Source organism: Exophiala oligosperma (assembly GCF_000835515.1).
Source record: "Exophiala oligosperma strain CBS 72588 unplaced genomic scaffold supercont1.18, whole genome shotgun sequence".
NCBI classification, from domain to species: domain Eukaryota; kingdom Fungi; phylum Ascomycota; class Eurotiomycetes; order Chaetothyriales; family Herpotrichiellaceae; genus Exophiala; species Exophiala oligosperma.
Window position 1 is genome coordinate 192,173 of NW_015622835.1, and position 126,406 is coordinate 318,578.

At 50.4% G+C, this 126,406-nt stretch overlaps 29 protein-coding genes across 39 annotated transcripts; 11 read left to right on the plus strand and 18 right to left on the minus strand.

Moving 5' to 3' along the window:
* Positions 1-6,931: 6,931 nt before the first annotated feature.
* PV06_11045 (uncharacterized protein) lies at positions 6,932-9,163 on the minus strand (the record flags this gene model as incomplete). Its single annotated transcript, XM_016412652.1, has 8 exons — positions 6,932-6,975; positions 7,056-7,530; positions 7,581-7,650; positions 7,720-7,968; positions 8,021-8,408; positions 8,479-8,788; positions 8,843-9,037; positions 9,113-9,163. The coding sequence occupies 8 exons, from the start codon at positions 9,161-9,163 to the stop codon at positions 6,932-6,934; spliced, it is 1,782 nt and encodes a 593-aa protein (XP_016256965.1).
* A 5,589-nt stretch (positions 9,164-14,752) lies between these two features.
* PV06_11046 (uncharacterized protein) lies at positions 14,753-16,492 on the minus strand (the record flags this gene model as incomplete). Its single annotated transcript, XM_016412653.1, has 4 exons — positions 14,753-15,165; positions 15,234-15,845; positions 15,900-16,185; positions 16,241-16,492. 4 exons carry the CDS (start codon positions 16,490-16,492, stop codon positions 14,753-14,755), a joined length of 1,563 nt encoding a protein of 520 aa, XP_016256966.1.
* Positions 16,493-31,407: 14,915 nt separating this feature from the next.
* Positions 31,408-33,362, minus strand: PV06_11047 (uncharacterized protein). The gene is made up of 2 exons (XM_016412654.1): positions 32,747-33,362; positions 31,408-32,688 (listed from the first exon to the last, which is right to left on the minus strand). Exons 1-2 carry the CDS (start codon positions 33,275-33,277, stop codon positions 31,741-31,743), a joined length of 1,479 nt encoding a protein of 492 aa, XP_016256967.1. The 5' UTR covers positions 33,278-33,362; the 3' UTR covers positions 31,408-31,740.
* A 3,197-nt stretch (positions 33,363-36,559) lies between these two features.
* Positions 36,560-38,348, minus strand: PV06_11048 (uncharacterized protein; the record flags this gene model as incomplete). Its single annotated transcript, XM_016412655.1, has 2 exons — positions 36,560-37,108; positions 38,256-38,348. The coding sequence occupies 2 exons, from the start codon at positions 38,346-38,348 to the stop codon at positions 36,560-36,562; spliced, it is 642 nt and encodes a 213-aa protein (XP_016256968.1).
* A 263-nt stretch (positions 38,349-38,611) lies between these two features.
* Positions 38,612-41,047, plus strand: PV06_11049 (uncharacterized protein; the record flags this gene model as incomplete). Its single annotated transcript, XM_016412656.1, has 2 exons — positions 38,612-38,918; positions 38,973-41,047. 2 exons carry the CDS (start codon positions 38,612-38,614, stop codon positions 41,045-41,047), a joined length of 2,382 nt encoding a protein of 793 aa, XP_016256969.1.
* A 3,028-nt stretch (positions 41,048-44,075) lies between these two features.
* Positions 44,076-45,104, plus strand: PV06_11050 (uncharacterized protein; the record flags this gene model as incomplete). The annotated part of the gene is made up of 1 exon (XM_016412657.1): positions 44,076-45,104. One exon carries the CDS (start codon positions 44,076-44,078, stop codon positions 45,063-45,065), a length of 990 nt encoding a protein of 329 aa, XP_016256970.1. The 3' UTR covers positions 45,066-45,104.
* A 40-nt stretch (positions 45,105-45,144) lies between these two features.
* PV06_11051 lies at positions 45,145-48,580 on the minus strand (the record flags this gene model as incomplete). Of its 2 annotated transcripts, XM_016412658.1 has the most annotated exons (6): positions 45,145-46,233; positions 46,286-46,312; positions 46,387-46,441; positions 46,495-46,863; positions 46,910-47,488; positions 47,542-48,580. In XM_016412658.1, the coding sequence occupies 6 exons, from the start codon at positions 48,578-48,580 to the stop codon at positions 45,345-45,347; spliced, it is 2,958 nt and encodes a 985-aa protein (XP_016256971.1). In that variant the 3' UTR covers positions 45,145-45,344. The 2 variants fall into 2 exon arrangements, with proteins under 2 accessions (XP_016256971.1, XP_016256972.1); XM_016412659.1 differs by having other exon boundaries at positions 46,387-46,863.
* Positions 48,581-51,964: 3,384 nt separating this feature from the next.
* PV06_11052 (uncharacterized protein) lies at positions 51,965-52,237 on the minus strand (the record flags this gene model as incomplete). The annotated part of the gene is made up of 1 exon (XM_016412660.1): positions 51,965-52,237. The coding sequence occupies one exon, from the start codon at positions 52,235-52,237 to the stop codon at positions 51,965-51,967; it is 273 nt and encodes a 90-aa protein (XP_016256973.1).
* A 2,479-nt stretch (positions 52,238-54,716) lies between these two features.
* PV06_11053 (uncharacterized protein) lies at positions 54,717-55,592 on the plus strand (the record flags this gene model as incomplete). The annotated part of the gene is made up of 1 exon (XM_016412661.1): positions 54,717-55,592. The coding sequence occupies one exon, from the start codon at positions 54,717-54,719 to the stop codon at positions 55,590-55,592; it is 876 nt and encodes a 291-aa protein (XP_016256974.1).
* A 1,159-nt stretch (positions 55,593-56,751) lies between these two features.
* Positions 56,752-58,797, minus strand: PV06_11054. Of its 2 annotated transcripts, XM_016412662.1 has the most exons (3): positions 58,562-58,797; positions 58,410-58,493; positions 56,752-58,357 (listed from the first exon to the last, which is right to left on the minus strand). In XM_016412662.1, exons 1-3 carry the CDS (start codon positions 58,681-58,683, stop codon positions 56,863-56,865), a joined length of 1,701 nt encoding a protein of 566 aa, XP_016256975.1. In that variant the 5' UTR covers positions 58,684-58,797; the 3' UTR covers positions 56,752-56,862. The 2 variants fall into 2 exon arrangements, with proteins under 2 accessions (XP_016256975.1, XP_016256976.1); XM_016412663.1 differs by having other exon boundaries at positions 58,410-58,797.
* Positions 58,798-58,930: 133 nt separating this feature from the next.
* Positions 58,931-62,940, plus strand: PV06_11055. 6 transcript variants are annotated; one of them, XM_016412666.1, is made up of 5 exons: positions 58,931-59,792; positions 59,842-61,282; positions 61,352-62,216; positions 62,268-62,385; positions 62,432-62,940. In XM_016412666.1, the coding sequence occupies exons 1-5, from the start codon at positions 58,947-58,949 to the stop codon at positions 62,480-62,482; spliced, it is 3,321 nt and encodes a 1,106-aa protein (XP_016256979.1). In that variant the 5' UTR covers positions 58,931-58,946; the 3' UTR covers positions 62,483-62,940. The 6 variants fall into 6 exon arrangements, with proteins under 6 accessions (XP_016256979.1, XP_016256977.1, XP_016256982.1 ...); XM_016412664.1 differs by having other exon boundaries at positions 59,842-62,216; XM_016412669.1 differs by having other exon boundaries at positions 58,931-62,216.
* Positions 62,941-64,585: 1,645 nt separating this feature from the next.
* Positions 64,586-65,262, minus strand: PV06_11056 (uncharacterized protein; the record flags this gene model as incomplete). Its single annotated transcript, XM_016412670.1, has 2 exons — positions 64,586-65,136; positions 65,184-65,262. The coding sequence occupies 2 exons, from the start codon at positions 65,260-65,262 to the stop codon at positions 64,586-64,588; spliced, it is 630 nt and encodes a 209-aa protein (XP_016256983.1).
* A 2,322-nt stretch (positions 65,263-67,584) lies between these two features.
* On the minus strand, positions 67,585-69,300 carry PV06_11057 (uncharacterized protein; the record flags this gene model as incomplete). Its single annotated transcript, XM_016412671.1, has 2 exons — positions 67,585-68,953; positions 69,086-69,300. 2 exons carry the CDS (start codon positions 69,298-69,300, stop codon positions 67,585-67,587), a joined length of 1,584 nt encoding a protein of 527 aa, XP_016256984.1.
* Positions 69,301-70,524: 1,224 nt separating this feature from the next.
* On the plus strand, positions 70,525-73,215 carry PV06_11058 (uncharacterized protein). The gene is made up of 2 exons (XM_016412672.1): positions 70,525-71,033; positions 71,080-73,215. Exons 1-2 carry the CDS (start codon positions 70,770-70,772, stop codon positions 72,451-72,453), a joined length of 1,638 nt encoding a protein of 545 aa, XP_016256985.1. The 5' UTR covers positions 70,525-70,769; the 3' UTR covers positions 72,454-73,215.
* Positions 73,216-73,809: 594 nt separating this feature from the next.
* PV06_11059 (uncharacterized protein) lies at positions 73,810-74,859 on the plus strand. Its single transcript, XM_016412673.1, has one exon. The coding sequence runs from the start codon at positions 73,819-73,821 to the stop codon at positions 74,644-74,646; it is 828 nt and encodes a 275-aa protein (XP_016256986.1). The 5' UTR covers positions 73,810-73,818; the 3' UTR covers positions 74,647-74,859.
* Positions 74,860-75,085: 226 nt separating this feature from the next.
* On the minus strand, positions 75,086-77,464 carry PV06_11060. Of its 4 annotated transcripts, XM_016412677.1 has the most exons (3): positions 76,108-77,464; positions 75,974-76,028; positions 75,086-75,910 (listed from the first exon to the last, which is right to left on the minus strand). In XM_016412677.1, exon 1 carries the CDS (start codon positions 76,542-76,544, stop codon positions 76,197-76,199), a length of 348 nt encoding a protein of 115 aa, XP_016256990.1. In that variant the 5' UTR covers positions 76,545-77,464; the 3' UTR covers positions 75,086-75,910; positions 75,974-76,028; positions 76,108-76,196. The 4 variants fall into 4 exon arrangements, with proteins under 4 accessions (XP_016256990.1, XP_016256988.1, XP_016256987.1 ...); XM_016412675.1 differs by having other exon boundaries at positions 75,086-76,028; XM_016412674.1 differs by having other exon boundaries at positions 75,974-77,464.
* Positions 75,506-75,857, plus strand: PV06_11061 (uncharacterized protein; the record flags this gene model as incomplete). Its single annotated transcript, XM_016412678.1, has 1 exon — positions 75,506-75,857. The coding sequence occupies one exon, from the start codon at positions 75,506-75,508 to the stop codon at positions 75,848-75,850; it is 345 nt and encodes a 114-aa protein (XP_016256991.1). The 3' UTR covers positions 75,851-75,857.
* Positions 77,465-77,548: 84 nt separating the features above from the next.
* Positions 77,549-79,213, minus strand: PV06_11062 (uncharacterized protein). The gene has a single exon (XM_016412679.1). It carries the CDS (start codon positions 78,054-78,056, stop codon positions 77,652-77,654), a length of 405 nt encoding a protein of 134 aa, XP_016256992.1. The 5' UTR covers positions 78,057-79,213; the 3' UTR covers positions 77,549-77,651.
* A 467-nt stretch (positions 79,214-79,680) lies between these two features.
* Positions 79,681-81,003, minus strand: PV06_11063 (uncharacterized protein; the record flags this gene model as incomplete). Its single annotated transcript, XM_016412680.1, has 2 exons — positions 79,681-80,151; positions 80,200-81,003. 2 exons carry the CDS (start codon positions 81,001-81,003, stop codon positions 79,681-79,683), a joined length of 1,275 nt encoding a protein of 424 aa, XP_016256993.1.
* A 1,319-nt stretch (positions 81,004-82,322) lies between these two features.
* Positions 82,323-82,699, plus strand: PV06_11064 (uncharacterized protein; the record flags this gene model as incomplete). Its single annotated transcript, XM_016412681.1, has 2 exons — positions 82,323-82,422; positions 82,470-82,699. The coding sequence occupies 2 exons, from the start codon at positions 82,323-82,325 to the stop codon at positions 82,697-82,699; spliced, it is 330 nt and encodes a 109-aa protein (XP_016256994.1).
* A 56-nt stretch (positions 82,700-82,755) lies between these two features.
* Positions 82,756-83,816, plus strand: PV06_11065 (uncharacterized protein; the record flags this gene model as incomplete). Its single annotated transcript, XM_016412682.1, has 2 exons — positions 82,756-83,280; positions 83,337-83,816. 2 exons carry the CDS (start codon positions 82,756-82,758, stop codon positions 83,814-83,816), a joined length of 1,005 nt encoding a protein of 334 aa, XP_016256995.1.
* A 416-nt stretch (positions 83,817-84,232) lies between these two features.
* Positions 84,233-84,490, minus strand: PV06_11066 (uncharacterized protein; the record flags this gene model as incomplete). The annotated part of the gene is made up of 1 exon (XM_016412683.1): positions 84,233-84,490. One exon carries the CDS (start codon positions 84,488-84,490, stop codon positions 84,233-84,235), a length of 258 nt encoding a protein of 85 aa, XP_016256996.1.
* A 24-nt stretch (positions 84,491-84,514) lies between these two features.
* Positions 84,515-85,150, minus strand: PV06_11067 (uncharacterized protein; the record flags this gene model as incomplete). Its single annotated transcript, XM_016412684.1, has 2 exons — positions 84,515-85,014; positions 85,093-85,150. 2 exons carry the CDS (start codon positions 85,148-85,150, stop codon positions 84,515-84,517), a joined length of 558 nt encoding a protein of 185 aa, XP_016256997.1.
* A 1,541-nt stretch (positions 85,151-86,691) lies between these two features.
* On the minus strand, positions 86,692-87,066 carry PV06_11068 (uncharacterized protein; the record flags this gene model as incomplete). The annotated part of the gene is made up of 1 exon (XM_016412685.1): positions 86,692-87,066. The coding sequence occupies one exon, from the start codon at positions 87,064-87,066 to the stop codon at positions 86,692-86,694; it is 375 nt and encodes a 124-aa protein (XP_016256998.1).
* A 9,949-nt stretch (positions 87,067-97,015) lies between these two features.
* PV06_11069 (uncharacterized protein) lies at positions 97,016-97,683 on the minus strand (the record flags this gene model as incomplete). The annotated part of the gene is made up of 2 exons (XM_016412686.1): positions 97,016-97,271; positions 97,337-97,683. 2 exons carry the CDS (start codon positions 97,681-97,683, stop codon positions 97,016-97,018), a joined length of 603 nt encoding a protein of 200 aa, XP_016256999.1.
* Positions 97,684-103,331: 5,648 nt separating this feature from the next.
* PV06_11070 (uncharacterized protein) lies at positions 103,332-107,875 on the plus strand (the record flags this gene model as incomplete). Its single annotated transcript, XM_016412687.1, has 14 exons — positions 103,332-104,100; positions 104,159-104,179; positions 104,255-104,358; positions 104,420-104,454; positions 104,497-104,590; positions 104,649-104,745; positions 104,793-104,861; positions 104,930-104,968; positions 105,033-105,283; positions 105,345-105,573; positions 107,067-107,303; positions 107,357-107,625; positions 107,728-107,765; positions 107,824-107,875. The coding sequence occupies 14 exons, from the start codon at positions 103,332-103,334 to the stop codon at positions 107,873-107,875; spliced, it is 2,304 nt and encodes a 767-aa protein (XP_016257000.1).
* Positions 107,876-111,801: 3,926 nt separating this feature from the next.
* PV06_11071 (uncharacterized protein) lies at positions 111,802-112,140 on the minus strand (the record flags this gene model as incomplete). The annotated part of the gene is made up of 1 exon (XM_016412688.1): positions 111,802-112,140. The coding sequence occupies one exon, from the start codon at positions 112,138-112,140 to the stop codon at positions 111,802-111,804; it is 339 nt and encodes a 112-aa protein (XP_016257001.1).
* A 2,470-nt stretch (positions 112,141-114,610) lies between these two features.
* PV06_11072 (uncharacterized protein) lies at positions 114,611-116,292 on the minus strand (the record flags this gene model as incomplete). Its single annotated transcript, XM_016412689.1, has 6 exons — positions 114,611-114,769; positions 114,826-115,061; positions 115,191-115,480; positions 115,538-115,638; positions 115,924-116,005; positions 116,066-116,292. The coding sequence occupies 6 exons, from the start codon at positions 116,290-116,292 to the stop codon at positions 114,611-114,613; spliced, it is 1,095 nt and encodes a 364-aa protein (XP_016257002.1).
* A 9,789-nt stretch (positions 116,293-126,081) lies between these two features.
* Positions 126,082-126,357, plus strand: PV06_11073 (uncharacterized protein; the record flags this gene model as incomplete). The annotated part of the gene is made up of 1 exon (XM_016412690.1): positions 126,082-126,357. A coding segment is annotated over one exon (276 nt), but the record flags the coding sequence as incomplete, so codon positions are not given.
* Between the last annotated feature and the right edge of the window lie 49 nt (positions 126,358-126,406).

A 126,406-nucleotide genomic window follows, 5' to 3' on the forward strand; every position in this document is an offset into this window, starting at 1 on the left:
TGTCGTCAATGTCGACCTCGATTCACTTCGATCTTTTGCTGGCAAAACTATTATAGTCACCGGCGCATCTTCTGGTATTGGTCTTGAGATCGCCGAGTTCTTCTATGACCTCGGCTGCAACGTTGTTTTCGTCGGTGGCCGCAAGCGTCCAGACACTTACGTGGACTTGGACTCATCACGCACTTTGGTCTGCCAGTGCGATATAAGCTCATGGGACTCCCAGGTTGAGATATTTGAAGCGGCCAAACAGAAATTTGGGCATATCGACATTGTCTGCCTTAATGCTGGGATTGCCGAGCCACGCGGCCAATTCTTCGATGTTAAAGTCGATCAAACTGGCAAACCTTTGCCACCTGACCTGAGAGTTCTGGATGTGGACCTAAAGGGAACAGTGTATGGAGTTGCTCTAGGCTTCCATTATTTAAGAGAAGGTGGTGGGACTATCATCATGGTCACCAGTCGCGCAGGTTATGGTGGAAATGAGATAATGCCGGGATACTCTGCGGCAAAGAACGGTGAACAACGCCTTTTCATGGCATCATCCGTTCATCATGAGAAATCCGCACTAACATTCACCAGGCGCCACGGGCCTACTCCGCTCCTTGGCTGGATCTGCCAAAGAAAAGGGAATCGCGCTCACTATAGTGGCTCCGCACATCACGTTCACACCTGGGGTGTTTCCACAGCAGTACAAGCGAGGCAAGGAGGCCTTCGATCAGATGCGCACAGAACTACAGGTCATGGGAATAAACCTCAGTTCTTCCCGCACGTGCGCAATCGCTTGTGCTTACCTTGTCAAAGGAGGGCTGGAGATGTCAGGTACGGGACTGCTCGTTGAGAATGATGAGATCTACAACATCGAGCAGTCAATCAATGACAACCTGCCCGCCTGGTTCAAATTGAAAGGTGATACAAAGGCGGCACGAGAAGAGTATATAAAGCAAATGGAAAGGGACCAAGCCGTGAAAACACAGGCAGCCGGCCAAGTCCGCTAATCCTATAGTGACCTGGATATATGAAAGGACTCCTGACATACTTTAGAAGCACGAGGAGGCATTCATATGGTTAAATGTAAGTAAATGGCGATTCTATTGCCTAGATTTCTAAGCGAATATCCTTGTATAAACCCAGATCTCCTCGGAACACTAGTTCATCCTAGGTCGCCGTGACTCTATAGGCTCCGAGAGCTGCGAGAATAATGAAAAGTACAACTATAACGCCGACACTAGATCCCAAGCCGCGTGGCTGAGAAACCGGAGCCACGGTAGAGGTAGCTGGCTTCGCATTGTTGTACCGCTTCCAGGAATCAGATATCAGAGCTCAACTAAAATTGTAGGGTTCTGGATACTTGAAAACTTACTGTTTTGTCCAGGATGCCGATGACCAGTTTGTCTAAAATCCGGCGGGCGTCTTCGCTATGGCCGACGTCTTCAAACGCTCCTGTGGCGTCCTTCCCACCCTGGTCCACTAGAACCTCCTCCCCGCCACTATGAGCAGTCAGTACCACAGAATCTCGAAGAATTAAGGGAGCATTGCCAGGGCAACCTGAACCTGGGGAGCGCGAATGCCTGGCTTCTCGTTCGAAGCGTGACTAAAGCAAAGGAGGATCGACTTACGGGTGCTCGTCCACAAAGTTACTTAGATCCAAGACCTTGTCGTGAATGATAACATAGAGGTCATGTCTGCCAGTGTGGGCTGCCACGTCTGCGTGTGTCAGTTTGTGTGACATGGTGACTCCCAAGGATTCTGGCTTTGCGATGGAACACACGCTGCGAATGTTGAAGCCCGCAAAGTAATTGACAAGGGCCAACAAAGGGTTCAATGGTATGGCTGCTAGACACCACGCTTTGAACTTACGAACTACTAATCGGGAATTATTCAACTTGCGCTCAACTGGCTACACAGGTACCCGGACCGAACTCCATCACGGCGGTCGTCATCAAGACCAACCGCCTTGCCAAGAAGATTGTAAAGAGCTTTAGACTTGAACCTCATCCGCCGGCAAGTGTGTCTCATCAACCAAGACTTTCCTGCTTCGCCTAATCGGAAAGGCTCCAGCACATCCGGAGGATGGGTAGAGCGCCATACTGGGATTTGCTTCCACTAACGCTAGCCCCTTGCTTCTGTAGTATTACGAAGGATTGATTTATGGTCGATTCGTTCTATGGAAACAGGTGCTCAACCTCTTGAAATCGAGGCCATGAACTTGGGTCCTTGCTCTGCTGTTTTCCAACCATCTCGATAACGCGCTGGATTTCAACCGCATCCTTTGCGCTAACACCAATGCGGCGGGTTCCCCGTAGATGGAAACGAGTAGTATTCTGGGCGCCTTGACCCATGACACTAGCCAATATGACCAATTCGTTCTCTATTGGTCCCAAGACGGACAGATCTGCCAGATACAAACCATACACGGCGAATTCGACCGTCCAAGCTAGCAAATTTCAGCGATTCGAACTGCTTATGGAGCTCGAGACACAGGGATAACACACCGAAATCCGGGTTTGTCTCATACGACTTGTTGATGCCGGCCACTTCTTCTCCAAACACTTGCTGCCACCACGCCTGAGTACGCTGAATAGCCTTCTCAGGTTGCTGGGCAAATTCGGCACGGTCCCAGTCTTGAGCTGCATCTTTGGGGTCTTCAACTCTAAGCAGAGCGAACAGACCGTCACTGGCGCGAGGCATGCCGACCAGTGTCCACGCCTTGGCGATTACCGCCCGCAGTCTTCGCGAGACATTTTGCCGACTCTCCAACGTCGAGTCACTTCCCAAATCGTTCAAGACGAATTGGTACAGCTCGCCCAGGTGTTTGCCACCGTCTGCGGTGATGAGCGTGGCTGCCTATGAAAGAGTTGAGATCATCAGGAAAGTGCTTGCTAATTGCGCGGGTGCGGTGTTGGCTGGACTCACCACAATGACATACCAGGCCCCAACAGGAAGACCTCTGGGGGTTGCATCTCGCGCCTCTTGGAACAGAGTTTGGTAGGAGATAACTGGAGACGCCATATTTTGTTATCTAATCAGAGACCCGGGAGGAGTGGCTGAGCGACGTCGCCCACCACCATTATAGGTACCTACCCATACGCACGTCTGCCGAGGAAGGACTGGCAAAGCTAAGAGTTCTCGTCACATGCTGGCAATCCTGTCGGATGCCCCCGGGTCGGGCCAGCACGAGGCATCCTAGCCGACGACTGGCATCATCTCGGGTGAGGTCTCGGGTCGGACGTTAATTGATTCCAGACATGGTGTTCTGGCCATGGCCTAACCGAACTAGTGTTTAGCAAAGTACTGTAGTCCTGTGGGCACGGACCAATCAACCGTGGACTCCTGGGAAGACCCCCGGGTTTTCTCTGCATTTGTGGCATTCTCTATATTTCCCCACGCTACCCCGCTCCTCTCAGGCCGGTTTCTGGGGGGCCTGCCCCAAAGCAGCCTGAAGATCCTTTGATGTTTCACGGGTTGCGACCCCAAGCTAGCCGTCGTGGGCACGGCGGCAATGACTTGTGCCGCGCCACCGCAATCCTCACCTACTGGATAGCTGCACAATTCCACAATTGAAAGCACAAAAAGCATACTGAACCATTTCAGCGTAGGGTTGCAACCGATTCGTGACCACCTTCTGCAACTTGATAATTCCCATTTCGTGACTTCGACTTTTGTGCCTTCGAAGCCTCTCATCTTTCCTTCCCCTTATCCAGCGTCTTTCCTCCCATTCTCTTTCTCCTAGACCCCACTTGCTCCTCTATCTTATAGCAGCAGCCGTTCTATGCCCTGCATGCACTGCGAGGGAAGGCGCAAAGATGACGGACAATGATCGCCCCATAGGAAAGCGGAAGCGGATCGCCACGGTAAGATAAGACGAGATGGGACCACAGGTCGCCTGGAAAGGAGTAGAGGTTGACTTTTCCATCGGGCGAAAAGGCCTGCCACACGTGTCAGAAGAAAAAGATCAAATGCGACGGGAACAAGCCGTGCATTTATTGTATGACGCACGACGTCGAGTGCATGTTCCCACAGCTACGCCAACGAGGGGGCTCTCGAAGAGGGTACGTCTCCCGGCATCTCTCAGTTTCAGGCTTATTCTCAACTTGTGCACAGCACAAAATACATGGACACTCTGGAGAATAGGCTCGCAACCATGGAGTCTCTTCTCAACAGTTCAGGCTGCTTAGCGAACAAAGACGGCCGGCAGCCAGAAGAGAGATCATTAGAGACCTCGATGCCACCGGTTCCGAGTGTGACGAGCGGCTCGACTGTGGTGCCAGCAACAACGAATTCTCCGAACTCCACCAATCACGACCTGCCGACACTCGATGGCTCGACGCCGCAGCATCGCATCCACCCATCAACAGGGACCAGTGAGTCCAGAGGGGTGATGGATCGTGACATGAGCAGCGATGAAATACTGGTCCCACGATCGGGCCCAAGAGAGATGAGCAGTTCGATAGATTCTGGTGTCCCTTATCCGCCAGGCAGACCTGCTCGTATTGGCTCGGCAGCCGGTTTCTCAATTTTCTCTCCCAAGGGCATACAATGGGTCATTGAAAAGACGGGGAACAAGACATTCAAAGACGCCATCGTTGCAGCTGCCCAGGATGAGAATACGATGAATCACTGGACGTCAGATACCTTCAACTGTGTCTTTACTCGACGTGTGTATCGCCAACTGCCCCCGAAGGATGAGGCAATCTCCCTTGTGGAGCGGTATTTCAAGGACTTCAACAGTGTATGTCCTTTGTTCTCTCAGCATACGTTCATGTCGTTGCTTGAACGGCAATATTCTGCGACTCCCTGTGACAGTGCGGGGTGGTGGGCCAGCTTAAACACCGTCCTGGCTATCATCGTTATGCTACAGGCCCTCGACAATGCTCCTCCAGCAACTATGGAGAGATCCCGCGATTATTTCAGAAATGCTCTTGCCGTCTTCGCGGAGTTGACGATTCGAGGCACTGATATCATCGGTGTGCAAGCCTTGCTTGCCATGGCTTTGCTCATGCAGGGGACGCCAGACCCCCGTCCTGTGGCCTTCTTTGTTGCCTCTGCGATGAGGCTCTCTCACACCCTCGGCTTGCATAAGAAGGAATCACTATACGGCCTAGACCCCCTCGAAGCAGAGCAACGTAAACGAGTCTTCTGGATTGCCTATCGGATTGACAAAGACATGTGTATCCGCTCTGGATTGCCGTTGATCCAAGATGAAGATGACATGAACATAGAGCTCCCAAGTGAAAACCCGCAGGATGATCTTGGCATCGTGACTCTCCCTGGGGGCCAAGGAAGGCTCAATATGTTCAGAGCGATGGCCGAGGTCGCGACCATCCAAGCCAAGATTCACAAGCGATTGTACTCGGCAAGCGCGTCGAACCAGTCGGATGAACAACTCATGACCACAATCACCGAACTCGACCGTCAGCTCGAGCAGTGGAAAGAAGGTATTCCGGTCGATCTCGATCAACCGGACTCCGAGATCCGGACGGCCTATACTCCACATGGTCTCCACCTTATAGTTCTGCACTTCTCGTATTACAATTGCCTGCACACTATCCATCGGACATCAATCCAGCACAGCTATTGGGCAGGCCGGCAAAACATGTTCGAATCTGTGCCGCTGAATCCTCAAGTGTTTCAATCCGCGGCACAATGCAGCCACTCCGCCAGAGCTTCGATTCGCATGTTGAAATATATCCCTGTGCAGGATATGGGCTTCGTTTGGTATAGCACCAGACTCATCCATCCCTACTACCTGATCAAAATGCTAACAGGTTCCAGGCGAGTCTTGTACTTCCCTGTGAGCGCATTCATTACGCTCTTTGAGAGCATTCTCCGGACTCCGACAGACTCGCGATCACGTTCAGACCTCCGATTAATGCGCTCGCTCGTCGTCTTTCTGTCCAAGTTGGGACTTGAGGACAGTATGGAGCTGAATCGAATCTTCAGAGTGTGTTCGGAGTTCGAAAAAACTGCGAGAGACGTGGTGGAAAGAACGGAAAAGACCGGACAGTACGAGAGCACCAGAGGACAGTCCATGAAAGATGTCACGGTGGATAAGCAACATTTCACAACCAGCCACGCCGTTCCCTTGACGTCTCAGTCTGCAACCGTGACCGGTGATCTTGGGTACTTATCGCCATCATTGTACAGTGGTGCGGCAAATCAGGTGAGAATCTGACCCTCTTTCGGTATTCTGCCTTTGCAGGCCCAATTCAAGTTAACACATTTGTGAGCCACAGAGCTTTCCGTTGGGGCTGGACGATTCTCTCGGCCAAAGCCAGTTTCCACAGAGACTTCCCGGCCTCCTGGCAGAAATTCAACCCATGTTTCCAGACGGCCTCAATATGCCCTGGAACGGTGGCATGTTCCATGACCCTTTCGGGCTAGGAACGTTCAATGCAAATTCATACGGCCTTGAAACAGCCCTGGAAGAATGAGCCAGGGCAATCTCAGCATTGGGGCGCCGCAAACGATAGTTGTATACGTATCCGATAGACACATGGTACGCGGCTCTTCGCCCCGAATCAGAGACTTAAGCGGTGACGAGATACTACAGCATGACTTCCTTGTCCTTTCTGGATACTGGGCGGTCAAATGTGACAGAGGCAGGTATAGCAGAGCAGTTGCGGGCGCAACAGAGTCACGTGCAATCGGCAGGGTTTGGCAAACAGCTCTAATATTACATGACTTCCCTCCAACAAAATGCCACTCCTAAAATCTATATGTCCGCGCTGTGCGTCACAGTCACAGCAAGTAGGCACCATAGTGGAGAGTGATATCAACCTCCCTCACTAATCACTAAAAATGATCAATTTCCAGCGCAGCTTATGTGCCGGAGACTTGCGAGCATCAGAAGAGGGCACCAGCGAATGGAAGTCGACAGTACCTGTATTTCTCAAGTTCAGCTCGGCACTATCTGCCCTTGGCTTGTGTCACCTCAATAGAACTTCTTGATCTTTGGCTTCTCGTCAGCCGTCGACTCTGTGCTCCGAGAATACTTAGTTAGCTGATATCCCCGAAGAGTTTACCGTGTCACCTTCAGGTCAAACAGGATTTCTTACCAGGATCAACTTTCGGTCCCAGCGGCGCGATCTCCTGACTGGCAGCGAGTTTTGTCACTGCTGGTGCCTCCGTATTCAAGGCTGCGTTCGGAATGGCGTTGCCGTCCACCTCCTCTAAAGCTGCGTTCTGCTTAAGCGCAACGTGTTGATCGGACTCTGCGCCATTCATCTGACCGAGCCATTGATGCTCTATTGGGGGCCAGACAGGCGGAGTATAGTCCTTGGTTGGTACAGGGAGGACCTTGGACACATCTCTATAGTCCATGTAGTTGGTCGTATCTCCCACGCCAGTCAACTCCGCCACCGTATTTCCATTCCCCAGCCAGGCCAGAGTGTCGTCCTCGGGAAGCCATGAGGTAAAATCGAAGTCCTCGAAACGTGGATTCTCCCACGCGATATGGCCGTGCATGGCAGAACCAGGCCACATGGTGATTGTACGGCCATCAGGCTTGTTTCGTTTGAACCAAGTCACGCACTGCAATGTTTCAGTCTGGAATCTTTTCGAGAGCGAGTGTATAGACTCACACTGTCAGACATGACAGTCTTACTCATGTGGCGATCGACATGTTTGATCCAGTTATGGAGGGCTTGCGGCCTAGTCCAGAGTCAGCTCATACACTGCAGCATGCCATGGTAGGGAGCGGGGGTACCCTAAGACACTTACTTGCACACAATGGACTTGAGGTATTCTCGTTGCAGTTTCTGGACGCATTTGATTATATAATGAGCCGTGGACTCGAAAGTGTGAACTATCGAGCCAGCAAACGGTGCTGTATTGGGACCGAACATCAGGAAAAGGTTCGGCATCTGTTCGGGGTTGACCCCAAAGTAGGCCACTGGATCTGGGTCCCATACTGCGGAAAGAGGAGTTCCGTTTGTTCCGATGAAAGGTGTGCCGCTGCTGTCCAAGCGGCTGTGGCAATATCAGTACATAAAGAGAAGGGAGGACGAGTGAGAGTACTAACGTGTCGAATCCTGTAGCACAAATAATGGCATCATAGTTCCTTTCGACGCCATCTTCGTCTATAATCCCATTTTCTGTGAACTCCTTCACGTCTTTAGGGATGAGATTGGCATTATCCTCCTGCATGCATTCCAGCCAAGCCTGGCCCATGATGAGTCTCCGACAGCCAGGCGCGTAGTTGGGCCTGAGAACGTCATACAGCCAAGGTTTCGGCTTGGTGGTTTCTTTCAAATTTGCATCGAGAAAAAGGGTGAATTGCTTCTGTGCCTCGGAGTCCTTGAAGAAAATCCGTTGGACATTGTTGCAGTACGCCTCCTGTTTCTTGCGGAAATCAAGATACAACTGCGGATTCTCCGTGAACAGCTTGCGTTCTCTGAGGTCATGATCAACTAACGGGAAGTTAGATATAGGTCCACATAAGGTTTTATTGCAAAGAGGCTTCTCGAGCCAATGCCTCACAGTTGTTATGGGCCCCCCTTTCGATCAATTCCTCCGTATTAGTTCCGCCCCCGGGCGGAACCCAGACCTTGCCACGCACATAGTGATCGAGTTGCTTCACGAGTGGTTGAATAGCCGGGGTAATCTGGACGCCAGTTGAGCCGTAGCCAAGCACAGCAACCCTTTTCCCTGTTGGGTCGAAAGCGTCGTCCCAATTTGCTGTGTGAAGCATCGTCCCCTTGAACTTCTCGCGGCCGGGAACGTTGGGCCATCGCCAATCGTTGACGAACCCGGTGGCCTTGATGAGGACTTCAGCTCGGTCCGTCACAGTCTTAAAAGGTGTAAGTTGGAGAAAATCGCACGGACTTTGACGAAAACAACTTACTACTCCGTCTTCTAGCCGCTCAAGAGTAACCTCCCACTGCCCTTCTTCCTCAAACCACCGAGCGCTTATGAACCTATGACGGAATTTCGTGTGCTTGTACACGTCGTATTTCTTCGCCACGCTCTTCAGATACTCCTCGAACTCTGCCCCGGGAGGGTAGAATCGAGACCAGTTGGGGTTGCTTGCGAAGGTATACTGATACACATGTGGGGTAAGATCCGGTGGGTTGTTAGTTCTCGGTTTCGTGAGGGTTGTCCCTTGTGTGCTTACCAGGACGTAGGCCGGGATAGTGGTTCTCGAACCACGTCCCGCCAACTTCATTGTTTTTCTCGTATATCGTCAACTCTAGATTGGTAATATGTTGAGGGAAGAGACTGCCAACGGCGATTCCACACATCCCAGCACCGATGCAGATGACTTTGATCGGGCGGTAGGCGTCAATGCATCTCTGATCCGGTGTGAGTGGTATACGGGACTCCATCACCGATGCCATGGTTTTCACTTGTGTTTGGAGCTGGTCAATGACAGCTCCTGTACTTAGTATCAGGAAGGTACGCCGGGGGGGGGGCGTGGGTTTGGGGAGGTCGTGAGTTTCGACAGCTATGAGTCTACTTTTGGCTTGCCATGGGCGGCCTTCCCTGCTGCTAATGTACATTCCCGCCTTCTTGTCTCTTTCAATGCGCAGAGTATCAGCATTGCATGCTTGCTTGTACGTAGTACTGTCGCCGAGTAGCGTCACTGGATAGCCCAACCCGAAGGACTCCCGGATGATGAATCATCCAGACTGTTTCGTAGAGCCTCAGCGTCAAATCACGCGCCTCGGAAGCAGAAGCAGTGTAGATTCCGGATGCTCGGGCTCGGATTTCCCGCTACCGGGCAACGCGTCGTCCGACCGGCACTCGTCTTCGCACAATGAGAGTCTTGTCGGAGGATGACGGTCATATGCTACCATGTGACTCGGTTGGGCTGGTGCTTGTCGCCAAAATTGCGTGCCGCTTATTTTGCCCGCAGAACGGCCGATTGTAAACTCGGTTCAATCAAGGGCCCCAAGATCTCTCTCCCCCATTTTCCCCTCAGACATCAACAGCTAGTTCGCAAACAATTTCCCTCCACTCAAAAGAAATGTCAGACTCGCAAATACTGAAGAAAGTGCTTTTCATCGGCGTAGGTTATCCAGCAAAATGCGGGGTCTCTTTACCAGAGTTGTTGTCTAACCAAGGGCTGATGTAGGCTGGGGGCAACATCGGAGGACCCATTTTCCGTTCGATCGAGAACGCGGGATTCGATTTAACGGTGTTGAGTCGTCCAAACTCCACCAACAAATTCGGGCCCAACGTAAAGGTCGTGAAGAAAGAGTACGACGACCCGTCTCTGCACGAAGCTTTCGAAGGGCAAGATGCCGTGGTGTCGTTTGTGTCGGTGACTGCGTTGCTGGACCAACTGAAGCTCATAGACATTGCGGTGAAAGCCGGAGTCAAGAGATTTCTCCCCAGTGAACTTGGCTCCAACACGTTGAATCCAAAAGCACAGGAGCTGGTCCTCTTCTATAAGCAGAAACGGACAGTGCTGAACCACCTAGAAGCTGCGGCGAAAGAGAATCCAAGCTTCTCATGGACTGGACTTGCAACCGGTCCAGTCCTTGACTGGGTATGATGCACTGCCCCTGCCATTTCTCACTCCTTGGCCCTGCTGTCATTCGTTATAGCAGATCTCTACATTCGGCAGCACAAGCTCACAAGGGCATCAGGGTCTCAAAAATTCCTTTTTAGGCTTCGACCTGAAAGCCCATACGGCGCTGATATATGATGACGGCGACATCCGATCGTCATATAGTAACCTTGCCACCATCGGAAAAGCGGTCGTGGCGGTCTTGCGCGAACCAGTCCAAACCGCGAACATGTATCTCTACATATCATCCTTCACGGTCTCGCAGAATGAGATCCTCGCTTCCCTTGAAAAGGCGACAGCGACGAAGTGGACGGTCAACAAAGGGAGCACAGTAGACAGAGAAAAGGAAGGTAAAGCAAAACTGGCAAATGGCGACTTCTCTGGTGTGCTCCTACTGCTGGCCCGGCTCATGTATGGGGGCGACGCGGGAACAAACTTCGAGGAGGAACGGACATTGGCTAATAAACTACTTGGACTACCCCAGGAAAGTCTTGATGCGACCGTCCAAGCTGTTGTGGACGGTCAGAACAGAGAAACAGGATAGTGTTGCGGACGTCTGTAGTTCCAGATGTCTGCCAGATGTCTGCCAGATATCGAACAATTCAGAGTCGGCAATAATCGAGAATCTCGTGGTCAGTCGAACATAGATATCACCAAGTATACGATATCATATAGTGATATACTGACACAACCAAAACCTATATATAACAGGGGATACATTTGACTCTCTTTTTATATCCCACACGATGTGCACACCTACGCTACGCAGACTGGGGTGCATTTGAGGATGGTAACCTGATCGAGATCGCGGCTCTAAAATTGTTCGCGATCATACAATATTTTACGCACTTTGGAAACTCTTGTGGCGGCGACAGCAGCAAAGGCAGTCCGACAAGTAGGCCATCGAGTCTCGAGGATACAACAGAGAACAACCAGTCTAATCTGTCGTTGCCTCTCATGATACTAAGAGAACGACCTTCCCACACGCCGCGCAGTCCTCCATGCGTTGATGTGCTGCGCCCACGTCCTTGAGTTCAAATACACTGTCCAAAAAGACCTCCTTCTTGTATTTGCCGTCACGTACCTTCCTCACAGCCTCAGCCAGTACCCGCGCTGCCGCGTCATAGTTCTCATCTAGGGTGGTGAATGTGGTGAGTTTGCGCATGGCAGAGACGATGCCAGCCCCAACTGGCATCTGCCACACCTTTCCAAGTATACCACATTTGACGACCGTCCCGCCTCGCTTCGTGACAGGCATCGAGATTGGACCTAGAGCCTCCAGCCCGATGAGCTCTAATACGGTGTTGACACCTTTCGCGGCAATTGCTTTGATGACTTGCGGGTCCTTCAGTTCCGATTCCAGCACGACCCAATCGGCGCCGGCATCCTTCAATTTCTGAACTTTTGACTCTTGCCTAGTGCTCGCAATGACATAGCAGCCCTTGTCTTTGGCCACCAAGACGCCCCAGAGCCCAACACTACTAGTAGCTCCGTGGACAAAAACCACATCCCCCGGTTTAGTCTCTGCTGCGAGGAAGATGGCGCCGTATGCTGTCCAGAGGCCCATGGGCATAGCTCCAAGGGCATCCCAATCGACATCTTTAGCTGCGTCCCCCAGTTTCCACAGTCGTCGGTGGTGGCAGATTGTATACTGCGCATATGAGCCGTCATAAGCCTTGCCTCCACCATAAGCCCATCCTGCAACTCGATCTCCAACCTTGAATGGGGATTCCGTGGCCACCTCAGCGACCTCGCCAACGAATTCTTCGCCGATGATGAGTGGACATTGGTCGTGAAACTCGTCCTTAAAAAGTCCGAACTCGACCGGTGAGACTGGCTCAGCGTTGCGGGCACGTAATTCAGCGCGGTTAAGTCCGACAGCATAGATTCGCACGAGGCAGAAATCCGAATTGGGAAGTGAAGGTTTCGGGTAGTCTAGTCTGTATGTGAAACATGCAGCTGGAGGCGACGAACGTGGTGAAGTGAGGGTGACGGCACGCATCGTGCCCTTTGGCACGTTGTCCCAGCTCGGCATGCTTGGCCGAATTCACTGTGTTCCAAGGACTTTGCTCGTGTATACTCTCGCAGGTATCCAGCGAGAATGCAGATGAACTGGGAAACAAAACTTTGGCGAGAGTGGCATCGATAGATCATCAATCATGGGCGGGACAGGTTTCGAAGTTATAGTTATTCCACATCTGCCCCACAAGTAATAGCTACCGAGAGCGACATTCGGGGCTTTCAACCTGATACAGCAGCTCGGAAATGGTGCGTGCCGGACAAGGTACCGCAATAATTGAACTCACGTAGTCTATGGTCCTCTGCCGGAGTGTTAACCTTTGTTTGACTCAATCTTTGGACATTAGGAGAGTTTCTAACCTCGCAGTTGAAACGTCCTCGGCGACGTGCAAAGCTACGATGATCGGGGTATATGGGCAGGACTAATTTGCAACGGTTAATAGTTCTCAAGTGAGCGGTCAATTAGGGCAAGGGATCAATTACATTGACCAGTATCTCTGCCCAGTACTGTTAACGTTCTTAAGCTTCGATGCTTTAGCCGTCCCAAGAATATTCTCCGTCAGGGTCCAATCCATTTTGCGAGAACTCAACTAGTACCTTCTCAAAGTTCGGGAAAGTAGTCACGAAGAACTTATTTGCCTTAACGCCTTCTATGAGATCCTTAGCGGCCTGCGCTGGCTTCACAGCTTGAGCCAGAAAGAACTTTTGGAGTGCGGCTTCAAATTCTTTGCTCGCGCTTCCATGCGGCTTCTCGGACGCTCCGGTCCACACTGCCCCTGGATAGAGTACGCTGACGCCAATGTTGTACTTTCTCAATGTCGCAGCCATGCTTTGGCTGAGCGAAATGTCCGCAGCTTTGGTCAGGTTGTAAGGGACCCCGTTCTCAGCGAATGCTGCCGGTGGTGCAATACCATTGGGAGAAGCCGTGTTGACGATCCAACCGCTTCGACGTGTAATCATCTCGGTCACAAACGCTTTGACAATTCGCATGTAACCAAGGACGTTGATTTCAAAAGCCTTGCGAGTTCCTTCGATGTCTATATTCTCGACTGTCCCATGAGGAGAGAACATTGCATTGTTGTGCAGAATATCGGGAATACCGATTTCCTGTTTGATCTGTTCCCCAAGAGCAGCAACTGCGCTGTCACTGCCGAGATCACAGATGAAGGGCCAGACCTGGTAGCTCTCTTTCTTCAATTCTTGGGCTGTTTCTGTCACAAGGTCACCGAGGACGTCGATAATGATAAGGTGGGCTCCTTGTTTGGCGTATTCAAACGCCATTGCTCGCCCTAGACCACGCGCAGCACCAGTGACTAACACCAGCTTGTCCTTAAAATCGGGCATGATGATTGCAATCTCTTCACCAAAGCTGAATATAAGTTAAGGAGAAGGTCAAAAACTTTCTTAGCAAGCCAACGATTCCAAATGAGTTTTCTTAATGTTTGGCTTGACCGGTTGGTCACAGGTGTTCAATCAAACAAGACTAGAAAAAGTCACCTCACAACGTTCCATCATGGGATGGTTCAAATTTACACTGTCCTCTACCTAAAATATTGGCGAAACTATCATCCGGTTAGGGGAGGAAGCAGTTTCCGAAGACGTGAGTCGACCGCTGCCGAGAAAAAAATTCTCGGTGAGGCGATAAAACTGTTGAAGATTTGGTCCAGATACCTTCCGATGTGGGAAGTGACAAGGAGAAGGATTAGTCATTTCTTGGTCATCATTGTAAATACACTCCAGCCTGCGGAATCTCTCTCTGAGAGTGTGTATATATATGTGCAGCATGGGAGCCATGTTTGTGATGATGGAAATAACGAAGTAATGAGGAAACATTCCGAGTCCGAGCATAATCTCATATCCTTAACAAAAACTCACCTCCATCGAATGGGGATAGGTGGTCGCAATCGTACAATACCGGCCTTTGATGTATCCGTCCCGATATCTGGTTGCTGACGTGCTTCAGACAGCTAACCAAGTTATCTCCTTTTCCGTGCTGGGAATAAAATGCACAAGAGTACATTACAGGCAAGACCCGAATCGTTCGATGGCAAATTCTATTTCCCGTACAGAGTTATGACCGTTACGGAGACCAATTCTGATCCGCGAATATTTCTCTAATTGCTTCGCCACAGTCTTGTTTCCTGGCCCAAAGATTGTCCCTTGACCTTTCTGACCGAAATATTTCCTATATCAGCCGAACATTTACATTTTGCCCGAGTCTCATTATTCCCTAATGCGTCGGTATTGAATTTGGCCTCTCGGATCCGGGACCATGCTCACTCCGTTCTCGAGAGGTATCGGCCTGCCCTTGCCCGGGGGGAATCTGAAATCGTAGGTTGTAAGCATCTGCACTAGGGCAATCTTAATCTCGTTGGAGGCGAAGAACCGGCCAGGACAAGCATGCTTGCCATGGCCAAATGCGATATGGTCGTTGCTGGTGGTGACAAATTGGTATTTTGTCTCATTACCAGGCTGCTGGCGTAGGTTGTAGAAGCGATGGCCGTCAAAGGTGAGAGGGTCCTTGTGATACTTCTCATCCGTCATTGCGGTGATTGGAATACCAAGTCCAGCCCCCTTGGGGATCACGGTCCCGTCAGATAGAGTAACGTTCTCTTGCGCAACTCGGTTCATAGGCACTGTAGAGCCGGCTGTTAGTTGGGTCGTCTACTGGATGCAATCACCTTCGGGTATTGAAGGTACTCACTGAGTGTTACCGGACTGAGCCTCTGACTTTCCTTCATGAAACTGTCCATCAGTTTGAGGTTGTACAGCACGTTCTTGGTCAAAACATCGCCCGGTTTCCACACAGCCGCAATTTCCTCTCTTAATAAAGGAATGTACTCGGAATGCTCGATCAAATCGTAGACGACATACACAAATGTCATCGATGTCGTGTGAATGGCACCGAGAGAATAGTTCAGTTGGCCCCATACGTAGTTGTACTGATCTGCTTGATCTCCGGCGGCAGCCTCCATCCATGCCAGGGCGTCCACATATTTTGGGGCTTCCTTTCCGGCCGCAAGCGCCTCCGCTTTTACTTTCGAGCGGCGAGAAAGCTCAGGTTCGATGAGACGGGTTGCTGTTGCGACCTCTTTACGGATTTTGCGAGTTTGGGGTAAGACCCAGTGGACAAATGGCCGCAAGCCCTTAGGCCACATCCTCAAGGTAAAGGCTGCTGTGAAAAAATCAACCGTGTAATTAACCGCGATGTCTAACCACTGCGGATCATGGCATAGGGGCTCAGGCAAGAAGATACGTGACGATAATCGTGCGATTATTGTCAGTGCATCTTGATTGAATTTCGTGCTCGTCCATTCTAATATGAGATCAGTGTTCAAAGCTAGACAATTAGTTGCGGAATCGAAAATACCGTCTTTGACTGGCCACATCCCGCGAAGCATTCCTGCCATTTCTAGTGAGAGAAGTTCTGTGACTTGGCCAATGGCTTGCGTAAGGCCAATCCTGACAGATTTTGTGAAGACATGATTGTCGACTGCCGGACGAAACCCCTCGAATCCTGGGTAATTCGAGAAAAAGTCTTTCTTCAGGGCAGCAGCGAAGGTCATTCGGTCGTCGTTGCGAACTTCGTCCATGAAATGGGCGGGCAGGATTATCAGCGGCCCAGTACTGGCCATAAGCTGGAACGGCTTGTTCGTCTGGCACACGTTAGCATTAGCTTCTCGTTCCTCATGCATTTGATCTCAGCCTCACCTTGCCAAGCGTATCGTAAATGAGCCTCTTCGCCTGTTTGACCCAGAGCATCTTCAACTGCCAGGTGGTCTTTGTTTTTTCATCTTTCCCAATAAATGAAAAGCCAGGGTATGCAGTAGTAGATGTGTACATCCAAATACCATACAGAAAACATAAGGATATGGTGGTTGCAAGCACGAACGCTCCCACCGTGGGCAAAGCCTCATTGCGGTGGCCCAGCATGCCGCTATACTCTGGTAGCAAGGTCTTCATTGGCACATCTGTTGGGATCTGACAAGTTGGAGAAACTCGATATAGCCACCCATCAAGTCCGGCTGTAGATATATTCTAGACATCATGTGAAGATAGGCTAGTTGACTCTGATGTAGCCGGATAACTTGGTTCCTACAGGTTCGGATGTAACAATGTATGCTGTCCGATAGTAATGTTAGGAGGGAGCGAAGGGAGCGTAAGCCCGGACTTGGTCCTCCTGGTCTTGGGCCGGAAGGGATGTGCCTACTCGGAGAATGGCGGAACTATCAAGGTTACTTAGCAGCAGACAATTGGCTGTTCCGATGAATTCAAATCCCCGAACATGAACAATCATTTGCGTTAGATATATCCTGTTCTTTCCATTGGATTTCGACTTGGCTAAGGATTCGATCAAAGGAGAGATGATGAGTGCTATCGACGGGCCAACCTGGGACGAAGAGTATGACGCCGTCAGCGTTGGTTCTGGTATTGCAGGCCTATCGACTGCCGTCACTGCCGCGGAGTGTGGGGTGAAAGCTCTTGTGATTGAGAAATTTGACTTGTTAGGCGGAGTATCAGCTCTGTCCTCAGGACAATTATGGCCGGGTCCGAATCACTTAGCCGAAGCAGCAGGCATCCCCGACTCCGCCCAAAAAGCGAAAGACTATATTGATCACCTTGGGCAAGGACATGCTTATCCTGAGATTCGCGACCAATATCTCGCCCGGTCGAGAGAATGCTTGAAGTACTTTGACGCCAAAATCGGCGTTCCCATGACGGTCATCAGAGGCCTACCTGATTACTACTATCCAGAAGTCGCCGGCTCAGCCCCAGAAGGTCGCTACGTGGAAGTTATACCCTTTCCGGCCGCTAAACTCGGCGAGTACAAGAACAAGGTCCTAACCTCTCCATATGGACCGTACTACAGTTACTCAACTTCCACCGAGTGGGTTGAGATGCAGGGGGGCGGAGAGAGCATCGGTTCTTGTATTCAACGCCACCTCGCTAATGATGAACGCTGTGCGGGAGCAGGGATGGCGGCTGCGCTAGTGTATGCTGCTTTACAGCGCAAGGTGGAGTTTCGTACTTCTACAGAGGTTATCGAGCTCGTGGCTGAGGATTCACGAGTCACAGGTGTCATAGTGCGTGACTCCTCCGGGACACGTCGCATTCGAGCTCGCCTGGGTGTTGTTCTCGCCACTGGTGGCTACGACTGGAATCGACGTTTCGTCAGCAGCTTTGATGCTCTCCCAGTGGCCGGCAGTATGGCGTTGCCCACTGTCACTGGCGACCACATTCTGCTTTGTTCGAAATTGGGAGTCATCCCAATGCCATCACGGGCTCCAGGTCAGTCCCCAATCTTTGTGGGCTACAAGGTTCCAACCGAGAAAATTTACGGAAGAGGCCCAGCATATCGACTCCTGGTTCCTGGACGGCCCCATTCGATCATAGTCAACTCCAAAGGAAAGCGCTTCTCTAATGACTCTTTCTATCCTGATGTTGTCGCCAAGGTCTCACGATTCGATGGGCAAGAGGACGGTCTGGTGAATTGGCCGGCCTGGATTGTTTTCGACCAAAGTATGCTCAATCAGCGAGGCATGCTGCCTGTCCTGCCTGGGCAGCCACTTCTTGAGGGCATGGCTGTCAAGGCCGACACGCTGACTGAGCTGGCGGTGAAGGCACAAATTGACCCTGAAGGCCTAGAGACCACCGTCGAGCGCTTCAACAAAATGTGCAGCAACGGTGTGGACGAGGATTTCAAACGTGGAAGCAACCCGTGGGGCCGCCTCATGGCTGGGGACCCCAAGTTGAAGAATCCAAACATGGCTCCGATCTCTCAAACCCCATTCTACGCGGTGAGACTCGAGCGTGTTACGATGGGAGTGCCGACAGCTGGTCTACCGATCGATGGTGATGGACGTGTGGAGAACAGTGCTGGCGACATCGTTTCCGGACTCTACGCCGCTGGCAACTCAGCCGCATGGGGAGACTGGGGAGGAGGTTTTAACAGCGGCATCGCCGGCATGCGTGGCTTGCTATACGGCTACCTCGCAGCGCTCCATATGACTGCCACGTAAAACGCTTGTGCATGGAAAGCACCATAAACTATTCGGCTATAGGGTCCCTCTCACATCCCAACTAAGTTAGCAAGGAGAGACGAAATCATCCTCGGGACCTGAGAAAGTGCGTTTGTTCTGTGTTGAAGGTTCAGCTGATTGAACATGACGCTTGACCACAGGGCATATACCTGATTCAGCAGGAATAACTATCCAATAGAAGCATTCGGAGTAACAATGGCGAGCCGTGACGGCAGTTGTGAGACCTCAGACATACTCTCTCGGATTTTTCAGATTCCGTCGACGCCCAGCACAGGGTTCGCAGTTCTTCATTTGCACTCCGCTTCACATTTCTCAGCTGCTGCACCATGCTCCCCGTACCGTTGACCGCCATCTCCTGTCAAGCCAGGCTCCCTCCAGCGATAAACAAGGCTTGCAGTCCTGTTCCCCCAGTGGCCGCTTCCAAAATCCGCCAGAAGCACAAGCGGTGCGGCCGACCACTGCCCGAGTATCGAATATTTGAATTAGTGGGGTTTGGGCCCTGACCTCCAGGATTTGGGAGTAGATGGGCCGTGTCCGTCTGAAGATCATTGTCCATTGTCGTTGAAAAGATTCACAGAAATAATCAGTCGCAATTTCGAGCGGTAAGTTCTTCGCTATTTGAGGGCTACTTCCGTGTGAGCGGGCTTGGCTCAATTGCTAGGAGTAGGGTCTCGGCTCGGGTAACATAGACTTCCGTTAGGCGAGGTGGACAAGGGATACGGAAGCAGCGTCGTCTATATCCGCTCTCTACATCAAAGTACGTCCAGAAGGACTTAGGAAGTCGCTGCGGAGAATGGTACACCAAAGCCACGCCGAAAGGTTCCGCTCAGGGTGATTTTATTTCGTCGAGTTCCGAGATAACGTCCAGAAGCTACAGGTATACGAGTGTGGTTCTGTAAAGTGCCTGCATATAAACAGCTAGCGATACCTAGGTTTACCTCTATCGCACTCTTAATCTTGTCGCTTTTCCTGTTAACCACTTATTGCCAAAACTATATCGTCGAAGTCTTGACTATCGATCATTATGAGCGAATCACCGGCATGGACGCACTTGGTTCGTTTCTCACACAAGGGTGTCCCCACATTTGCCCAACTCGTCAATCCCAGCGAAGATGGTGATCTAGACGAGCAATTCGAGGTCGAGATTGCTCAGGGTGATCCCGTCTTCAATAACATCAAGTTGACGAACGAAAAAGTAACCGTAACACGAAGCACATTGTTGGCGCCTTTCGCGACTGTACCTATAGTCATCAACACCGGTCTCAACTACAAGGATCACGTGACAGAATCCCTGTTCTACAGCGCCCCTGTAGGTTAACATTCATCTCTCATTCCGCTCAGCCGCGGAAGCTTTCACCGGCAACGGAGTAAGCGCTTACGGATAGTAGGATCTCATGCCCAATATTCCATACATCTTCTTCCGACCTGCAACCTCACTTGCTCCACCATATCCGGCTCTGTTGCGCACATACAAGGTGCAACAAGAGTGTCTCGACTATGAAGGCGAGCTTGTTTTTCAAACGGGTTCCCGACCCCTGAAGGATATCTCGGTTGAAGAAGCGAAGAAGCATATCTTGGGCTTCACCGCAGGCTGCGACTTTTCTCCACGTCCGGGAAAGGTTCTAGGACGAATGAACTACATCTTCTCGAAGGCATTTGACGACTGGACCCCCGTTGGTCCGGTTCTGGTTCACCCCAGCGTGGTTGGAGTACTCCCAGAGTTGGACCTTACCACTAAATGGAATGGAAAGATGGTCCAGAGCGATAATACTCGTAACATGATCTTCAACTGTGCTCAGATCCTATCCTCAATGTCAACTGGTATGCTTACACTGCCTGTCATGAACTTTTCAAAGCTAACTTGACCGCCCAGGAACGACGGTGCAGCCTGGCACGGTTGTTTTCTCGGGTACTTGCGGCGGAGGCGCTTGGTTCATCAGTGAGGGCAAGCCTGGTACTGGTATCAATGACGACGACGAGATTGAGGTGGAGATCAAGAAGATCGGCAAAGTTCGCGCCTACCCATGTTTCGACAAATAGGTTATTCTACTCTACAGCGGCCATAGGATGAGTCCGCTCCCCTTCCCTGTATGAAGCATGAGCAAAAGTGGCATCAAAGTCATAGAGCCTGCTTTCTGTTCCAGTGCTGAAGAGTGGATATAATCGAACGAACACATTCCTTTGAACTACCACAGAAGAGTCCGCACTCGATCGCAATATCTCCTTGACCGACTTGAAATTTTCTGGCTCTAAAGACATGGATCTAGCTTACGTACAAAGGCGTTACAACGTGGGGAGATATCCAATGATCGTGTACTAGCATTGAGTACTAGTGTTTCTCATTTCAAACCGAGCGACGTTCGGACCCAGTAGTGTTCGAAGTGTCTGCGAGCCGATGGTAGACAATAGAAGCCGGCGAGATGCGTTGATACGTTTCACTGCCAAAGTCTCATGTCCGGAAAACTATTTTCGGGTTGGATCAATACCACAACCCCGGGTCGGTTGTCAATTCATTCCGATTTTGCCTGAAAGCTTCACGTGCTCTGATTTCCCGCTTTGTTAGGGACACTCTTAATGGCTGTCAGAGAACTTTTTAAGCACGCTTCCAACGTTGATGGGCCACTCCCAATACAACTAACCATGGGTTCACTTACTCCAACCACAAAACGCGCGCCAGCGTTCTTCGTTTCTCACGGCGCTGGGCCCTTCGCCATTCTCGGTGCTCCTCACCAGCAGCCACTTGTCGAACTCTGTAAGGAGACAAGATGGGTATTGGACGGAGCTAAAGGCATCATTATTGTGACTGCTCACTGGGAGACGGATCAGCCTCATATCTCATCCGGTGCCGAGCCAGACATCTATTACGACTACTTCGATAACCTGGCAAAAGACCTGCCAAAGGAAGCCTGGGAGATCAAATACCCTGGTGCGAAAGGTGATCCAGAGCTTGCCCGTAGGATCAAGGAAAAGCTCGACAAGGACGGGTTCGAGGCCGTTCTGGACGACAAGCGAGGCTGGGACCATGGCGTTTGGGTGCCCATGATTCTCCTCCGCCCAGAGGCAGACCTGCCGATTGTCCAAGTCTCGATTCCGAGTGGAGCAGACGCAGCAACTGAGAAGTCGTTGAAACTTGGACGCTCTCTTGAAGCCTTTAGAGATGAGGGCTATGTCATCCTGGGTAGCGGATCCAGCTATCACAATTTCGCGGCTGTCATCGACTCCATTATGGGCGTCCCTGGAGCTCCTCCGGTTCCCAGCAACAGACCGTTTGAGGATGCCATGGAGGAGGTAGCCAAGATCAGTGATGCCGACCAGAAGTGCAAAAAGATGGCCAGGTGGAGAGAGGACTTCCCGAACAGCGAGGCTGTCCAGCCCGTCGGAAGTTCAGAACACTTCATGCCGTTCCTCGTCAATATTGGGAGCGCCGGCAATGATGTCGGGCAAAAGTTAGGTGAATGGGAACTTTTCGGGACCATCATGACTTCCTACGTCTGGTAGACTATCACATTAGCCACCTTGTCAAACGCGTCGCACAGTGGCAAGTGCCATATCGTGCTTCAGAGGGATGAAATGAATGTTTACTTGTTTTCAACCTTCTTTTTCCCAGCCTCGTGATCAAGAGGGAGCTTGTCAATGATGGATAGATCCGTAAAACCCTCTGCCATATGTTCTCTGTTTACCTCCACAGTAGGCAGAAGGATGTCTTGCTAGGAGTAAATGTAAATTCGGCTTAGTATTTTTGTATGATGACTTGTCAGGGTAAGTTAGAAAGGTGCGCTGATATAAATCCAACCTGATTTGTGGCTATTCGGGGATTTCTATCACCAGATGAACTACAGGCAATCCGTGCCACGCGTCCAATCGACTTCCAGCAGCATTGAATACTCAAAGTCGAAGGGCATATTCCCAGTGGATGCACACCGTTCATGCCCGCCCGCTATTGTACTTGCAAAGCTTTGATCATTGGGCCGGTGTCCTGTATAATTTATTAGCCGTAAAGCCAGGTGGTCCGAGCATGGAAATGAACGTACACCCCAAGCCTGGAAAAAGGATATCTTCGGATTCGAGGTATCAATCTTCTCAAGGACAGCCCGCGCAATGAATTCCCCCTCAATTTTCTTGCCATTCTTGAGTACCAAGACCGCGTTTCCGATCATCAACAAATCCGAGCCGTCACTAGTGGCGGAGAATACTTTTGTGATCGAATGGTACCGGAATTCGATCAAATCCCAGGCTTTCTTTCGAGAGCCCCTGATTTCTGTGCAGGAAAAGCAGGTATAAGTCAGTCCAGCTGCTTTCAAGCCCGAATGAGACGGGCAATGGGCTTCTACGGGCTACCAACCTGCTGATCCCTTGAAGACCCCGCTTGAAGAAATGAATGTCGCGTCTGGTGTGAATATATCCTCTGTCAGCTTCATCCCAGCCTCATCGCTGTTAGTATCCATCAGCGAGAAGAAGTAGTCGAGGAGTTCCCGGGCTGCCTCAGGGACCGTGGCAGAGGGCCATGAGGTTGAAGCAGTTCTGGGAGACATGGTTGAATCGCCGGGCCCCGGACTTGGGGGCTTATACAGCGTTAATCAAATGATGCGGCTCGAGACAGCTGCTGGGAGCATGTTTCTCAATGGTTTAAAAGCAAAGCAAAGTATTTTTGGATCCACGGGACAATGTCTGGCTATACTTTCAGACAAATAGCCGGGTGCGGACCTACCTGGCGGTAGCATTGCGATGGTTCGGCTCACTCGTCTTTTGCTCCCGATGCTTAACCAGTAGGAGCGGAGATCCGGTTCCTAGTCTTCATATATGATTTCATACATCTCCGAACCGAACTAGCACTCATAGGCTGGAACGCACGTAATTTTAGAAAGTACACACAAATAATTGTGCTGGCAAACGTCCGAACGAATATGTGCAAAAGTTGGACACTTGGCACCTTGGTACGTACAGCTCTCGGGTATTAACATACCCAGTGATTTATCCTGCCGTACGGAGTGCAGCAGCCTCGCATGTTGATTAAGCTCCGCGAGAACGACTATTCTTTTCTAGGAACCCCAGCTTACGACCTTTCCAGCACTAAGGGTTGGAATTACTCCTATTCCCGACAGCATTAAGGAGGCGCGGATCTTGCTCCCGGACTTTCGACGTCAGCTCACGTGCTTCTGCTGCCGATAGATATGCGAGTATTTCCCGCCCTTGAGTACAGGAGACATTAGCTTTCCTGAGTAGAAATAGTGAAACAATCTCTTATCGGAAAAATGACTGTCTTCAATCCCGATTCCCATTCGCTACCAAAGCTTAGCGAGCTGGAACCCATCCCAGGGGCTCCCAAAGGTGCAGCTTGGTTTTGGGGGAAGGATGATCAGGTATGCTAGTGATGGAAAGATTACCTCTAGCCAGCTGATTCTCTCTGCAAGGCTGACCATCCCATGATCAGCTAGGCCGTCTAAACCTTCTCACCCCGAAACGAGTTGCTAAAGCGGCAACGCTGATTGAGTCAGGGGAAACAATAGGCTTGAAGTCAGGGGCCATCTCGAGATCCACTCGGCCACCAGGGCTAATTGACATTCATCAGTTTCCCAGCAGAATTGCCATACCCATCTTTCTACGGGCGAGAACCTTTTCAGCACAAGCTGAAGCACACCCTCACGAACGTCTTCGACGATCTGTACACTCTCAACACGCAGAGTGGTTCGCAATGGGATGGCTTCCGTCATGTAAGTGAGAGAAATGTGCTACCAATCGTTGATCTGACAGCAATATAGGTGGGAATAATGCACAACGACGCTCCTCTTTGGTACAATAATGTAAGGCCTCTGAGTGCACTATGTCAGCTGAGATCTGGAGCGTAACCGGTGATGGCTAGACGTCGCTGGAGCAAATCGAAACCTCGTCCAAAATCGGTGTCCACAACTGGGCAAAGCGGGGAATTGGTAAGTCAGGATATTGAATTTCTCGGTATACACCCAGTAGAGACCTAAACATGGATCTTCTTCCTAGTCGGACGTGGAGTTTTGCTGGATTTCTACTCCTTCGCCCAAAAGTCATACGATCCATTCAGCGCCAAGAAGATCTCAGTCGACGAGCTCATGGCGTGCGTCAAAGCGCAGAACGTCGAGTTTGAGTATGGAGATATTCTGATCGTTCGAACGGGTTGGTCAGAGGCGTACACGAACCTGGACGAGAAAGGTCGAGAGGAACTCGGGGAAAAGAAATCCGCGGACCTGGCTTTTGCTGGACTCGCTCGTGGACATGCTATGGAGGAATTCCTTCACGACAATTACTTCAGTGCCGTCGCGAGCGATTCTCCGGCCTTCGAGACGTGGCCGTTTGACGAACCTGAGCACCTACACCACTGTCTCCTGCCTCTGTGGGGAGTACCAATTGGAGAGATGTGGAACCTCGACGACCTCGCAGCATGCTGCAAACGGACAGGACGATACACCTTTTTCATCACCAGCTCTCCGGCCAATGTTAAAGGTATGGCGCCTACAAGCAGGCCCCAAATTTCCCATGGCTAACTTTTGGCCTATAGGTGGAGTTGCAAGCCACCCCAACGCTATTGCCATATTTTGATCACGCCTCTGTTGTTAGCTGGAGCACACTGAACTGCACTCGTTTCCACACAATGGCTCTCGATCTCGACACATTAACAAGCGGTTGCGCTCGAAGCGCGGTATAGGACATCCATCTTGTTACAGGATCTGTGTATGTCGATAGTCCTTGAGCGGTCAGCACCGTCTGTTCCTTTGCGATGCGGATTGCTTTATCCTAATACATCAGGTCAAATGGTCACTTTGTTATTGCCTCTCTCCTCGGAACAACAGACCTGGCCAATACCTGCAGGTTCGATCCTTTGCCTGATAAGCTGTGGTCCGGGGCCGTCCCCGGCACGTTTAAGTACCTGGGTAAACAAGCTGACGCTTGTCCAATCTCTAGCTGACAAAGAGAGTGACGTACATACGTTTTATGCCTTGGGAAAGATGTCCATTCTCGCCCGTTTTGTGCCATTTATATATTGATGTTGTTGTTGTTGTTGCTTTTTGCCGTGGTCGTTGTCGTCGGTATTGAGTCTTTTTAGTGACGATGCTACCCGAGTTTACTATATAAAGCGTGTTCTGTACCGAGTAAAATACCGCCAGTGCACCCGTTGTGGCCAAAAGCCCTGAAAGCTTCAAGGCCCAGGCTCTAGATTACCAGATTGCCCAGCCCATGCTTCGGCGGTCTTGCTTCAGTAATGGGTGGGAGTACTAGTAATCTCTGGTCGAGACCGATCATGTGGTTCGCGTAAATTGCACAATTCGACATCCGAAGATTTCGGTTACCGTTCTTAACGGTCGCTCGGCAGCGAACCAAGATCTGCTAACAAGAGCCGCAAAATGCCTTACTGCACGTATTCAAGATATGTCGTCCTGTTCACGACCAGCGCAAGCGCCGCTGTTTTACTACGGATTTTCAACAGATCCTTCCACCGTCTATCTGATATACCGAGCCCGTAATAAAACGGCTCTCGTTCCCAAGGAGGAAGGCAACCAATGCTGCAACCTCTTCTGGCTGCCCTGAGCGTGCAATGGCCCTGGCCGAGGTGAAACCGGGCTTGGTGACCATAGTGCGAGATTTCTGCATCATAGGTGTCTCTATTTCACCACTGCCACCAGGTCAGCGCTGGAGAAGATATGCAAAAGCTCTTGACTTACGGCACAATGGCATTGACCCTGATTTCTCGATTGCCGGCTTCTCGTGCTGCGCATTTCGAAAGGCCGATAACTCCGTGCTTGCTCGTCGAGTAAGCGGGGAACTGCGCTGATCCGAGCAACCCTGCAACACTAGATGCGTTCACAATGCTTCCGCCGGGCGACATCACCTTGAGCTGAGCTCGCAAGCAGTACATGAGGCCCGTCAAGTTGATTCCGAGGATAGAATCCCACAACCCGTCATCCATACTAGCAATGCCACAACTGTCGCCAAACTCACGAAAGACACCAGCGAGATTGGCGGCGCCATCGAGTCTGCCAAACTTTGACACTGTTGATGATATCCATTCGTCAACCTGCTCGGGCTTGCTCACATCGGTGACGCACACCAGCACCTCGATTCTTGTTGCACGTCGTATTGACTCTGCCGCGTTGTTCAACTCAGTCTCCGAGATATCTGCCAGCGACAGAGAGGCACCTCGACGTCCCAAGTAATGAGCTGTGGCCAGACCTATACCAGATGCTGCGCCCGTCACACCGAAGACCTTGTCTGTCAGTGGTTGCATCGTGGACATGTTGTTCTGTAGCTCTATGACCAGGACTTAACGACATTTCCAACTCCCTTTTAAGACACAGTCTTGATGGTGTCCGGCTCATGGGCTGCCGGCGACCAGGAATCGGAGCCGGTAATGACGATTGGTTTTCTCTCGGTATTGTTCGGAAATAGCGACAATTTTCCATCCTTCTCCAACGTTGACATTTGCAAATAGCTTCTGGAGAGACGGAAATACGCTGTTAATCAAGCCTCCCCCGGCATGCAAATGCGTTTTAGCCGTCCGAAGCTCCGGCTCGTAAGACAAAAGGAGAAATAACCGATAACGACTCAAAGTCGTGCAAAGGTGGCTGCTTCTTCAAGCTGACTTCTACCCTTGCGTACTGTACGTTGCTTTGAACTCTGCCCATCAAGGTTGCAGTACAGATTCCTTTAAGCCTACGGTCGGCGCAACCCCGTCCATCATGACATCACAAACAGAACCCCCATCTGGGCCCACAATCGTCCGTTGGAAAGACCTGGAGCCGTCATGGCATCTACCAAAGCAGGAACCAGGCTTTATGCGCTGGATGGTCCAGTGGGTGGGAGGGCCGGAAGGATACTACAACTCCAACCCGGGGCACGCCGTCCTCAGCCATGACATTGCGGTCGGATTTCAGGGCATGCCACCCAAGAATCGCCAGCGTGGACTCCATTACCACACCATTACCGAAAGCTACGTGGTACTCCGTGGACAACTCTTAGGTTGGGATGGTTACGGCATAGAACAGCTCGCCGGCCCTCTAGATTGTATTTATATCCCAGCTGGGGTTCCTCACGGTGTGCGGTCTTACGGCGACGAGCCTGCGGAACTCCTTTGGCTTCATGATGCACTCGAGAAAAGAGGGAGTTCAATATACTGGTTCCCAGGAGACTATAATCCACAGGATGATTCCAAGGAAGAGATTAAGGTGGTCCGGTACAATGATATACACCCGAACTGGGAGGCGGCGCAGGCTCTGCCCCCAGGGCATATGCACGCCAACCTGAACTACATCGGTGGTGTCAAAGGCTCTCAGAATTTCAGTCCGCAGCATGCTGTACCGAACGACAAAGCTGCGCTGGGCCTAACAATCATCCCGGAAGGCCACAAGCAACTCATTACTGGTCGACCCAATGCTGAGTTGTGTGTAATTGTGAGAGGAAAGGCCGTGGTAAACGTCGGCAACCAGAACGAAGAGTTGAATCACAAGGATGCTGTCTATGTGCCTGCAGGATGCTCAAGGACATTGAGAAATCATGGGCAGGAACCAACTTACATTGTATGGGTTCACGCGAGACCGTCTTCGCATGAACTAACGCCATCAACCGCGAACGGCACTTTGTCAAATAATGCCGTGACGGAAGGTAATGTGCCGCACGGTGGATAGTTTCTTGGATGATCCCAACTCGTCGGCGCTCGCGTTCTCGCCATCCAAGTATGACGAGGGCAATTAATGTCGAGCGCCTATTGCTCAGACCAAATACGTGTTGAAAGAGCTTGCATCTCATTAGCATCGTGCTTCCATAGGCCTCAGTTGGACTCCAGAAGGTCAATTCTTGCGTCACGATGGCGTGATAGACGTGGCTTCCAATCCAATGGACCACTCAAGGAAGTTGGGCGAGAGCCTTCTAATCCTCCGCTGCGCCTATGCACATAATGTTGACGGCGAGGAGAGTCCTTAATTTCCACTGCTTAACCTTCTACCCAGGTTCGTCTGAGCCGGTCTGATAATGCAGGATACTCCTGAAAGTCGAGCAATGACCCGAAGAGCAAGTCGAGGGGCAATCAGTAACAAGATTTGGCAAACGGCGGATTCCGAGTTCCATGGATGTTTGTTGAATACCATATAGGATAGAGGTGTCCAGGGCAGCCGAGCAATTCCTTGAGAATCGGCCGTCTTGCGGCGGTAAACTCTCGCTCAATCCAGATGACCTTAGGAAATGGCGCGAAGCCTCGACTGATTTGGATGAGAAGGTGATTGGCGTCATAGATTGACTTCTATACAGGACATGACTACCGCGTTCTGGGCCTGTTAGCATGGTATTTGTCGCGGTGTAAGCCTCTCGAGCTTGCAGTGGGAAGTCGCGCACAGGAAGGAGCATGTCTACAAGAACAATATGAAAGAAGAAAATGATTCAATGGCGGATCCACTCAGTATTAGTATTCAGCCTTTGTTAAACGGTATACTATGTTGTCAGGACTATGATTGTACCAGAAAGCCAAGGCAAGGCAACGGTATGCGGCATAAATATGTTCACGTGTCGATAGACGTATCCATAATATTTATAAAGTCTCTGAAAACCACCGGATCTACGGCTGAGGTGCGCTCAACTTTGCTATACAGTAATACAAGCAATCCCCGTCCTTGATTAAGGCGAGCCCTTTGCAATATGAAGTTCTTCATTTTTGGACTCCGGACAGAGCAAACACTTCTTTCGCGTCTGCAGTGTAATCCGGCTCCACGTCTTGACCGTCAAGCATCCCCAAGTACAAGGTGGCATCCCTGCCGTCAAGTTCCCGGGTTGCGAACCCATTACCTAGATAGTTAAATCGATTGTCGCAATCATATTCCAGCTCGAAATCCTCGAAGCGTGGCTGCATGGTCTCGACAAAATGGGTGCGCGAACCAGGAAAAGTTCGCGGCAGCCCGTCAATCGTGCCATTTTTGAACCAGCTGCGGCATTTCTGGTTCCAAACTGTTCTCTTCAACAGTAAATCTGCATGTTCACGGAATTGGTGTGTCACCTCCGCTTTGGGAGCAACCGTCTTAATTCGTTCAACCTGACATTTCTCAATGATTTTGAGGAGATATCGACATCCGTGTTCGATGGGGGGTAGAAGAGAGCCGTTGGAGGCGCCGTAAGGACCCAGGGAAGCAAAATAGTTGGGAAAATCCGGGATCATGATAGAGAAATATGCAACAGGATCTTTCTCCCAAACTTTCCGGAGATCTTTGCCATTTGCCGTAACTGGGAATCGGGGAATAAATGACACATCGAATCCAGTTGCACAGATAATTATATCGACCGCTTGCTCCTCTCCCTTATTATCAATGAAACCATTGGGGGTGATTTCACGGATCTCCTCAGTGTAAGCGGTGACATTATCTTGGACAAGTGCCTCAAGGTAGCCATTTCCAGGTGTTGGGCGCCGGCAGCCGACTCCAAAGGTTGTTGGTATCATCTTCTCGATTAACTCCGGCTTCTTTGCTAACTTCGCCTCCATCGATTGACGGGAAAAGATAACTGCTTGTCGTGCTTCGGCACTGCCAGTGAGATTAAAGTTGAACCGCTTTCCAAGCTCATCATCCAGCATTTTGACGTATCGAAGATGTGCGATAGGGTCATTCGCCCATTTCTTCTTTATTTCCTCACTGTATGTGAAATTTGCACCGTTCGGGCCAGCATAATTCGAGGCAAAACCAGCGCTGATCCATATGGGTGACCGGATCCAAGTGTAGAGATGCTTGACCTTGGACTGAATGGCGGCCACAATTTGAACGCCGGACGACCCTGCACCGATCACTGCCACCCTTTTCCCCTCAAGCTGGATACTCGGATCGTAGGCCGCAGAGTGGGCCAGCACCCCTTTAAAGGTGTGTAGACCCTTGACACTTGGCCACTTCCAGTTGTTCAGGAGACCGGTCCCGTTCACTAGGAAATCGCATGTATCTTTGAATATCGACCCGTCGGCCCTCTGAACCTCAACGACCCATTTGGCAGCGTCCGAATCCCAGTTCGCGCCGATGACGGAATGTTGCAGTTTGATAAACTTTGCCAGGTCGTGCTTCTCGACAATGTCATTGAAGTATTTTAGGATTTCTTCGGCGTCTGCGTAGTATTTGGACCAGTTAGGGTTCAAAGCCCACATGAATTGGTAGATATGGGCAGGAATGTCGCAGGCACAGCCGGGATATCGGTTCTCCCACCAAGTTCCAGCAGGACCGTCGTTTTTCTCATAGATCTGCAGGCTAAGGTTTTCCATTTTCTTCGAAAACTGAGCAAGACATATCCCTGTCGCACCGGCCCCGATGCAAATCACACGCTTGGCTGCATGCGAACCATACGGGCGTTCGAGGATCTGGTAGCCTCGACTGTTAACCCTCTCCCATCCCACCGATTCGGCAAAACGCAGGGAATCGGCTCTGGTATCTGAAGGGTCTAATTCGGAGATCATTGTTATTATCAGCTGTTTCCCTGTGCTGGAGATCTGTTTTCAGTTTCAATGCGGATTCGGTCGCATGGTTTGTAGGAGGACTAAGTACCATGCTCAATAAAGCCATTTGATTCACTAATCCGAAGTCACCGGGATTGCGAGAAATAGTGTTCCGGGAAAGGGCAATGTCGGGCAATCATGCGTTCCGTTACAACGGCCGACTCCGTCTTTCCGGCAGTCCTGGGCTTTCGCCGACTAGTACCTCTCGGTAAGTATAAGCACGATGCCCGAGGCGATAGTATCTTAGAGACTCCCGGCCCAATACTTGCGAAGATCTCTACGGAGGCATTATAGTATGGCGATGTCGGACAGCGCACGCCACTTCTCTTTGACTGTATCCGTGCTATTTCGGAATCTATAGATGTTTAGTGTCCACTGAGCATGTTCACATACCAGACGACGACTTGAATGTTCATTCTACGAAGCTGTTCCTGCCGATACACATCAATACCAGTGCGCGCTCATTCAGAGCTGCAATTTGGTATGTTCCCGTATACGCTTGCCATATCTCTCCAAAACCAATGGTATAGGTACACAAGCTAAGCCAATAAAGCCTAGAAGGGAGTTACCCCAGCCCAAGCCCAAGGCTTTGTACATGGGAGGACCAGCAAGCGGGAGTAAAGCACCGACCAGAGATCTAGTCGCGGTCAAAACCGCCACAGCGGATGCGGCATAGACGGGGTAGCAGTCAATCAAGTAAGTCTGAATGGGTAAAAAGACACCATCATACCGAAGCTAAACGGGATCATTCCCACAATTGGAACGATCCAGTGAACCTTCTTTTCTGCTGTCCAGCCGTACCAGAAGAAGCTGACCGGGATGAAACAGGCGAAAAAGATCATGAGCGGCATTCTCATTTCCGGTTCGAATTTGCCCCCGTTGCGTTCCGTCAATTTGATCACCATTCGATCAGAGGTGAGGGCGATGGCTGCTAACCCAACGAAAAATCCAATGCCGATTCCAAGATAGGCGAGACCGGTGATTTGTGGCGACCAATTATACTGACCCTCGAAAACAGATGTGATAGTCGTGAACAGGAGATATAATAAGCCATAGACGATAGCCATGTAAGTTGATAGAACAAAGACAATGGAGGACTTGAAGAGCATCTGCATAGGTCGGTGCAATCCGTGAGCAAGGGCACGACCGGCGCTGATAGGCTCCGTATCTCTGTCGTACCAACTAATAAGGTCAGGACGGTCGAGCTCTTTAGATAGTCGTTTTGTCTTCCAGCGAATGAGGACTCGAGCATAAGTTTCCTTGTTAAGCAGCTCAATGCCAAGGGTCGTTACGCCCGAAGTGATCAGAAGAACCCAAAACACCCACCGCCATCCAGCCTGCTGGGCTATGAAGCCTCCACATATCGGTCCTACCACGGGCCCGAAAAGAGGACCTAAACTCCAGATGGATGTGGCAAGGCCACGCTCTTCGACAACAAATAGATCAGCAATGACGCCTGCTCCCAGTGTGAGACATCCTGAACCACCGATCCCGGCGAGGAATCGGAAGAAAATCAATAGACCTATATTGGGGGCCAGGGCACATCCGAGCTGCCACACCACGAAAAAGCAATTTGCGCTGCATAGGACGATGCGCCGGCCATAAATCTCACTGAGTGGAGCCAGGAACAAAGGGCCGAACTAGTACAGTTAGTATAAGGTTTTCCGATCTGGTCTTCGAGCAAGGCGGGAGACTTACCACGTAGCCGAGGAGGTATACGCTGACTGTAAAAGAAAGTAGAAGCTCTTCTCGAACGCCGAAATCTTCAGCCATAAACCCCACAGCAGGGGCGAACATGCTTGATGCCAAAGGCGAGACGAAGGTGATGGCGGACACCAAACTCAACAAAGCCCATTTTCGGCCACGAGGGAAATTGAGGGGGTTTTGGGGGTCGTCTTGTCGATCCCAACCCACGATGCCTTGATCGAGGTCGGTCTGTGGGAATAACTGGTGGTGATCGTGGTTACTTTGAGTCTGAGTGGCCGCGCTTCGCCTGCTAAAAGCCCTCTCTAGGACGACAGGTTGTTCTTCGTGATCGTCGCTGGCGTGCCTCCCTTCCAGCTCTTTTGGTAGCGGTCGGACGTATAGCTGCTCGTTGCTGTCTTCAGCTTGCAAATTGCTCTTCTTTTCGGTGATGTTTTCGGGATTGGTGGCTGCAGTCATGTATTGGTCTTGGGAGTCGGAGCCTTGACGTTTCAAGCTTTCTTTGGGCCACGCGTTGGTGGCCATGGCAAATGGAACCTTTTTCAGACCGCTCCTTAGAAATAGCGAGATATGTAAGAGTACGCCAACTTGAACAGCATCTGAAACCGAAAAACAAATGCAGATTTGAAAAGAAGAAAAGGAAAGGCAGGAAGATACGGAGGCGTGCACAAAATGGAGTTTCAGGCGCTAATTGTTAGCGCAGACGCTAAATGCGACTATAGGGCCAAACCTCTAGGCGGTGTAAGGTTCTCCTAGTATTTTGTATGGGAGTTTTTGAAGCCTCATCAGCTTGATGCATTGGTTGCATCATTTGGCTGCATTATCACACAATATATCACGTCTTTTGGCCTCATGATTGGAGCCCTTTAATTGTTGAGTCGGCGGCCTATTTTAAAGCGCAGGGTCGTTCTCAATGTTGAGCGTCGTGATATGGATATCAATGAGGCCTCTCGCCGCCTAGATACCTTGGAAGGTCAGCGATTTCCACCATGCCCTCTTCTCTTTCTAATTTGGCTGTAGAAACCGCTAAAGAGAGAGAATCTCAGCGGCCGAGACGAAAAAACTCACCCGCGATTCGACCTTTACCTCAAGAGAAGGCATCAAATGATAATGGAACTCGATATTCTCTTGGTCAACGCGCGCAGGCGCTGACTCTCCACTCCCTTGGATATAAACCTGGCTATATTGCCTCCTGGCTAAAAATGACGGAGCGAACTGTTTACAATATCATTCGGAAGGCGAAGGAGAGAGGTTTTGATCCGGCGGTGGATCCTCGCATTTTGGATCATTTCATTGAGGATGGATATAGGACAGGAAGGCCTAAGGAAATCAAATTGACTGTTGAGAATGAGGTTCTCGATAACGTTCGTCGCGATAGAGCCAGCCGTGAAAAATCAATTGAGGTTCTCGCCTATGAGCATGGTGTTAGCACATCATCAATTAGTCTCATTCTCCATAAACATGGTCTTTCAAACGTGAAACCCACTCGGAAACCTGGTCTTAACAAGGTCCAACGAAGACGACGACTTGAGTTCTGCCTCATTCATCAGGATTGGACAATTGATGACTGGAAAAAGGTGATTTGGAGCGATGAAACAAGCGTCGTTCTTTGCCGTCGAGGTTCTCAACGCATCTGGCGAACGGCGGATGAGGCTTTTGAGAAATCGTCTGTCCGAAACAGATGGAAAGGCTTCTCTGAGTTTATGTTTTGAGGCTGTTTCTCATATTATGAGAAAGGCCCTTGTCATATCTGGAAACAGGAGACAGCGAAAGAAAAGGAGGCCGCAATAAAGGAGATTGATGAGTTAAACAAGGTGAGAGAACCTGAGATGAGGGCAGCCTGGGAGTTGGAAACAGGTCTTTCGCGACTAGGCCTGCGAAATCGGCCAGGGAGGAGACCTCAATGGCGCTTTACAACAAAACAAGGTAAACTTGTGAGGGAGGCAACTAAAGGAGGCATTGACTGGTACCGATATTATAAGGTAAGCGAGTTACAAATGAGATTACTATTGCTCACCTCTATCTAGGAGATCGTTCAGGGTAAGATGATCCCATTTGCAAGGCAATTAGGCCCTGAGGCAATAGTTCAGGAGGACAATGCGACACCTCATGCGCAAAAATTCCTTGCCACCGTCTATTCTCTAGCCAATGTCAAACGCCTCCTTTGGCCAGGCAATTCCCCCGATCTCAATGCCATCGAGAAGGCCTGGCCATGGCTAAAGAAGAGAACAACCTTCCACGGACCTGCGCAAAGCAAAAAAGAACTCAGTCAAAGGTGGCAACAGGCTTGGAAAGAGATGCCGCAATCACAGATTCAAAAATGGATCGAGGGCATTCCTTACAATATCAAGAAGGTAATAGAACTCGAAGGAGGTAATGAATATGAGGAAGGACGACAGAGTAAGAGGTCATATAAAGGGCGCCGCAGGATTGGAGAGATTTACAAGCATTGCTGGATTAATGACGACTCACAAGTAGTCAATGCGGAAGACTATGATGATGTGATTGACGAGGAGGAAGCTGCGAATGATGCGGACAATGATGTCGAGGGCGAACAGGTTTCCATGATTACTATGGGAGAGCCCATATAAATAATGGACAAAAGCGCATAGGGCTAATCAATAGAACATCATGAGAAGCTAAAGGAGCATGATGAGGAGCCAAAAAAGCATGATTTCAAGCCCGCGGATATGGAGGTAAAACCATCAACACCATGATTGTCTATACAAAACCTCAGCCTTGTTAACCTGTTACAAGGCTCTTGGCGGTACAGGAGTGCTACGCCGTTGATGCATTGCCGACTTTACTATGAGAATACTTCATATAATTTTGGTGAGGTAGTTCAAAAATCTCGAGATCTCCGCATCATCTCAGTATGCCAAGAGACGCTAGTAATTAGCGTCTGAAGTTACATTTTGTGCACGCCTCCGTACAACGCGTCCAATCTCGGAAGAAGACAAAGCCGTAAGTATGGATAAAGGATTGCACTAAGAGATATGCACGTCATAGTGCCAATAGTTTTAATCTTGTATTAAAGTACGTTCCGGCCATGTAAGTCTCCACTTTATGTTACTAGTACTTTGATATCTTTTTTATCTACTTTATAGAGGTGAGATGAATTGTTATTTGCCCTTGACCTCTTCTATGGGATATATAGGGCTACCACTACTAGAGCTGTCTTTCCCACCTTGTTTACTGTGACCTTCTCAATCCTTGAGCCTCGCTGATGCCTGTGATGTTCCCTCGGCCTCGCAGCCGGAGCCCCTGACTTACATTTCTGGGTTGCTTTCGCAAACTCTAGCACCGCGTTCAGAGCTTCTCGGTTGATTCCATGATTGCCCGCCTTACGGAGTACCCTTGCCCGCTTTGAGGCCATCTTCGGAGTATAGTTACGATGCTGTTAAACGTATCACCCACCTTAGTCTTTAACTATAGTCTTGCTTCCCGTCGGCTCGGGCAATCCACCACTACGTATACCACAGTTTCGATTACTCTACGCGTATAGCGGTCATTGTCCGTGATATTCTGTATTCAGGTATGTGTTCACAACCGCGAGTGACTCGTTCGCAGGTGTACTAGGAGGTATATTTGATCGTACGAGGGTGCCGTAGGCGCGCAATCTTTGCTGAGTGAGAAGTCTATGGTCAATTTGTTTCAAGTGTTTGCCTTTGTGAGTGCCAATCTAGACTCAGCCCATCAGAATAGGTAGTATGGCTACAGGTTACTCTCGCTATCCAGAGAACTATCTCCTCCCTGGCTGAAGAGAGACGCAAGAAATACAGTGATGACCGGCAGCTGGGGAGCTACTCAAGGCGGGACCCCGAGGGTCATACCGCCATCTACCGCATAGATCTGGCCAGTGAGCCACGAAGACTGTTTGCTGCATAGGAACATCGCGATAGCCGTGATATCCTCTACCGTTCCGAGGCGCGGCCACGGTGTGGCTTTCTTCATATGTTTGATAATGTCTGGGTCCTCGAAGTTCTGGCGAGACATGCCGGTCGCCACGACGCCCGGTGCTATACAGTTGATATTGATCCAGTCCTCAGCGTGGTCTAATGCTCCCGCACGCGTCATGTGGTTGATGGCCGCTTTGGTCGCCGAATAAGCCACTTCATATGGAAAGGCAATGTTAGCTGCACAAGACGAGACGTTGATAATCCTGCCACGGCTGCCCCAAGAATCATCGACCTCTTGCTTCAGAAATTGCTTGATCGCTAGTCGGTTACATTTTGCAGTCCCTAGCAAGTTGATATTGGCCATCTTCTGCCAAAGTTCGTCGTCTTCGACGGCGAATTTTCGAAATGGTGCCCAGTACCCGGCACAGTTAACGGCAATATCTAGACGTCCGAACTTCTGCACTTCGATTAGTACTGAATCAGGGACGACTGCCGCCCAGCCGGGGTCAAAGCCAACACCCTGCTCTACTTGCGTTAGGCGACCGTGTGATCGACAACAACGTCCCTGTCAGGCGCGGGCGGGTCCGGATAGGTCTTTTGACCCCTGTTAGTATCTGTATTTTGCTCGACTACGTCTCCGCATCTTGACAAGCGAAGGCAGAATTTGTGTTCACATTATTGGCACCCACGAAGAGGAGGAAAGAACTATTAATTAGGCAGTGAATTCTATGCCGGTTCAGGTTTGGGAAGCAAAAACTGCAGCGAGCCAATGTCCAGCTGTTACTCCGAAATGAGCGACTTAGGGATCGGAAAGGCACTGAGAGTGAGCAAGGGCCATAGGGCTGCAACAACCCCCATGAGAACGAAAGCGGTCACCCAGAGTCCCCTGTTGCCCTTGGACCGTTGCTCCAGCCGCAGCTTTTCCCTTGTGGCGATTCTCGGACCTGGGATCGGACTCTAGGCTGACTGCGGAGTATCTCAAGCCATATCACGGAATGCCTAAAGCTCTGACCGACCCACCTTCGCTCTCTCCTCCGCTCATCTCCTCACCATTATTTCAGCGGCCGAGCGTTGAACGTCAAAGCATCCCAAATAGCTGTTTTTACACACGCTGTCCGAGGAAGACCCAGAGTTGATTTAATTTGTTGCTGACATGAGGCGTCAGGTCTAACACATCCAATGGGCCACTCCCAACAACGAAGCAGATCTGGTACCAATGTCTCGTCGGCATCTTCGACACGAATTCGCTTTCGGTCTTTGCATATTCTACGAGCGGATCCAAGGTCGGGACTCTCTCGATCATGCATCTGCACCATGGCCGTCTGGAGCCGAGCCGTTTTGCATCGAAGAGGAGACGGCGGTTGAGCTGTTGAGTGAGTCACCTGCAGGTGTTGACTTTCAAACCGATCTGCAGTTGTGAACCTGCTGAACCGCTGACCTGGGGGCTTCTGGCCGTCTTCTGTCCATGTTTCTCGCTCTCCTTCGAATTTCTGTCAGTCTCCCATTGTTCACATGTCTCGGTCGGGAAAATACCTGTGCGCAATATTGCTTTCGTCAGCAATCTACTTTCATCACACTGTGGAGATGAGCTCTGCTTGACAAACTGCCTGTGCCAGAGCGCCCTTGGGATCGATATCGACATTCCAGGTTGGGCGACTGCCAATGGGAGCACTAGCCAACCAGTGAGCTAGCGACATGATCGTCGTGTTTGCCCAAAAAACACGGATCAGGGAGTGATTTACCGATGGTCGAAACCGAAGTCCATTATCTTCACCATTAACAAGCATGAAGGGATGGTGGTCCGGTGATCGCTGGTACTTGAGTGGTGTCCTGCCCGGTTCGTCTACACACGACTTACCCTCCAATCTATCCGCGGAGTACATCGTGTCTGAAGTTCGACATCTCGATTCACTTTCATTACCTAGACTGACGACAATTCAAATTAATCAGACGCGCCGAAATGAACGAAATCTCGACAGACCAGCTGTCTGGCGACGCGATCATGTACATGATCCATCACATTTTTCTTCCGTCTCAACTACCTCAGGAGGACGACACTAGCTCGCAATATGAGACCTTCATGGTCGACATCACTATCAAAGCCCTCCGGAAATTCAAGTCATGTCACGCGGAGCACGATACTGGCGCGATTGACTCGGTCATTAACATGGTCAACAGCCTGAAAGCCATCAGTGACACTTTCGATACGGTAGGGACGGTCAATGAAAAGAAGCTCTTCTCTGCGTTGGGGGATTTGGCTCGCAAAGGTAGTCTCGTCTCCTGCCGCTGCAAGCCAGTGTCTCGCCGTTAACAGATCCCAGGTGGCATCGTCCTGCTCCACATCCGAGCCCAGAATGCCGGCGTCATGATCAGCGAGGAGAAGGGCTCCATCCATATAGAGGTGTTTGAGCTGTCTCCTCTCAACCGAGCGGTTCTCACTACAAAGGGTCGACTTCGGCGCTCTTTCCCAGGTTGTGCTCGCGCCCTGAGCATCGACGTGTTTGGACGACACGATTTTCAGGCCACAGTGGCCCAGACGCTTTCCAAAATGAGCCATCAGCCCGCTGTGGGAACCAAACCGCAAGTGAAAAAAGCCGGCTCCAAGCACGACGAGAATCGAGACTCGACTCATCCCAAGATGGTCACGGAACTGTTTGTGGGATTCCTGAGCGCGATAGGCGAAGCTGTGAAAGTGACACCACTGTTCAAAAATACCCGAGAGGAGGTCATGTGGAGTGACGCCCTCCTTCCATGGCGACGATCCCCTCTCTGGATGCTTCTTCGTGTCTCCATGCAGCTGGTGTTCTCTCGATGGCAAGACATGCATGAACTCCCGGCAGAGTATTACAAGACCTTCATGGTGTTTCTCATGGGCGAAGTACTGCAACTCTCGCTCGGGCACAACATTCCCTCCGATCTGCTCTACGCCATGAACGCTAAACTTGGTCGACGCCTCCTCAAGCTGGATCCATCCGTCCCCAGGGCTGGACTCCCCGTGGTTCACGGTGTGATGCACCGGGCCGCCGGACTGATTCGTACGAGGTGGAAGGAGATACAAAATCAAGCTTCTCCGTTCCATGATCTGTCGACTCTCGAGAGCCTAGACTTCGACCACGACGCCGTTGCCGGACTTGACAGTCTAGCAGAACTAGTCGACTCCCCGTCCAGTGGAGCTCCCGGTACCGCCGCGGCCTGCTTTCGTCCTACGTCTCTCTTGATCAAATTCCCACCGGAGGTGCTCCCAGCTTGTCCCCGCCCCTCAGGAGAGTATGCATGGTATGAGCTCAAAGCTTTTGAGGCGTGGGTGGCGTCTGGATTATCTCGATGGGGGAAGAGCCATGAGGGTGACGACAGCACTTGCGCCAAAATCAGTGCATTGATCGTGACTTACTATCAAACAGCTTCTCCCCTTTATGCTGGTGATCCCGAGAGCCTTTCCGTGCTGCTTTTGACCGTTATCGAACTTTGGATTGTCTGCGATAGGTCTGCGTTGCATCTCTGTGGACTTCTCAAGGACTATGATCCTGGAATCCCCCACGACATGCTTCAGTCTCTGGTACTACCCTCAAAATCCCAGATGGAACGACTGCTCCGCGCCGAGGATTACCTACGAGACCGTCGAACGCGCGCAGTTCACGCTTGTCCCTCTGTCTTTCGCCATTATGGTCGTGCAACCTGTTTCGGGGTGAGGTATTTCGATGTATCCGCCGAGCATCAACGTTTACGTCAAGACATTGAACGGCATGCCGCTCAGACCAAGCTTGAAAAGGTCAACGAGCTACGTCGAAAGAAGGATGAATACAACGCCCTGATGAAACTTCACGATCAAGCCAGCTGTCAATTTATTGACGTCATCGTGGATCATGAATATGATGTTCGGGAGCGACAACACAGTCGTGCCTGTAGGAAGTGCGACTACAGGTCTCGAGCCGCCAGCATTGCTATCCACGTCCACGAATGGCCGTTACCGAACAACTCACTGGAAGCCAAATCCACCGTCTTTGAGCTCAAGCTCCCCCCTTTCTTTGCTCAATGGCGCGACACAGCATTCTTTCTGCTCACGGAAGTCTTCAACGCCGAATCCCAGGTCACCCACAGGCCCCGCGCGAATCACCCTCTGCAGAGCTACCAAGGACTCTCGTCCTATTTTACTGCGGCCTTCTCTGGACAGCGTCTTGTTCTCCTTTCTGAAGTCAAACCGCATGGAGTCACTCATCGTCGAGCCAGGCCAATCGGCGTCACCGATGAGATTGATATCTGTGTCAACAATGGCTTGTCTTATCGATACTATGACGATGCCCGGGGACATTTTGTCGACGATTTACAAGTGGGCCGTATTTGTCAGTCAATACTCCTGCGTACGGCGACAAGAAGGTTGGCAAGACTACCGGAATGAAAATCAGTCCGGCCCCTTGAGCATCCCAAGAAAATGTCTCTTGAACAAATATGGGCAACACTGCATCTAAGCAGGCGATCAGCGTGGTGGCCACAAAGGTCGCCCCTAGGGCAACTTGAAGACGTCGACTTCGTAATAGTTGTAGTGTTGAACTAGGGCCCAATGAAGTCGACCTTCTCTTTTCTTGAACGAGACTTTTGACTTTGGAGTAGACCATATGTGCATCATTTTCGGACGAGAGCATCTCAATATCAGAGTCAATTCGAAGAGGGGACGGAATGATCTGGGGAGCGCCATTGTCCCCGAAACTGGTGGTCCAGTATTTGTGATTTTGAAGTTGAAACCAGAGCACTGCCGTCCCAGGTTCGATCACGGCAACCCGCCAAATCACGTCGAGCGCAAGGAGGCCGAACGCAAGGCCAAACACCGATAAATATCCGCCTTGATCGAACAACAGACCCCCAATGATAGGAGCGAGAAAAAGTGCGAGCGTCATCCCCAAACTGCAGATCCCAGTGGTCTTTCCCACCTCATCTTCTTTGACGCTCTCGATGGCTAAGGTAATTCCTGCAGTCCACGTAAAAGCACTTGATATCCCCTGCAAAATTCGACCAATTACCAGTACCTCAATAGACGAACCGACAGAAAGAAGGATGGTTGCGGATCCTAGTGCGAGGAGTCCCAAGATGAATGTCGTACGGCGTGAACTAAAATAGTTCGTCACCCATCCTGCTAATGGTGATACAAGAAGCCAGGCACCGGAATAACAAGCTAAGAGGATTGAAGTCCAGATTCCTACTATTCATATAAGTTAGATTAGCTTTCCCTTGAAGCTTCTTCTTCTGGGATCTTACCATCATGAGGGGCAATACCAGCACGTTGTGTCAGGATGAAGGGAAAAATCGGCACAACCTAAAACAGTGTAATGTAAGTAAGGTTTAGTCCAATTCGCCTGCGCATGAGATCTTACTATCCCATAAAGAAAGCAGTCTGTAAAGATTGCCAGTGTGCAGGCGCTGATTAAAAATGCCTTGGAAGCCCTGATGTTGAGACAGACTGGTCTGCGTGAACGTCTACATACTTCACGAGGCGTGTTTCGAACAGACTTCACAAAGCTCAATACTGACATCTTAAATTTCGATGGGGGGAGAGGTACTGTCATGAATAAGACTTTGAAAGTAATTGTTGGCGGACTGATCACGATGGAATTCAAAACGCAGAGTTATGCTTCCATAGTGATGTATTAAATACTTACCATGAGGCGGATCCGGACGCACGAATGTGGATATATCTCTGCGCGATCTTAGCTTCCCCTTCATGTCAGTAACCTGAAATGCACCTCCTAGCTGTACTATCTAGAACTGTTCTTTGATTACTTAGAGTTTCACATCTTCCTTGTAAATACCCAATTCGCTACGGTATGTGGTTCGAAGCTATCCAATAAACAAGTTTCTCTTTTGTATTCACCTCACTCAGAGAATTCGTCGAGCAATAGAGAGGGCGCAGAAGCAAACTATATCTATTGCTTCTTCTCAGCAAACTCCATTAGCATCCCACGATTGCCTTGGTCTGTGGAATTTTTGTAGTATCCTAGAAGCTTACTATTCCATTGTTTCACTGTTTCATCGCGTTATGAACCAGTCCCCGTAGGTGCCTAATCATTCGAGCGGCGGCTATTTTTAGCCTGCGCTAATTGTTATATATGGCTAGCGGTTCTTGAGGGTTCCTGCATACTTATACAGGTGTCTTCGAACCCGTCTCGCATTCGTTGCTAGAATCTGAGAAAGATTTATGATGACATCAAAGAAAGGGTCAGAAAATGGAATACTACCAAGCTGATGATCTTAGCTACAACCACGAGCCGCTGTCGCCTCGGCCATCGGTCAAGCCAAAGATTGCCTCTCTGTTGACCGTTTTAACAGCGGGTATGATTGCGTTAATAGCTAGCGGTCCACTTTTACGTCACTCTGTGCGTCATCTCGTTAACTGCTTGCGAGTTATCATTGAAGAATTGCAGCGGTCGCACGTGGCTGAGGCTGTCGACTGTCTCCTTAAGTACGTCGATAGCTTCAATTAGGTAGTGGACGAACTGATCTGTAATGATCTTGTAGTCAAATTTTGGCAAAGCAGCAATCTCCCTCCAAAAGAGCAATCATCTCGCGAATTTCTTGGAGTGCTTTTCGAGGTCCGCCATTTCGAACCATCAACTTCAATCGGGCTTCCGCCAACCGCATTGATCTCAGATGTTGGGCTTGCTCGTCCAAAACATTCTGCCCCAGTATGGTCGTGTTGACCTTTTTCTCGGCCACAAAGTTCACTATACTCTAATCAGTGTGAATAACCTCACTAGTGATAAGGATTGATACTTTGTAGAGAATGCAGATTGTCCATCCTATCTCTGACTCGTGAACCAGGCATTTGTAGACACGGGTTCAAGATAACGATGGTGGAAAATGATCTCAACAACTCTAGACTTGGACAGAATTTATAGTGTACAGTATTGTGAAAACGACTTCTCTAGTACGAGTACAACAGACAGAACACAGTCCTAGTCGCACCCTCCGTAGCGACAAGACCAATGTCAGAAAGGGATAGCATAGCCTGCCTATATTTTTCGACATTTTGCGAGAGTAAGTCGCAATGTGTTTCAGGTGGAGAAGGCAGATTCGGGAGAAGCTGTTCAGTACTGTACTGCATCTTGAAGCTCGTGTGAAGACTGGAGTAATCTGATTCTAACCGGGTGGTTCTGTTGGTCCCTAGAGTTGACACCCTCCGTACCCTAAACGCATCTTCCAATTCTTCCTTCTTTTTAAACAACTAGTGTGGCACATTGTCGCTTAGTTCGGTAGCGGATTTCTTTCGTATCTCATGGAGGAGCCATTTCCACCATAGCGTCAGTGTGCAAATAGGCCACGAGACCTCGCTTTTAGTAACACGCCGCTTTTACATTGTGTAGATATATATCTAGCGTACACGTCATTCAAATGCTACCATAGGTACTGCAGGATACATTCTGTACAGCGCGAAAATGGAAGCTACTAGCAACTACAAGCCGAATCAATTCTCATGTTATGCTTCCTTGGTTACTGTGCCTATATTCACGACACAAGATAATCCTTATCCCAAAGTCTTTATCGCGGCACACGATGAGTTTCTTCGCGCTTTTCCAGAAGAAGAGAGAATTCGCATATCCAAAACGCCTCATATCGTCCAGAAGCTCTTCCCTAGCGTCTCAAGCTGGAACTCGATAGTTGCGATGGCATGCTGGCTCTCGTACAGTTTAGCATTTACCTCTAGATTGAGAACAGCAACCAAAAATAGCACCCTCTACGGGCTCCTCGAGATTTTGAAGATATTCCATGAGAACGGCCCAATTCTGGAGGATGGCCAAATGTCCTCCCACGCCGGAGGTGTATGGAGCCAAAGCGCCATGCTGAGAGATTTTATGATCTCGCTGCTCCCACTGGAGATTGTCAGAGTTGTATTTCGACGCATCCGTGAGGTAATCATGGCATACATAGAGGAACATCTTTTCAGTTCCCCCGGCTCTTACATTTTAAAGGATTACCTGGTTATACGTTGCAAAACCATCGGCCTCGAACCATGCTTTGCGATTTTGGGATTGGACACAGCACACATTCCATTGAAGACCTCTGACTTCTTGTTGGACCATTTGAAAACTTTGGTCAATATCGCCATCGTCTTGCAATCTGATCTCGCAGGTTTGCAGAGGGATATAGACCATGTTGATTCAAAGAACATTATTTTAGCCCCCAGCCGGTCAGAGCGTAAAGCGACTGGCAGTCGAAAACGGGAAATACATGATTACTTCGGCGAAATAATGGGGACCATTTGGCATCACAATCGGGCTCATAGTCTAGCTATACGATTTCTTGAAAAGATAGAAAAGATCGGCTCTCTCAAGGAGAAGCAGCAAGCTCGGGTTCTGTATAAGCTGTTCGGGACACACTGGCATTGGAGATATCAGCAGGAAGACTCTATTCATGTCCCGAAGTAGCAGTCTTGTCGAGAACGCGACAATAGTATCATACTTTCCCCATCATTACGCGAACAACATAATAGTCCGAGAAGGTGCAGTTACTTCTCACTTTCCAGATTTCTGACCCTAATTGATACTCAGGTTGACTAAGGACAGCAGTCTCCATTCCTTATACGTGTTACGCAGCAGGCGCCGCAAGCTTGCACGAGTCTGTATATTTGACTCGAGGACTGCGCCAGCTCACGAAAAGCTCCAGTCTGTCCCAAACGAGGATGCTCTAGGAGCCTTCATGGCATATTACCGTACTCGACGACGTTTCCTGGCCTGTCCCTCGCCTTCGTTCTCCTCACGCTCTTTTCGCTTCCTATGATCAGGAGTGCCAAAATCACAGTTGAGACCTTGCATGTCCATAAGATCACGGACTGCGTATGGAGATCCACTGATATGCTGAGGATGCGATGACCCTTCTTGAAGGAGAACGGACAATGTGTCCTTTGTTTCAAATTCGACTCTTCTGCGAAAGTGTCCCGCGCGGTCGAAGAATGAACGATCGTCGATCGATTCAGAGGTCCAATGACCATCCACTATAAATTTCGCCGCCCGTTTGGACAACTGTCCTAGCAGCTCACCAAACCCGGGACTGTTCCGAGACAACCGACAGAAAATATATCCCGATCCAGAATACTTGCCCTTCATTCTCCTCGGCTTCGACTCGAGTTCAAAGTAGAAACGCGTCGCAACGAGACAACGCGCGACAACGTCGACATCCACCGACCGACAGAACTGCTCCCTGGCATTTTTTGCCAGCTCGCGCATTTTGACTGTATCATCTAAGTCGACCTCCTTGTCCAGTTTAACGTTGAATCGAAAGTATCGCCCATCTAATTCAGTACGACGTCCATTCTTGAACGCTTGGGCGATTTTTTGGCCGTTGAGTAACTCCAAAAAGGCTCTATAGGATCGCGACAGGAAGCCCTCCCTCCAGATTGCACGCAGTCTGCTAGAGTGCGACGTTGGTAGGTGTGGTCCTGAGGACCCGGTGCCAAGGGAGATGACAACATTTGGTTTTCGAATCGGTGGCCACACCACGGGTATTTCCCATAGAGGGAGGTCGACGGGGTTATTCCTCCACAGAGCTCCGTCTTGAAAGCTTCCCACTTCCTGAATGCGCTTCGCTGGAAAATACCTTGTGACACTGTGAGTTGTTCAGAATTTGGAGAGGGTTGGACACAACATACCACGGTGCTGCAGATCCGCACATTGCTCTTGCACGCAATCAAAGTCATCTTTCCGTGTTCTAAAGACCTGCGACAGAAGAAAATAGAAGATGGTCACTTACATCTCCCACAGACGAATCCTTTTCTTCCCATCCTGCGACCGAATAATTCGGTAACCTGTTCATCCATCAAAAATCGCTCACATACTGGCAGCTCGGGAAATAAAGTACCAGAGTCCTGCGGCCGCGGTCCCATTCCGTTATAATTAGTGAAGAGGCAGGGTTCTGTTTCCTGTACCGTGGTCACCGGTATTCCCACTTTCGCGCCGATAGCGGTTGCATGTGAATAGTCCAAGATGCCCACATCACTGCCGAAAACGTCTTTCAGTGCACCTTCTAGATTATGAGCTGGGTACAAACCGTCGGCCAAATACGACACAAGAAAATGGAAGATATGCGACAGGACCGGAATGCGAGATAAAATGGGTACGTGAGTAATCCATCGGGGTCTGAATGCCCTTGTCGCAAAAGACTCGAAAAGATTCGCACAATCATCCACCGTCCATCCACTGATGAACAGTGCGAGGACGATGAGACCGCCTCATCAGCGTCAGCTATTGTCGTGTGATGACTAGTGTCCACCTACCGGAGCTGGTGCCGAATGCCATGTCGAAATTATCTTGAATTGGAATTGGTAGACCCAATCTATCCTGCAGGACTTGCAAAAATAGCAGTGGCACAACCCCTTTGATACCACCCCCATCGATGGTCAATACATTGACCCCGGCAGTATCAGGCTTTAATTTTACCGTTACATCTCGAAAAACCATGTCGCAGAGGAAACATCGTTGAATGCCGAACACCCACCGCTCATTCTCATCCTCTCGTCCGAACACTCGCACGCAATTTTCGCAGATTGCATGGCCGCAGGGCAAGTTGTTTTCTGGCGTGCGACGCAAGCACACGAAACATAAGTCGTCGCTTCGCATCCGCTTCCAGCGAAGTTTAAAACTTTTGAGATTGTTGGAATGTATCGTCTTGGACGTTGTGCCGGCTCCCCGTACAAAGTCCTCGAAACACTTTCGCAGCTGATCAGAGACGGCTTGGACGAAGCCAGACGGAAGCAGTAGTTTTGCCGAGCTGTCATACATAAGCGCACCGCTCCTGCCCACTTGATAACAGGCGTCTTTATACAGGGTCTGAAACACATGTTCAGGGTTGAAAGCTAAGAGGCCATCAGATGGGTTCCGCCATTCCGGAAAAGGAGCTCCGACTTACCGTGCATACCAGGAGGATAGTGATCCAGTAGAAGGCTCGATGCAATCATTGGCACCGCGAAGTCCGTTAGCTCTTCAGGAGATTTGATTTGCTTCAGAAAGTTGGACAGATGTGAGCCCAAGTCCGGTGTGACAGGATTTTGCAAACGGGACGCTTGCACAAAATCGAATGGCTCCATAGTGGTTCTGCCAAAGTGGTCGGTCGCATATTTGAAGAATGCGCTCAAATGCCTCCCAGAGAAAAGGGTTCTTGCTGCGATCTTCTGCCTTCGAACTTGATCTAGCGCCCGGACTAAGTATTCTTCCAGTCGACGACAGTCCTGTCCTCCGTGGGGAACGGTCACCACTTCGAGAGCTGACACCAACTCATAGGAGTTCTTGGTTGTCTCTTGCCTTAGCTCGCCCAGGAGAACCTCCTCCGCCTCTTTGTCGCTCTGCATCCCAGGGTCAGCTGTTTCCATGACCACGACCATTCGCGGATATGTGGTATTTGGCAATGTCGTGGGCTTGCCATTCTCGAGCCACGATGCGAGTCGTCGTACCACGGGGCCAAATCCGCCGATGTCGGTGGAAAAGAAGCAAAAGACGTCAGCAAAAGCACCCAAGAGACGGGAGTAGAGATGGTCGGCAGCATCTTCTAAAGTTCGATCCTGGACGCCTCCCCGGACGCGAGGAAGTATTAGCTGTCTTGTCTCGTGGCATTGGGCCGAGGACCTTTTCATGTTGTCCCGGTACGGAAGGTCACCATCAGCTAAAAGCACGGGAAAGTCGCGGAACACGTTGCAATTTGCGGGTTGGAGATGCACTCCGCCGCCTCGTTTCCGTCTGCCTGCCGACCTCTGCCTGTTCTGGTCTACACTGAGCGATCGAAGGGCCAACGATTTAGCGGTATGGCCGACGAAGACCAACAGGCTGGGCTGCTGAAGATCAGGACCGGGAGTGTCGTTGATAAGCGTTTGAAGCCGGTCCGAAATGGACAAAATGATTTCATTTCGTTCGATGCGGAGGTTAAGCCATTCGCTATGATAACAGCGTGCCATTTTGAAAGCTAAAAGGCTACTGTTCTTCTTAGGACTGGGATTTTGATGTCCGCAAGAAGATCCTTTTGATATATCATGGGTACTATAACCATTGTCCTGTGAGAAGAGCTCATTCCAGACCCTTGACCGAGAGTAAAAGGAAGCATACAAGAGGAAGAGACTTAATCGGGCTCCAAATGCAGTCCTTCGATATCCAGTATTGAACCCCCACGAATTCGGTGTACGTTTTGGGCTCCTCACAGTGCTACTAGGTTGACTGGCATTCCGCTGGTAGCTGTTTTCCTTAATATGCAAGCTGAATCAACGCTCATTTAACGACTGTGCAGGTGAACCCAGTATAGAGCGGTAATCATCGTCACTGTGGACATCTCGAAGACTAGGACAGACAAGTACTCAGCAGGATGCCTTTGAGTCACCAATCTCATCATATGAGCCGACAGCCTATCGAGCTTGAAGATCCGAGATCTTACACCAATCTAAATAAACACTCCGAGCTATCTACATCCAGGCACAGATGTGCGCTTTGCCGCAAGCTTCGGTCTCCGGCTTACCAGAGAGATCATCCCATCGCTCCGGGAGAACAACCGACCGCCGGTATCTGTTCACGACCTGGTTGCAGCACCCAGAAACGGACGTGGTCTCTCTCGAAAACGTGTCCACCGGTGATGGTCCTGGAAGTACACTGTTACGTATACGACAATCATTTTCCCGATAGCTCCACTGAAACTCCTCTCACGGCCGAGCTCCCTGCGGCAGAACAGGGCCAGCGAAAGAAGCTCTTTCGTGGTGATTATGGACTGTCGCCCTGGACACAAAAGAACCCCAACGTAGCTGAAGATAGGCAACAAGGTCCATGGGTCAGTCGAATGACCAAACCAACTTTTGTACTTCGCTGAGCTGGGAGATTGATTGTTGTTGGGAATCAACATTGTGACCATATGCACATCGCAACGGATCTCAGGTATGTATCAACGAATGGTTCTCTTTTGAATGTTCTATCGGACCCGTTCTGAAGATATTTGTCACAGATTGAATTGGTACTGTACAGTAATGGAACCGCCGGCCGGTTATATTGGTGAAACGTATTGCTGATTTGCAACGGATCATGTTAGATGAGATTCAAATATTGTCCACATCTATACCATACGATTCTCGTCATACCATCGTCATACGACCTCATAGAGTAGCTAGGCCTTTCTGCAATTTCGTTCCCGTCGTGAAGCTACCGTAACGCTGCCAGGCCCACCACGGATCACTCAACCGCTGCTAAGCGTGAGAAAATAGTCACCTGGCTCCTTGGGTCTAGCTGGTGACACCGATGAAAAGTATACTCGCTAGGTACCTTGGACTGTGGTGACTTTGACAAATTGTGGCACGGCACTGTTCGCGGTCGACCAATGTTGGGTTTTCCTCTAGCACTTCTCGGCCGATTATTCTCCGATCCAAAGATGTGACTGATATGAGAAGAGGAGTAACTCACGTACACTTTCGACGTAGATAGAAACTAAGACTGAGTTGCACCAACGAATGGCGTTCCCTGGCAGTTCACCAAGCTAGCACGATTTATGCTAAGCGTTTCTCAGAAAAAACAAATATAGTTTACAGGCACTGTGCTCGGCGGGCGCCAAATCACTGCTGGCTCAGAACGTCAGGACATGACAATAGCAAAGTTGTAAAGATTCCCAAGGATAATGCCAGTTGCTTGATGCCTATGGGACTATATTTAGATGCAGCTCCTCCAGTAGCCCGAAATCCACGAGATTCAACTTGTGTTGCTCTGTGTTGAACAGAAAGTTTTTGTCCCTCGGACTGAGAGCTCCAAAGGATGGCGGGTCTGGCAAAGAAGTGTTGTGAAGGAAAACTTTCTTTCCTCTCCTTTTTGCCGAGGCTTTGTTCTGGCTGTGGACCTGCGCGGGTTGGTTATGCTTCGACTTCGTTCCCGGCCTTGGCTTTGCTCGAGCACTTCCCTTTCCCCCAACGTGCTCAAAATCCTTCACGGTCCGTATCTCTACCTGCGGGTCATTTGACTTCTGGACGAGACTTAGCCCCTGAAGTCAATAGGAGATCGCGTCACCAGGCTTCTTACAAGTTCTTCGACGCTACATGGCAATGATCCTCCATTGGGCGTCTGAAAAAATGTCACCTGCCCGCTCTCGGGATTTCGGAGACAGACCGTAAATTCGAATCCGCATATCTGCCAGAGGAGGAATGTTTTATTAAGCCAGCCTCGCTTCCTCTTTCGTCGTTGTGTGGTCCTCTCCTTTCTAGTTTGCTCTTCCTTTTGCTTTACCATCGTTTTGGGTTGTGCAACTTGGCTGGCTGTGAAGCCTACATAACGACGGTGCTTTATATTTCGCAGTACTGCGTCAGATGGGGAGCCCATTGTGGCTCTCAGCCATTCTATTCATAGACGCTGCCTTTGGAAGATCCAATTTTGGACTTTTGCCTATAAATGTCGTGGTAGGCAATGTCTCCTTCCGTTGCTCATTCTCACAAAAAAACCTCCCAACGATGCTGCTACGCACTGCCGCCCAGGTTTCCACCTTCGTTGCTCTTTACTTCCCCTTGGGGATGGTCTCTGCGGACACCTTTCGAACTGACATCCAGACAACCACCCCCACGGCCAGTATGTCAAAGGACTTTGTTTGGACGAACACTTCCAGCGCTCCACCAGAGGCGACCGTTGAGATTCAATTCGATGGCCTGGTCGGCTCCGGCGTCATAAACTTAACCAGCAATTACGGCTTTACAGTCGTCAATTTGACCGCCACCAGCACCTCTGTCACCTCCTGCGTCTCTCCAAATCCCTTCGCAGTCAATGTCACTTCTGGGGCGACCATTCCTGCCCTTTCCACCGACAGCGTCTCTATCACGAACCCTCCTTCGACGATTGTAACCGTGGTTCCCTCTGGCGAATCTTTTACGTCGCCGTCGCCACTTTCTGCCACGGGCGACGGCCATCTTGGCTCGACCCAGGGCACAAGGCCTGGCCCTCTTTCTACCACCGTCTCTTCGGCCAATATCAGCCTCTTCACCGGTGTTGCAGGGCGATCGAGAGTCTCTCCAGCGGCTTTGCTGATGTGGTTGCTCTTGGGCGTGATGCCGACATTTTCCGCCTGAGCGACAATTTCTAACGGCTGATGTATCGACGATGGATTCTTCCTCTTTCTGCACTCCGTCTGCTGCGGGTAACCTCATGGAGACTTTAGATAGGTTAGATAGCTTATTCCGAAAACATATACGTACTCTCGATACGTAAACCAGTGCGTCGGCTCGTCAAGCCCCAGTGGAGCGTTTGGGATCCATAGAACTCGATGTTAATGTTCATTGATGAGTTACATGCTTGAAAGCGGTTCTTTTCTATCTAATCAACCCAGTATGGCATCAAATTTCAACGCTCTTGAGATATTCCTCTCTCTGGTCGCTGATTTGTCCCAGAGATTCGGGGGATGGAGCCTGGGATCTCAAAAAGTTGGGGCCGTCGGTGGTCACTTCTTGCGGGCTAATCTCGTCGACATGAGAGGCGACCGCTTCAATCACGCTGATGTATGTCGGAGGCCTAACTGTCAATTCTCCGGTGCCGTTGTTTCTCGTCCCACTTCTCTTTCGACGGAACCATTGAGGTAACTGGATGACGATACCACACCAGCACAACATCGTGTTGCTTCTATGTACCGAAAATAATTATTCTCCCGAACTCGATACTGGGTCCGTGCGACAACAAAAACTTGCAGGAGATTGCAGACAGAAAACTGGAGTATTGCTACTCCTGACGCGGTAGCGGTGTCAAAAGGTCGTGTAGGAGGATAGATGCGCTTGGTCCAGTAGAGGTACTTGAGCAACTCAGTCTCCGATATTTATGGATCGCGTGAATCACGATAGGAATCCAATCGAGCTCCAGGATCCTCTTCGGGCCTCTGCCCACGTCTTACTTCAACCATCGAACATAAGACGGCAGCTTCCCTGGCTTGAACGGTCGCTCACGCGGCATTACAAAGTATTCCATCCTATCTTCCTAAAATCATTTGCTTTTGCACTCAACAAACAGACATGGACAAAGAACGGCCACACTCGCCTAGCATTTCCGATTATAGCGACGATCTGACCATGGAGGCGTTATTGAAGAGGATAGACGACTTCCAGAGGAGGGAGGAGTTGATTACAATAGAGAGACTGGAGAAAGAGATTTCATCATTACGATTTCAGATTTCATGCCACCAGAGAAGTCTGCACGTCACCTTTAATTTGCTGCAAGAGGCTTTTGATGCAGCTGTCCTCATCAAGACGGCCTTGCAGACGTGTGATGAGGAAGAAGAAACGGCGAACGCAGATTGGCTAGCTTTTTGGGGAATTCATATCGAGACTCGGTCAGCTCTAGAGTATCGACCGATGGAATGGCCTCAAAAATGGATCTAACTACAATTGAGACTTAAGTTTGACTCTAGACATTCCCTGTGAACAGAGATCAGCAGAACGCGAATTGGACGAAGGCCGGGATCAAGTCCCGTCGGTCGCGTCCACGGTCCAACTATACACCGGCGCAGACGGGTGTTTATTAGTAAGCAGAAGAAGAGGACGGCCAGGAAAAGTTAGATCCCAGGTCACGTGATGCTCGCTGCAGGCAGCATCACAACTAGCGGCAACTGCCTGGTAGGCAGTTGCTGCACTAGCCAGTGCCCTATGGCTATAAGTAACTTCCGTACCCTCATAGGTAGTTCCAAATATCATCACACTTGTTCTCACTTCAGGGTTTCTACTGGAAAGGCCGGACACGTCCATAGATACAGAACAGATATTATGATTGTTAGTAGGGGTGTCCTACTCGTAGTCGAACGCTGCATAGCTGCCACTTAATCGGCGGCTGGGACAGTCTATGATGTAATCAATCAATCAATCATCAATCAATCAATCAAAAAAGTTCAAAACTTGTAAATAGTACTGTAGTTACTGTAACTTCGCCACAGCCACAATGTCCACCAATTCAATAATGATATCCCTCTCTTTCTGGCACCTTGGGGATCTCTTTTGGATCCTAGTGGGGTCCAAAATTGGTCTCTGAAATTGTCGGTCTGTTGAATTCTAGCTTGATCAAGTATAAAACCTGTAAGACACTCCTTCATCCTGATCACTTCTCTACTACTGTCTCTGTATTAAGTTCCACCGAAACACCTTCCTTTGCCCGTCCAACTCAATTCGATCTTTTCACCGACTGGTAATACTTACTTGCCCTTTAATTCAACTTGTCATCCTTTTCCAACAATCGATAATGCACTCTAATACATTGTTCTTCGTCATTGCAAGTCTAGCACTCGCGTTCGCGTTCCCACACCCGCAGGGGCAAAGCACCCCGGCGACAGAAGATGGCTTTTTCTCTGGAGAGCCTGCTCAAAGCTGTGCTGTAAATCCACCGAATGTTGAAGGCGACAATGTTTGCGTTTCGAACGGCAATGATGACACCTCAATCTGCTGCCCTGCTGGCAGCGCGTGCGTACAGAGCGCGGTAAGTCTTATCCATTATTAACCGACTATGGACGAGCTTCTGAGCACGATGACTGATATTTCGCTTCTTCAAAAGGATGTACAATTTGAGTTTTTCTGCTTCTAAATCTATCTACTGTCATTTCAATACAAGATGCCAACTCCGGGAGGACCGATTCCAACTGTCTACTCTCGCAGTTGGCCACCTCAGAATATACACCAGCATATGTCTAGATGTTTCGCCACACTCTTTATACTTCACTCTTATTGTCCATACTCTCTCCCAGAATTCGACCCAGAGCTTTTGGTGTTGCCAAATCACTTATCCTATCAGGTACGGACGTCAAGACCGGGGGTTAAAGAGGATTTATTATAGACAGGAAAGCCTAGGCTAAGATCCATAGATGAATTGCAACAAATACGACTTTAATTATTCGATTCCGGTGTCAAAAAGTACTGTGGCAAACCCAGACTTCCGAGGATAAGAACAATGCTGTTTCGGCAGAACTAACAGTATTCCGAAAAGCCGGATACATTGCATATGCAGTTCCTACGGCGCGTAACTTCGAAGTTTTATTTAAGTTTGGGGCAAGCATGGAGGCCGATTGGATTTTTCTAACCGCTCGCGGAAGAGAAAAGAGCGAGTTTACCCGAACCAATGGCAAGTCGCCAGCGTGGACCTGCCACCCGCTGGTGCTCCCCCGTGAGGTCAACCATGCTTAACGCCGCCCGAGCCAAGCGATGCACCAGCAGAAGCCTACCAGACAAGGTCGGAACGCATTCGAAGAGAGTAGACACGGCACTACCAGGCAAGCACACGAGGCGGCTATATGATCGTCTTTCATGGGGAAAGGCGAACGTGCTTGCCCAACTCAGGGCAGGCATGGCGAGACTAAATAGTTACCTTCATCGCATTAGTGCGGCTCCAACTGATCGATGCTCATGCGGGCAAGCGAGAGAGACGGTCGAACACTTTCTCTTTCGATGTGCTAAATGGACGGCGTTCCGAACGGAGATGCTCCAGTGCACAGAAACTCACAGGAGCTCTGAACCTGGACGGTCCAGAAAGGGCACTCCAGTCAAAAGGAGAAGTCGTGAGACCACCTTCGACAGCGGGTATGACAGTCCACATGAGGACAGGTTCCTCTTGTCAGGGGCGCTTACAGCAGCGAAGAAGCACCGTTCGCAAAGATTTCGAAGCCTTAGGTCCTCCGAGGAAGACTCGCCTCCTTCCCAGCACAGTAAACGGAGATCGAAGTCTAGCTCACGACTAGACTTCAGAGACGAGTCATCACCAGAGGAGGAAGTGACCGAGGATCGCCATCGCGGGTCGAGGCGAGGAGAAAAGTCAAACTCAGCCTCCCAATCGAGGTCAACGTCAAGCCGCAGAGCGCGGGATACTCAATCTTCGGAGGATGAAGAGGGTTCTGGACGCAACTCAGAGCAGTCACGAAGGAGGTCCCCCACGCCGAAGTCTGCTATGAAACAGCCACGGCGGTCAAGAAGGGACGGTAGCTCTGTTCATTTTGAGTAATTACATGCCTACTTGACTTCTACTCGAGCCACGATACTGTGATGAAACCTAACCCGATTTCTTCCTAAGCCCAAGGGAGCCTTTGCAGACTGTGCATACGAGGTGAATCCGGTGGCGTTCTTGGCTGTGCATGTCCTGGATTCATGATCTCCTGCACAGTGGCCACAAGTCTGGCGAGCATTGCACTGAATACCGCTGTGGCCATAGTTATAGCACCGGAGGTCTTGTTTGATTCTGCGTGAGCGGTCGTAGAGTTGGCCCGTATGAACTAAGCCTTTCCAGAGAACCCCGCATAGATGATTGCGTTGGCCATCTCAGGACGGGTGATTTCAACCACCAGCAAGGAGCTCCGTCTCTTGTTCGCATTTTTCGTGAGCCAACCCACATACGAGATGTGGGCATTAGGAATCAGGGAGTGGTTGTCTGCTAAAATTCTCTGGATCATTCCCTGCTGGTCTTCCACGTTGACTGTGTTTATAGGTCTACCGTGGATGATGGAGCCGTATGTTGTGCGTATGACCTCTGCCCGTGGCCCGGGTCCCTTCATTCGTGTCAGTCTTGAGCTTTACGCCATAAAAAATGCCTCTCTAGCGGAGCTGAGCAGAGTAGTCTTCATGCAAGAGTAAGGTCAAAGGTCTTTACAATCTGGAACGACCGCATGTTTGATTCTGTTGGTTGGGCATAAAAGTTACAAAGCACCGAGAGGATAAGGAGTAATGAACCCCTGTTGCCAAGAAGCTTTACGGCCCTACCGACCTCATGTCACCTACAAAGTCTGGGCGCTTAAGTTCCAACCGCAGCAGCCAAAGAGGGCAGGGAGGCAGGTGTCAAAAGAAAATAATTGGCTGGTGTTACCGCAGCACGCCCCTGAACAAAAAGCCAGAGGGCTTGAATGCCTCACCTGTTGGGAAGGCGGGTCACAGTTGTTGCCTGTGCGGCGACCGTTATGGCGACCAAGCTCCCTGCATTAATCACACAATCGGAGTTTCGAGAAACTTGCGTCTTATCGAGGTACAGTACTGTACTGTACAGTAGCAGGCGTGTCGCAATCACAGTGGGTGACTGTGTCTGCAATCAATGCGGCACTTACCCAAATTTATGAACAGCTCGATGCTCACTCGTTGCTGAAGAAAGACCTTGGGGGAAGCCTATTTACCGTGGGGGCTAAGCGAGATTCCACGACAGCCATATGATCAAGAACATATTTTCCATTGGTAAATTTGAGCACAAACGAAGAATGGACCATGATGCCTCTGTTTGGAATGCAGCTTCAACGTGACAGACACCTTCGCTTCGTAACTCCTTGCGGTCTCGATGGATAGCTGCTTTTCAGGCGCTCACCACTCTTCATCGTTGCTCCCTTTATATTCCGTTTCTTTTGCCGCTTCACTTGTAACAGCTCATGCGCCTCTCTACCCATCAATCTTGCAGTTTTAGATAGTGCATCACAATCCTGTAGGCCTTTTATTCTTTCTGCGATTCGAGCGCTGCGACGGGTGGGTTTGAGTGTTGAAGTACTTGGCCTTTGCCGTAGCCGCGACTTTCTGTTGTCGTCATGATCTCCTTGCTGAGCTGAAGCGACCGCCGGCACGGGAGATTCGTGAAGTGGTGTTGTGATCGTTGCACGTAAGCTGGAAGGGCTCACTCTAGCTTTCGAGGCTTTTGAGACCTTCGATGGAGCTTTTGGACTGAGGACAGACCGTCTTTGCTTATGTTCTCTTCGTCGGAGCTGAGGCCGCTCTTTCTGCCTCTGCGGATCTTCTTTTCCTCTGATGGCATGGAAAGCGGCATCCAGGGTATTATTGGTGAATAATCCGCATTCGGCAGCGATGTCTGGATGCTGGTCGTCGATCCACTTCAGAAAGACTTTCCATCTCTTCACACGGAGCTCCGCTCCTCTCAACTTACCCTTTGCTATGATCATGGACTCCTCGGCTAGGTGCAGGTCGAACCCATCACGGAGTCTTCTCATTTCCTCAGTACCAGATACCTGCTTTAAATTGTCCCGCGCAGAAGCGATTTCCTGGTGCGCCATCCTCATTAACGTTGCCTTTCTCTTTGATCTGCTTTGCTTTGCTGCTTGTAACGCCTCCTCGGCTGACTCCACTCTAAATTTCGCTTTAGTCACTTCCTGCTTTGAAGCCTGGATATCATCAAATCGGCTATACAGAACCTGAGTATCAGTAATGACATTGGTCAGTCGTGCTTGGGCTTCTTCAAACTTCCTCTGATACATTGATAGGTCCTGCTCCGCCGGCGCAACCCGTTTCTCACATTGTTTGAGCCTCCGATAGTAGAACGCCCGAAACTCATTCCAGTCTTCCAGTCGGTTCTGTTGGTGTCGGTCCTCGAGCACTCGAAGGTCGTATTTCCATCCCGCGTCTGTTTGGCTCTCACGGACGGAGTCCTGATACTCTCGAAACCTGTTTCGTGGGACGTAATAACTCCTCTTCTTGTCTTGCATTTCCCGGAATTCCCGCCATTCGATAAGTTGGTAGCGGAATTCGGCATGACGCCCACCATATTGAGAATGCCAAAACCAGAGGATGTCTTTGTATGGCTCATACTTGTCGGGGTTGTCTATCACGTCATATCCCAGGGTCACAGGATGGGACGGCCGGCCCCCTTCAGCTACCAAAGCATGATAGGCCTCCTCCTCTTCTTGCCAGCCCTCTTCTCTATCTTTCTCCGTGTCGATAGTCGAAGTGGAGGGCGAGCGGTAGCGCGTAAGAGGGTAGGTGGGCGATTCTCTCGTAGGAATGCGGCTTTATTCGTGGTCAGAGTTATCTTTCAATCAAGAGAGGAAGTCGCTCGTACCCTAATCGTGCCCCAAGTTCATCTGCATCCACCGCCCGCGACCGATCTTTTTCATCACGCTGGTGGCGCTCATTGACAATTTTCCTAGAATAAATGATCCCTTGTCAATACCAGCATCTAAGACCGCAAACATAAGAAGAAGGGGTTATCACCGGAAATGTGCCGTATGTTCCTCAGTCCAATTCTCTGGGTCTTTAAGGTCGAAAAGATCCTCATCTCCAATATCATCGACACTTAGGCGTAGGACTTCGTCCGCATATACTGCTCTCGCCATGGTAAAGGAGAATAAAAGTCGGTGGGATGGTTCAGTATCGAGAGAAAACGATCGAGGGGTGGGTTGCAGGTTGATGTAGCTGCAGCCACGTGACCGCAGTTTCAAGATGTGTGCTGAGCGTGGAAGTGATAGGGTCTTAGTTATTCTGGAAAGCGCGCACTAAATAGTAGCGCCGGCGCCAACCTACGGGATCGTCGATCTGGGGCCATCCAGCATCCTCCTCCTCTAAGTAGGATAACCGCATAAAGAACAAGAGCGCCGCCATGGTCATGGAGCATGGTCCCTTTTATCCTGTAAACTCAGACAAAATGGATGACCCCAATACTTTTTTGACACTGACTCCTGACGATAAATGGGGATTGACGATCGAGTCATTCCGCTTACCGCACAACATTGGCCGATATGTGAAGCCGTCCCCCATCAGCCGTGGGACCACGCCCAGCGAATACGGCGAAGACGAAAGTCCAGCGAACGAACTGGATTATCTTCACCGTATCCAACTGAGATTTGACCAGAAGACCAAAGTCAAGGGTCGTGTCATTTTCGGAAGTGATCCTGATCAATGTGATGTCCTCCTCGAATCGACCAGACCACGATTTTACATCAATTTCGACAGCGAACAACGGCCCGCAATCTGGGATCATTCTAACAACGGTCTCACTGTCAGCTATGACGGTGAGGCGAAAGATGATCTTCGCCATCACTTCAAATGGATCTTCTTTCCCGGGTATGAAACAATCAGAGTGAAGATACCCCTGCGAAAAGGCCGGGAGCTTGCCTTTCACGTCCACCTCCCTCAGCATTATATGACAAATCGGGAAGATTATAAGAGAAATGCAAAGAGATTTATGGACGGTTCTCCCCCACAGCATGAAATGGATTTCTACAATCTAGCTCTCCGCAGTCCAGGTGACTCGTTCGCGCCGAGTGAATCGCTCAGTCCAAGCCAACGACCAATTTACTTGAAGCGTGAAGAACTGGGCCACGGTGCTTACGGACGAGTCAGAAGAGTCCTGAACGCTACTACCGGATTGGAATCCGCTGGAAAGGAGTTTTTCCATTCGATAGGCTGGGAGCGTGAAATTGATATCATGAAAAACCTTCGACACGTATGATAAGACCCTTCCCGGTTATTGCATTTACTGACCCTCTCGGAAGGACTACATAGTTAAATTAATCGACTTCAAGAGGGATCCAGAACCTCTTTTGGTGATGGAATATGAGCCGCTAGGAAATCTACAACACCAAGACTCGATCAGTCCGATTGCGGTGGAAGAATGGGTGGCTCTTCTACACCAGTGCTTGAGAGCTCTTGTATATCTCCACGCCAGGAACATAACGCATCGGGACTTAAAGCCTGAGAACATCCTCGTACAGTCCAGGACACCGTTCTGGGTTCGAATCGGCGACTTTGGTCTCGCCAAAGAAGATATTGAGTTGAGAACACGGTGCGGGAATTATCGATATTCACCCCCTGAAATTTATTCAAATCGGTCTTATACTAGCGCAGTCGATATATGGCAGTTAGGTGTGATTGTCTTGGAAGGTCTCTATGGGCTCCCTCACGATACACGACGAAAAGACGTGAAAGAGCGCGGCAAAATTCAACAGCAAGCTTTCACCTGGTGCTCCCGTATCATCTTCGCAGCAGAGGACTGGGAGTCGGATCCCATGATCGACTTCCTGAAGGGATACATGCTCAAATGGGAGCCTTCAGACCGCCAGTCAGCGGCAGAGTGTTTGAGAATAGCGCTGGATATCGGCCTGTTCGATGAGACTCTCCTGCGGACAGGAAGCCTCACACCACGACAAGAACCAACCCAAATACCTGATGACATTGATGCAGAAGATGCGTCGACCATCAAGGAGCCCTTCGGAAAGATTAGTGGCACAGCAGCGAGCCACGAGGGGCACACATCGCAACCCGAGAATGGCTCAACTAGCCCGGGAGAAAGACACAGCGACCGATCTGTGAAACGCAGACGGACCACCAACGATTTCGATCCCAGCCTCAATTTTCCAGGCTGGTCGTTTGATCTAGGGGACGTTTCCCAGATCACACCTAACGAGAGCTTGAAGGCATTATTGGACAGCGCAGACAATGGTGCAAAACAGGCCGAATCAATCCAGGGCTCCATTAAAAGCGATAGTTCTGACAACCCTTCTGTCGCACCACCTCTGAAGAAGCATGGGCAGTTTGTTTTACAGATCTCGAATACGCATCGGGGCACTTTACGTATACCAGATGCTCGACTTAACTTTACCATGGATACGTCCGCGAAGGGTCCTTGGGTAGACCTTCCGACAGCACGCGAGTTATGTGCTATTGCCAATCTTAGCGAAGACTTTCGGCCGCTTTTGACTTTTGGAGAAGCTCAAAGAGCGCAAGAAACCCCTATCTTATCTAAACCACTCCAGATGGAACAGCGAGAGATAATCCCGAGCTATACAGAGCTTATCTTTGAAGGCCATACAATTCTGATTCGAGATCAGGATTTATGGATAAACGCAAGCCAAGTTTTTCGAGCAGCAGGGTTTGATGAACCCCCATTTACTTGGCAGAATCAGAAGTTCAACTATCACTTGGTGGATTCATTAGGTGTGTTCGTCGAGTCCGATGTCGCCATTAATTTGTGTAACCTTTATTCACTTCAAGCCCTTGGCGCAGTCTTGCACGAAAAAACGCAAGTGATACATACTCGACAGGGCCAACGCTTTCGTCTTCTCGAATGCGATCATGATATAGTGGCAGTCAGACAGGGAGACTTGAGTATCAATCTTACCCATATTGTGAGAGCATCACCAGCGCATCCCTCTCATAGGAAAACCTTGGAGCAATTCAAGCGGAGATTCCCTTCTATCGAGGTTATCAGGGGTGATGCAAAGATTTCAGGATCTTATGCACACATTTCTTTGGCGGTAAATCTCTCTTGCCTGTGTGGCTTGCACGCAATCACTACGAGACTTCTTAAACTGGCTTATACTCCGGACGCACCAGTTGAAGAAGTTTGCGGCGACGATGTACTATGTTCGGCCCAAGAACCCGCGAACGCATCACAACCTGGGAACGTACCAAGAGATGTCCTGAGAGAAGATGGACCAGGCTTTGAGTGCGCTGACGTTTTCGGTCCAGGGATGAACTTCTCTGCAATCGACGGGCAATTACAACTCTCCCGGCGGTCGTTCAGGTTTATGACGCCCTCGCCACTCTCACAGACGTCGCCACTCCGTATGAGTCGTTTGCAGGCCGTCGAAGGGATGAAAACGACATTGGAGTGGGACAACCAATTAGAGCTGCCATCTATTGTATTGCCATCTAACCATGCCTGTTTCAAACCGACTGAATCGAGAGAGCTGCCCGAACATGAATCAGGTGCAAGGCCATCGGGCTCAGGTCATGGAGTTAGGGGTCGGGTTGTGCAGACTATGACGCAAAACGGGTTACAGGTCCTTCAAGAGCGACAGACACACGAGGATACTTGTGGTCGTCCGGCTGCCACTGAAACCCCTCGCATAAGACGCCGCAGAACAAGGTAGGAACGTATCTCGTTCACGATGTTGATTTTACTTACAAAACTTGCTAGCATTGAAGATACCACAATTCTTCTAGAAGCTTATCAAAAATATCGATATCGTGGGGCGACTGAAGAGGAGCTTCAGGGTATCGCGGGACAAACACAAATGACGATTGACCAAATTCGTGTAAGGCGCTCTCCTATGACGAGGAACAGAGACTAAAATAATGTAGAAGTGGCTCGAGAATCGAAGATACCGAGACCGATATATACCCCGGAATTGACGGGCACGATTGTCTTATCGCCATTGTGATAGTAATTCTTGATTTACCATTCGATTGTTGCAGCCGTCTCTCCATCACTTTGTTAAGACACTCCATGTGGGCCAGCTAACGCTGATGTATCCGATACTGCGACAATCTCCGGCGGGAATACGAGTGGAAGACAGCGTCAACCTTGTATAATTCACTGCCTCCTTGTTCGTGGCTTGCATAGATATCCGCGTTGGCTTTCGTTGAATGGTCTGGAGTATTCTTTCTTCTCAGTCATGCGTGAATCGGAACATCCCCAAGAGAGATTTGGGAGAGACTGCTGGGTTTTGCCGGGCATCGAAGGCAGACTTTTCGTCGTCAGGAACGGGTGATCTATGATGTATACCAACTGGCTGATCGTCATCCGGTATATTAGGGTTGTCTAGGAGGATGTGTGAATACACATATAGCATACAGAGTACTGAATAAGCCCATTACTCTCGTGCATAATGCACCGACCCTCTTCCAGCCCCCGTTTTCTGCGTTGCTGCTTCCTCGCTGCCGTCCGCTGCAACTTCTCTGGGACACCGACGGCGAAGCAGAGTGGGACTCTTCGAAAGATGCTGTTGTTTCCTGCTGAATTTAGTTGAAGATACCCCGAGTCCTCCTACGTCGTCGTCTTTCAGAAAGTGGTGTGTTGTCGACTCGCTGTAGCTCTGCGTAAGGAACTAAGATGCCCTGTAGTCTCGTGGGAGACCGCCCAACTGACAAAACATATTATAGTTATTGCTATCTTTTAGTTGGCTATCCTGATAATTAAAGCTCAAGTCTGTAAAGCCTATATTCTCTTGTATAAGAGTCCTGCATATATCGAGAATGTACTCGGTGCCGTGTCCTACGGCCCCTGCAAGTTTAGGGGATATAAGAGATCCGAGCATGCTGAAATCCCCACATGCTTCCCTAGAGCCGTTGTCAGAGATCGACTCTTTGAGAAGTAGTATATTAGACATTGTTTGGTAACATGAATTACAGTATTCACAACAAAAGACCCAACCAAAAGGCTTTTCAACTGGCTCCGTCATAAGGGTGGAAGTGCACAGTCAACCAAGCGGGAATCGATCAATCGTCTTTTCGATATTTTGTTTGTTGACTCGGAGAAAAATCAATGGCTACCGCTTTTCGGATCGGGAAATGGGCCCAATTTTATGCTCATAGGGCGTGACCTTGAGCACTGTATCAACGGCACTGACTTTGGACCGAACGATGATCTCAAACTGGCGATGATGAACAAGCCAGATATGGCCCCCGGATGGTCAGAGGAAGAATTCTTCGCCTCATTACGCTCACATACAAGAATTCACGGAAGAGATGAGGTGATCTTCAGATCAGGCCTCACCCTTAACGTGAGAGATGTGCTCAATGAGCCAGAGGAGTTCGATCTCCCAGTTACCCGACTTGTTAAGAGAGGACTATTCGGAGTGCCCTATACTTGGTATTATTCACACCCGAAGTCCACCTTCAAACGTACTTCGGCAGATTTATGGTGCGATTGCATAGTTGTTAATGTGGACTTGACGTGATAAAGGTCGGACTTTGTCTGCCTCATGGGTTGTCAAACGAAGGAGAGACGAGCTGGCGTTATAGGGTATTGAAGGGGTTGCTCTCGTTGCAAGCTCTGTTCAGACTTGGTCTGATACGTTTTCCAGTGAGCATAATAATCTACCACAATGATCATAAGCCTCAAAACGAAGTCTCCAGTGGCAATAGATGGAATATTCACAGTTCAAATGTAGCTATCCTGCTGTAGATCACATCAATATCCACCGGTCTTCTAAGAGCTGTCCTTCGTGTTGTTGATAGCTCACCTTTGCTTGAGATGCGACATTAATATACCATGAGCAAAGAAATTCGCGGAGAAAGCCTTATAGTGAGTGGTTAGACTTTCGTGGGACAGGCGAGACAGCATGCCGACAAAACTTTCGGGAAGATCCAATATCAGCTTCCGGAGCAGCAGTGATATCGCTGAACGCGGATAGGCGGCACTTTTGGAACATAATGCTAATGCAACTATCCGTATGTAGTTACTCATTGTCCCGAGGCGGAAGATGAACATACGTTTGTACACATAAAGTAGAACTATTCAGCAAGTGGTTCAGAATGCTTAATAGACTCAGCAAGGGTCTTTGCTGCCTCCTCAAACAATTCAATCCTCCGACGACACTGGAGAAGCGCACTTCCCTGAACTTTGTTCAACTTCACCAATTTAATACAGCTTTGCTTAAAATAATGCGTTTGCTGCTGAGCCTTGGTCAGATCACGGCTCAGTTGAGACGAGCGCGCCATCACATTGCTTGCGGACTCCTGCGCTTGGTGCATGCCAGTTTTCAAAGACTCGTTTTCCCTTTCCAAAATCAAGATCCGTCTTTTCAGCTGCTCTATTTGCTGAATGTGTTGGCCCATCTGCGCCACTTTGGGGAGACCGCAGCTCTCGGGTCCCTCACTGAGCACGGCTTGAATAGCCCCGCCAACGAAGGAGTACAACTCTCGATATGCTTTCAAAGAATGTTTACTCAAGTGCTTGGTAAAAAGGTACTGAGCTTTAGTGTCGACAACCCATCGATAGCGATCGGCCGAACTAGTGATTAGCTTCACATCTGCAGGTTCGACTTTAATCTTGAGGCTCTCAACTACACAAGTTAGGATTTATTTGTTCAACACGTTCTGCGCAACTCACAGATATGGTCGGCGAGCCTTCGGCGACATTGTGACCGCCATCTAGCCCGCTCCTCGTTGCTTCGACCCTGCGAAGTCATTGTTAGAACTGGTCTCTCTGCTGTTGGCACTGCAGGCCTTTTCAAGCGTATGGGATAAAGCCCAAATTGGACGGGCTCAGACTCCGGAATCCGATCGTGGATTCCGACTTTGACGCTTTCTCTAAAGCATAGGAGTCAACTTCAAAAGCTATGACTTGCTATCGATATGGCAGAGACACATCTTTGATCATTCACTAACCGACATAACGTGAATGACATGTAAGTCGATTAATCATTGTGGCAGTGCCACCAACGATCCTACCGAAATTCTCTCTGAGTCGAAGAAGAAGTTGGACGATAAACTCAGAGGATCTATCTCGAGTTATCTCACAATTGATTTCAACGGCTGGAAACCTGTCAGAATCAAAAGGACGATACAGCTACAATCGAAGGGCTACAGTCCCAGGTTACCTATTCCGATGCCCGGCAAAGTTTTCAAGATTGATCCATGTCCTATGGTTGGCGGGGGTAGAGCACTGAAGTTCCGGGTCTTGGCAAGAGAGAATGGGATCACTTACCAACAACAGGTCATTGCTGCTTTTTCTCTGAGCTGAAGATCGTTTTCTACTTCGATGATGAATAGTTAGTGTTTGATTCTGGTTAGAAATTGGATCGCTGCGCTCCAAGGGCTTCCATGTAAGGACGGTGCAAGGAATAGGACCTGTCCTCCCCTACTAAGGCTTATGTATCGATCTATCTGCTACAGGACAATCATCGTCTTTGGATGAGCGAACTTTATGCCCGTTACGCCCTATGTTATTCCCTCCGGCTGTTTTCCGGAGCCAGAGATTTAAATCTGTAGGATCTTTCAGCAAAACCGATTATTGCGTTCAAAACTAGTCGATCAATGTTACCACCATGCACCTTCCCTTGCCCGCTCCAAGGTTGACTCCCGAGCATGGTTGCGATGCCGGTAATTTATCCCTCAAATCACGTCTTTCCTCTCGTAGTCTCGGGCTATCGACCACCAAGTGCACCAGCGTTTCAATTGCTCCTCACCCGCATCGATCATTATGCGTGAATTTTCCTTCGGGCATGGTTTGCCCTGCAGGATCGCCCTGGGTATGTTTGCCAAGAGAGAAGTATAATCTCGCGTGATGATGCCGTATCTCCTGCGCAGCCCGATTGTTGCGTTAAGTATTCAGATGATGGAGCACAGGATGCGACAAAGGCAAGGCGTTGGAAGACGAGATGAGAATGGTCTCCAACAAGCAAGTCTCTCGTACTCATTTGCCATGCAGGTCGCCGGTCCTCCTCTTACGGGAACTGGGACGGTGGCTACTATCGATAATCGAGAGCAGACCGGTTCACAAGAAGCATGAATGCCAGGGGGATAGGAAGTATTAAAGGTGTATGGTTGGGTTGTGTACATCGAGAGCTTTCACAGTTTGTCTCGCAATGGTCCATTAAATTCCTCACCGGTTGCGTGGATCGTTCGACCACGTTGGGGCCACATAAGGATGTCGCCAGGAATGGAATGCCGGTGCCATATCCGAACGGACTTGGGACGAACTGGGCATCAGTCGACCAGGGCAAGGTGCTACTATTGGCACCTCCGGGGTTTGAAACTTGCTCCTGAGAGGCATCGTCATGGTGATGTACAGAATCTGTCGACATGGGTCAACTTGGTCGACCATCATGCTGAGTAAACTGCCAACCGTGCCATGGGCGGTGATATGCTACTTTCGCTTTCTGGGTTAGCCCAGTGGCTGAGTTTCCATACAGTGTCGAGTTCCTTGGTAGGTGCCACGGTTGCGGTACGGAGCCTTGATTCGTCGATAGGGTTGTGAGCTGGCCTTGAAGAATATCAACAGGCCGGCAGTAAGATACTAGATGCCAAATTGTGTCAGAGTCACTAGAGTCTTTGACACTAATGGTCTTTTTGACTAGGCTTTGAGGTCTGAACTGGGCGATCTCGCTAACTACCCGTAAAATGGATGGCGCCAACTTTCGGTACCACTCTCTACCGGCACTGGTTGATCATCACTGGTCCTGACCGCTCTCCGTAGATGATGAACTCACGCAAGACGAGACTCTGGGTCCAGCGCCACCCATCAGTCCAACGCCGGACGCCAGCTGCCTTCTCTTCGTGAATGAAACTTGTCCGCTTAGTCCGACTGTAGGTGTTCTGAAAAGATAATTCACCTCCAGACGCAGAGAAAACTGCCCCGAAGGCCATACCAGCATCAGGGACAACCCAGGATAAAATCCTCTAAGCTAAATATACCACTTCCGAGACCGCCCATAATCCTGCCGTCCATCATCCCTCCTACAAGAATACTTCTAGCCGTAAGTCATAGAGCCATATGAGGGAGTATTGACTTACCATTGCCCAATAAAACGCCATGTACCATTTTGTAGGCGGAGGATGTAAGGCATCCTTGCACCGAGAAACGCGCATATGTAGTCTCCCTGCTGCACAGGCACGTTCGTCTGCCCAAGTAGTTGATGCCGCTGAGTCTTGAAGCAGGAAGTATTCAATTGGGCAACTTCTCGAGATTTAACGTTAGGCGGTCCCAGCGTAAGCTCGTTCTCGTTTTCGGGCAGGCGGACCGAACTCAATCTGCTGGACCAGAAAATGTTGCACTCATGTTCTTCCTCCGGGCTGGGTAAGTGCCAGCAGATTCTTTTGCCATAACTTTTGGTCGGTTCTAGGCTTGCTCGAAACTCAGCATCAAGGTCAACCCATCGCATTTCGACGGCCCGAACCCTGTCAACTTTAAATCCTTTCACCATCAATCTCTTGGACTCTAAGTCGAATTTGCATTTAGATGTGGAACCCCGGGTGAACTCCAATCGTATGGTTCTTGACTCTGAATTCGGATAGCGAGGTGACACGGTTACGCCATCCAAAAAGGCGAAGCTGTCACTTCTAGCTGAAGGCGCCCTCCAATCGGGACACCAATCAGGTAGTCCCAAATCCTGTTCATCCATTGCGATGCGATCCCTCTCGATCAGTTCCAAAAAGTTAACTGTGCCAGTGTAGTGGTACAGAACTTGGCAAACCCGCATGTAAAGTTGGCAGGCCGTGATCGCATAGTCAACCTCTAGCAAATCTGGACATTTTAACTCTTTCCCAATCCCCAGGAGCGCATAGATTTTGTCCCGCGGTTCCGTTGTATCTTTGTCTTTTGCCAATTCCAACAAGTTTGAAAAGTCATGGCGACTACTTCTCAGGCACCCATCTTTGACGAAAATCCTCAGCCGCTTGATTAACAGGAGGTTTGCGGCATTTTGCCTGAAAGTTCGCAGCTCCTCAGACTGATGAAAAATGTTGGACTCTTGAAGTTCGTCAATGTAGATGAAGGATTCCTTGAAGGATGCGGTAGCTCTCTCAATTTGATCCCATTCGGCAGCCCAACGCCCACAAAGGACGAATGACTTACGGGCCATGACGATTTCCTGAAGGACCCAGATACGCTGCCACCACGCGCGTCCAAGAAATTGCCCCAAAGCAAGCCAGTGGGCTCTGAATTGCTGATTTCTTACTAGGGACGAAAGTAAGCGTTTGGCATCCTCAGGGGCCATATCCCAGAGATCAGCGAGTCCGTGGAGCAGCCGAAAGGCTCGCAATGTATCACTTCCTTCCTCTCCCAGCCATACCACGACTTCCTCGGCTCCAGCATAAATATCTTTCATCATGGCTACCAGTCTGCTCCGCTCTTTTGGGTCTTGAAGATTGATGCAAAGACTGTCAATCCATAAGAGGCCAGGGGATACCATCTGCCTTTCTAGTGTTGCTGGATAACATGGTTCATCACAACATGAACAAACAAGATTCGTGCAGTAAAACAGGTTCGTACGAAGGCGACGGAGAGCGCACTCAAGATTATGACCTATTTTGACGGCCTTGCCATCCACATACATTGTTGCGGGGGTTGCAGAATCTCCCCAGCAATAAGATAATGCTTTATACTTGAAAAGTGGATCGCCCAAACAGGCCTGGTGGATCTTGCATGATAAGACAGACGAAGTTGGGCCTGGATGAAGTTCGAGGAGATGGATCGTTCTTGCAGGAGAGAGCGCGGAGAAAGCCATGTGAGCCATTTCCAAGGCTGCGTTTCGTAAATCTTGATATCGTTGGAAGTCCGCAGATGCTTCGTGAGAGTATCTCCGCGCCACTCGTACGCAGTTTTGGCGAATGCATGAGATGACCAGTGAAGACTTAATGATTACACCTTTCCTCAGAGAGGCCGACGTCTGTACAGAAAGTCAGCCTCGGCGACCAGGAGGAGGCTAGACGCCTGTCAGACATGCAGTGAAACACGAGAACTGCACTGAAACGAGTACCATGGTCGAGAAACCCTCTATCAAATGTGGATACAAACAGTCCCAGAGGATCAACATCTGGGATGCCGACGGATCAACCACACACAACCATTCCTAGCAATGACCATTCAGCTAATCAGAGCTCGACGGCTTCAACCGCAAATGATGAACAGTTTCTACTGCGGCATGAACAATCTGATTTGATCTGCCGGCGGCCAAGTTTGTCGTGGCCCTCTCACGCTCCGACTGTGTCTCGCTTTGACACCTGCTACCACATCGACTGGAATGAGCGACGTGGGAGAGATTATAGCTCCTATGTGCATTCACGCGAATTTGTTGCTGCGGCTGAAATTTCTGTGTCTCTGGGATTCTGGGGCAGGTTATTGGCCAGAATCGCTAACCGGTATGACAAACTGTGGGAAAGTAGTTTGCCTCCTGATGCCAGGCCTGCTCTCCAACACTTCTTCCAAGCATGGCACTAATCGCTCCATCGCTGTTGCCTACGCGGTCATCCGATTTACAGATACAGTAGGTAACGTCTTCGTACCGCCGCAAGCCAGCCACTCGTCTCTTGACTGGCATCCATCGCTGTATTGATGTCTACGTGCGTTTGATGCGAGAATAAGGCCACTGAAGGACTGGAGCATTTTAATCAGAAACGAAGAAACGGACAGGGCATTGGCTATCAGAGACTGCGAGATCCCAAGCAGAGATGTAGAGTTGCTTTGACTGTTCATCTGACGTGTTCAGTCGTTCTGACAGTCAGTCAATGATATCAACGCGAAAGGATGAGCCGTGAGAGCAAATGTAAGTACATTGGAGACCTTCGACTGGGCACTTACGAGACTGCGAAGAAGACCACGTGACTATAGTCTTTTGAGGGGTGCCTGACTTCTCCGTGTCTCACGTAACGACGTATTGAGGCGGAAGCGATTTGATAGACATGTGACCAATTCTTAAAACATCTTTAATTAGCCACTCTACTATTGATCAGCATCTTCAACCGACAGGAGGATGGAACTTTTACTGTACCGCCCGAACCTTTGGCTTTCACAGAACCACTCCCCCTCGCCGATCTAGCGCCGTATGAAACCCCCTCGTTGCCAAGAAGCTTTGTGGCCCTGTCGTCCGCTTTTCATGCGATGTTACATGTGACCAGTTTGGGCGCTTACATTCCCGACCGCAGCAGCAAAAGGAGATGAAGCCGCCCATTCTTTTCTCCCTCATTTCGAGCAACAATGGCGCGACGAGACAGTGTAACCGCTCAGAAGACCAGAAGACAGTCACTGAAGCTACCACACCAAAGTCATGTATGCGCTTCGTCTCCCAGGACTCGACTGACCAGCAAAGGGAAACGCCGTCAAAACATCAAGAACGGACAAAAACAAAACCTTCTTCGACGGAGCACTCGTTTGCACCGCTTGAATGACATTACTGAGAATCAAGCAGAAGCCAGCCGGCAGCCTCTACCATCTCCATTTAGCGACCTTAAAAGTCCTAATGTAAGTTACCAACGGCATGTTGTGATGGGACACTAACCGAACACAGAGCGCGCAAGCACCTCCTACCCTACTACTATCAAAGCCTCCGAAGCGGAAACGAGAAACTGAGCAGCAGCTGCCCTCTCCGAAACGAGCGCGAACATCTCGTCCTAGATCCTCCCTTCTGGACGTTGATTCTATAACATATTGGACGGAGACATCCCACTGGCCGCGAGGATACTTCAACGAAAGTGGCGAAATGAGTCATTTATTGGCGAGAAAGAAATCCAGCGCCTCGCTTCGTCGAAAGCGATCGGATAGCGACTCTGGCGCACCCAGCTCAACCACACCGAGTGATCAAAAGGCCAGGGAGGAGAAGAGTTCTCCTTATAAGGACGCACGATATGAAGCTCTACTCGCGGCAAAAGGGAGTTTCATGGACGCATCAGATCTTGGTGTCGACGATAAAAGTAGGACTCTTATCCGAGGGTTCCTGGAGAAAGCGCAGCCTGTACCAAAGGACTCGCTCTTTCGTGAGGACCTGTTCAACTCAACCTTCCGTAAGATACGGAACAGAAATGACACCCGGGTTATTCGAGACATTTCTCAGTTGATCGTGCCCTCAGCAGAAACCTTTGCAACCTATGGTGCTACTGCTCTTGATTGCTTGATTGAAAGCACTAACGAAGGCTGGAACAATTCTATTCCTGTTACTAAAACACGACCTCAACCAGACTACTCTGTGGGGTTCCGACGAGAAGCATTTACCGAGACTCAACTTCAGAAACTTCAACCATTCGTTGGCGAGCTCACCGATAACTCCTTCTTCATGGGTACGTGGTCCATGTACTTTCCCTTCTTCTCAAGCGAAGTGAAGTGCGGTGCGGCCGCACTCGATGTTGCAGATCGACAGAACGCGCACAGTATGACGCTCGCGGTTCGAGGAGTTGTGGAATTGTTCCGACTCGTTAAACGCGAGAGAGAGCTTCACCGCCAGATCCTCGCGTTTTCCATCTCACACGATCACCGATCGGTTCGGATTTATGGCCATTATCCTGTGATCGAAGGCACAAAGACCTCGTTCTACCGGCACCCCATTCGTACGTTCGACTTTACAGAACAGGATGGCAAAGAGAAGTGGACGGCCTACAAGTTTACCAGGAGTGTCTACGATACCTGGATGCCCGCTCACTTCAAAAGGCTTTGCGCGGCAATCGATGCAATACCACCCGATATACATTTTGAAGTCTCCGAGGATTCGGAGCTACAGTTTCCGTCCTCATCTGGACTTTCACAGGGTCTGGAAAGCCATCACCTTTCGGAGCAAGGGGCTATGGATGACGAGGGGCTGAGCCTCCTCGATTCCCAGGTACTGACACCAGAAACTTCTGTTACCCAAATATCAGAACAGGCGACATTCAAGAAACCCAAAAAGAGATGAAACCTCTAATCAGAGAATACCTAGACAATACGAGTGGGAGTTTACAATGGCGGGAGAAGCAACAGACATTAATTGTTTCGAACAAGACCTGCAGGACGTCCCAAAACGCACGGAGAGGAGCTTTCGCGGTGCTCCAAACGTGTTTCTCGTTGTCTTGAACTCCCCAGAGAATTAATTCGCGCTCTATGTCCTTATGGAAGTTGATTGAGCTACAGTACCACGGAACATTGGCAGAAGTGTCCTTTTGTGAATGAAGGCGGTAGCTTGGCGATTGTGAAAACTGGCAGCTGGGGATGGCTCCATAGGTATGCTATCACATAGGAGTCGTCGTTAATCTTCCTGGATCGCATTGTCAGTCCAGAGCGGCGGAAAAGATCCAAGGTACGAAGCTACTTCTTCGTGCCAGGAAATGGTACCATGCTATGATACATAGTGATAGCAGACAGGGAGAAGCATATTAAAACGATTGAGGACGGTCTCAGGGTGACGTTACGTTTAGCATAGATGGAACAATATCTTCTTCGCCAGGATCATTGGAAATATCCTGTAGCCATCTCTGAACATTTGGAATTCTCGAATGCTTCACGAGCACCAAGATCGGAAGCCTCAGAAATGTCCGAGTCGCATTCCGATGATTGCCGATATATCCATGGATGCATATGATCTCCGAAAGCTGGAAACTGTTAGGCTCCTGTTTGAAGGTTTTCTTGGAAAAGCGGTCGTTGAAAGCACCGCGTAGTAGATCAAGCAAGTGTACTAGCCTAATTCATTCCCAGTGGGAGAAGCATTACAATAGTCACATGGCAGAATCAGGCCTACATTGCTCGCTTTACCGCCGACGTGGCTTGTTTCACGCTTCACCAAACATGCCAGCGCGCTCCTACAGCAAGGCGAGAAACGGGTGGTGAAAGTCGTCTCAAAATATAGAGTCCTCGTCTCCTACTGTATCCCTTGGACTTCATTTTCACGTACACCACCGATTGCCTTCATGGCGCCACATTTTTCTTTAAGCTGAAGTCCGCTCAATAATAACTTTGATTTAGTATGCACATTCGGAGTCCGGAGTACCGAAGGTCAATGATCCAATTTTTGCTGGTGAAGAACGAGTGAAACTCCCAAAAAGCCCCGGAGGCCCCAAGTTGTGGTTCCGTACACAAAGCTTACAAGTGGGGCTATTCGTGCCGCTTAGTGCATGACACCACTGGTGGCGCCCAGATTCCCCCTTGTTTAATCAAAGTGGTTTTTGATGGACGCTTACAAGTGCCTTCCCTCCTTCAACAACTTCAGCCTCTAGACCAAACAATCCGTAGCCGGCTTTCACACCCGCTCCTTTTTCTTTGTTTGACCTACCGGCACTCATCACCCATGACGACCATTATAGCGAAGTTTGTGCATCTAGACGGGTCAAAAGTGACAGAGAGGATCGTCGGACTGGGTGGGACTGGCATCGTAATACAGCAGGGGCAGTATGCGCTCAAGATACCTCGACTGTCTAGGGACATCGAAATCGACGGAGTACTTCTGATCAACGACAGCTCAACCCCTGAAGCAGGCGACTACGATATACGGTCTGATCTTATTAGCTCATTAGAGCGAGAAAGGGCTGTCTACAGAAGACTAGGGAATTATCCGGGGATCGTACACTGCTATAACCTATCATCAACTGACCATTCAATTCAAATGGATCTAATGAAGAAAGGTGATCTTCGACATTACTTGGCTCAACTCGAAATAAGGCCCGAAAAAAAAATCCAACTATCCTGGCTTGCAAACATGGCACAAACCCTAGGGTATATCCACGATCGACGTGTTATAGTCGCCGATATTCGGTTGGATAATCTCTTACTCGACGACCAGTTAGCCATTCGCTTCAGTGATTTCGGGGAATCAACATTGATGCCTCTTGATTGGGATCTGGATGGCGACGACGATGATGGTTACTCAATTTTGACTGATCTTGGACAATTTGGTGCAGTAATGTTTGAGATTGTGACTGGTCAAGGTTGTAAATTTGACCTTATGCAGAACTGGAAGGATGTAGGGGACCCATTAACTTGGCCGCGACGAGACACTCTACCATCGACAAGCGATGTATGGCTAGGTCATATTATCGAAAAATGCTGGACTCAAGGATTCAGGTCAGCAAAAGACCTGGCAGAAGAGTTGGACAATGTCGTTCTTAACGAGAACTGAGTGCAACAGTGCGGACATTACAGCAGGAAACATGGGCAATACATGAGTGCAGCGCGAGCGGGAAGCTGACTCTTACCGCGGTGCGGTCGCAGGACCTGGGCGAGCGAGAGGCTGTAGATATTGGGTGACAGTGTGCGATAGTTCACGGCACAGGTATCATTCAGGGACAAAGTCGACCACATTGAGCCTGTCTACAGCTGGGAGATTCCTTGCCGTTTCACCATACTTGAATACATTCCGCAATTAGCCACTTGTTGGTCATGGAAGGGTCGAACGCGTTGAGCGTTTACCTCACCCAATAAAATTTAGCTGAAGGTCATAAGGCAAAACAAATACAAGGCGCAGTGTCTCGACTCGTCCTTTAGACTAGTCCGGCCCCTCCGCGGCGCTTAGCAGTGACATTTACCACGCGGAGGAACATATAAGACGGTTCTGGGACCCATTGTTCAGATCTTCTTTGTAGAGTTCATTTTACATCACGCATATTAGAACTAGCTTCTCATTACCGATCATGTCGCACCAGAACTACTGTGGCTGCAAGAATGTTCACCCAACTCCAAGAGAATTCAAACGATGCACCAAAAATCCGAATAGCCATCTTCCGTGCTACCATTACGAACCTCCTACTCAGCGCCTCTACCCTTGCGAACGACAAAATGGGCCCCACGTCGTCGAGCAAGTCCATCCCGCCTCATCTACGGTGAGGCAGGGAAACTGTCCTAACCATCGGTCAGAAGACTACTGGTACTTCAATGGGAAACAGTTCACAAAACCGAAGACTGGCGGTGCGGGTGCAAGGGGAGCGGGACCAGCTAACATTACGATCAAGTAACGGCAGCAGGCTTTCCAATGGATGCTGATGGCAAAATGCCATGCAGCTGCCGGTGCCGGGCTGGATATGGAGGGGGCTTTCAAAACCGAGGGAGACCCGACAGCGGCACTCAGAGACGGCCCATCCAAGAGACCACGGCTGACAGTACACGCCAGGTTTTCCGACAACTCCCAAAGGTGCTCTTCGGAGCAAACAGCAGATCCTGGATCTGCGACAGCCCGATGGGATGTGGCCAACTCGTCAAAGCCAGAGAGTGATCTGAGGGCTTCGGAGATCTGTCGTATGGTTCATGACATAGAAGAAGACGCGAAAGCTAGAGTCAGCTTCCCAGAAGAATCGAGGCAACGTGCCGAAGTCTTCATCCAAGGGTGATCGTGGGAAGAAGCGTCCTTTCTTTTACATATTGGATAATGATATCTCCGTTTTGCACGCCTTCGAAGCAAAGTCGTTAGGACATGAGAAACTCATTTTTCTGGCGCAGGGCGATAATCCCACCAACGAAACAAGACAAGCCAAACAGTTCGACACATTCATCCAAGTCCGTACCTCACTGTATGCTCTGTGAGTCAGCCACCTTGACAGCGATTATTGGGGTATGCTATATAGGCAAACAAACAATGGTGCCGTACAGGGAGATTTGGTGGTCGAGCAGATGAGATGCTCGGCATATGGATCAGAGAGCAAAAGGAGCCGGGCCGGGCAAAGACTGCGCGTCCTCTCACCGGCGGTAACGATATCGAGGGATTGAGAGCGCCGGCTGGAGGAAGACTCGGGCTCGGATCAGGTAGAGAAAGATCAATTTTGCTTCAGCGGCCGCCCGAGACCTGGCGTATAGCCGTGAAAAGGGTTGAGAGAGTCTGAGAGTCCTGAGCGTGAGCGTATAGGCATCAAGGACGGCGGTCGTGCTAGTTGATGTCGATGAGGATGGTATATCGAGAGAGCATTTGAGGCAAATGATGTAGGCTGACAACAAGCGAGGGGAAAACCTCTGCGCGTAGTTGTGTTCAACTTGTACTATTGTCGTGTGGTGTCTGAGAGCCATTAAAGGCGCAACGATGAGAGACATTCGGCGTTTTCTTAGGGCGCCGAGAGCCCTGCTTCTCTTGACCGTGGAAAGCTGACCACAGAAGTCAAACGGTTCTTGCTGTAGTCCGCGCACCCGCTTCGCCGTCAGTGGTAGCTGAAGAATGAGGATCTCGAGCTTTCTCTCGTTCTCGCCATCAGGAGGTCTGTCACATGAATTGAGGAGGAGGTGGACCGCAAACGGATTATCACCGACGTTGGTGAGAATTAGAGGACTACTACAGTGTACTCCACAAAGACCGAGGGTGAGCGTGAAGGTGGTCGAAGGCTATTGTACACACACCCCGAAGAGATCGCAAGCTCGTCGAAGAAGGAACTTCTCTCGTTGACAGTCTCGCCGAATCTGTTTCGTTGCGTGCTCTTGACGACGCACGCTGGTGATCGCAAGTTGCCGTTTCATGTTAACTGGGACACGATCCTGGGAGCGCGGATGTTCACCAAGGTGCGCAGAGAAGACGCGAACCCTACGCTGCCGGATGTTGCTTGAGGGATTTTGAGCATCGTTGCAGAGGCGAAGACCGACTGTGACGAGCTCGATGGATACTCGGTCCAGTCCCGCCGATGGCCCAATCGATGTTCCTGACCGCCAGCGGTTGCCCAGGGATCTTCTTCAGACAAAGACGTAAATGTCGGCTTCGGAATACTGAAGATCGACCTTCGAGGCAGAGATGCACCGACGGAAGGCGTGGATGAAATTAGAAATTAGAAGGCCCAGTGGTTGTGTCGCGTACGAGTCCCGTCTACGTAACGACGTGCATTCATCTCGAGCCTCGTTTCTTCACAGTGTAGAATACCAGACTGTCCCTCCGATATCGCCAGCTCGTCGGCGGCTCCCTGTCCAATCGACGAGGGTGGTGGAGCGTTGAGGGTGTGACGGCCGCTGTGACGGCCGCCCCTGAGACTGCTGCCTGGCGGTCCGCAGCACCTTCACCCCCGCGGGCACCCGGCTCACCCGGCGAGGGTGAGGTAGGGCGGCGCCGCTCACCCCCTCGAACCGGACGGGGAGGCGTGCCAACAGCCGGGACATTCGCTCTGAGCTCGCGGGGCGCTCACGCAGACGGTGCCGCTTTTAAAACGACCTGCTCGAGACTCACCCTCTTCTCACTTTTCTTCTCAACCTCCCACTCACGCTCTCACGCACCCTCGCAGCGACGGTCTGATTTCTCCTACAGTCCCCTTGGTACGCCCCGTCCCAAGATGGGTTCCATAATCGGCGACAACCCGGGGGATTCCATTTTTGGATCCCTGCGAAGGGGTCTTGACTTTCAGACCTGAAGTCTGCCGCTCCCCTCCTCTCTCGTCGACTTCCGGACCCCGGGTACAGAATGGCGTCCCTCTCGCCTCTGAGATTACAGGCTACAATCTTCCCTTTCGGATTCTGCAACCTACAGGGCCGCCCCCCTCCCCCCCCTTCTCGGGGGCTCCCTCGCTCTGTCACTATTGCTTCCCGACGAGCGAAGTCCAAGCTCCTCGAGCTTTCTACGCCGACCACCATGGGGAAGCAGAACACCACGACAGACGAGCTATGGGCTCGTGCTGAAGCCAACGGCTATCAAGAGAGGAGCACACAACGAGACAGACAAGGTCCGTGATGCAGAAAAATACGTTTCTAAGACGAACAAGGATCACGACCGAACATTACATCGGTGTCTCCAGTAAGAAGCCCAGGCCGATGTCATGTCCTCCCTCCCGGCTCTCTTTCTCTACAACGTCATCCTTAGTGTGATTCATTGCCTCCTTGCTTGTGACTTGCACGGTTGTCCGTGTTGTACTTCGCTAAGTAATCTGGAGTGTTCTTTCCGTCCTCCGTGCCTGAATCCCTACGTCCTGTCGTCATCGGTCGCGGATTCTGGGAATTACCGTACGGTATCCAGCTCAAATGAGACAAGAAGCGAGAATCCACTTGTAATATGTCGAAGTGCCCCTCTCGCGGAATGACAGCCATTTTCCCACGAGCGCGAAGAGCCAATATCGAGAACTCGGCCCGGCTCGACGCCGCAAATTTGAGATGGAGAGCAGGCAACAATGCAGGCACACGGGCGATCAATTTGTGCGGCATTATTGTGACTGGACGCAGGAAGTGCGGTACTCACCTTGCAAGGCCTCTGCACCAAAAAAGTAGGTGCCCCTCGCGGGTTTCCCTATCGTTCTCCACCAGTGTCGTGACGTAGAATCCCAGTAGCGACAGCGCGGCAAGTCGAGTGTAAAACCACGACAACCGAGGTTGTTTTCATAATGCTCTCCCAACTCTTTCACAAGTCTAGAACCAACGCCAGAGAATCGCATCGTACAATTCATCCTCACGAGGCAGTCCAAAGGGACATACGGTTGCCGATCGCCTCAGGACCATTGGCGAAGGGAGAGATGATCGCCCGGATGAGCTGAGCCTGCAGGTTGTGCGGCCGGGAGAGTCAAATGTCTCAAGTAGGAGTTGGAGGCTTGGAGGCGGGTAAAACAGGCTGCGCCCAAGGACGCAAAGGCTGTAAGGATCGAGTATTGGGAGGGTGATCGGGGTGCATTGGGAGAGGCGAGGCAGACTTCGAAGTTCGTTTGTGGAGAATCGAGGGGGGCCTGATGCGGCAGAGAAGGATGCAAGCGGTAGAGCGTGACGCACGACGAGTGCACCAGGGCGACGCAGGTGAGACAGGAAAACAGGTTGACGGGAAGACAGTTGGGTAGGGACGAGGATTCTTATAGACGTCACAAGCGGCGGCGCGGCCAGCCCGGTCCATACCCGAAACGGCAGGACCGCCTAAACCGCAGGCGGATTTCCCGGCAAGAACCTTTACTATAGTAAAGATCTAGTAAAGAAAATTGAGACACTTTGCAAAACAATACTATCTCAACCCGTGTTAACGCATCTCTAATATTATAGCTACCCCAACCTAGCTTCATTGTCTGATTCCGTCTTTACAGCTACTTACACCCAGTTTAACAGTCCTGGATTTTTGGCTAAGAAGCATTTTCCAACGCCTGAATGCCACCCTAACTAGGCACTCTTAATGCAGTGTGAGAAGCTCCAGAAGGCTTTGTCGAGCCGGCATAGCGGCTTCAACGCGAAGTACTCTTGCGCACTATTTCTTTCATTCCCGAGCTAATCAATACCTCTACCATTCTGTTCAGACCATGCTACATTCAACGTGCATAATACTGTTGTTGGTGTAACCGCAACCGTATAATTGCTTATCGTCCGGTCCTCTCCCACGTCTGCTAGACCCGAAGTAACGCTGTGTAAGCACAAGCTGACAATGCATCCATATTGCCCTGAACCCAATCCCGAAGAGGCTCATCTGCGGGCTCAAGGATCTTGAAGTGAGTGGGTTGAACACCTTTCTCCCCTTTGGGCTACATTGTTCCTGCAGTAGAGCACGTTTTTTGTCTTCATGTATGTCGGGGAATGCAAAGTCGCCATATGCGAGAACAAGAAGCTCAGAGAAGCCATTAGGTCCGAAAACCCAGTCAGCAAAGCTGTCTATTTCCTCGCGATTAACATAAAATTCGTGGTCGCGCCTAGTTAAAGAGTCCCCTGCGGCTCTCAGATGCAGAAGTCTGCAAGAAACGTCCTTTGCGTGTGGCTGGAGACATTTTCGCTTTTCCCGAAGTCAGCAATTTAGACGTCAAAGATTGATTCCACTCACCGCAAAGGTAGGAGGATATTGGATCCCGACGACATCACAATCTCCTTTCGTGAAAAGCTCAAAGAAACCCCCACAAAAGGTTGGGTCACCGTCCGCTTCTTCCTCAAAATACGGGCTTTCGTCGTCAATGTCGACAGTTCGCGCATGTATGGCGACACGCTCCAAAGTCTCTAAGTGACTGCAAACGGAGTCCACGACCTCATCCCACTGCACAATAGGCAAGCAGAGGTACAAGTCTCTAAGACGTGAGAGCTTCCGCAAGAATGGGGGAACCGTAAACTCCAGTCCCAACGTGTCATCATTGTTGCCATACTCGTACCCGCATGTTACCTCGAGAGATTCTAGTTCCAAATCTTGTCGGGCCTCAGTCAGATGCTCCAGCAATTTAACCGTCTGTAGGCAATTCCAGAGCTTGAGTTGCTTCAATTGGAAGATCGAAAACGCATTGACCAGCCGAGTGATGGCGGAGTCAAAGGACACCTGCCTGAGGAGCAGATGCCGTAACACAGGAAAACAGACACCGCTACTTCGCCTGTCGGCATCTAAAGGCAGGCCCAGAATGTCATCGGCGAAGAAGTTCTTGCGTCGAGTGGGCTCGTCTAACCATCGTGTATGATCTATATACCAAAAGTCGTCGGCTTTTGACCAGTCCATGAGATCAAGGTTAAGAACTTCCAAGTGTCCCGCGTTTGCAGCAAGGCAGTCTTTGATTGCATCAAAATCTTCCTTGGATTGAGGTCCGGTCCAGGAAAAGCTCCGAATGTTAACAAACTTCGTCAGATCGTATTCGTTCTCGCCCTCCATTGTCATATCGCAACACCGGCCACCATCGACGCACCTGGAAAGCAATGAGTCACCGCACTGTATTTTGTACTAGCTGGTTGTTCACAGTTTAACGGAGACCTTAGGCATCTTGGTGCCTGGACCACCGTTTTCCTTAATCAGATTCCTTGCTCTCAGTACGACGGATAATTTAACTACCCCGTACCCTGGCGCACCGCCAGGCCTATGGTTACGGGGAAATTTAGGCAACAGTGTAAGGGCAGGGAATATTCCAGGTTCACTAACGCCTATCTGGAAAGGATGCCTGGCCGAGAGGCAAGTATAGCCGAGGCCTAAAGGGGATCCTTGAGCCCGAACTGGCTTCTAGCATTGGGCGCTCCCTGTGGCTCGCGCAGTGCTCCCCATAGTCTGGCCGGGCTCCCACAACGCTCTCCCCTGCTCAGCCGGGTCTCCTCGATGCTCCGTCACGTGCCCGAGTAAAGCAGCCTCGCTCCCTTTCCTGAACGAACATGGTAAAGGATAAAGCACAGTTCGGGGCATATATAATATATATATATATATATGGAAAATTGTTACAAGGACGTACAGCACATGGGACATGAATTCAACGAGACATTGGCTTTTTGGTGATTATCAACAAATGTGATCTCCAGAGCACGTCCTCCGCACAAAGTTCAGCCCAGATTCCTTGGGTTTTTGGCAAAAGAAGGCATGCTGGAGCAAAGCGTCTCCAGCAGTCCGCACTACGCTTTGCGCACACCTAGACATCAGGACACACAGTGGTATGGGATGGCTTCCCAAATTCTAGAGATACTCAGCCACACATTGACTCGGTTGCGACAAATATGAGACCACAGATGTGTTTCTGCTGGATGTAACGAGAGTTCTGCTAACTTTGTATCGTCATCCAACTCCCGAAGAGGGAGAGGGAATTACTGGTGGCGCAGTCTCCTCGCTAATCTGGGCACTACTAATAATAGATAGCTGGAATCTTTTGTTCTAGATTCTCGATGGGCCGTGCACGAATCGTTCCCGCGTGATGGACTTGCCTTTTTCTTCGAACCAGGTGTCTGTGCTGCGAAGATACCTGTGCATGGGCCAGTAGTCCTACGGCTCGAACACCGCCCAGATCGTCATTCTGTTGCATCTGTGCAATTCAGTCCACGCTGAAACTAGTTAACTTTGATAAAGCTGAACCTTGTAGCGGCAATATACTGCGCTTCAAGCAGAGATGCCCAAGATATATACTCCCAGTAATCAAGCATGGGAAAAGTCCAACTTGCACGACAATCTATCAACACTGAGGACACAACATTGATAAGATTGCGACAACAAGCACTATGGTTCAGACTCTTGCGCAGACGGTCGAGGAGCGATATCGCATCGGGAGTGTGAAGCTACAGACGACACCGAGACCACCCCCAGTCATTGATTTTTCATGTACGCGCTCTACACAGGATTAAAGGCACCTGCTAATGTTATGGTAGCTTTCTATGGCGATGATGACCATATCAAGGCGAACCTTGTGGAGCAAGTCAAAGCCGCATGTCTGGAGAAAGGATTTTTCCAAATTACCGGACATGGTATCTCTGAAGACCTTCAACAAGCTATGATGGAGCAATCCAAAGACTTTTTCGCTCTACCACTAGGACAAAAAGAAAGATACGACCAAGGTCAGTTTTCGAATACACCTTGTAAAGTCCAGTGCAAGGGATGAATCGGTCATGTACTGACGCAGTGGACCAACAGCGAGCCATCCAAACAGACTAGGCTATGAGCGTTTACGATCACAGAACTTCGAGGGCAAAACGTCTGGCGATCTCAAGGAGGGCTTTTTCTTCGGGAAGGTCTTTTCCTCAACACCATCCTTACGTTCAAGAAGGCAGGCTGCACTGTGGCCAAAACGTCTACCCAAGCGAGCTGCGTGACCAGGATCGCTTCAAGACAACGGTGACCCAATACCACCAGGCAATGACTGCTTTGGCGGAAGATATCACCCGCCTCCACTGCATTTCTGGTGATGATGTTAGTTGTGGAGGGCTGAAGATATCCGGATACTACACCCCAGGGACCTTCCAGCAGTATGTCCTTAGCAAGGCGAACTATGTCACGCCGATTCCAGAAGACCTTGCTAGTGAGATAGCTGCTCCGCTCTTGTGTGGCGGGGTGACGGTGTATTCTGCTCTCAAGAAGTCAGGCGCTCAGCCAGGAGACTTTGTTGTGATACCCGGATGCTCGGGAGGATTGGGACATCTAGGTTTGCAGCTGGGAAGCCGTGTCTTTGGGTACAGAATGATTGTAAGAAACATGCTGGTCACCCCTTGGCCTCTGACAGTACGCTAACTTGTGTCTAGGGCATTGATTCGGGCGACAAGAAAGCCATCGCAGAGGAGTGTGGCTGCGAATTTTTCTTCGATCTAGGAGCGTACAGCCGGGATGAGGAGGGTACCGAGAAGCTCATCGAGGACATCAAGAAGACCAGCGACGGGCAGGGAGCAACGGCGGTTGTCCTCTGCACCGGCAGCAAAGCGGCATATGATATGTCGATCAGGTTACTTCGAACCAAAGGGACCGTGGTTTGCGTGGGAGTTCCCAATGGTGATGTGACGCCTATCGCAGGAGCGGATCCGGGAACCTTGGTGGCGAAACAGCTCAAGATTGTTGGCAGTGCTGTGGGCAACCGCCTCGAGGCAATCGAGACCCTAAACTATGCTGCAAGGAGGTTGATCAAGACCAAAATCACGGTTGAAAATCTGCAGAGCCTGAACGAGGTGTTTCGGAAAATCAAGGATGGTCGGCTCCAAGGGCGAGCTGTGATCTCTCTGACGGACTAGTCGATCTGACGATCCGAGCATATTCCTTGTGAGAGATGCTAAGGAACAATGGGCCCGTTTATAAACCGAATTTACGACAGCCACACTTCACAATGGTTGTATTCGATACCCTATACGTGCAGTTATAGTGACTTAGGTGACATGAATGCGAGTATCTCTCTTCGCGAAATCCATTATTCATAAGATGAATCGTGCTAAATAGTAAGTAAAGCATTTCTTCTCTGCAAATTCGTATCTTATTTACATGAAAGCTGTCTTATGGAGCTAAGACGCATGATCCCGCCGCACATCCTTACCTGAGGTCCTTACTTCCTTGGATATATGCTTTTCAACGGTATCACGATGAAATATCCGCTGTGTCTCTGGTAAGGCATACATTGACTGCTATCCCTACTACTAAGGTGCGACATCGATTTCTACCCTGTTTGAGGCCACCCACCATTTACTGCAAGGACCTGACCGGTAATGTAGCTGGATTTCTCGCTCAGAAAGAAGATTGCTGCATCAGCCAACTCTCCAGCCTCACCCCAGCGCTTCAGAGGGACTTGAAGACGCGCCCAATCCATGATATCCCCTCGATCTTGGTGACCATAGACGTCTTTGTTCTTGCCCTCCTTCTGGTCCGGCATTTGAACCTGAGCCAGTGGGGTATTCGTCGCACCCGGAGCAACCATGTTCGCCCGCACACCGTACGGGGCTCAGTCAAGAGCCCACATCCGTGTGAGACCAAGGACAGCGTGCTTGGCGGCACTGTAAACGGCGCACTGAGGGAACCCGATTAGAGCAGCGCTTGATCCGAATGTGACAATGTTGTGCTTGGTCTCATGGATAGGCGCGTTCTCGGCCGCAGGCTTGACCTGCTCGCGTACTCTAGCAAGGAACTCGGTGGTGGCGTAGTAGCAGCCGTTTGTATTGATTGCGAACGTCTTGTCGTAGACGGGATCGCTCTCGATCAGGCGGCCTGCGTCGTCGGCTGGCGCGGCCCCGGCAGTATTGACCAGGCCATAAACATCTGGAGATATTTCGTAGACCTTCTTAAATGAGGCCGCGACCTGCTGACGAGATGCAAGATCGACCGGAATATGTTTGTGAAGTTTGCCAGTGGTAGGGTACTCGGCATGATCTTTGGACAATTGCTGAATGTCGATGATATGCACAGTAGCACCGACCGAAAGTAGTTTGCTGACAATTTGGTAGCCTATAAATACGTAACCTTTAGCATCACATACCTCCGTTCCCATGGGCCTAACATTGATTGGGAAAGGAGAAGGCTCACCCATCCCTGACGAGCCGCCGGTGACGACGACCGTCTTATTCCCAAGCCACTCAGTCATGGTTGTGTTGTGATATTACCGGCTAAGCTGTGTCTGAAGGTGCTCTTTAGGCCACGCATATAAACTTGACGAACGAGAAGGCACCCTGATCTAATTCTACAATGCGTCTACTTTATGCTCAAGTATCTAGTGAACCCGGTGAACCATATGCTCAGATCTCTCGTAACCCATCATTAGGTCAACGCTTGGTTTGACAAAGTGTTGGCGAGTGGAGAATCAAGCCTAATCATCCCTGTTGCGTAAATGGGGCGCGACGACCCCCACTGGATCTTGGCTGACATTTGCACCGTCTTCATAGGATTTTCAACCCAAGTACCACATGAGATGGCGTGCACTCCGCGCAAAGAAGGCTCCTTCTTGGTGACAGCCCCCTTCTCAAGTAAGCTATCGACCTTTTTGGCATCGGACAGGAGATCAATTTCATCGATATTATGTCGTTTGGCAGTACGAGTGTTAGCATGACTGCGGTTATATGAGTCCAAGGCCACTGTACAGTTTTCGATTGCGATTGACCCGAGCTCCTCCTGCAGTAGGGAATGGGAGTCCCTATCAGACTGCGGTCGGGTCGTCATAATTGTGGGTAGATCCAGACGGTCCGAAGGAGGCTTGTTAGAATCAATTCTGTATGGAAGAGAAGGAGTAGAGTGCGGTGTACGGGGTATGCAGGGAAAAAGAGTGAAGTGGTATGAGACGTGAGTCAAAACAACAGGAAGACAGCAATTGATGTGAATTAACATGGCATCTGTAAGGTGCGGCAGAGAACCGTCATTCAGTATCGCAGGTGGGAACCGGTATAGTATTCGGAGTGGCATCTGGAGTAATATACAGAGTAGCAACTCGAGCCGCAACTCGAGCGGTATCCGGAGTAGCATCTGAAGCAGGGATTTTAATACTGCTGTAGTTGAAATCAATATAACACCTAGAGGTGTATATGGAGCTGTGGAGCACTATATGGAGCGGTGTTTGAAGTACCACCTGAAGTGGTGATTTCCACTACCGCGGTAGTGGAAATCAATATAACATCTAGAGCAGCGTATGGAGCAGGGTGTAGACACTGTATGGAGCAGTGTCTGAAGTACCACCTAAAGAAGGGATTTCCACTTCATCGCGCGGGGCATCTATCTTTTGCGAATGATCTGCTTGCGCCATCACTTCACTAGCATTTAGATAATTGTATCGCCGATCGATGATTCGTTTCATACGAACATGGCAATGGAGCATGGTTGTCGGACGAAGAATTTTGCTATTCTCTTGTCAATTTGCAGATTATTGTCGATAGAGCCAGAAGCTGCGTCTCTGGCAAGAAGTCATAAGTCTCTCCTATCAGGAGAAATACAAGAGCACATAGAATTTAAATTTCGCCAGCTCAACCCTTACAAGGCCGTGTGTAGCACTACGTTTTGACAATGGTTTATCCATTTTGTTAGTTTTACCACTGATGAAGCGATTGGGTAGTATTGCTGCCGTAGAGCGATCTTATCAACCATCGACCCAGGACAAGGATGTCTTGAGTCTTTTTCTCTTTCAGAGAGAAAAACGTATCATGGTTGCAACCCACGCTTGGCAGCCTCCAACAGCACTTCGACCACTTCCTCCGGGTGACTGACCATTGGTACATGGTCCGAATGGATCTCTTTAATCACAACATTGGCTCCCTTCTCTCTAGCTTTATCAACCATTTCCCGCTGGAGCTGAGGAGGAATGACAGGATCATCGGTGCAAACCAGAGACGTTGCGGGTATTTGGAGATACCAGGCAAACGCCAGGGGATCTTTAAATGTCCTTGAGCTGTGTTTCAGAAGACGACTGGCGTATTCCGTCCGCTCGACGGCAGAGCTATGGGCGAAGATGAACTCGCCCTGTGTCTTTGGATCCATGGTCAGGTAGTCCGTGGGCTTTTGGGTGTCTTCAGGCATTCTGCCCTCCTTGATCTTATTGATGAAGTGTTAAGGATATGAGATTATGCTCGGACTCGAAATGTTTCCTCATTGATTTTTTTTTTTTATGTATTTATCTTTTCAATCATGGCTCCCATCCTGCATATATATATATACACTCTTCAGAGGGAGATTCCCCAGGTTGGATATGGATGCGACGTTGATCGTGTCACAGGTCCGAGACTTTCTCAAGACCGAATATCCATTTCGTTTCAGTCTTCAACCTGAGCCTCAACAACCACCAGGGATGCCAGATTCGTTGTGGAAAACTTTGAAACCGTTGCAGCCGGGAGTCGGGGTCCAGATGTCCGACGTCGACAGGTATCTTGATTCTGCAGCAGTTAGCTGGTCACAGAGCTGTGTAGAAGATGGCAACGCTGACTGGGCTCTCAAGTGGTGGAAGGCCAATGCCTTCGAGTTCCCGTCAATGGCACGCGCCGCCCGTGACTATTTGGCGGTTCCCGCTACCGAGGTCGGCGTGGAACGTGTGTTTAGTGGAGCTAGAGACGTCCTAGGTCTCCGACGGCAGTCGATGAGCGCTGACACCATGCGCTCGCTGGTCCTGCTTAAGGCCCACTATGATTCTCGCATGTAGATATAAGAAAAAAAGGGATGTGTAAACTGGTGGAGCGGGAGACATGATTTGCCGTAGAGTCAATTGGACTGGGATAGACTCTTTTAGATTCACACACAACTCGACGGCGACGGCGAGGACTGAATGAGGATGCGACACGACAGAAATCTGGTTATTTCCATCCAGGAAATGACGAGTATCCACCCTCCCTTCCTGCGACCCACATGTGTGAATATTCGTGAATATTCACGAATACTGCGAATACGAATAGAGTCCTGTTGAAACAAGTGATAGTATTGTTGGTTGTTAGGACGATACTTGGTCTTCCCGTAGAGGCGGGATGACTATCTTATATACTCAAGTTCCTACCCCTTGTCACACCGTTTCAGCCACCGGGATCTTCAACACTCCCACTCGATGGCTACCTTCTCTAGGAGGGTAACAGCGACTGTCTATCACGGTGCTGGCGGACCCGTTAAGTCTTCGAAGGCCACTTCAAAGAAAAAGAAAGGGAAAGGTGCCTGAGTATCCGCTCTGAGCTCGGGTTGACAATCCGTGAATATCACTCAATGCCGAGCCCTCTCCGAAACCATTCAAATCGGTCTCGTGCAAGAGGCTTGGTGAGTCCATCGGCGATTTGTTCGGTTGTTGGAATATACTGCAGTTCCACTGCACCAGAGCCTTGAACCTCTCCCTGCCACTTCCGTTGGATTTCCATGTGCTTGGTGCGTGAGTGGTACTGAGGATTCGAGGACAGAGCGATGGCTCCTTGATTGTCGCCGCAGATGATCGTCGCGGCTTTTCCTTGCGCCATGTTGAGTTCATGGAGGAGCCTTCTCAGCCAGATCGCTTCCTTCGTGGCCTGTGTCTGTCCCATGAACTCGGCTTCACAGGTTGAGAGGGCAACGACACCCTGGCGTTTGGATTGCCAACTGATCGCTCCGCTTCCGATGTTGAAGAGATAACCAGCGGTCGATCGTCTGGTGTCGCGACAGCCGGCCCAGTCGGCATCCGTGAAACCTCTCAACATCTGGAGGTGACCCTTATATGTCAGTCGAAGAATCCTCGTGCCCTTCAGATATCGGAGGATTCGACGAGCAAGTTTCATATGTTGTGGTCCCGGGTTGGCCAGATACCGGCTTGCCGTCGAGACGGCGTACGCGATGTCTCCCCGGGTTCCGAGCATGATATACATCAGCGACCCGATCATGCGTTGGTACTCGATTCTCTGATCCGCCGGGCAGGTATATTCCGGTCTGTTGTCTGGCAGAGGTGAGCTTTCTACGGGCGTGCTGACGGGCGTGCAATCGTCCATTCCGAACTGATGGAGAACCTGGTGGATGTAGGCTTCTTGACTCAGATAGAGTACTCGATTCTGCCGCTCTCGTCGGATGGACATGCCGAGGTAGTAGCTGCACGGTCCCAGATCTGTCATCTGAAACCGGTTTTTCAGGCTCCGCTTGATCTTCCTTATCTCGGCAATGCTGGGCCCAATGATCAGGAGGTCGTCGACATATACTGCCAAGTACACGTTGCTCCGGACAAAGATCCCGAGATCCGCGTTGATAGGTTCGAAACCCAAGCTGCGGAGAAAGTTGGTCAGGGTTTGGTACCAGATACGGGGTGCTTGTTTCAGGCCGTAGAGTGCCTTGCGAAGTTTGCACACCCTCGGCGTGCCATCGGTCATGTGGTGAGGTTGTTCGACATAGATCTCGTGGTCGATATCCCCATACAAAAATGCGGTCTTGACATCCATTTGTTCGATCTCGAGATCCAGAGCCGCGGCGACGGCGAACAGAGCTTTGTAGCTCATCGGTTTCACCACGGAGGCGAAGGTCTCGTCATAGTCTACGCCTTCTTCTTGTGTGAAGCCTCTCACCACCCAACGGCACTTATGGCGGATGACTTCGCCATGGGGTCCTCGTTTGAGTCGGAAGACCCACTTTCCACTGAGAACCCGACGATTCTCGGGAGGATCAACGAGCTCCCACGTTCTGTTTTGTTTCAGTGAACTCACTTCATCCGTCATTCCATTCACCCATTCAGGCCAGCTTGGGTCATTCTTTGCTTGCTGAAGGGTCTTGGGCTCAAACGGCTCGGTTTCTCCCGCCGCCATGATCAAGAAAGTCGGGATTACGTTGCTTTCAGGTACGTTGATCAATGCGAGTTCTTCCGCGCCATCAGCAGATGTACCCTGGATGATGGCCGGCGGAGGCCGGAGCCTGAGTTCAGGATGACGTTCTAATACTTCTTGTCGCACGGTATGTTCTGGGCGATCAAGATAGAGTTCTGGATATTGTTGCCATTCTCTTGAGATTGGATCTTGCTGAGCATCGTCTTGTTGCTGGTCGCCGCCGGGTGGTGAGTCATTCCCTCGGACATCGACTTGCCGGACATCAGATAGCCGGGCATCTGAGGATGGTCCGAAGGTATCGTCACTCCGTGTGGGCGACAAGGTTCTGTCTCGTTGTCCAGCAACGGGTGGCTGCGAGTTCTTGTCACTCGACTGAGACGTCTGCTCTTGCACATGATCGTTACTCCGTAGAGGCATTGTTTGTGTTTGTGGCGCCATGGACGTTTGGCGTCCCGAGGCGGGCACGGATGCGTGCCGTATACTTACCGACGGTTGGTTTAATAGTCCCACCGTCTCGCTCCCCCCTGCGGCAGCAGCCATTGCCCCAGGTGAGTCGTCTTGTTTCGCTCCCACATCTTGTCTCGTCTGTGTGGAGGGAGTTTTGAGGACTTCATAAAATTCAGCGTTCGGCGTCCCAATAATTCTGCCGTCTTCCAGTAGGACACGGTAGTTCGTGTTTCCTTCGTATCCTAGCAGGAGACATGGCCTCGTTCTTGGTTCCGTCGGCTTCTTTCTTTGCTTGGGTGGGATCAAGTATTCCCCCCGAGATCCGATCACTCTGAGCCGTGAAAGGTCCGGCTTGTCGCCGTACCAAGCTTGATACGGCGTCATGTTGAGCTTGGACGACGGGGATCGATTAGAAAGGAAGGCCGCTGTTCGAGCAATCTCGGGCCAGAATTTGAATGGTAGTCTGGCATGCGCCAGCGTCGGTCCAACTCGATCGTAAATTGTCTTATGGGCTCTTTCTGCCACTCCGTTCTGCTGGTGTTGGTCCACCCCGGTGACTTCAGCTTGGATGGCCCGTGAGAAGAGCATGAACTTCATTTCTTCTCCCACTTGCTCCGGGATCCGGTCGAGACGTATTCGTCGACATTTCCGTTCCGGGCGCTCGTTGTGGTCGAGGAAGAAGCGGAGCGATTCGATGACAAATTCGTGTCGTCGTGGGATGGGGGTAATTTCTATCCACCCCGTGAAGTCGTCGACGATGGTGAGCCAATAACGACTTCCGTCCAGGCCTTCGTCAAATGGCCCGGCAACATCGATGTGGAGGAGCTCCATGGCATATTCCCCTCTTCGGCTTCGTCCTGAGCGATGGTGAGGCTTTTCATTCATTCGTCCCTGGAGGCACGGGTTGCATGGCTGACGTGGTTCCATGTCCCTGATGCCGTGGGCCTGTCTTTTCAGCCGTTTGAGATTCGCATTGCTCATGTGAGCCAGCCGATTATGCCACAGAGACATCTGTGGACTGACCTGGTAAGCAGGAAAAGTGAGATTCGTCCATAGATTGAGTGCGTAAACTCCATGATATTGGCTTGCGGTGTACAGGTTCTTTCCGTTTGATTTCTTATGGATACTCGCACCTTGGCTTGAGAACTCGACCTTGGCTCCTCGTTTGAGGAGCTGTAGTACCGATATGAGGTTGGCATGGGCGGACGGGACGAGGAGAACATCATCAAGCACAAGCCATTTTCTTCTGCCGCGTACGTTGCATAGGACATTGACTGTTCCCACTCCCGACGGAGTCGTCGAGGTATTGACGCCTCTCAGCGGTGGCCCATGATACACATTGATCTTGACAAATCTCGAGGCGTTGTTGCAGACGTGCTGTGCACATCCACTGTCAATAATCCAGGCGTTGCGGATGGAGAGAGGTTTCGTAGCCATCATGATGGGGATGTGTCCGGACAGGGCCAGGTTGCCTTCGATGTCCTTTCCGAACGCCGCATTCACGTCCGCCTCTGAAGCCTGTGCCGCCATGAAAGTGGGTCTCTTCGGATCCCTTGGGCCACCCGCGTCGTCATCTTCGTCATCGGTCGTGGGCCGTCTTTTCGACGACCTGCGTCTGTCCGCATATGCACTGGCGGATTTGATCCTGCGCTCCTTTCTGTCTTTCCCTTGATTTGTGAGTCCTGGATACTTCTTAAAGCACTCAGATTCCGTGTGGTAAGGTTTTCGACAGAAGGAGCAGTAAGGGACGTTGTACATCTCAATGTGGCACGTAGTCCCATCCGCGGACGGTGTGATTTTCTTGTCTCCGGAACTTCGAGTCAGAGCAAAGGTGGAGAGCGCTCGCGCGTCTGCCGGATGGTTGCCCAGCTGTCCCTTTCGATGCTCTTCTTCGATTGCCTTGTTCTCAATGTAGTCGAACGTGGGCGCTGCTTTGGTGATGTTTCCATCTTCGTCTCTCTCGTTGACGATGTCCATTTGTCTGAACACATGATCGCGGAAGCTTTCGTACTCCGAACCGAGCGCGTGCAAGAAGAAGAATGTTCGCTCAATTTCAGACGTAACGCATGCCGGGTCGAGCAAGAGTTTTTCCGCATGGATTCTTCGAATCTCGGCTCCGAGGGCTTGCGTACTTCCACAGTTGGCTCTGGTGAGAGACATGTACCGTCGTTGGAGATTGACGTAGGTGCCCGAGCCTTCCGGTTTGAAGTTGTCCTTGACTGCTTTGATGAGCGTTTGTATGCGAGTGATATCAAAAGCATTGATTCGCTGTGCCGCATTGTGCGTCAGTTTTGCCGCAATCATTGACGCGTAAAAGGTCTGACGATGGGACCATTGTTGCACTTCCTCTTCTTCTGTGGGCTGAACCCCTCCATCCTTGGCCAGGGGGGATATCCTGATGAACTCCTTGACCTTCTGGTTCCACTTCGACCAGTCATTGGCATTGTCGAGTGTGGGGATGGCATTGTAGAATGCGTTCAAGCCGATCTGTTCAAATTTCGCCGCATCATTCATGGTGAAGGCAGATGCTCTTCGCAGCTGAAGAATTCGGGGTTTGGTGTATTGCTGAGTCGACCTGGGCTCACAGACGGCCTCCGATCTGATAAGCTCGGGGAACGCGGCTCTAAACCGAAAAGTTCAGAGTCTGATACTTCGCTGAGCTGGGTCGCAACGACGGAAGGGCTACCGTCTGACGGATCTGGTGTAGGGGTGTGAGATGGAGGAGCGTAGTCACTGTCGGGTAACCCGTGCCGTTTCAGGTGGTCGTTGTACGACTCGAAGAAGTGAGGGAAACGGAGGCGATCAACTAGGCACCGTGGGTTCTCCTCTAGGAAGGTTGTTGGCCTGTTTGGTCGAAGATTGTAGCGCTTTATATTGCTGTCGCCGGATATTACTTGGCGATCTCCCGTCTCACAACTTGACGAGGATGAGATGGAGGTTTCAGCGCTGCTTCCTGACTGGGAGAGTGGATAAGAAATATGAGAATGTAGATGACTCGGCCTCTGTTCAAGGCTTGGACATGTGGGCTTAGTATGAGAGGCGGCGCGACGGTCTCTTTTAGTATTGCGAAGGGTGGCAATTGGAACAGTGACTGTTGATGCTCGGCGTACACGGTCTTCGGTGGACAGGCGCCAGTAGGCTCCTAAGAGTGCACTTGGTGATAGTGATGGGAAATAAGATTTCTGGATTTGTTTGAAGGGCCAGCGACGAAGGTGTCGAAGGTGCGAAAGAAGGTTAAGCTCGTCGTCCGTCCAGGAATGTAGAGTTTTTTGTGCAGTTTTTCTCCGAGATGGCTGAGAAGATGGCCTGGAGTCAACTCGAGGATCCGCTGCCGGATGTGGCATCAGTGTGTCCGCCCTTATGGTTGATATTTGTTGAACAGGATTTTATAACTTGGATTCCATTTCGTTCGTTTTGGTCTGATTTGGATTCGCCACCACCGAGGATCTGCGACACTGTGATGAACATCGTGACACTGTGATACGCATTTGCAACACTGTGATGCGCATCTGCGACACTCTGATGCGCGTCTGTGACACTGTGGTGAATATCTGTGACACTGTGATGAATATCTGTGACACTGTGAGCAACGCTCAGGAGAAAGGAGTTCATCCATCTCATTTCCCTCAGAGATTTCACGCCCTTTCTCTTTCGGTATCTCTTCTAGAGTTCCTAAATAGTGTGGATTAGCAGATCATTCAGTTCATAGAACTATCACTTGGAGCGGGAGCTTAGCTGTAGGTAATGTTCAGTTGTTTGCTGTATGCGAATCCGGGCTCATAACCTGTTGAAACAAGTGATAGTATTGTTGGTTGTTAGGACGATACTTGGTCTTCCCGTAGAGGCGGGATGACTATCTTATATACTCAAGTTCCTACCCCTTGTCACACCGTTTCAGCCACCGGGATCTTCAACAAGTCCATATTCGTATTCACATTTATTCGCCAAGAATTATTCATATTCGTGAATATTCATGAATATTCACATTATTCGTATTCATTTCGGAGCCCTACCTGGCCTCGCTTTTAATGTTTTCGTTCTTTGAGGACAACCCAGAATCTCCTCTGAATTGCAAACCACTGGGTTGGTCGTCAGCAATGTAAATCCTCGTAGTTGACGGATAAAGACCGTGGAACCACTCACCTGTGATTTCGTCACCCATGGGTGGTCCTGGTTGACGATCTCTGCGTCGAAGTGGCGGAAAACCTGTGCGATGTATTTGTGTACTTCGATGAGAGCTAGATTGCGACCGATGCAACTCCTACTTCCCATTCCAAACTGGAAGCACAGCAGTCAGCGGCAAAGGATTACCAGGACACTGTGATTAGTCAGGGAGGGCAATATTTACCGTGGTCAGATCCCGATTCATGTTGCCGACGTGGGTCTTGTCTTTCTCCGATTCGGCCATCCATCGTTCCGGTACCCATTGACTTGCATCAGAGCCGAAAATATCCGTCGATCTGTTCATCGAAGCTGCGCTGATCCCACAGATGACATTTTTGTCAAAATGATACTTTCCGATTTGTAAACCCTCAGCTGGGAGCACTCTAGGAAGCCGATATGTAATTGAAGGATGCAGCCGTATGCTTTCTTTGACAACGGAGCACAAAAAGGGTAGGTTCTCGCAATCCTTGTAACTGATCTCTTCTCCTTTGTCTGCGAGACCTGGATCTTGGTATGCCTGATCAATTTCTGCCATCAAACGCTGCTTGCGCCTCGGATTTTGCAGCATCGCACCAAGTACGGCTAGAACCGCGACAGTGGTGGTGTCGGCTCCGGCTCCCAAGATATTGACGCCTGCGATCATGACATCTCCTTTCTTGACTGGGTTTCCAGACGGATCCTTTGCATCAATGAAGTGCTGGAGTAAGTCTCGATGTTGGCCTCCTGAACCCTCTTTCATGCGAGTATCCACCCTCTCCTCAAGCCAGTCGAGGAACACGCCGAAAGCATTCAATCGTTTCCCACCAATTCTTTTGACGAGCCATTGAGCGACAGGATTGTTGAACCAGAACATCTGGAACGGCATATTCCCCATGTTGGCCATCAGCCAGAATCCATCATGTATACTGCCGATAATTCCATCGACGTCCTTCTCTTGCTGAATCATGCCGAGAGGTCCGCCTAGGGCGAGTTTGCCCACAACATCAAAGGTCAAGAAGTTGACCCATTTGTCGAGTTCGATGGGCCGGCCCCTAGCCACGAGCTCTCTGAACTTGGACCAACCTTGGTTGGCCACTTCTTGGATAAGAGATTCCATGGACAGCATGGAGGACATGGAGTAAGCAGCCGTAACTCGACTTCGAAGATGCCGATGAAGTTTGATATCCGTGGCCGCAAAGAACGAGATCTGCATGTTCGGTACATACCTACAACATAGAAGGCTGTTAGCTAAGTCGAGGTGTGGCTGAAGACCGTGTTATGTCAAGATGTATTGCAAAATGCAAGGAAAGCCGTACCATGTGTGATACCAATCTGTCTGCGAGATTGTTAGCCTCACGGCATTCGTGGAACAGCGACCTTGAATCCTCCACACAAGAGATAAATCGAAGTACTAACCTTCTGAGACACTTTACCATGACCATAAAGGGCACGAAGAGCATCACGGTCAACAAAACTGACTTCGTTGGGCGCGATCCTGACGACATTTCCATATTTCTCGTGGAGTTCAGTCACATCTTGCAACCAGCTACCTCTGAAGTAGCAAAGATTTCTCCAGGCCTGGCTGAAACGGGCCAAGAATGGCCCTGGAACTTGAGATAGCTGATGAAACCAGCAATAGTATATGATCTGGACGAGGTATACAACAATTAAAACTGTACCCAAGATTTTCCAATCTGCTTCGGCGAGATAGGAAGCAATGAGCGAAGGTGGTTGACCAGCTCCGTCAGATGCCGTAGACGTCGTGGCATTTCGATTCGAGAAGGCCTCGGGGAAATTCATGTCTGCCGAAAGCAATATAACGTCCTCAAAGGAAGAGATGTCACTCAGTATGCCCTCACAAATATGTACAAGTCGCTGAGGTCAGTCCACGAAAGCTTCTGTGGCCAGTATTCATATGCCAAGTTAGGGAGGATCGTGAACATGGCCCAGGACATAAGCTGTTCTATTCCATTGGCCCCCACACCCCGCACCCCACGCCAGGAAGAGGGCTCGGAATGGCAATTTGCTCCTGCCTCGGTCAGATGTGGGCGCTCCGCGGACGAAGCCACTTCATCCCAGGTGGGCCCCGCCGCGGACTTTCGTGACCATGCGGGATGGAAGAATGATGATGATCATGACCGGGGTTAAGGGGGTAGCCATAATTGATCAGGGAGCTACCAAATATCCCTACGTGCTTGGATCCTAACCTCACACATGATTTGTAGAGGTCGAAATCGCCTAATACCCTCAACGCAAATGGTCGGTATATATAGTTTCAGTAAACGATCTCTTTTCCGGTTCATTCCTTTAGATCGACAAAACTGGGACCTATTTCTTGTACCAATGAAATGTCTTTGGCTCTGTGTAGGCCAACAAACCCTCTTCACCCCATTCGCCTCCAAGCCCACTCTCTCTGTGTCCGGCGAGGTGAGCATGCGGTAGAGGTCTTTCAAATCCATTGATCCAGACAGCACCCGCCTGTATCTGCTCTGCCAAAACAAATGCCTTATGCACATCAGAAGACCATACTGCGCCTTCCAGCCCTGTTTTTGGTATCATTGACCATCGTAATGACTTCTTCTTCAGTCTTCCATTTCATCACAGGTACAATTGGTCCTGCACCGGGTTAGCTAATTGTCAAAAGGGTCGGGAAGGGCGAGGATGTACCAAACTGGCTCTTCCTTGACGATGATTGAGTCGTCGGGAGGATTGTCCACCACTGTCGGTTTCAGCATGAAACTGGACTCCGACCCTGTGTCACTGCCGAGAGCAAAATTGTATCCTTTGTCTCGACAATCCTGAATGAAGCCTCTCACAATTCCATACTGCATTGCATTCTGCACAGGGCCTAGTGATATGCCGTTGCCATCCTTATTTTCATCAGCACTCCAAAACTTAACCACGTTGACGAATTCCTTCAAAATGTGTCATAAATGGACTCGTGAACATACATCCGCTCGCTCGCGAGACAGTACTGTCCCGAGTTGGTGAACGATCCGATCGCAACTTGCACAGCGGTCTTAGATATATCGACGTCAGGACAAATAATCGAGGCACCATTACCTCCTAGCTCCAGTGTCAATCTTTTCAATGTAGGTGCAGCTGCAGTCATAATGGCCTTTCCGGTCTTGATGGATCCTGTGAAGCTGATCTTTTGAATTCCGGCATGTTGACACATCTGAGGACCCAAGCGATCGTCCCCGGTCAGAGCTTGAATGACTCCCGGAGGAAACAGGTCTTGGACCAGTTCAACGAACTTGAGCGCACTGTACAATTGCCAGTGCTCAATGCCGCGCATATTTTGCCCATGGCAAGGACAAGAGGATAGTTCCAGGGGCATATAGCGGCAATGACACCAACTGGAACTCTGTGAATCGTAAGCTGAAACTATTATCATCCTGGATGATCTTCGGTCTCATCGGACTGAGGTTGGCTGGTTGTGTCTATGTTAGGGACCGGCTGCAAGGAGGTGGTGAGGATACCATAAGAAACGTACAGTGATAATTTAACCATCCCAATGAGTGTTCTACTTCTAGTTTTGCAAAACGAAGCTATAATGTCGTCAGTTGGAAGATCTTTTAGCAAGGAGGCTTTCTCACAGGTTTCCCCGTCTCCAGATTCAATAGCAGAGCCATCTGTTCTTGTTTCGATGAAAGCACATTGTAAGCTTTGCGTAGACAGATGGCTCGCTCCTGCCATGTGGTTGAAGACCAGGATTTGAACGCGTTGGTCGCTGTTTTCACTGCTTCTTCGAGGCCATCAGGCGTTGCTAACGGGACGTCCCACAATTATTTGGTGGTGGAAGGGTCTACGGCACGCCACGATTGAGCTCCGGAATGTAGTCCACCACCTATGCAATTATAGAACCGATAGAACTGATCGTCCTCCATTGTGCAAAACTGTAGAGCTACTTCTCCTCTTAATTTCGTCCAGGCCTACGAAATGAAGTACTTTTGAGTGGTCACAGAATTGTCACGGCCTGGTTGTCTTGTTACGTTTTGGCCGAGCCGATGCTTGGTATATCCACAATCCTTTGGCGAAGATCGGGATGCTCAGCGCGCATCGAAACGTAGGTACCGAGGTTTTTCACCGAGGGTGCAGCTGGCATAATATCACCCACATGCAAGTCCGCCTTGCTGATATAAAGGAGAAAGTCAACCGTAATGTGGTGGGAAGATCCTACGCTGCCTGGTTCGTCTATTTTACTCCATCGATCACTAATTACAGGTTTGTGTCAGTGTGCCTGCAGGCTTGTACCAAGACGTTTCACGGGAGCGGGAGAGATGTACTCATGAACCCAATTTTTGAACTACAGATGTGCATGATCTGCACTAGAGACAATCCCTTCAGTTTCTAGTCAATTGACACCAATGACCTGTTTGGAGGGCCTTGACCCCGAACTATTCGGTCTTCACTGCCGAATCATATCACAATTTTGTAGTCACTAGGCTTGAATTTTTCGGCCATACACCATTCTTTCCCGGAGCTAGGATACCATTAGGATCCAATGCGTTCTTGATTGTTTCGTTCAGCCTCATCATCGAGTTGTTGTTAAAATTGTATGTGCTTGCGATCTGGTCCATCAGCGCAAGATGTGTTCGATATTCGCCCCAGCCTCGTGCAGCAGCGTCGTCAATTAGGACTTTGATTAGTCGGTGGGCTTTTTGTCGACTATAAGGATCCTTCTTATCGAATACTATACACACAATATGATGCATCTCTCTCATTCCGACGATAAAAGTCCCGATGAAGTCGAAGCCGAATTCCTCACTTCGACGGCGTGTGACTTCATATTGCGCCACAGCATCCTCGCCTGTTACCTTTGCAATGGGGCTGAAGAAGAGATGCGAACCATTAGGAAGCCAGTCGACCCATTTTAGCTCGGTAGTGGTCGGGATCCCTTGGAGCGTTAGGTGACGAGTTTGTAGCACAATGTTGTCGGGCATTTTCCTCTGGAAAGAAAAATTTGGCTCCCTTAATTGAGGAGAAGGCGGCTTTGATAACCTGCCACATCGCCGCTCGAATTGGCTCTGGTCCATAGAGTGCACCGTAGAAATTCCAACGCCCAATACCAAGAGAAGCTGCAATAGCATCTAGTTCCGTGTTATTTAGTGGCTCATCCTTACTCGTGTAGCTTTTGCGGTCTCCCTAAGCATTGTTAGGTTTACCTTGATACACAAACACACAGAAAGGGGGGAAGAGGTGATTTACCATCACTGCAGCATCAAGTAGAATATGTCGCAATGTAGGGACATTCTGGACGACCATGCCGACACGAAGCGGGCGAATTATTCCGATAACCTGGTGCAAATCCTCGTCCCGTGGAATGGTGATCAGATATGATTGATACCCACCGGGGTTGACCATTAACCACATCCCCATCTTGACAACAATTCCTTGGAAAATTAGCAGATGACATGTCCGCATCAGAAACAATAGCTTACCAAGGGACGATTGCGAGAATATTCCGTCATTGTAAGGTCCGAAGCCATAGTTAAAAAGCTGCCAGCACTTGTTTGGTTGCTGTTCATGTGGTGGTAGAGATGAATCCGCGCCTGGAGAGGGCAAAGAGCCCATCCCGGTTCGAATCAAAGTCCCATCTGGAAGTACTACCTCCATACCACAATGCATCATCCAATGATCGCCATAGGGTGTATATCCGACACCTCTCTCAATGGTATTTCCAATGATAGAGCCGCCACCGAGATCTGGAACGTCGACCCATAGTTTATCCCGAAGATTGTTGGCTACTAAGTACTCGTGTAGAGCGGAGAATGTCACCCCTGGCTCAAGGAGAGCGTATGCGCCATCCACATTGACCTCAAGAATTTTATTCATATGCCGGCCCATGTCGAGACCGACACTTCCTGGCACTCTTGGGGCAGCACCTCCGTAGCCAACGTTACGGCCAATCGAAAAAGGCCATACCGGGATCTTGTATGTGTTGCAGATCTTCATAATCGACTGCACATCAGGGACATTTCTAGGTGCAATGACCGCAGAGCTGACGAGACTGGTCTTGTCAACAACGTGGAACATGTCGTGGGCTTTGCCCGGGTCGAGGTAGTTGTCATGATAAAGCTCTGCTTCATCAGTGATCACCGTCACGTTCTCGCTGCCCAAGGCACTGGCAATCTCCTCAACAAATATCTGGAACTTGTCATTGTCTGTCTCCGGAGGCAGTACCAATGGCTGTTTGGCGCACTGTGACTCTTGTGGCGCGCTTCCTTCAGGCTGCCGATAAGCCAGCGGCTCGTTTGCGATGGTAGAGGTTGACATGAGTGCGTTGAATTTTTCAAAAGGATATGAGGAGGATGGGGAGGATGATTTGGTATGCTGGCTTCACTTTTGTTCTGGACTTCATGAGTCCCCCTGTACGGACGAGTAGTAATTAACCGAGGTCTCGGCCTATAGTACCGGATGCCTCTCCCGTGCCGCTCCCTCCGCTAGCGTATTGCGGACCTCCGCTGCTCTAGGCGTGTAAGATCGCCTTTTCGCGAACGAGACTGTTGGCCATCCGAAGGACGCTTGAGAAATCCAATCTTGATGTTACGAATCAGGCCTGACCTCAGGCCGCATACCAAGCTGTGACGACAGCCAATGACACCAACAAGAAAGGAGAGCCGAGGACAGGGCGACGCGCGAGGAATGCCCGGTACGAACCTCTGGCTAAACTGCGGGTATCACGTGACCTATGCCTCTCTGTTGTCTCCGAGCAGAGGAGCAGAGTACACAGAGGAACACGTCTATATATACACGGTCGTTTACATAGCTTTACCACGTAGTCAACTTCGTTCACGATCATACCCATACCTTTTGGATTGTGATCACTTCGCTCTAGTATATTGCCTCGCTCTATACTCCTCGTTCTCAGGACATCACCCCTATACCTTCCACTTGTCTAGAAACCTTTACGTGTTGTGACACCATAGGTGGAGCGAAACGTAACACTTGACTGTCACGCCAACTTTATCCGTGCATGTCCAATGCTTCTCTTGTTGTCCTATTCACCGAGCACATGCAGACTGTTTCAAGCAGTGTCTGTTACAATTACTATGCCAGCGGTCGCCGTTACTGTACAGGCTGCTTCGACATGGCATGACGGGGTTTCCCAGCCTCTTATCGGCTCGAAGGCATTCCACATGCCATAGATCGATCCATCACTGAGAATTTCTGTCCTTCCTCAAAGCAGTGCATCGCATGACACCAGGCATCAATCGTGGTGATGAGAGGCTCCCCGGGATCGTCCGAGGCTTTTTTCCTCTTCTTTCGTCTCTTCAGTTAGGACTCAATACACCAGGATGACACATTTAGAGCCTTTGGCATCACTAGACCGTTTCCCCAGCAGTAAAGGGGGCTCACTCCACCTGGCACGAAATGTTCGTCCATGGTCAACCTACTCTAGGTGGTGACATCAAAGATTCAGGAGCATAATGAAGACAGGGTTGTTCCGAAGGTTCTCTTGGATGCTGGCCATCGTGTAAGTCAGCGTCTGCTTGAGGCCATCGATCGGATATGCGACTTTGACAGTGTTAGGCAGATGTTGGTCGATTTCATGCACGACTCTGTGGAGAATATCAGGGTTTTGTAGGTGTAATAACAATAGTGTTAGGACGTCCGAGGTGATATGTGATTTAGCAACGCTATCAAATGTTGGTAGAGCAAAGTTGTTGTGGAACGAGAAGTCCTTCAGGGTTGATGTCCACTTCTCTCAGTCTCACTCCTGTTTCGGGATCCGCCATATCTATGAGACAATATAACAGGTCCTTTCCATTTGTCGATTTTTCAAGCAGTCTTCGTCTCACACAATTTGTCGTCAGGTCTACAAGCTTTCGTCTGGCAGCGAACAGCCGCTGAGACCACACTAGTGGCGCGTACGCGCAAACCTTGAGATACGGTAGGAGCTCTGGTATCTAACCCAGCAGCCAAGCCAGGTAAATATGATCGTTATCGGAGATAATTTGCTAGGGCCTTGATTCTTCTGAGTCAAAACTCGGCGATACGCTAAGTCTCCAAGAACATCCATAACGAAGTCTGAGATCAGCGCCTTGAGGTCGAGGACAACAACATACAAGCTGCCAGCTTGGTCCAGTTCAAGGTATCACGAAGGCGCTTGACGTGTCTGTTGATTCCAGCTCCTCGACCGATTACAGCAAGAATTCGTAGACCTTCTGGAGATGTCTTATGGAATGTATCTGGACGAGTTTAATGGACCCTGCTGCTTTTCTCTGGTCATGAGAAAGCTCATATTTCCATCTTGAGTCTCGAACAAGTTGCGAGTGAAAGCTGTGGGTACATCGTAGAACTTGGTCTCGGGCAACAACCTTCCACCTTTGTAAATCAAGCTGGTGCGGACTCGCATCGAAACGCGAGGTCATTTGATCCCACTCTGACTACCTCACCATAATGCGCATACACTGCGGCCTGGGCAGGAAGTTTCGGAGCACATTGAAAAATAACGTCAAAATCATCCATCGTGATCCTGGGTCCCCAGGTTTATGTCAACACCGCAGAATGCCTGTCGGAATGCCGCCGTACACCGTGACACCGTGGTCCCGAGAAAAATGAGACACCTGCGTGCGACTTACCCCCACACTGACCTCACGGAAGTGCTTGAGGTGGTCCGGAGTAGGGGAGTAAATAAGGACGAGATGATTGGGGTTACAATTGTGGGTACGGTTCTCTATGCGTACTAGCACTCGGAGTGTGGGTGGTGGCTAACCCGGGTGCGGGGAGGGGGAGAGCTGAATACTATGATCGGTGGTAGGGTGCGATCGGCAGTACTTTATAGCGATTCTGGACGAGTCTCGCTGGGTAGAAAGATAGACAAATCATCAGGTCGCGTGGGTGAGAAAGTCGGCAGTTTTATCACGTCTCGCTTCCTTCTCAAGTCCTTTAGCGTTGTTCTCACACATTGAATTGAGTTACAGACCTTCATCAGCAATCATGGCCATTAGTCCCTTTATTCCCGTTCCTTCAACGGAAATACTCGAACGACTTCCAGGCAAGATTCCCGTCACACAAGTACCCGAAAACGTCGATATAGAGGCTGGAGTAAAGACCATACTCTCGAGCTTGCTCATTCGAGATTCTTCACAGGATCAGACCTGTTTCACCGAAGATGCCTTGTGGCGAGACTTTTATGCGCTGACTGGCACCATTCGAACTTTCTACTTCAAGAATGTTCCCCAGCAGTGGTCTCTCCTTTCCAAGAGTCACGACGTTTCTGCTGTGGAGATTATTGCTGGATCGAGCAGCATCAGGAAAATTGGGTCAGAAGCATCATATCTGGAGTGTGCAATCAGGTTCACCACCTCCAATCCAGAGACCGAATGTTCAGGGTTTCTTTCTCTAGTACCATCTCCCACGGGCTCAGGTTGGAAGGTATGGGTGTTACGGACTTTCCTCGAACAGCTGCCAAGCCATGGTAACGGTGATGTTCTTGCTCCAATCGCAGAGTTAGGATCCCGAGTTTCGAACGGTGTTTCCTCTCCTACAACCAGCAGCGAGGCGACGAATAGTTACACAGCTCCAAAGAACGGTGCTGAAGAGCGGAATCACGCTCCTGACCACTTTTTCGCCGTGGTTATCGGCGGTGAGCAGTCGGGTTTAAGTACTGGCGGGCGTCTGAAGGCATTAGGCGTTCCTTATGTGGTCCTAGAAAGCAATAAAGAAGTGGGTGATACGTGGCGATCGAGATACGAGTCTGCAAGGCGTATGTTGTTGGCATCTATAGAAAATTACCCCCAGCGGAGCTAACGCACCTTTTATAGTCTATACAATCCGTGAATTTGGTGAGCCACCCACGCACGCACGGCCTTGGGCCTTGACAAGGGAAAATGGTTTCATGTTGTCCTGACTGTGCTCAGCACATCTACCGTTCGAACGTACATTTGGTCCTTCGTATCCAGAATATCTGGGTAAGGAACATCTGGCGGATGGACATCGAGATTGGGCACGAAGATATGGCATCGTATGTACTGACAACCTTTTTGGAGTTCTGGAGTGTTCCTCCGGTTGACATTTGCTCTCAGAACATTTGGAAATCTACCAAAGTCGAGACCGGGCAGTGGGATGAAGAACAGAAACTTTACACCCTGTGAATCAACAGAAATGGTACCACTCAATATGTTACCGCCAAGCATGTTGTTATTGCTTCAGGTGCAGGTTCTCAAACACCCGTTGTGCCCATCCTAGATAACAAGGTGAGGTCCTAAATTGAGCGTCTCTTAACAGTCGGTTTTTTTCTAACGTCGCTAATAGGAGTTATTCCGAGGTCAGAGTCTACATTCTGTCGACTATATTTCCGCCGACAACTGGAAAGGAAAAGTTGGCATTGTAGTAGGCACCGCAAATACCGGTAAGTCAGAACACCAAGTATCCTAGAGCTGCTGATGACCTTGATAGGTCATGATGTCGCCGACGACATGTGTGAGGCTGGGATGCAAGTGACCATGGTCCAAAGAAATCGAACTTGTAAGTGCTACTACAGAGCCGCGCCGAGAACATATGATTTATCGACTGACTTCTTGATTTATCTGCAGATGTATTGCCAGTCGAGTATATCGAGGAAGGATATCACCGTAAGCCCTATTCGGAGGTTGACTGCCTTGAAACAATTCAGCGACTTATTGATTTTACGATCAGAGATCTATAATGCCAAAATTCCGATCGAAATCAGCGACAAGATCTTATACTCGAATCCAGTCTCGATCGATCGGATCCTAGGCGGAATCACCTTTCATGCAAAAGCTCGCGCAGAATCGGAACGTTGGGCTTCTCTTGAACGTGCAGGGTTCAAAGTTGACCCGTATGGGGATATTCAAGAGGCTCTAAACATCCGTCTAGGAGGCCACTACATTGATGTGGGGACATCGGCCAAAATCTCCAACGGATTGGTACGCATCGTTCAATCCAAAGTTCCCGACGAGAGGGATAAGACTGACCATGCCGACTCAGATCAAAGTCAAATCAGACGCAGCTGTGGTCGCATTCACGGAACACGGGCTGGCATTCTCAGATGGGACCACCCTCGACGCCGATGTGATTGTGTTCGCCACCGGATTTATCGGCAACCTACGAAACCACGTCGAGCGGACCTTTGGCAAAGACCTTGCCGACCGCGCGGGCGACAGTTTTGGATTAAACGAAGAAGGAGAAGTTCTGGGAGCATTCAAGCCACTGAAGCGTAAGTCTACAACCATCAATCGCCGAGGTCCTTTGATGTTTTTCGTTCCACTGTGTCTACCTCTCGGATTGAAGAATGGTCAACGCTGACATATATGTTCTCTGTTGCAATAGAGCCGAACGTATGTTATATAGGCGGATCACTCGGTCACGCGAGGTTCTTTTCGAGGTTTCTGGCCCTCCATATCAAAGCCGAACAGATTGGAAGTCCACTGCCAGTGTATAACGGCTGCAAACAGACGCTGGAGAGTACAAATGTTTCGCTCGTTGAAAAGAACGAGAGTAATTAAACTAGATCCGGACAACCAAGAATTAACAATACTTTTTACGTCGCATGCATTTGAACTCAGTATGATACTATTCTCACTCGGATTTATGTGTGCTTTAGCCACCCTTACTCATACGTCTCTGAGATTGTGAACTGTTCAATTACAAGGCGTGCGTACAAGTAAAAAAGGCACAAAGGACTTTACGTGCAGGGTGGTCCCTTGATAGAGGATTACGATTCCGCCTCACGTTAATATCATCTGGTGACCTACCTGGGTTCCTCTGTCACGGGGACAACTCAGAGAAGCCCAGTTCTCTGCCTGCACTCTAGACTCTGCCCGAAAAGGACGTTCACCAGGTTCTTCTTGACCATGCAAGTCCGGGCAACCTCGGGCCTCGAGTAGGATCACCCTGGATTAAAATTCTCTTGGCCGATCTATGTTGCGGCTCGCAAGTAGGATCATGATCCTCCGCTCTTTCGACCGCGACTGTGATATGGCGAGAATCTCATGAAAAGCGGCCTCCCGCTCTTTTTATCGGTCTACACGTGCTTAGAGAGGTTGTCAGGGGCCAAAACTGCGTTCCGTGTACATAGGCTAAGTGAATTGCTCATTACCAGAATCATGCGGAGGTACACCAGTCCTAACTAACTATACTGCGCTTGTGTACTCCGTACTCGTAGGGTACACGACTACTAAGGACTGTTCTGATTTATGCTACTAAGTGCAATAGAGTGGCCTGTCCCGATGACTAGTAGCCACAAACCAGAAACTAGGAGCGCCACAATTACGATAATCAGAGGACACAGAACGAGTACACGGAATCCAATCTTGGCCAGTGGCAACCTCCATCATAATATTAGAGGATTTGAGCCGCGCGATTGGATCCGGCCCGCATTTTCCTCTAATGTCACGGGTTGACCGGTATACCCCAGTAAATGGAGTTCTGGTGGCGGGGAACCACCCATAGCTCGGCAACACCACCTCAATGTCGGGGACCCGGGGGTAGCGGTGTCAAACCGGGTCCCGTGGTGTTATTGTGATCAGTCCTTGACCTGGAGCCTCCTATCGGTCTCCTAGGTGCCCTCGGTTGCGTGGCGTACATTCTACGTACCTGTTTCCCGGAAGGTCGAAGTATAACCTCAGCTGTGCAATCTGACCTGCGCTCCTGGCTTCCATAACGATACAATAACTGGGACCGAGAATAAGACCTCTGTCCTACTTCAAGTTGCGCAAGGCAAGCTCAGCATTGAGGAGGTGGACATACCGATACCAGGTGAAAATGAAGTCCTTGTCCGAGTCAAGGCTGTAGCTCTGAATCAGTACGACTGGAAGATTCTGTACGGCCGAGATCTAACTGAACCGACAGTCCTTGGTTGTGACTTTGCAGGTGTAGCAGAGGCTATCGGCTCTAATGTCACCTCAGTGAAAAAGGGCGACCGTGTTGCCGGATGGGTCCAAGGAGGTGACAATGCCGCATGTGACCCGATCCAACTTCGCATGTTCACAATTATACAGGAAACATCTTGAGACCCAAGGACGGCGCTTTTGGAGAATTGATAGTCGCGCCGGCGCATGTGATGCTGCACCTTCCAGAGACCATCTCATACGAAAGCGGCGCGGCGCTACCGGTTCCCGTATTCACGGCAGGAATATGCTTGTTCCACACCATGGCCCTACCTGGATACAAGACTACAAAGCAACCTGAGGACGATGTACCGGTGGTGTTGATATATGGCGGTGCCACGTCAATAGGGCTGATGCAGATACAAATGGCCAAGCTGTGGGTACTCCGGTGTTTTCTGACTCGTGGACAAATACTAAGTGACCAATACCACGCACGACAGGGATGAGAGTACTGGCAATTTGCTCACGCGTGAGCTTTGAAGTGGTTAAAAGCTATGGAGCTGACATGGTCTTTGACTATGTAAGTCCGTCATTGACCAGAGTGACACTTGTGCTGACTGGGGAATGTGTATTCGCAGCAAGAGCCCGACTGTGCACAAACGCTATCTCATGCCACAAACCAACGTGTAAGGTATGCCATTGATTGTATCAGTGACGAGCGATCAGCAGCCTTGTTCTCTGCTACCATGGGATCTGTGGACTGCATCTACCTCAGTTGTACAACGAGTGGGCTTGATATTGAGAGTTCCAGAGTAAGGACCGTCAAAATAGGTGCTTTCACGGCCCTAGGGAGGGAATTCTCCGTCGGGACTGAGATGCCAGCGTGTGTGATCGTGAAGGAGGACGTGGAATTTGCCAAAGGATTTACAGTTTGGGTTGAGAAGTTGTTATCTAAGCGGGTATTGAGACCGCTACCAACGAAAAGAAGGGACGGTGGTTTGAGGACTATCATCCATGGCTTGGATGACTTGAGTCGGGACGAGTACGAAGTCGAAGATTGGTATGTCCTCTTCCATAGTTCATCTATTTAGACCTCATAAATTTGAAATGTCATCTAGTCTACTACATACGCGGTTGAACAAGGCAAAATTTGCCATTTATGAATGAATAGAGCTTACAGCCTTGTCACAGCGTTCCCTCATCTCTGCGTACCTACAATGGTGCGGATGTTTGCTCCGCCCTGCCGAGCTGCCGTAACACGTTGATGAAGGCTCTTGAAAGGTCCCACGTACGCATATTTTGTAGCAGTCGAATGGTTTCCTGCAGCACTTGTGCGCCACTCGATCGACTTCCCAATAGTGGAACTCCGCAAATTCCAACAGGCATGTTACCTCCTTCACGAATCCACTGTGAGATTTTGAGCGAGTTCGCCTCTCCCGGCTGGAAATGTCGGTCCAAGAAGATAGGCGTCTGTTCGTCGTCGGTGGCTGCATGCATTTGTGGCTCTTCTAATACTGTTGCAGCACACCAGAGCGCAGCGCCGGCGTAGAAGAGGTGATAGGGCTCGTATGGCGCGTTGAAAGGTAAATCTCTACTGATCGCCATGATCTGGGCGCTGTGATATGCGACGCTACGCAGTCTGACGGGATTTTCTTTGGCCCATGCTTCCATTCTTTCCTTGGCGGTTTTGTTCTGCCCGGAAGTTCGAAGTAGAACGGGAAGCCATTCCATCAGATCATTGGCCCCGTAGAGATGGCATATGTGTATTATCAAGGCTCTCCCGGCGTCGTGAGCCAGTCCTTTGTCGTTGGTGGACCGAGTAGGGTCAAGAGGTGCGAGGTAGCTGTCGAGCTTGTTCAAAAGGTTGGTCTTGTGCTCCACGAACGGCCAATGTTCAGAAACGACGTCCATCAGCGGCGACGTCTGTATTTCCTAGATCGACCAGAGAAATTTCCCCATTGTCAGCACCAGGACGTGTATATGCTGTCTGTCGCGAATTTGTACAATCCCATCAAGACTGGCATCAAATAAACTCCGTGCAGCAATGCGGAAACTGATTGGGTCATTTCCAGGCGAGCTTTGCGGTGAGATCGCGGCCCATGCGTAGGCAGAAGCGGCTTCCCAACGGGCAGCATCGTCCGGAAGGGCCGACATCATATCGCCAGAGTTGAATGACGGTCTTTGATTGTGGAGGAAACAAACACGTTGCTGCGTCGAATTCCTATTATGCTGGTCGTCAACGACCAGTGGTCGATCGATCAAAGGGTTCACTTACATAAACTGCCCAACCCAGCCTCCTAGTCCTCTCGGTGGCGACCCAGGAGATCCATGCGGCTCCGGAGCTATCGTCGTTCACCTCGGTCCTCGTCGAAGGCGAAAAGAGCCCCATATGTTTCGCATTTCGGACCAAAGACGGTCTAATGGACTCAATGTACTTGAACAGCCTTTTTTCGCCGCTGCAGAGACCATAGACCCCCTGAAGGAGTTGGGCGGCAAGATATGGTTCTGTTTTGGAAATATGTGGATCTCGTTCGGCCTGTTGACTCTTAATATTTATGACATTGCCTTTATCGGCCAGGCATACCACTGAGATAAGCAAACGCCGATTCAGCTCGGCAAGCGCATCCGCAAAATTTCCCGCACCATCCAGTCTTGTGAAATGTGCTCCAATAGCGGCCATCGCAAGTATGAGCATTTCCGGTGCAAGGTTTGGGTCAAAAGTGGGTCGGTGGATGAAACTGATCACCTGCATTCAAAGTGAGTCAACGCGCAATTCGGTCGCAGTGCAAGCAAGCAATACCGGGTTCCACGTTGTGAAAAACAGGTCGATACAATGGTCGAGTTTGTCCTTCGAAGGGAAATTTGCAACTGAAATCGGAGCCCACAAAGGTCTCTCGATACCTAGCTTGATAGCCTGCTTAGTCCTGATTCTGGCTGGCTCCGTGAGTCCTTCCAACTGGCACTGAGATCCAAGGCGGACAATATTAGAATGATTGCTTCCAAGGTCGGGAATATTAGAATGATTGCTTCCAAGGTCGGGAATATTAGAATGATTGCTTCCAAGGTCGGGAATATTAGACACTCGTCCAGGGACTTCTACGTCATCTAACGGCCAGGTTTCTTTCTCGGGTTCGTTGCCCTGATAAGCAGCCGCAGGCTGTTGAGCGTTGTAGCCTATCTTGCGAGGAAGAGAATAGTCGACCTGATCAGTAGCGGTATGAGGCGGTGTAAATCCTGAAACGTTTAGGTCGTCGTCCTCGCAAATGTTCTGGAACATCCAGTGTGTATCATGGTTATCGAAGGAGGTGAAGAAGTCATCATGGAGAATCGTCTGCGCTGTCAGGGATCCAAAAGGTTCGTGCGGCTGTTGATGCGATGGGTTCGGCAGATTATGCGTTACAGAAGCATCTGTCGAGGATTGTAACGACACACTAGGAGTCTGTCTAACGGCCACGGTAGAGGAGGTCCAAGAGTCCACTGGCGGCACCGTGTAGTTCATCTCAGCCGATAGCGTCTCATGGATAGTTGCTTCAACATCTTTGCTTTGATGCGTCGAATACATTGCGTCGAGCTGCGAGCACACGCGCTACACTGTGGTTGATCTCCAGAACATTTTACTTCGGATCTGTTGTGAATCAGCACTAGTTTCCGCAAGAATAAAAAAGTCGGCACTTTTGACAACGTTTGCAAGCCCGTCTGCGAACTCTGCGAACTCTACGATCTCTTTGATACCTTCTCAAATGGCGATTGAGACTGTCCCTGTCGGTTTACGTCAGCCAGCTGAAAAGGCTATGATATGAAAACGTACTTGCGACCGAAAGTTTTATTACAGACTGAACAAGAATGCATGTTTAGGCGCACGTTGAATCATCTAAGGAGTTGGGTAGAGGCGGGCGACTATACTGAACTGTTTGTGAAGATGATTACGGGACTATGTAAGTGAGTGGCGAGTAAACTATGACAGTGAGCACCTTCGGCCGACCGGGGAATCCGTGGGGTAGAAGGATGGCTGGAAGAGCGACCTATCCCCACTTTATCCCTTGCCCGGACATTATTATCATGGATTTTTCGGGGCCCTCAAGGCTTAATTGAGTAGCGCTCCGTCTACCTCATTACACATGATTGTAGTGCCAGTCAGATGTGGCGGTATCTCTGTTTCAAGAATTCTGACGAACGCTGATGCGGGCCGTTCAGGTCTCAAGAGCTTCTTATCCGAATGAATCCCCCGTAGAAAAGCTTGCATCGCCGGTGACATGGCTGCTGCGAAACGGTCAGCAATGGCTCATCGTTTGGAAACTAAGATTCCCTTTTACAGTCGTTGCGGGCATTGGTCTGGGTATCTGTGTCCACGGCGCCAGGAGAGATAGCGATGCTTTTAATGCGAGGTTCCTCCAGCGGAAGACATGAACACAGGTAATTGAGTGTAGACTTGGTGCACGCATAACATGTCCACGACTCGGTGGGCCGTGAGCATATATCTGTTGATGTTAGAATGATGTTTCTCCCGTCTTGTAGGAGGTGTGTCCAAGCGTGTTGAATCTGGAATCCCGTTGTGTTAGTGTGACTAATCATTGGGATTGAAAGTAATAATATCATATCGATCACCGCAAAGAAATTTATGTCGAAGGCTTTCTCCAGTCCGCAACAGTCAGCGTTGGAAATGGCCCAGTACGCTTGACTATGGCAGCATTCAACATCAATGAGTTGACACGGCCGGCTTGCTGAGTCGCAGTTTCCACTGCTTTTGCGCTCGTAGAGCTTTGAGAAACGTCTCCAAGTACGAGAAAGAGACGCTGAGGGTTCTCTTTGCTGAGACGTTCCAGCTTCTTCAGATTAAGATCGACGGCAACGATATGCGCCACTCTGGATGATTGCAAGGCTTGTTCTACCACCTGAGTCCGATGCCATTGCCAGCTCCGGTTTTGATTCTGTAACGTGTCACCACTTGCTGTCATGAGCGATGCTGCATTGGACCTGGACCCACACCACTTGATCCGCCATATTTGTTCAAGATGAACCGAAGACACAAGACAATTCCGAGTTCCAGGTGCTCCTCGTTTCAAAGTTCACCTCCAAGGGCTGGATTCGATGACCGTCCCCAGATAATATAGTCATCTGGACGAATAAGAGTGTCTGATCCAATAGTGGAGGCTAGAACCCCAGTTCGGAATGGTAATTACCCTTCACCACCTGTTCCCCGATCGTGAGCCTCTCCGAGGGGGTGTACGAAATAAGTGGCCCCTAGCGACAAGGTTTTGCTACGGATTCATCTTTCACGCTCGATAAGTATATCTTCAGATCTATAGATATGTGTTAAAACTATCTGGTAGGAGCCTTTAGAGTCTAGAATATCTATAGATAGTATTTTTCCATCACCAATAGCTTGTTGTTATATGAGAAAGTAGAAAACCGAAGAGGGTGCTAAAGTCGCTACCAGGCAGGACCCGTTTATTTCGTACCACCCCTTCCCTTGCCTGACGTCTTCCGGCGCGGGGGTGGGCTTTTGAAGGTCATGACCAAGTCTACGCCGCAGAGTTCCTCGCAAAGTGTCTTGATGGAGTATCAGAGAAGCTGGAAATGGATATGCTTCATCTCAAGACCTGGAAGAGGAGCCAACATTCTCGCCTGGAGCCCAGGTATCATGTCTTTGAAAACCCGTGTCTCCCAGGTGACCTGATGTTTTTCTTTCGATTCCCATCCAGCAAGAGCCAAACCCACATCTATTTTCCCAGTCGGGCTCTCAGAAGAGTCCAATTGGGCGAATGTATCGGAGGTACTGCGACACAAGAGCTCCCTCCGGATATCAGGCCCGCATATTTGTGTCGCAGTATCTTTTAACTTGGTCATAGCCTGCAAATCTTTCGCTCTCTCTTCAGGCGTGCTGTTTCCAGTGAACAGTATAGGTGTGAGCCCACGTCTGATAGTGACGGCTCCAGGCGGGTCTTCAGCTTGAAGATTGTAGATGCCGGCTCAAGCAAAGGTACCAAACGATCGACAGACACCGTTGCTGTATGATTCGACCATTCTGCCTCATTGTACCAATTGATCAGTCCGGTCTCTCTCTCGTCAGTAGCAACAGCATCCTATAACTCACCAATAACCCAAACAAGAGCATTACTGTCTTCTTCAGTCCTGCCCCAGCCAGACCATAGATATCCCTTGAGGGCTTTTGCCTCCTTAAAAGCCTTCAAGATTTCTCGACCTTTCTCATTGCCTTGCTCTTCTGGCTTCGCAGACTCTGGCAGATGAAAGAGCACAAATTCAGTGGTGGTTGACATGATGTATAGATCAGAGAAGCGGGTCTGTGTAGAGAAGTTCAATGGTTACCGCCGTTATTCCCTGCGAGCTGTGGCAAGAGAAGAACCCTCAATGTGATGGTTCGGAATCTTTGTCTCTTATCAATGACCAAATTTTATCGCTGGAGGTGGGGACTTGCTTGACAATTGTTGGTGATTCCGATGTCCTAGACAAAACTGAGGGCGACGACGGGTCACTACAACAAGGATGTGCGTGCTTTCTCAAGCTTCGCAAAATAAATGGGACATGAAACTCGCGAAGGCTCAATCCCGAGTGTCCGGACCCATGATCTCTAAAGCTACTTGACTCTCTGTTTCCTTCTGGCGCTTGAGCTCTGGACTACACTGGGGCAGGGCCGTGTACCTTGCCGCGATGCAATCACCACCACCCCAGCTCCGAGGGCTAGTACAAATAGAGTACGGAATAGGCAAGTTTACTAATCCACAGTAGCTGACAGCGGCTGCAGTTCCGGAGCATTTCCAATTAAAGTCGGAATATGGGTGACCGAATCATCGTGTCCTTGGTGAACCCTTGCCCGTCTACTTGCACCCCCAGCACCTCCCCGTGGCGCTCACGAGGGAACGGGGTCCAATATGTCTGAGTCGCCATTATCTGCTCTCGCTTGGCAAGAGAACCTCATGGTGATACTAAGGGATGATGAGTGAGGAAGCTAAGGCCGAGACATTGTCACAGCCTCGCGCAGCGTCATTCGCAAACATGTGAACGACTGAATAGTAAAGGCGTGTCGACGTGCAGGCATGTCACTGAATGGCCCGTGGCCAGGTCTTGACCGTCGTGAAACGAAGGCGGTTCCGGGACGGCTGAAGCCCGCGAGACAATGAAGAAGCACAAGATAATTCTATCTGAAGATGAATTCATTGGTTTTGTTATGGCGTATCTCGTGGCTAGGGGACTGGAACGGCAAGACCATGTACTATGCAGCAAATTCATTTTTCGCAAGTGAAACCCTATCTCCAAGTTGCAGCCGCAGCGGCTAGGAGAGATGTGTTTGGGCTCATGGAACTCGGCAGGCGAGAGAATAGTGCTTATAGTTCCAAAAGCTCGTTCTGCTCTAGCACTAGGATGTGTCGCAAGAGTGTATATATTCCACCGGCAGCCATAAATCGCTCAACTACCTGGAGCATGCAGAAAATTGATGGGTTTCTTCAAATACCAAGCCAAATTCCAGGTGAAATCCGTCCCAGGTACATGGAATAGTCCGGGAATCATAGCAGTTGCGAGCCTTTCGTCCTCTCCAAGACGCATCCTCATAATTTTGGCGAATATCTAGGAGCTAATCAGCATGGTCACCTGAAAAGGGCGAAGTTGGGTAGGATAAGTACCTTCTGCGCTTCCTGTTGTCTATCATTGTTTTTCAGGAGTGTTGGGAAGGTCCTATTTATATCCCACTCGATCTGTTTCCGGTAATCGAGGAATTTATCCGGGTCATCTCGAAACTCTCGCTTCTCTTCTTCAGTATACTGGAAATCCTTGGGTCCTTCGTCCCTAGGGTCAACAAAACCTTGTGATGGCACTATCCATGTCGGTGACCGGACGAAAGCTTTCATGTGTTTCACGACTAATAGTCCACTGATTAGCGAGTTCCGTGAACCCAGATGTGCAGAGGGGGTTGGAACCTTCTTGGTTGCAGCTTAGGGACTATTTGGATTCCCAATCCAGCCAGTCCCTATAAGTGCGATACTTTTACCTGTAAAGTCGTAGTTGTCTTCCCACCCGGCGGAATGGCATAGGTGGCCGGCGAAAATGTCCAATCCGGGGATCGCTGGCCATTTCCATGCAATGTGGCAGGTCCTGTCAAAGGTATAATTCCGGCTGGGATCCTCCGGTGAAGATACCTCGAATGACAAATTCCATATGCCCTTCTCTTCGTCCCAGATAGCGCTGGTGAGCTTCTGGTTGTAGGTTATGTACTTTTCTATGTGGTGTTTTTTGGCCACCGCTTTGAGATAGGCGTGGATTTCGACAGACCCGACATAGCTGCACATTCGTCAACATGAGGCACTGTAGTGACTACGGGCGATATGGGTTGCTTACTAGCTTGAATAACCGGGATTGGGTTTGAAGGTGTAGGTATAGGCGTGGGCGAGTACGTCGCCTTTCGCAGAGTGAAGACTCGCGTCAGTAAAGCTCTCATCCTAAATTCAACCACAACAGCATGTAGGTTCTTGATTGCATCGGTAAAAGATCTAGAGCCGGGGATGCATGCCGAGTCGACTCTGACTTCGGGGTGGTGGCCAAAATGGCCTCGAAACCCTACTTAGGGGACGAAGGTGCGCCGAGTGATTATCCTAGCTTTACGAGGTGTTTCTGAGCCCTTCGTACAAATGAGATTCAAGAGCCGTAGGTCCAGATATGGTCCAAGAAAGCATAAGAATTGGGGTTTCAATGTTGCCAATAAGGGTCCGGGATAACACGGTTACCGTGGAAACCCTGATTTTACCGAGGAATTCTGGCGCCCGCGTTCGCAAATTCTTACGTTGACTTTGAATTGTCGAACTGGGTCTGCTATACACATTAAGTATATCCATTTCATTGTATTCTGCGCCGCGTCGAACTTCTCACCTTCTCCGGCCGGTTTTGCTTGCATGTGAGACTCGCTCGTATTGCAATATGTTGGAAGCAATAGTCCAACCCTCTTTGGAGGTTGACATTGTCCAGTCGCCGCTACCTGTTCCTGGAAGTGGGGAAGTCTTGATTCGCGTGATTTGCTCCAGCTGCAATCCGAAGGACTGGAAGTCTGTGGTTTTCACAAAGACTGCGGCTAACTCAGGTGATGACATAGCAGGCATGTCGAAAGTGTTGGCCCAGATGTGGTCACGTTGAAAGCTGGAGACAGGGTTGCGGCATTTCACCCCATGGGCACAGGTGGAGGGAGTTTCGCCGAGTTCGCTATCGCACCTGTGGCCACTACTTTCCTCCTACCTCCCAAGGTCTCTTTCGAAGAAGTATGTCGTGCTGCCATCCTCAGAAGCCCTATTGAAGACCATAACAACTGAGATTCTTTTCCTCTGAGCAGGGAGCCAGTATACCTTTAGCAGCCCTCACAGCAGCTATTGGCCTTTATCATTCTCTGGGACTGAACTATCCTTGGGCACCAGCAACAACATCTACCCCGCTCATCATCTAGCGTGGGGGAGCGTATGCCGTGAAGTTTGCCTGCAGGTCTAACTTGCATCTCATCATCGCAATTGCAGGGGCGGGTCGAGCGCTGGTTGAGCAAATCATAGAACCTTCGAAGGGCGACGTGATTGTGGATTATCGCGAAGGCCACGGCCCTATGGTGAAGAAGATTCACCAAGCTCTGAAAGACCAAGGAATATCATCCGTCGCCCATGCCTTCGAATGCGTCTCAGAGAAAGGTTCTATAGAGCTCTTGACCGATGTCCTTGTTCAAGGTGGCCATGCAACTTTTGTGCTTCCAGAAAAGAACTATAGCACGTCAGCCAAGACTCTACGTACATCATTAACATACGTTGGGTATGTTCATACGGGTCCGTTCTCGGTAAGCCAAGGCCAAGGCATAAACTTCATCCCTGGTGGGCGAGGCGAAGACTTTGGTTTTGTGTTTTCCAGTCTTATCTCTAAGGGCTTAGGAGACGAGTGGTTTAAATCACATCCATATCAGGTGATCAATGGCGGGCTCGGAGGTTTATCTACTGCTTTGAAAGCCCTGAAAGAGGGAAAAGCGAGCGCAAGCAAGTATGTTGTGAGAATAGGGGAAATTGGGTCAAAATAATCAATAAATTCTGGTGGATGTAGATCTGACAGCACCGCAGGCGAACCTGCCGCGACACGGCATATCTACTGGTGCTCCTTAATGACATCCAACGGTCTTGAGTTCCAGACCCATGGACGTCATAAAGAGAGATAAATATGGGTTAAGATATTACTTATCTTAGTAGGCGAAATATGGTCGCTTTCAGATATCATGACTCGACGGTAAGACGGCGACGATGTGATCAGATTGTTCTCTTTACTCTGTACTCTGTACGACTCGTCTATACAAATGTGATGGCCATTCTCTTGGTCGCCGTTCCCGCGCGCATCTCGCTAATCATATCATTTAGCTCCTCCAGCTTTCTTAGTTCGACTTCGGGAACAATGTTATGCTTGGCCGAAAAATCCACTGCTCGCTTTAATCTTTGAGGAATTCCTGGACCCTCGCTCTTGACGCGATATTTAGCCAAAGCAAGGTCCATAGCCGGGATCTCCAGTGGCTCGTATGGCAATCCGATGACCATGAGAAGTCCCCCTGTCCGGATGATGCGCGGGGCATTGGTGTAGGCAACCTTAGCATTACTGAACACGGCGGCGGCATGGACACCAATTCCCGTTAAATCTTTAACCTTGGTCACATATTCCGGGTCGGTCCTCGAGTTGAAAATGGCATCGGCCCCTTGGGCTTTACACACTTCTAGTGTCTTGTCGTTGATATCGATAGCGACGACGTTAAGCCCCATCGCTTTCGCATATTGAGTCGCAATTTGACCTAGTCCTCCCGCCCCAATCACCCCCAGCCACTGGCCAGGCTTGAGCTCACATGAGTCCACGGCGTGAAAAGCTGGTAGGGATATTCGTCAACAGAAAAACCATGGGAGCTCTGGAGAAAAGCATCTTACAGGTCAACCCAGCGCAAAAGAAGACCGAACTCGTCTGCAGGCTCCAATGCTTGGGCAGATGAATACAATTTCGATAGTCGACGATGGCGTACTCGGCAAAAAACCCGGGCTTAGTGAAGCCGGAGAGTTCAGCTTTACCATTCAGGCAGAGAAGGTTATGAACCATGCAGGCCTCGCATTCGAAACAGCAGCCGAGAATATAGAGAAAGCCGATGGCGTCGCCAACATCGTATCCCTTGCCCTTGACGGATGGATGAATCCAGTCGACGATTCCAACCCCTTCGTGTCCTGGTGTGAATGGCTCTTGTAGATCTGGCCTTTCGATTGCGATGATGTCGGTATGGCATAAAGACGCGGAGGTAATCTTGACCAATATCTCATTCGGACCGGGCTCCGGGATGGGGATAATGTTGACGACGGCCTTTTGCTGTTTAGGATCCCATTGGCCAGCCTTCATGGTTGCTGTCGAAGAGCTCATGTTTGCTGACACGCACTAAAGGCCGCGGTCAATTCAGTCCTGGCTGCTACGTCGCGCCCCCTCGAGAGGTCTGATTCCTCCAGATATATTGCAAGGATACGTGAGACTTATTTGGAGCCAGCATGGGTCTTGGGACCCGCCTCAGCGAGACTGGAGATTCCCCCGCCATGGATGGCCTGGCAATGACCGATGAGCGATGATAAAGCCGCGGAACTTGATCCCGGGGTCCGCCAAATGGTGTGGAGGGCAACTTTGTTGCCGCGGCAATGCCCATTGCCGCGGCATGGCGGTGATTCAGCGTCCATCTGGCAGGTCGCTCGGTCTTCGATCTGCTGTCCCGCGAGCACGGAGTATATCCTGTTGTAATCGTTGAGGAGTGCATTACTCGGCACAAAATAGTGCGTTAGCATTCACATTTTGGTCTGTTTCACCAATAGTGATTGACGCAGCACTAGAAGCGATGCCCGGTCAGGGTCGCCCACCTCATTCACATGGAGGGGCACGGAGGATACTGGTTGCTGCAAGTTCACTCATATCAACCGCCTGCAAGTTTGTCCCAACGAGCCAACCTTAAGTGGGGAGCAAGCCTAGAAGCCCCCCAGAGTAAACCCCGCGTCGCCGGCTCGCAGTCCCCGCACTCGCTTTCCCTCCTCCACTCTCCCAACTTGAAGTCGGCAAGCCCGGCGTGTCGACTAACGCATGATCTTGGGTGAACGCCAGATCGTGTCGCAAAGCCAATACGCCGCCATATGATTGCTCTACGCTGCTTCAGTTACGCAGTGCCTGTACACTAACTTCGAAATCACCTCCCAATCTTGTCCGTTCCATCGTCTCCGTTGTCGTCCCGACAGTGTCGATTCACCCTTCGCCACGATGCGCTCGCCAGAAGACCGTCCGATGACTGGCGCTACTCCCCCGTCGGCGGCCTTGAAACGAAAGCAGTTGCAAGACGAAGCCGGTACGGGACGTGCGACCAAGCACCGCGCAGCCCAGGCATGTCAGTATTGTCGCACCAGAAAGGTCCGCTGCGACGTCCTCCTCGTTAGTGCTGGCTGTACAAACTGCCGACTCGACAATAGGGAATGCATTGTGTTGGCCTCGAGGAGGGGCAGAGTTAATTGCGATCAGAAGAGAAGCACAACCGAGATCCCCAAGTCTCCTGTGTCGCAATGGTCCGTCCGGACAAGCGACTCGACCTCAAGTGCCACGAGAGAGAGCAACAGGTCGAGCCATGGCACGATGCCGACGCCGACGCCGAGGGAGCAAGCGGGAGCTTGTGATGTCCCGGTGTGTGTTACGTTTGCTGAAAACGACGAGCACGACTATAGCACGACTGATCTCACGCCCTCTCGGACTCACAATGGCACCAGACTTGATTCCCACTCGGCCATCTCAAATCCGGTACAGACTCATCAAAATCCAGCGGGAATGGAGCCGCTTCCTGCCTTCTTTACTCCGCTGTCCACTCACATACCAAGCGAAGATCTGGATTTTCTGGTAATGAAAGGGGCATTCACGGTGCCTGAAGCAGAACTGCGGGCTGAGATTCTCCGCGGCTACATATTCTCGGTGCATCCATTCATGCCCCTACTCGACCTTAAGCCGTTCGTCGAGGCGGTTTTGGACGAGCGGACCGACAATCCCATCAGCCTCCTACTGTTTCAAGCCGTCATGTTTGCCGGACTGAGCTCCCTCGAGCCGCATTTCGTCCTTCGCCTGGGCTTTGTCTCGGCCAAGCAAGCCCGCGCCGTCTTCTATACTCGCGTCAAACTCCTCTACGAATTCGATGTCGAACCGGACCGCGCAGCTGTGTGCCAATCATTGCTACTGATGAGTTCGTGGTACAGCCAGTGGAACGAAGGGAGGGACACTTGGCACTGGACTGCGCAGGCTCTCTTGACTGCCCGAAACATGGGCCTCCATCGTGAGCCGACGAGAGCGTGTGGCTCTGACGTCCAACGACGCTTCCGCAGGAGACTTTGGTGGAGCTTGTACATTCGCGATCGGATGATTGCCCTTGGAACTCGCCGACCGATGCAGGTGCGAGACACCGACTTCGACGTTACGATGCTCACCTTGGCCGACTTTGACTTCGAGTCACTGGATGACTCGATAAATGGGCGTCGTCTGACTCCAGACGCGAAAGAAAATCAATGTACCGCGCTCATGTGTATCGAGCTTGCCAAACTCTGTGTCTGTATTGGACACGTGCTGTCGTCCCAGTATACCACGCTCAGCACTCACCCTGATGTTCCACACACGATGATGGTAGTGCCAAGGCGCGATGGGCAACGCATCGGTGAATTGGAAAGGTTTGACAAGGAGATCAACGACTGGCTTCGGTCACTCAGTTCGAATATCTGCGGATTTGCCTCGTCAACAGTAGAGGATGGCTCGCACAGCTGCTCTGAAGTGCACTGGGCCATGCTGAACATGACTCACCTGACGTTGGTCAATGTCCTGCATCGCACGCAAGCTTTACAGACCTTGTCAAACACGGCGGATGCCCATGCAGTGCAGAGAGCATCCCGGTCCAAGGTCAAAGACGCGGCACGCAACGTCACCAAGATTGCGTATGGAATGCTGCGTCGCGATCAATTCCGCTTCCTGGGGCTCAATGGGATCACTGCACTCCTGGCGGCATGTCTCTCTCACATGGTGGACATCCGCTCGGGCGACGAAGATGTACGTGATGCCAATATCTTCCGCTTCAACCAGAGCATGCAGGTCTTGCAGGCGATGAGGTCCATGTACGCCACCGCCGACGCTGCGGTGTGTTTCCTCGCGTCCGTGATTCGGAAAGCCGGCATCTCTGTGCAGCCACAGATCGCCATGCCCGCGCAGGACTTCATGTCCGCGTCGACTGAAGGTCTTGGCCAGACCACGACGACTGGTAAGCAGAGCTCTGACTGGGGCGATCCCCCTGCCACCCACGATAGGAGGAGTGCCGTGTCACAGGGGCATTCCGACGCAGAGGGCTCATACTCCTCCAGGGATCCTCCACCACCAACGCCCCTGCAAGATCCCGATCGACATGACTTACCTGTGCGGAGCGAGATGCGCCAAGCCCCGATCACAGCACGAGTTAATGGTTTTACGGACGCGTTTCATGCTTCTTCCTACGCATCGACCTCCAGTCACGGCGTCATCAATACGGCGGAATGGGGCCCGATGAGGGACGAAAGCCTCTTCCACTTTGTCGATCGACCGCCTAGAAACCCCTCGAGCTCGGCTGCCAATGAGCCTTTCCAGGGGTGCAACAGCAGTTTTGATTTTGCCATGGATTTTGATCCTATCGCGATCGACGATGATTTCCAGTCGGAGAGTTTCGGCTTCTTGGACAGCCAGTTCCAGGGGATCTAGACGTCCCATGACCACATTACATCTTTGAACTAGTTCCATACGGCATGGCAGGACAAGGTCTGGGAGCCGTTCTCCCATGGAAGATTCTCAGGACTAAAACTCACCCGTTATGGAGACGTTGACTTGGAAGCGAGTTCAGAAAGACGTGGTGAAATATGGCACGAACTAGGATATCTGATGTCTGCCACAAAGCACAATATAAACTAGGGGATGGACTATGAACTGCTTTAGATACCCTTACCAGAAGAAGTATGGTCAATGATCGCATTGGGTTACATCACGAAGCTACTCAGATCCAAAGAACCCCTCTGCGTTGTAATTAGGCTGAGAGTATGTATAAGATTGAAAGAACATAGGTGCATTACCAAGCGATAAGTATTTGACATCATTCAGTGGGATCCCTCGCCACGTGCTACGGTTGGCAGCGACATAGCTGCTTCTCGCGGATTTTCATTGTCATACACCATTCATGACCAGCATGACCAAATGATCACCAAAACGCAATCACTCTGGCCTCGACACTCAGTCTGGGTTCCTCATTCTGCGTCCCGTGCACCACCGGCGAGCAGTGGACACACGAGGCGGCGATTTTGGCGTCTTGCTCCGTGGCGGTATCGGCGAACTTGAGGATTAAGACATCGTCAGGATCCTGGTTGGGCTTGCAGTACCACTTCTGTGGCGTGCTCTTCGCGTTGGGCGTCTGCGTCATCTGCTCGAGCATGTACTCGCCGGAGTCAAAGACGTTGCTGGTGGCTCGGTACTCGATGGCCTGCAAGGTGGCGGGGTCGACGGTTCGCCAGTCCGCGACGGCCAGGGGATCGCGTTTGACGGCCTTGAGCGGTCGCCAGACCGAGTAGGCGGCGTAGCGCTTGGGCTGCTCGGTGCCCTTGTCCTCGGCGTCCAGGGCTTCTTGCGCCGCGGCCGTGATGTCCTTGCGGCAGTAACGCGCTGTCCGCTTCAGGCCTCGCAAGGTGTAGTCGCAGTGGGCGAACCGCGCGGGCTCGAGACCGGCATCTGAGCGGCCATTGACTGCAGATACAAGAGGTTAGATGCTTTCTGGCAAGACACATCAAGCGAACGAAAATCGACGTACCCCAAGGAGCATTTTTCTCGGTCAGCTTCTTGACCGCCTCGTCGTGCTGATCGCCTGCCTTGCGATAAAAGGTCGGGTCGTTGTTGCTCGCCGCCAACCGCTTGCGGATCCCCAGGTGGTTCACGATGACTGTTTTCGCGCCCGTCACCTGCCTGACCAGTTCCTCCACCTCGGGGACGTATTTTTCCTCGACGTTGTTACCTTCCAGCCAATCGCCCGTGTCGAGCACAGACTTGTGCTTCACGTAGGTAAATCCCTGTACGTCGAGTCCCTCAGGACCTTGGATGATCTCTTCTGCGAGCTCGGGATTGAACAAGTCGACATCAACATCTTCCCCGGAGCTGTGTGCTGGGCCCGAGAAGAGTCCACGGTCTTCAGGCTTGACGGTTAGGTCCGGCAGGTTGTAGCGGACGGTGCCGCGTACCGATGGCTGTTGTACGAGGCCAGGCATGTCTTTTGTCTTGATGGAATGTCGTAAATGTTGTCTGGAGGCAGCGATGAAAAGAGTCCAATTGCACGTTGCAAGTTGTCTGTGAATTAGTGCTCACGAACAGGACCCTCAAGCCGACGATATATGTAATTCGTCGCCGTGGTCACAGGACGTCTTGAAAAAACCTCGGGCGATGAAATCGAGGCCGTGTCTGCCTCCTACTCGGTTATGGCACATTACCGCGGCTATACTGGCTGGTGCTGGGGTGGTCAGGAGGGACTCCGTAGGCGATAGCCGCCGGTCCTGTCTCGAGGACCATTTAGCAGACGGAAAGTCCGCGGAATCATGATGACCAGGAAATGTCCCGGTTATCCAGTCAGAGATTCAGAGAAGCAGACACTTCGTGTTCCAGTCATGTGTGACAGTAGACATAGCCTCTTCGCTCGCCATCTCAAGGCCGATCGATGGCCAGCATCGTGCCGTGGGAGAGCCCTGATCCTTCCACAATAGTTTGCACAATTACATCCCATGCATCACGCAATCTACATTCAACGGTCCATTATGTTCAGCACGGTGCTAGGTTATGATGCACGTGCTAGTATGACTCTGGGGGCGGTATTAGTGTCAGCTTCAGACATACCTGGACCAATAACGAGAGACGTTTAATGTCTTATATTGTCTAAGCCTAGTGAGCTTACAACATGTGATATCGGTGGATTTCCATGTTGCGTTTTGCGACAGCCTTGGCAAGATATATACTGGCCACGATTATCACACGGCTGGACGCAATTTTGTGACATGGGCATATCTAAAGTTCACCACTGGCATCTCTATCAATCGTGGTCATCTTCGGGCGGATGCCACATCTAAAAAAGTGCCATGATGTTTGGCGGAGAAGCCACAGCTCTTGGATGGTTCAAAGGACTCGACGTGACGAAAAACGTCCACCGGTTGAGTTTCTTGCACAGCTCTGCCAGACGCTCCAAGTCAAACATCTCTCCGATTGGGACTCCCCATCCCGCCAGACAATAGTTGTGCATCGACCAGTCGTTGTCGCGGTTGGGTCGTACCTCGAACGAGACGCCATCGCCGGCGACAGCTACGATATGGTTGTCCCACATGAACCGGGCCACCGCTTCGCTCTGGATCAGGCCGCTGTGTCGGTGCTTGTGCGCTTGGGTCTGAGTTCGATAGTCCTGCTTCTGTTCGAGGGTCAGAGACTCCCAGGTTTTGGTGAAGCCGCAGCGCAGGAAGAAAATGTCGCCGTGTTGGAAGGTGATGTTGCACTCTTGAGCGATTTCCTTGACTTGTTCCAGGGTGATGGCGTGGCCGACCATGCCGTTGGTCTCCAGACCTCGCTTCTCGGCGTACGAAACGTAGTCGATGAAGACACCGCGCGCGGCAATACCTTCTTGCGCCCAGTGTCCGACGCCGATACGGTCGCTTTTGCCTTGACTGATTTCGTCCGAGGTCGTGCCACCGTACCATTTGCGCGTTCCATCGGCCATCTCGGTGCTGTAGTGACGAAAGCCATCCCACTGAGAAGACGCCTGAGGGTTGAAGCGCCAGATATCGTCCCAAGCGATCCCTTCGTAGTTCGGGATCGGCACTATCTGGTGCTCACATGGGAACCGGTTGAAGCCTGGCCTTCCTGTAAGAGATACAACGAATCGCACTGTTGCTGTCGCTGCCTACCTGGTGTTTCAAGTCTGGTCATCTCCCAGTTCAGACATACCTAGACAAAACCCGTGTCAGCGGACGCGCACGTCTTGAGTCTCGTTTCCCACATACTCGCTCGCCCGTTTGCACTTCTTGTTTGACCACCCGTGCAACATGTGCGGGCGTCAAATACCTGAGCATCCCCAGACCTTCGTCTCGGCTGCCGGGCTTTGCGGGCCAGAACCGCTTCTTATCCTCGAGTTCATCCCATTTGGGGAGGTCTGCGAATGACGACATGGTTGAGAGGTTCTTGTTTTCCCTTATTGACAACCAACTGAACATCGACTTATGAATGAAACAAGGGTCATAATATGTACATGGGACCGTTCGTCTCGCTGATCTGCGTCAGAGATGTAGCCGCGGAACCAGCATAAGCCAGGGTCTGGCTGACGCAATTGTGGATCAACTCCAGAGCGCCAGACCAATGAGGCGAAAAATAAGAATACATCCCGCGGAACCAGCTCTGAGGTGAGGGTGTGGCTCCGATGCCGCATCACAGCTAGTACAGTCAGGTGCCAGTGATACACACACTTCCCCGCAGGAGTGAATAAGCTCCATCTAGTCCGATTCATTCGTCGCTCGGCAACCTGCTGTATACCCGAGGTGTTCTCCACAGCCATATCACGAGGGTCTGTGGATGGCCAGGCCGCGGGCAATGGCCAGCATTCTACCTGGTGCCGAGGACTCTCTCGGATGCGGATATAGTGTGAAGATCAGTACCCCAAAGCGAGCCCTGCTCGACAGTGGAGATCTGAGGCTCGATTAACATTTTTTGTGATTTCCTAAACCCCAGCTGGCCCTCTTGATGTATCGTTTGCTTGGATTGAGCAGTGACACTTGGACTAGCCATTGACGACAACCGAACTCTCTACGATCATGCCTGCCGCGAAGCAACAAGTCAACGGCGATGTGAAGGGCACTCGCCCCGTCCGCATCGCCAATGTGTCGGGCGGCCAGATGGAGCCTGCGTGGCAGATGAGAAAGCAGGCCACCTTGGGCCAGATCGACTTTATCACCGGCGACTGGCTGGCGGAGAACAACATTGCGCAGGAAGCGGCGGCCATGGATGCCGGGACCGGTGAGGGATTCAAGAAGAATGCCTGGGAAGGCCTGCAGTTGACCATGGATGTCATCGCGGAGAAGCATATCAAGGTGGTCATCAACGGCGGAGGCATTGGGGCGGAGAATCTGGCCAGGCGAT

Excerpts from the sequence above, each read along its gene's own strand:
- PV06_11054 (XM_016412662.1), bottom strand. The coding sequence starts at position 58,683 with ATGGCGAGAGCAGTATATGCGGACGAAGTCCTACGCCTAAGTGTCGAT. Across the intron at positions 58,494-58,561 it reads GAACATACGGCACATTTCCG|GAAAATTGTCAATGAGCGCC; the intron begins GTGATAACCCCT and ends CATTTATTCTAG. Across the intron at positions 58,358-58,409 it reads GAACTTGGGGCACGATTAGG|CCGCATTCCTACGAGAGAAT; the intron begins GTACGAGCGACT and ends CCACGAATAAAG.
- PV06_11060 (XM_016412677.1), bottom strand. The coding sequence starts at position 76,544 with ATGTCTCTCATCGTTGCGCCTTTAATGGCTCTCAGACACCACACGACA.
- PV06_11059 (XM_016412673.1), top strand. The coding sequence starts at position 73,819 with ATGACGACCATTATAGCGAAGTTTGTGCATCTAGACGGGTCAAAAGTG.
- PV06_11058 (XM_016412672.1), top strand. The coding sequence starts at position 70,770 with ATGGCGCGACGAGACAGTGTAACCGCTCAGAAGACCAGAAGACAGTCA. Across the intron at positions 71,034-71,079 it reads GCGACCTTAAAAGTCCTAAT|AGCGCGCAAGCACCTCCTAC; the intron begins GTAAGTTACCAA and ends AACCGAACACAG.
- PV06_11047 (XM_016412654.1), bottom strand. The coding sequence starts at position 33,277 with ATGGCCACCAACGCGTGGCCCAAAGAAAGCTTGAAACGTCAAGGCTCC. Across the intron at positions 32,689-32,746 it reads TATACCTCCTCGGCTACGTG|TTCGGCCCTTTGTTCCTGGC; the intron begins GTAAGTCTCCCG and ends TAACTGTACTAG.
- PV06_11062 (XM_016412679.1), bottom strand. The coding sequence starts at position 78,056 with ATGGTGGTCGGCGTAGAAAGCTCGAGGAGCTTGGACTTCGCTCGTCGG.
- PV06_11055 (XM_016412664.1), top strand. The coding sequence starts at position 58,947 with ATGGTCATGGAGCATGGTCCCTTTTATCCTGTAAACTCAGACAAAATG. Across the intron at positions 62,217-62,267 it reads ATAAGACGCCGCAGAACAAG|CATTGAAGATACCACAATTC; the intron begins GTAGGAACGTAT and ends AAAACTTGCTAG. Across the intron at positions 62,386-62,431 it reads TGACGATTGACCAAATTCGT|AAGTGGCTCGAGAATCGAAG; the intron begins GTAAGGCGCTCT and ends AAAATAATGTAG.